Source organism: Taudactylus pleione, unplaced genomic scaffold (genome assembly GCF_031769625.1).
Source record: "Taudactylus pleione unplaced genomic scaffold, aTauple2 ptg000352l, whole genome shotgun sequence".
In the NCBI taxonomy this organism is placed as follows: Eukaryota; Metazoa; Chordata; class Amphibia; order Anura; family Myobatrachidae; genus Taudactylus; species Taudactylus pleione.
In genome coordinates this window covers 12,453,825-12,598,003 of record NW_028284753.1, presented here as the reverse complement: position 1 = coordinate 12,598,003, position 144,179 = coordinate 12,453,825, and the positions used below count along the sequence as shown (strand labels likewise).

At 44.0% G+C, this 144,179-nt stretch overlaps 2 protein-coding genes across 4 annotated transcripts; both read right to left on the bottom strand.

Moving 5' to 3' along the window:
- Window positions 1-62,001: 62,001 nt before the first annotated feature.
- On the bottom strand, window positions 62,002-63,336 carry LOC148508668 (uncharacterized). The gene is given in 3 exon segments (XM_088444282.1): window positions 62,002-62,330; window positions 62,536-62,846; window positions 62,848-63,336. Coding segments are annotated over 3 exon segments (732 nt in total). The 5' UTR covers window positions 63,183-63,336; the 3' UTR covers window positions 62,002-62,244.
- A 5,369-nt stretch (window positions 63,337-68,705) lies between these two features.
- LOC148508667 (BTB/POZ domain-containing protein KCTD12-like) lies at window positions 68,706-133,788 on the bottom strand. Of its 3 annotated transcripts, none has more exons than XM_088444279.1 (2): window positions 133,750-133,788; window positions 68,706-70,092 (listed from the first exon to the last, which is right to left on the bottom strand). In XM_088444279.1, the coding sequence occupies exons 1-2, from the start codon at window positions 133,782-133,784 to the stop codon at window positions 69,213-69,215; spliced, it is 915 nt and encodes a 304-aa protein (XP_088300405.1). In that variant the 5' UTR covers window positions 133,785-133,788; the 3' UTR covers window positions 68,706-69,212. The 3 variants fall into 3 exon arrangements, with proteins under 3 accessions (XP_088300405.1, XP_088300406.1, XP_088300407.1); XM_088444280.1 differs by lacking the exon at window positions 133,750-133,788 and adding an exon at window positions 76,096-76,181; XM_088444281.1 differs by lacking the exon at window positions 133,750-133,788 and adding an exon at window positions 75,931-76,089.
- Window positions 133,789-144,179: the final 10,391 nt, after the last annotated feature.

The following is a 144,179-nucleotide window of genomic DNA, read 5'->3' as shown; positions in this document are numbered from 1 at the left end:
GCACCTTTGTGTGGCATAATGTGTGGGCACTACAGTAGCATAATGTGTGGGTACTGCAGTGATACAATGCATTGGCATTACAGGTGGTGTAATGTGTTGGCAGTACAGTATAGCCTAATGTGTGGGCACTACAGGTGGCATAATGTGTGGGCACTACAGTGTTGTATAATGTGTGGGTACTATAGTGTGTTATAATGTGGGGGGCACCACAGTGTGGACACTACAGGTGACATAATGTGTGGGCACTACCATTAGCATAATGTGGGCACTAAAGTGGTATTATAATATGTGAGTACTACAGTGTGGCATAATGTGTGGGCACTACAGTGTGGCACAATGTGTGGGCACTACAAGTAGCATAATGTGTGAATGCTACAGTGTGGCATGATGCGGGGGTCACTACAGTGTGGTATAATGTGGGGGGCACTATAATTTGGCATAATGTGTGGCATAATGTATGCACTACAGTGTGGCTTAATATGTGGGTACTATACTGTGACATAATGTGTGGACACTGCAGTGTGACATGTGTGGGCACTACAGTGTGGCATAATGTGGGGGGCTCTGTAGTGTGGCATGTTTGGGCACTACAGTGTGGCATAATGTGAGTGCACTACAGTGTGGCATAATGTAGGGGCACTGCAGTGTGGTATAATGTGTGGGCACTATAGTGTGGCATAAAGTGGGGGGCACTACAGTGTAGTATAATGTGGGATCACTGCAGTGTGGTATTATGTGTGGGGCACTATAGTGTGGCATAATGCACTACAGTGTGCCATAATGAGGGGGCACTACAGTATGGCATAATGTGGGTAGCACTACAGTGTGGTGTAATGTAGGTGCACTACACTGTGGCATAATATGGGGGGCACTACAGTGTGAATCAACAAATGAAAACAAACCTGCACAATCAAGACAATCCGTAAACAGAATGTGCAAATAAATGATACAAATTTAATAGCATGAAGTAAATTATTTAAAAAAATATATATTGCAATAAAATGACTGTAGAATCAAATAAATACTGATTCCTAAAAAATGTGCAGTGAAAAATTAAAAGTAAAACAAGGATATCCTTAAAAGGTCAAAAATAGTCCATAACCCATGTATTGGTATCTAAAGGTGCTTAGTGCTAGGTTCCCATCCAGAAATATAAATCCGTTGGTGATAATTGGTATAAGGGAAAGACAAACCTTCCGTTAAATGGATAAGGAGGAAACAACTGGTGCCTGTATAATATATGTTGTCCCAATAGTCCGACAGTGACAGCTAATAATAGAAGTACATAGCCTCATCTGTAAAGCCTAGATGGATGGGCTCAGTATATATGTTCTTTGTTGAACACTGGGTATGCCGGCAAGACGTGATGACCCACGGTAATTAGATCAAGTCCCGGAGTCCCGGTAATTTAATCCTGCCGTGCAGCAGTGTTCTGGCTGTCACTATTTGAATGGGTTTCCTTTGGGTACACTAGTTTTCTCCCACAGACTAAAAGCCTACTGGTAGATTATTTGGCTTCTGACAAAATGTACCCTAGTGTGTTTGTGTGGTGTAGAATTGACACTCTAAAGGGTAAATTTACTAAGATTCGAGTCTGATCGAGTTTGTTTTTTTTTAAACCTGATTTGCTTCGCTGAAACAAGGGTGGTTTTCCTGTTTTTAAATTTGCAAATTTACTAAGAAGTGAGTTTAGCTGAAAGTGAGTTTCACTGCTGGTGAAGCAGATCGAGATTTCTCCCCCCTAGTAGCAAGTTTAGATGAGATTACTCACCCGAAATTGCATTGTTTTCTCTTTGCAAAACTCTCCTGTGCAAGCAGCCTGCACATATCAGTGAGATATGTGAAGGCTGCTTGTGTGATCTACCCATTAAAGAAGGGTTAAATCTTAAAAAAATTACATAGGGTCCCCCCACAAAAGCATAACCAGCCCTGGACTGGTTAGCCATTCCTGGTTCCTAAAATTACAGGGAACAATACGAGTAGGCTTCCACCGTAATTTTGGAACCAGCACCTGGTTGCAGGGCCAGTTCTAGTTTTTAAATATAGGGGGAAAAATTGCGTAGGGGTCCCCCTATATTTAAAACTAGCACTGGACCCAAACCGACCAGGGTGTAATGCCACAGCCAGGAGACCCTATTACCGGGCCTCCATGGCCAAACCATTCGCACTCCAAGCCAGTCGGCCCAAGCCGGGGTTCTCAGATAAGGTGGGGACCCCCACAATAAGGGGTCCCCCCTCTCCGAGAACCCCAGGTTTGGTCTGAAGCCCGGGGTTCTTCCCCGCACCCCTGGGCTGTGAGTACGGGGATAATAATGTGTTACTATTTTATTTTACAGTGGAACTACAGGTGCCAGCATGCCTGCCCTATTGCACTTGTGGAACTAGATGTGCCTGCAGGCGGCCAGCACCTGTACCTCCACTGTAAAATAGTTAAAAAAAGACAGTACACACACCGTCTAAAGTAAAACTTTGTTACACACCTACCTCACTCAAACATACTTACCTGTTGCCAGCTGGTCTGTCCCCTTGTCCCATGTAGAATCCATTTCGATGTACCTGGAATAAAGATCTGATACTCACTACCATCCTCACACTGCTCTCCGTAGCATCCAGGGATCTTGGTAACATAACAAACCGAAAAACCAAACCCATATGGACAAGTATTGGTATGTGTTGTCACACACACCAATACTTTGTGAATGACAGCTGATGGGCCTCCTCAGGAAATCCCACAGCCCGCCAGCTAATCAGAGGCCGCTTTACATATATCGGCCGCTACATGTAAAGCTGCCTCTGATTGGCTGGTGGCCCGTGGGTTTCCTGAGGGGACTGTCAGCTGTCATTTGAAAAGTATTGGTATGTGTGACAACACATACTAATACTTGTCCGTATGGGTTCGGTTTTTCGGTTTGTTATGTTACCAAGACCCCTGGATGCTATGGAGAGCAGCGCCTAAACTCACCCGAGATTGTCATCTCGACCAAACTCGAATCTTAGCAAATTTACCCCTAAGCTCCAGTGTTGTAGTGATTGAGTGATTAAGTGTTCTGGGGAAAGTGTTGCATAATATAATGGTGATAAATATATAGTTAGTATTTTACTACTTTTTTTGACACTGATAATGAGACTCTTGGGTGGCATTGTGACACGGGCTGGAGACATGGTGAATGTGAATGAATACTGTAGGCACATGCGGAAGTGGGTATAGTGTGTTACCAACCAGTAAGTTCCATTCCAATTTACATTTAAAATATTACATTACACTAGTAAAATAATTTATATTAATGTCAGTGGACAACTGAGACTAATAAAGGTGCATACACACACAACGATTGAGTTAATGAACGATTTTAGTAAACGATTTTCTACCTTGAAAAAATGAACTAAAATCGTTTACTAAAGTTGTTCATTTACTATGTTCATTTAAATGTAATGAACGATTTTTATGAACTACAAACGATTTTTGCATATTAACGTAATGAAAATCGTTGAGTTGACAAGTCTGACTGAACTACAACCTACAAACTACAAACGTGAACGCGCATGAACAATAATCGTTCATCGTTTCACTCAGAAAGTGAACGATTTTTTCAAACGATTATCGTTAAACGATATCATTTAACGATAATCGCTCAAAAAATTGTTGTGTGTGTATGCACCTTAAGTCATATAATAGTTTTATGAGCAATTCTAAAAAATTGTTTATATTTGAAACATTGACGACACAATGGATATTTTTGTCCTCTCAATCCAAAATTGATATATTAGTTAAAGTTAAATAAACTTATGGCAGAGTTGAGTGTAAGTCCATTTTGCAGATGAATCTTGGGATTTTTAGCGCTGTGCATGCTCTGTAGCTGCACCATCTACCAGTGATTCCAGTCATGCACAATATTTAAGGGGTGTAACTGGGTGGCAACAAGGTATTTGCATATAGGCTAAGTGTACTGAGGCATGTCAAGGGTGTGTAGATACATACTGTATAGTATGCGGGCAATGCAGAGTTGTGCATACACTGATATCCGTTTTCAGACAGATTTCTTGTACCAGATACATAACGTTGGTGGCTACTCCACCAGGCATGTGGGTAGGGCCAGGGCAGCAACATACAGTAGATGCATACAACTCTGCATTAGGTTTCTTGTACGCAATGCAAATGCAACTCTGCATCAGCCCCATTGATTGCTGTTGTGTCTTCTGTAGATAACTGATCCCCTTCTTTAATTTTTTGTTATTTAGCGCTCTTCATAATTAGTAACCCAAACTTATGTACAAGTTCTGCTGTATGCGCAAGACATTTGGATTTTTGGTAAGTTGAATATAAGGCACAATTTCACATTGTCACTTTTACTTATGTATCTCTGTGCATATATGTATGTTGTTCTTTTGTAGATTACTATCACTTTCTCTATGTAAACCTTTAGCTTGTTACCTAAAGTGCATCTACTGTACCTCCTGTTGCGTTGGGCTTTAGCACAGCAGAACATAGATAAATGCACTAAACTGTTGGTATGCGCTTCACTCATTCCCACCACACTAGAACCTGTTTATCACTGACAGAATTCAGGGCCTGATTCAGACGTGGACGCAGTCTGGGTCGGTCCTGCGTCTTTGGTCCCTGCAGGTTTTGTCTTCTGTAATGAGACACCCACTGCCAGCTTCTCAGATACGCTGCATGCGTCTGAAGACATATCATCGGATGAAAATTGCAAACATCACTTGAACCATCGTACATCTGAGCAACTCTATCTTTGCTCAGAAAGTCCGCCACAACTAAGCTGCTGAGGCCAGTTATACTGTAGTCTGCATCTGAAGATGCAGTTGCTGGCTTAGGCAAGCCCCCAAAATGCCAGTGACATGCCTGCGTTTTATACACATCTCCCCATCAACGCCCCCAAGCTTCAGAAGCCGCACCGCAATTGGTGTTGCAAGACCATCGCGACATATGCACAGTGCGGTTCAGGCACATGCACAGACCTCAAAGCATCGGCCAGTTGTGACCAAATCTAAATTGTGTCCACCTCTGAATCAGGCCCTTAGTTTCAGTAGTGTGCCCTGGAGCTGCTTCATTTCCTCATCACTTGAGACTTCCTCCACAAATGGGTGTCACAATCTAGATATAATTGGCAACACAGCAATTAGAGGTTACTTATAAGAAACTGGAATAGATAGCAGACACACAAACAATCGGGCGCTCCAAAAATAGAAAACTAGAAAATGCAAATTGAAATGCAGATCACCACTAAGGGTATAGGCAAGCCCCCCCAAAAACTAGGTGAAAGAGGAAAAAACACGAGTGTGGGAGCGCTAAATATTTGCTAATGGAACATGTATGAAAATGAATGTGGATAGAATGGAATTTAACTCACATTTATTGTCACAATTACCATGTATATATAATGATAAAAAACAGAATATGATCTGTTCAGAGACAGCAAATAACAAATGACATTAAGATGACATATAAAAGGGATATAATATATGACAATATACAGACAAAACAACAGAAATGCATGAAATGTCCTAATAAATAATGGTTATATAGTAACAATGGAGAATACCCCTGGTAAATCTGGGGTGTAGTTGCAAATGAGTTCTTGCACTTTATAAGTCAATAGGTCTGCAGACATATCTGTCCATCGGCTGTGCCGCTCAGCCAATGCAATATGTCTGTGAACAACAGGGCTCACAGATATATCATCTGTACACACTGGCTGACAGCCAGCAGATGTATTGGCCGATCAATTGATCGGCCAATATATTGACCAGTGTGTACCCAGCATAAGACGTAGTATATAACTAGTCTCCAGAACAATACAGTGGACAAGTTTCACTTAGTGTGGTCCTCCTGGTATTTTTCTCAACAGGTAACCCTCCCTGGCCTTAGGTGACATATGATATCTAATTGCATCTGTAGCCTCTTTTTACGAAACCTCTCCCGGCTTGCTCAGCTTCCCACCCCTTCTCACCCCTTCTCACCCCTTCTCACGCCTTTAATTTTTCTTTTTTTATTTCTCTTTTTACCTCCATATCTCCCTGTACCCCAATGTCCCCTCATATATCTCAGTACACTTACCCTTACCACCTATATTGCTCTTTAGAATATTGTCCACCCCACTCTCTTATTTGTACCCGAACCTTTTGCGAGTTGCATATTCTCTCTTACTCTGTTTTCCTTTATTGTACTATACTGTAATGTGCAACTATGTACTGATGTAACCATTTTATCTAATTTATATACTCTTGTTTATGTTATTCTTTACTCGCTATACAACTGTATACGCATAATAAACTATTTAAAAAAAAAAATTTAATAAATTAACAATACGTTATAAAATAACGATTCTAAAATAAAAAATTTAATTGTCAGTCGTCAACTCAACACCCAGCATCATAGGATTGTGTTAACTCCTTGGAGTAACTATGACACATTTTTTCATAATTTTCATGAACTCATACAAAAATTGCAAGTGTTGCAAGGTATGTATGTTGTCCGAAGCCACATAAAAGGAAGTAACCTACTTCCACAATGCCAAGACTATGGCATGAGGGCTTTGCGCACCAATACAGTCATAACATAGGACCTGATTCACCATGGATCGCAACTGCAACAGCATACGCAGATCAGTCGATGGTGCATGCGTGAGTTAGCATTGAGACAGCTCTGTGATCAGTCATGCAGAAAGAAAGCCATCGCAGAGTGAGTGACACGAGGTCATGTTTTGAGGTGGTGACGTGGGAATGGTCAGGGAAACGCAGACGTGCCTGTCCAATTGAACGCCGTTGCATGGTCATGCAAAAATTAGCCACTGCAATGACATATGCAGCTTGTGTACTCATTTCTGAGTAAGATCAGACCTGCTGTAATTCTGCGTGAGAGGCCGATGTTACTCGATGTTACCGATGTATACATGGCAGGACTGCAAGATGTTATGGATGTGAGATAGTGGCAATGGGCGTTAGTGGGCGGCTCTATGCTGGCTGTGCGACAGCATTACGATTGCATTCATTAGCATGTTTTTACAGCAGACCTCTGTGCGTAATCGCAGCTGCGATCGTATTAGTAATCTGTAGTGAATCAGGCCCATAGTTTGTTCAAAAAAAGCTTTGGTCCTGATTCATAGTTGTACGCTATTCACATCACTATTGCGTTTTTGTACGCAGCAGCAATGCAAAATTATGCTAATGCTGCAGGAAGTGTTTTGTGTAAATAGACGCCTCCTGCCAGCTTCTGCCATCCGGTTCTGTGTCTGAGGGTGCAGTATCGGATAAATTGCATGAACATCGGCCATCTGAGTAACCTGTGGGTTACTCAGGTTGGTTGTGTATTTCACGCTGCCGTGGCCAGTGAAGCTGCATTGGAAGACGCAGACACACTCAAAAATTAGGGGGACACCCTCCCTCTCATTTTCTGTGACGCTGGTCGTGCTGCCACTTCACCACCCCCAAACAGCAGCAACATGTCAATGATATGGTTTAGGGGGCATTGCAACCGTCATTTCAGACACCAATCGGCACATACCCAGTACAGATTCTGCGCCGGCGCTAATTGGCAACCATCAGTTTTATGCAAACCATGGGGTTTGTGTACAATTCTGAATCAGGCCTTTTGTCCAGTACTTGCTTAAGGTATTAGCCAATTACATTTTTGGGTCACAATACAAACCATTATATTTATGAAGTTATTCATAAATATGGGTTTTCTATGTGGGTTATGTGGTGATGATGATGATGATGACGACAGTAATAAAGGCAATTCCAATGTCCTCATGATCAATTTAATTCATAAGTGACACAAAACTGAAGTGTATTTTAGCCAAAAAAAATAAAATAAATGTATTATTTTGAAAGGTGGTTGGACTAGATGTGATGTTTACACTCCGTGCACTTTAATGTGAGCAATGGGCCTGATTCAGAGCCGCTCGTAAGCGGCCGCTCGTTCGTTCCGACCAATGTTCGCACAACTGCGCATGCGTACGGATTTTAATACGCATGCGCGAACCAATCAGTGCGGCCGAAAATCGTTTGTTCACTAAATAGCGAATGCCTGCTATTTTGAGTGACAGGAGGAGGCGTATGTGGGTGGTAACAGGGGAAGGTGCTTGAAAACTGGGAGTGGAAATCAGAACGCAGGCGTGCTTAAAGGTCAAAACGGGCGTTTTATGGGTGTGCATAATTAATACAGGAGCTTCATTAACCACGTCACTTGGTTGATTTATAGTCAGAACTGCTCGCAAGATTGTGGTAGGAAAAACCAACCACAAGAATAGCGAGCAGTTCATACGCTGTTCGATGTACTCGATTAATCTCTTAAATAGCGGACATGACGTATGGTGCGAGCGGCCAGGGGGCGTCTTTTTCAAAATTACGATCGCAAGTTTTGTTCGCTCGTTCAGACATAGAGGCGTGAACACACCGCAAAGTGCGAACGGTTCATTTGAATAGCCACCCCTTTTTAATGAACGAGCGAGCGCAAATAGCGTCCGGCTCTGAATCAGGCCCAATGTGCAAGAAAAGATGTTTTGTCATGTTAATTGGTGGTGCTTTGAAAATGATCAACCTACAGATGTGTTCTTGCTCATCTAGCCTCAGTAAACCAATCAGCGCAATATGCCTGGCGTGAATAAGCCGCCAAGTTCTGTCCAACTCTGTTAGCGTCTGGCATCTTATTTTGCCAAACGTGCGACTAGGACGCACCAAGAGATTGTGCTGATTAATTTGATACACTTGTATATTTGTGTGAGACTGAGACTGTAAACTTGGCTAGTCACAGCGCTTTGCAACTTAGACACATTATTGGCAAAAAAGACACCCGACACTAGCGGAGTCTTACGGGACCAGGGTCACCGATAGGGGCTGTTTGGCATGACTGCAGCAAAGACAAGTGAGGACACATCTTTATAGTGCAAATGCTCTTTTGTGACCTTCCAGCCTCCTTTTACATGTATTACAGGAAAGAGCATTAGCGTGACTACTTCATTTTATGACATGAGTCTATAGAAATGAGATAAGACTGAGAGAATGCATTTACAGATGTGTACACAAAGCCCCAATATGACATAAGGCAATTTTTTCTTTAAAATGTGCATCGTAGTCACAAATGCAGCAAAACACCTCAAAGTATACTAGAGACGCTGAGCTGCGCCTTTCACTGCACAGAAATTAGTTGAAAATCGTACAAATTCATGGATGAAGAACAACGGACCTTGGAATGAGAAAAAGCCGCGGCCTGTGCATCGTAGCTCTTCATACACAGATTCATATCAAATTAATCAGTGCAGTCTAGCAAAGCGTTTTGTTGAATTTATTTGTTTCATTTGTGCATATAAGACATACATTCGGGTGACAAAGACGATTAGCACAAGCCGAGTTATGCACCGAAAAGTGCTACTTGGCGCGACTGCGACAATAGTGTATAAGGACACATCTGTAGGTTTGAGGTCACTGCTTAGTGGACACCACCTCATACTCCCTGCAAATGGACTTGATTTTTGCTCCACATCTGAGGTGGTGAAGCTCTTAGGCCTAATTCAGAGGTGCACGCAGATGAGGCGACGGTTGTGTCTTTTTCTGCAACTGTCTTTATGCTAATGCTGCAACCGATTCTGAGCGTACTGAGATGCCCACTGACTGCGGCGCTATTTCATTGTGGCACATAGTAGAACACACCATCATTGTACCATCGGCCGCAATACTGGCAGGTGCAATTTTGCAGTCTGACCATCGGCCGCAATACTGTGTCAGTGCAACTGTGTCCTTTGTCGCAGTCACTATCAGCGACATTCTCACCTCTGGCTAGCCGCCCCCAGGTTACCTCCCAGGAATGCCTACTGAAATCTCCAGCTCCTGCGTCTAAAATGGTACTGCGCAGGCTGAAAACATTGGCGGTTTGCGTCCAACACCGTCACTGCATGCACTTCTGAGTTAGGCCCCTTGTCTCCTATACATTTTCAAGGCATTTTGGCCTTTGCAGTTGCACTTTTGTGAAACAAAGTAATTCAGGATACACCAATGTAATAAAATCATTCATACACACAAAGGACACATTATACATTTTTAAATATTAAATATTTTCTATTTTTATTTAAATTATTTCTTGCATAGGTAGCCTATTAGTGTTTATATTAATTAGCGTCAACACCATGTGTATATATAATTCTGTTGGTACTGTGGTTTGGGCACTGATCACCTCATGTGAATAGCTGCTTCAGTTATAATTTTTTTACTTTTATAATGTATGTTTTTCTATTATTGGTTATTGTTTTTAACTAGTGCTCATACTTTTCCTCCCCTTTTTTGTACACACATAATATATTTCTAATGTCCTCTCACCATTCTGGTTAATTTAAGACGTACAAGTCATATGAGACAGCTATTAAGAATATCATACAGTCAGGTCTAGAATGTACTGTATGTGTTAACATTGGCTTGGTGGGTTACAATGGCATGAGTGAATAGGAACATTCTCAAAGATGAGGCACTGTATTCAAGTAATAGGAAAGCCCAGGGTATAGACAGGAATTGAGTGCTTGAGAAGTAGTAGGGGAATAACAATCAGAGAGCTAGTTGTCCAAAGCCAGGGGTCAAGAGCCGGAGAGGTAGTGATCCAATGCCATTGGTCAAAGAGTGGAAATTGTCAGAGAATTAGCAGGAATGGAATGCTGGATTATGAAAGCTAGTTCTGTAACTAGTACAGGTTGAATCTCCCATATCCAAAACGCTTGGGACCAGGAGTATTTTGGCTATCAGAATATTCCATATTTTTGAATATTTGTATACCATAATGAAATATCTTGGGAATGGGACCCAAATGTGAACGCAGAATGCATTTATGTGTTATATACACCTTATACACACAGCCTGCAGGTAATTTTATACAATATTTTCAATAATTGTGTGGCTCAAACAAAGTTTCTGTACATATATGAAATTCATTTATGTTTCATATATACCTTATACACACAGCCTGAACGTAATTTTATACAATATTTGTAATAATTTTTTTGCCTTAAACAAAGTTTGTGTACATTGAACCACCAAAAAGCAAAGGTGTCACTATCTCAGTCATGCTAACAAAAATTCCGTATTTCGGTATATTTTGGAATATTTGGAAATGGGAGACTCAATCTGTATGCTGATGCTTATCCCACTTTTGTATAGGGGAAGTTGGTCACCAGGCAATGATCTTTGAGCACAGGAAAGATTTGTGTCTAAGACACAACAGTGCGAGAAATACGCAGATGAAGACTTTAATATATGCAGATAATACTGAAATCTATCTTTCCTCTGCTGATTTCTCACCATCTGTGTTGGCCCATATTACAGATTGTCTTTCTCTCAGGTCATCTGTGATGTCATATGTCAGGTCATCTGTGATGTCATCTTGCAGCTTCAAATTTAAGAGGAGATTTATCAAATCTTGGAGAAAGATAAAGTGGAGAGAAATAAAGTACTAACTAATCAGATTCTAGCTGTCATTTTACAGCATATGATAGAAAAATTACAGAAGCTGATTGGTTATGAGCAATTTCTCCACCTTATCTCTCCCAGACTTGATAGATAAATCTGTTCCTTAATCTTTCCAAAGTAGAATTAATAATATTTCTAGCAGCCAATATTAGATACTAGTTGTACCTGATATCTCTATCATTGTTGATAACACGACCTTACCACTGAAGCTCGCTGACTAGGGGCATGGCCGAATTAACAATGGCGAGGGTTGAACTGCCGCTCCAGGCCCTCCCATTAAAATAGGCCCACAACATCTGCTGTGCTGCTGTGTAGACCATGTGAGAGCTCCCCCCCACCGCAGGCGGCGGCTCCCCCTCATCCCACATGGATGATCGGCACCTGTCAGATTAGGAGGAAGTTAGGAGCGTGCAGATTTCCACTCAGGCCCCCTATCAGAAAATCTTCTTCCGCACTGCCCTGATCCCCTCTCTTGCTCCCATTGGCCCGGCATTGTGTGCATGCAGACACAGTCACTGCAAGGAACAACATAGTAAATGTGAGTGAGACAGAGCGCAGCCGTGCACACAGGTGCCCTGGCCCTTCTCTTCTATACAGTGTCCCACTGTCCTCCTTACTATTCCTGCCTCTGTCCCCTTTCCCATATCTGTGCCTCTGCCCCCTCCCTCTATATTGTTGTGCTCTTTACCATCTTTCCTCTCTCCTTTACCATATACTGTATGTGCCTCAGCCACCTCCCAATAGCTATGCCTCTACACCACTCACTCCTGTGGCTCGTGTTAGACCCAGGTATAGTGTGAGATGGTGACTGTAGCTAATCTGTTTTACCTGGTGAACTGGATTCTCATCCATATTCTTTCCACTTGTCAGAGAGGTAAGGAAGATCAGTCCAGGCAAAGGGTCATTCACACAGTCTGCTCTGCAGAGTCCGGATTTATTAGAGGTAACTGCAGTTTTGTGAATTTGAGAACTGGCTCCAAACACAAGCTGCTTACCAAATATTCCGTTACCAGTAATCACAACACTCAGCAATATAATATGCAAATACAGTAATACATTAGATTCCAATACGGTGGGGCAATTAACTTCAGATATGTATTCACTTTTCTGTCAATACTGTAAACATTCAATAATTTATTACTTTGCATACTCTATAGAAAACAGTTACGATCATGAACAATATACTTAGCACAGTGTCATATAAAATCAAGTGCAAAATAACATTTCCCTATAAACACTATGATCTCAAAAGATTGGCAATAAACTACCGTGTTTCTCGTTAGTGCGCCCAGGAATAGTGTCCTTAATCTTCACAGCACGTTGGAGCTCATTATAAGAATACCAGGGGATTACATTGTACTTGAAATGGTTACAGTCTTTGCAGAAAATCCACTTCCTATTAGATCAGTCCCTATACTTGTGCAGTCCTTCACCTGACATGTATTACAATGCAAAGCGGACCTGTCCAGATGCCAGCACCTGGCTATCAGCATGTAGCACGTGACCTGCACACACAGCCTCCTCTCTTTGGTGCTGTAGTAAGATCAGTAAAACTGAGCACTTTCAAGATCTCTTGTCTTGACATAGAAGGGAGTCTCCTTAGGGGCTGGCTGGCCCCAGTAGTGGTCTCCCCCTTGTAGTGCCCCCAGTAGTGGTCTCCCCCTTTTAGTGCCCCCAGTACTGCTCTCCTCCTTGTAGTTCCCCCAGTAGTGCTCTCCCTGTCACGGGGAGGCGTGGGGTTAGACCCTGAGTTTAGTAGGATGGAGCAGGAGGTGGTGTAGTCTGATACTGGAAGGCAGCTGGTCGTAGCGGGGTATGACTCATGAATAGGATGAGTGACAGGAAGCACGTAGGGCGAGATCTGGCCGAGGTAAGGCAGGAAACTCAGCGGACTGGGGTCGGCCAGGCGACCAGCAGGTGGCGGGTCTCTGGAGGCAAATGGATACTCGGGAGCAGACTGATACCGGTAATGCGAGGGGTGCACTGGAACACACTAGAGCTGCGGCTCAAGTAGCAAGGGAGCACAGGGAACTAGCTCACAGCATATGCTGTGATAGACATTGCACTGGCAACCAAAGGACTTCTGGACAGCCCTTTAGTACCTTCAGGTAGCGCAGGATAGGTTACTAGCTTTCCCTGAGCATGCTGCAAGCTGATTGGCCCAGGCAGACACCTGACCAAATCCAATATGGCCGCGCCCAGCAGTCTACAGTGCGGCAGCACTGTCAGTGTTACCCGCTCTCACCTGCCTCCAGCTGGAGGTTCCCAGCCTGCGCTGACTCGCCATGCCCAGCGCCGCTCTCCAAGACCCCACACCGCTGCTGGAGGTCCCGGGCCACACCGCCCGGAGGGGTGAGACCCGCGATCCAGGTAAGCTGTCAGCCCTGGACGTGACAGTACCCTCCCCCTTTAGGAGTGGCCTCTGGACACTTCTTGGGTTTACCAGGATTCTCTGAGTGAAACTTGAGTACCAAACGAGGAGCATGGACATCCTCTGCTTTTACCCAGTAATGCTCTTCCGGCCCATAACCTCTCCAATCCAACAAGTACTGAAGCTGACCGTAACTAAGACGAGAGTCCAGGATTTGTTTAACCTCAAACTCTACGCCCCTCTCAGTGAGAACTTTGGGAGAGCATGGCAGGACTTTGCGGAAGCAATTCAGGATGAGAGGTTTCAATAGAGAGATGTGAAAGGAGTTGGGTATTTTGAGATAGGGCGGAAGTTTCAATCTGTAGGCCACTGGATTAATTACTTGGATAATGGGAAAAGGACCGATGAACCTGGGGGCAAATTTTTTGGATGGAACTTCGAGGCGAAGGTTACGAGTTGACAGCCACACTAGATTGCCTTCCTTCAGAATGGGCACTGCTCTTCTCTTCTTATCAGCCCTGATTTTGTAATGGTCAGAGGCTTTCTGGAGGGCAGAATGAACTTGAGACCAGATTTGTGAAAATTTCTGTAGTGTAGCGGTTATAGCTGGTACATCGAAAACTGGTAATTCCTTGAACTCAGGTACTCTGGGATGCTGACTAAAAAAAGACTATGAAGAATGGGGTTTGACCTGTAGATGAATGGTAGGAGCTGTTATGAGCAAATTCCGCCCAGGGTAGAGTGTCTGCCCAGTTGTCTTGGGATGCGGACATATGGATCCGTAGAAAGGTTTCTAGGTCCTGATTGACCCTTTCTGTAGAACCATTGGATTGAGGGTGATAAGCCATTGAGAATTTTAGTTTAATTTGAAAAATGGAACAGAGGGCTCTCCAAAACTTTGCCACGAACTGTACCCCTCTATCAGAGACAATCTCGGTCGGAAGTCCGTGAAAGCGAAAGATGTTGATGACAAATAGTTGAGCCAACTCTGGGGCGGAGGGTAGTTTCTTGAGAGGGATGTAGTGTACCATCTTAGAGAACCGATCTACCACTACCCAGATGGTGGTGAAGCCATTGGAAGCTGGTAAATCAGTCACGAAATCCATGGATAGGTGTGACCAGGGACGGTCGGGCACCGACAGAGGAAGAAGGGTACCGGCTGTAGCTTGCCTGGATACTTTATGTTGTGCGTACTGTGGGCAGGAAGAGATACATTCGGCAATCTCAGTCCTCATGGCTGGCCACCAATATGAACGTTGTGGCTCTCACCACTGAAGTCAATGGTGGGAGCCATTCATTGGCTGAGAGAGGCGGAAGGATCAACTCTCTCACGCAATGAACACTCAGCCCTGGCATTTCTAAGAGAAATGCTGTGGCTGCCCTGTCAGCACACTTCTGAATGAATAGACCTGCTTCATGCTTTCGATTTTAGCATGAGCAGGTCAGAATGATACAGATGCATGCACAGATCAGTGGGATTTGTGCATGCATTTGTGTGTAAAATGCTTCAAAAGTGTTAAAATGTAAAAAAAATAATGATGTGGGGTCCCCCCTAAAAGCACAAACAGCCCCGGACATTTTACAGTCAGTCCTGGTTGTGAAAATACAAGGGACAAAAGATGTAGAGGTCCCCTGCATTTACCACAACCAGCACTGGGCTAAGTGAGCCAGTCCTGGTTTTGGAAATACAGGGGACAAAATGAGTAGAGGTCCTCCACCTCTCTCAGCCAATGAACGGTTCCCACCATTGACTTCAGTGGTGAGAACTTTAAGGTTACTAAAGGTTAGCTTGTGGCTCTCACCATTGAAGTCAATGGTGGGAGCCATTCATTGGCTGAGAGAGGTGGAGGCTCACCTTTCTTAGCCAACGAATGCTCAGCCCCAGAATTTCTAAAAGAAATGCCACAGCTGCCCTGAAGTACAGTACCAGTACAGTTCGTGGTTCCGGCTCCTCATTTTTTTGTTTTCAAAAGACTGTGGATGCCTACTTGGAGAAGAGGACCGGCCCAGTTATTGTAGGTGAGTGTGTATGTGTGTAATAAACTTATACTGTCATGGTCTGTGTGTCTTGCCTTTATTTTAACATTTCTTTACAGGTAAACTAGAGGTACCAGTGGGTAAAAGGAGAGATGTCATGACGTCTCTCTAATAGTGTGGAGCACGAGGGGCAGAGTGATGGTGGCGGGCGCAGAAGCAGGGCTTCAGGTAAGTACAGTGTTGCTTGTGTGCCATTTTGTGTAAGGGGCACTACTACTATGGGCACTACATAAGGGGCACTACTACTGTGGGCACTGCATAAGGGGCACTACTACTGTGGACATTGCATAAGGGTCACTACTACAGTGGGCAATGCATAAGGGTCACTACTACAGTGGGCACAGCATAAGGGGCACTACTATAGTGGGCATTGTATAAGGGGTACTACTACAGGGGGCATTGTGTAAAGGGCACTTCTAATGTGGGCATTATGTGTATAAGGGACACTACTACTGTGGGCACTGCATAAGATGCACTACTACTGTGGGCATTGCATAAGGGGAACTAGAGTGGGCATTGCATAAGGGGCACTACTACAGTGGGCATTGTGTAAGGGGCACTTCTACAATGGGCATTATGTGTATAAGGGAGACAAGAGACAAGAAGAAATAGTGGAGTGTATACCATGCGCTAAAGTAGTCAACAGATCAAATAACCTATGATGTTGTTCCCACAACCTCAGAATAAATACTATCTCTATGCAAATTAGATGACTGTTATCATGTCGGCGGTCTAATAATGAAGCAATAAAAAATGGAAAGTCAATTCCTATTGCACAATTTCTATATAATCAAATGTCTTATCCTCAGAAGATTGTGAGTCCTCTGTTCAGAGAAAGCTTGTTCAATCACTTCAAATCTTCTTAATCATGTCATCCGTGGACAAAGGTGTGGATGTGTCTCTCAAAAAAATGGAGAGAAAGCAATACATAGCATAATCTCCTTTTTAATAATGAGTAGACACATAAAACATGTAAACACACGTGACATATAAAATCCTTAATTAGAAGAAAAAAATACAATTACCATCAAGGCTTTCAGAACTATACAAAAGTTCTGGATAGTAATGTATAGCAGAAATCCTTAGATGTCCACAGATCTCAATCAGCAATAACCAGTCTCCTCCAATTGCCTTTAACCAAAATTAACCCTGCGAATCTTATAATATGAGAGACCGAACAATTATGTGCAAGTTTAAAATGTTGAGAAAGAGCATGACTCTCCAGACCTTTTTTAATATTACGTATATGTTCGCCTAATCGAATCTTTAAAGGTCTGGAGGTACGGCCTATGTAAACCAAATTACAAGAACATTCTATCATATATACCACATTTTTAGTGTTACAGGTAATAAAATCATCAATCGGTTTTTTTAAACCATTAATAGTCATTTCTTCCGTCTTGTTGCCCCCATAAGTATTGGGTATGGCTTTGCAGCCCATACAAGATCCACATCTAAAAAAACCTTTCGACTTAATATGAGTACTCTGACCACTGGAAGGAAACGCACTCCTGACAAGTTTATTCCCTAAATTGGGTGCTTTCTTGTAAATTAATTTCGGTTTGTCGGGTATCAAACCACCTAAGACTGGGTCCTTTTTTAAAATAGACCAATGTTTGTTCAAGATTTTTTCAATGGTTTTGTGTTGAGCACTGTAACCTGTAATGAACGCCCATTGGTAATCATTGTCTTGTTTCACCTTCTTTACATTCTTCTTAAGTAACTCCTGTCTCTCAACAGTTTCAATATTGGTTAAAGCTTTGTTTACTGTATCTTGGCCATACCCGCATGCTATAAAATTTTCCTTCATTTCCAAGGCCTGTTTTTTAAAAATCTCGTTATCAGTGCAGTTACGTTTAAGCCTTCTCAATTGTCCACCTGGAATTGACCGCAGCCAATTTTGGTGGTGACAACTATCTGCTCCAATATAGGTTCTTGAGTCGGTCAGTTTAAAGAAGGTTTTAGTCATAATCTCCTTTCTTACATGATAAATGGTGATATCCAAAAAATTAACCTCCACATCACTAATATTAAAAGTTAAATCAATATTTAAGAGGTTGTTATTTAAATACAAGCAAAAATCATTTAAGAGAGAACGATCTCCTCTCCAAATGAATAAAATATCATCGATAAAACGCCACCAGGACACCAGGTTCGAGCCAAATGGGTTATTAAGCCATACGGCATCGGTTTCCCATTGTCCCATAAAGATATTCGCATAACTTGGCGCGAACCTGGTGCCCATAGCGGTCCCAACCTTCTGATAGTTTCTTATCCAATGTGCTTGCTGAAATATATTTCTCTACAGCCTTAATTCCCGCTTGATGTTTGATGATAGTGTATAATGATTTTACATCTGCTGTTGCAAACCAGAAATTATCTTCCCATTCGATCTCAGTAAGTTTATTTAATACATCCATAATGTCTTTCAAATGTGATTTATTGGTACACACTAAAGGCTGTAAATGAAAATCTATATACTCCGAAAGGTTCGCAGTCACTGAATCCACACCTGAGACTATGGGTCTCCCCGGAGGGTGGAGTGGATCCTTGTGAACTTTCGGCAGTATATAGAATACTGGGATCATGGGATCTGGATTTATAAGGAATTTCTGTTCATTGGAATTGAGAACACCTAATTTACCAAAATTATCTATAGCACTGGCTAGTTTCTTAGAAATACTGTTAGTCGGATCCGATCTTAATTTATGGTATGTGGTTTTGTCCTCCAGTATTTTGATGACTTCAGACTCATACCACATCTTATCCATCACGACAATCCCGCCGTCTTTATCGGCGGATTTAATTATTAACTCAGGCTTAGATTGGAGTGTTTTCAAAGCTTTTCTTTCTTTAAAAGTCATATTAAATATGGTTTTCTCTTTATCCAGTTTTCTTATATCATCTTGAACCAGAGCAGAGAATGTATCTATAAAATTGCCCTTCATATAGGTCGGGTAGAAAACAGATTTCGGTCTAAATCTATATTCTGGGGTATGTTCAATTGAAGGGGACTCTTCAACATCCTCTTTACTTAGCAATTTTTTTTTTAAAGTAAGTTTTCTAACATATTTGTGTATATCCACAAAAGTAGAAAATTTATCAATGTTGTGGGTGGGAGCATACTTCAATCCTCTTTCTAAAACTGAAGTCTCCTCTTTCGTTAAGGTTTGAGAACTAATGTTGAAGATTTTAACCTTTTTCCTCATTAATGATTCCTCATTAATATTATCTCCACTATTAACCTTACTCTGAACCCTTCTCCTTTTCTTATTTCTTTTTCTTACTTTATGGATGCCACCTCTTTTGCCTCTATGGCTATAAAATCCTACCTTATAGTGTAGGGGCGGCCCCTTTTCTCTAAAAAAAGAGAAGAGGAGGGAGTCTTATCTTCCAAAGGGAGAAATCTATTGCTAGTAGATATATTGGTTCTATACCGTTCTGGACTCCTATTGACAGTAGAGTCCAACAACTCACCATTTCTCCAATCTAAATCTACTTGCTGTCTTCTCATCCTTCTTTTTTTAGGGGACTGTCTACGTTCCACTGAATACCACTCATCATGTCTATTCTCCTCGGCTATATTTAACCTATTTTGGGAAACATGTTCTAAATTTGGTGAAACATGGAGAGGCCTCCATCTACCAGGGGACTGAAGATCACTTCTTTGACCTCTAGAATTGGTCCTCTCTTTAAAATTTTCCCTTCTAAAGTTTTTTGGAGGACCCGTTGTCTTTCTAGACTGAACTGGTTCTCTCCAATGTTCACGTAGCTGAAAACGGTCTCTAACGGGACGTTTATCTCTATTTAACCCCATTTGATTCTGTTTCATTATATCTGAATTTAATTCAGATGCCATATCTAAAATTTCCTTCTTATCCCTATGGAACTTTTTTACCTTGCGATCAATAAGGATTTTTTCATTTTTCTTTATACTCAATCTAACCCTACTTTCCATATCCTTAAATCCAGATGAATCAGCAAAAGGAACAATAAGTTCTTTTAAGGAGGAAATTTCATCCTCCAATTTGCTTAGATCCTTCCTCCTCTCATTTATTATTAAATTCATCAATGAAAAGGAACAATCCTGTAAGATTTTTTTCCAGTCATTTTTGAATTCTTCTGTTGCTGTAGAGAAGGAAGCATTTTTCTGTATCTGTAAACCTTTTGGAATAATCTGGTGGGTAACATATTTATACATACCTGTCCCCTTCAATTGAACATACCCCAGAATATAGATTTAGACCGAAATCTGTTTTCTACCCGACCTATATGAAGGGCAATTTTATAGATACATTCTCTGCTCTGGTTCAAGATGATATAAGAAAACTGGATAAAGAGAAAACCATATTTAATATGACTTTTAAAGAAAGAAAAGCTTTGAAAACACTCCAATCTAAGCCTGAGTTAATAATTAAATCCGCCGATAAAGGCGGCGGGATTGTCGTGATGGATAAGATGTGGTATGAGTCTGAAGTCATCAAAATACTGGAGGACAAAACCACATACTATAAATTAAGATCGGATCCGACTAACAGTATTTCTAAGAAACTAGCCAGTGCTATAGATAATTTTGGTAAATTAGGTGTTCTCAATTCCAATGAACAGAAATTCCTTATAAATCCAGATCCCATGATCCCAGTATTCTATATACTGCCGAAAGTTCACAAGGATCCACTCCACCCTCCGGGGAGACCCATAGTCTCAGGTGTGGATTCAGTGACTGCGAACCTTTCGGAGTATATAGATTTTCATTTACAGTCTTTAGTGTGTACCAATAAATCACATTTGAAAGACACTATGGATGTATTAAATAAACTCACTGAGATTGAATGGAAAGATAATTTCTGGTTTGTAACAGCAGATGTTAAATCATTATACACTATCATCGAACATCAAGCGGGAATTAAGGCTGTAGAGAAATATATTTCAGCAAGCACATTGGATAAGAAACTACAAGAATTTTTAATATATGGGGTGGAGTTCATTTTAAATAATAATTACTTCAAGTTTAAAGATGATTTTTATCTTCAGAAGGTTGGGACCGCTATGGGCACCAGGTTCGTGCCAAGTTATGCGAATATCTTTATGGGACAATGGGAAACCGATGCCGTATGGCTTAATAACCCATTTGGCTCGAACCTGGTGTCCTGGTGGCATTTTATCAATGATATTTTATTCATTTGGAGAGGAGATCGTTCTCTCTTAAATGATTTTTGCTTGTATTTAAATAACAACCTCTTAAATATTGATTTAACTTTTAATATTAGTGATGTGGAGGTTAATTTTTTGGATATCACCATTTATCATGTAAGAAAGGAGATTATGACTAAAACCTTCTTTAAACCGACCGACTCAAGAACCTATATTGGAGATAGTTGTCACCACCAAAATTGGCTGCGGTCAATTCCAGGTGGACAATTGAGAAGGCTTAAACGCAACTGTACTGATAACGAGATTTTTAAAAAACAGGCCTTGGATATGAAGGAAAATTTTATAGCATGCGGGTATGGCCAAAATACAGTAAACAAAGCTTTAACCAATATTGAAACTGTTGAGAGACAGGAGTTACTTAAGAAGAATGTAAAGAAGGTGAAACAAGACAATGATTACCAATGGGCGTTCATTACAGGTTACAGTGCTCAACACAAAACCATTGAAAAAATCTTGAACAAACATTGGTCTATTTTAAAAAAGGACCCAGTCTTAGATGGTTTGATACCCGACAAACCGAAATTAATTTACAAGAAAGCACCCAATTTAGGGAATAAACTTGTCAGGAGTGCGTTTCCTTCCAGTGGTCAGAGTAGTCATATTAAGTCGAAAGGTTTTTTTAGGTGTGGATCTTGTATGGGCTGCAAAGCCATACCCAATACTTATGGGGGCAACAAGACGGAAGAAATGACTATTAATGGTTTAAAAAAAACGATTGATGATTTTATTACCTGTAACACTAAAAATGTGGTATATATGATAGAATGTTCTTATAATTTGGTTTACATAGGCCGTACCTCCAGACCTTTAAAGATTCGATTAGGCGAACATATACGTAATATTAAAAAAGGTCTGGAGAGTCATTCTCTTTCTCAACATTTTAAACTTGCACATAATTGTTCGGTCTCTCATATTATAAGATTCGCAGGGTTAATTTTGGTTAAAGGCAATTGGAGGAGAAGGGATCTAGCCCGACAACTTGCCAAAAAAGAGATGCAGTATATCTATGAATTTAATACCCTGCAACCAGGTGGACTTAATATTGATTTTGAGTTGAAATGGTTTTTATGATTTTAACCCACTATCACTGATAATTATGGTTTTATATAGTTTAACATGTTTAACATGATTGCTATTTTAATTATTATGGCCCTCATTCAGAGCCACTCGCAAACAGCAGTACGCTCGTTGCGTTCCGATGTTGACTAACCACGCATGCGTCGGTGTTACACTGCGCATGTGCGTACGGCAGTTTGCGAGCTTTTTATCTGTCGTTCCTAAAATAGCGTACAGGAAGTGACATGTCAAATGTGATTGACAGAACAGGGCGTTTTTGGGTGTTGACGGGGGTGGAGATGGAAAAACGCAGGCGTGGCGAGGCGTTTTTGGGGCGTACATACATTAGCAGATGCGAACGTCAAATGTGTTCGGACCGTCACATACGTCACTGGAACATCCTCTTTCCCTTCAAAATGCTCGCACAGTTTAGGGTCTGGATTACTCCACAACATTGGCGATGGCCTTCTCCTCCGTCCCGGGACTCCACGATGTTGCAGCGATTAATCGCGGGTGGTCACAAAAGCAATTAGTGTTGTATTGAAAACCGGCTTGGTATGTGTTTGGAAAGCAGTTTATTGGGATAGCACAAAACCGTACGCAGGTGGAAATCATACCTGCTAATGTCAGGATTACACAATCAATTGGCGTACATTTTTGGGGGGTTTTTTTGGTCTCAATTTGTTGTTTATGGCCTATTGTGACAATAATGTCATCATGTTTTAATTAGCTCCCCTTTTTTTTTTTAATGTGCAATTTGCATCGTTATGTGTTATTTTAAACGTTCCTTCAAGAGGCCTTTTTATTATACAAATGAAATGGTTTTTGGTGTCCTTTTTTGCCTTTAGGGCCAGGATTAAATGTAACCCATTTGTCCAATAATGTCACAATACAATGTCAGATTTTTAACATAAATTTATTGTTTAAACACAAACCAATTGGCATAATATTTTTTTTTTGTTTTTCTGCCAAAGATACTTTTTATCAAAAAAAAAAAAACAATAACTGATAACATAAACGTACAAAAATAACTTAAAAACATTTCACAAGAAAGGAGAGGGAAGTTTTGACCAGAAAGGAATATGAGCCAAGCACAGAAGGAGTGTGGGAAAAGTCACCATTGCTGTCACCGTTTTTTCGCCCGTTTGGATGGGAGAGGGTGGGCGCCAGACCGGGTCCGGGATGCCATCGGGCTGGCCTGTCCAGAGGCAGATGTTGTGGCCTCTGGACTAGGCACAGGGCTAGGCACATTTGGAGGATTGGCTGATGTTGTGCCAGAGGTGGAGGATCCAGATGTTCCGGCAGGAAGGGAGGTCGGCTCCACCATGTGCTGGCGAACGAGCTGATCCAGGGCATCGGCGATGCGGATGTTGGCCCTGGTATTTTCCGCCAGGGCCTGACCAATGGTCACGTTGGCCGCAGCATTTTGCTCCAGGGCCTCAGCCACCCGTAGCAGACTGGCGTCCATCCTCTGCAGAATCTCCGTATGGAAATCCGATTTGAAATTGAGTTCTGTGAGGAGGCCCACTGCCTGCGAGGGGGCACGCCCTGGACTGGCTTCTGCAGGGTCCTCAGCCGGATGTACTGGTTCCTCCCCTGCAGAGCCAGCAGAAATTCTGCGGCCAAGGCTTCCCTCTGGAGCAGACTCATCCGCCTGTGTCTCTGTTGGAAAAATGAGAAAAGACTCACATTAGAATCTACATATTGGCACAATAGCATTTCAGAGTTGGTGACATCACAATACTTACCTGGGCCAACATGAGGAGCCGCAAAGTCTGGCATGTCCGTATCCATGTTCGACACGCCAAACACCTCCACAGGCTGCACACACCCCTGTGCCAGCTCTTCTAAATCCGTCAACTCCAATGACACAGGGGTGGTACCCCCACCTGTCCCCCTTGCATGCCTAGCCCTGTCCGCGAGTTTTTGCTTTAGGCGATATTTGAAGTCGCCCCATCTGTGGGGAAAAATGGAAGCCATTATCCTTTGGTTTAAAATGGGGTTTGTTTTTAGGGGGGGCAAGGGTTTACTTACCGCCGTTTGACATCCCGGGCTAGACGGACATAATCACCCACCGTATTGACAGCAACGGCTACCTCTTCCCACATTCTCCACTTCTGGCTTAGACTCATATTCCTGTCTGCCTGTGGCAGGATGTCCACACACTTCTGGATCAAAACCTCCATCTCCTTTCTTGTGAAATGTGGCTGCCTTTTTTTTTTGGCCGCTTTGGCCGGAATACTGGGCCCAGCAGCCTCTTCCATGTCATCCTCCTCACCTATTTGTGTAAATTTACAGAATTCACAAAATCACAACTTGCCTCATCTTATGTTTCAAATTAATCGTTGATAGAAAATGCATGAAAGACTTACCGCCTGACTCTTGGGCATTTTTTCCCTGGTCTGTTGCCATGTCTGCGGTCCAAACAAGAAATACACCAGAATTTGAATGTGTTTTCGTGACGTATTTATACATGCGTCCTTATTTTGCGGCCGCATCATTGATTGTGCGGCCCTATGATCCCTCCTTAATTTGTGCGGGAAACGAAACACTATTTATGGCTTGGTGTGTCTCAAGTCGAGGTGGCGTTTTTGGATTGTTGGAGGTTATCTTGGCTGGAGTGTATTGATTGTATAGAAAGGAGTTGGAGGTTGGAGAATCGTTTGTTGGTTAGATTTGCGTTTTTTTTTCCGTTATCTTTGTTGGTTTATATTTTTGGGACCTCGTTTGTTGATTTGGTAAGTTTTGTGAAGTCTAACTTTTGTTCAATTGTTGTTTCATTGTGTTTCGTATATTTTGTAATTTTTGGATACCTAATTTATTCTATTTTAGATTTTGTTTATTTTCGACCCCAAAGACCTTTTGATTTTGCATCTTAGATATTTGCTCTTGGTAAGTCCATTTTTTATCTTGTATTAGCGAACTAATTAGCGCATTTTTAGTAGTTACTCTTGTGACTTGTATTAGCGAACTAATTAGCGCATTTTTAGTAGTTACTCTTGTGACTTGTATTAGCGAACTAATTAGCGCATTTTTAGTAGTTACTCTTGTGACTTGTATTAGCGAACTAATTAGCGCATTTTTAGTAGTTACTCTTGTGACTTGTATTAGCGAACTAATTAGCACATTTTTAGTAGTTACTCTTGTGACTTGTATTAGCGAACTAATTAGCGCATTTTTAGTAGTTACTCTTGTGACTTGTATTAGCGAACTAATTAGCGCATTTTAAACAGCTTAATAATCATTCTAACTTTTTGATGGTTTAGCTTTCGCTTTTTGAGCCAACATTTCGACCCGTTTTGATGTACTGTGTTAAATGTCGCTTTGCGGTTTTGCTAAATGGGTGTTTGGCATATTTGAACTTTGGTCTAGCACAAAATGTATCCACAAAAATGCACAGAGTGAAATGTGTCAAGTAATTTTGTTGTTTATTTTCAGTTTGGACGTATCATGACAATACCCCGGCATGTAAGCAGCAATGGATGGTATCATCAAGCTAAGTTGTTTTAATATAGTTTGGGGGTGGGTCAAAAGCCTTACTTTTAAATTTTGGAATTTCAGGTTGATCTGGGGAGGATTGTTCTGGCCATGCTCCCGGAAGCCGACCAACCTCAATCTCATCCCAGGCGTAGGCATCGTAGGCATGCAAGGCCCCAGATATTTCGAACACGTGTCACCCTTTTTGGAATGCCCGATGATGAGGTTTTAAGACGCTACCGTCTACCTCCCAAAATCATCATAGACACTCTCTCATTAATAGAAAGTGATCTTGAGCGGCAAATTGACAGTCCAACAGCAATACCACCACTGACGCAATTTATGGCGGTGTTACATTTCTGTGCCTCAGGATCGTTTCAAACAACGGTGGGAATAGTGGCGGGCATCTCCCAATCCTCCTTTTCCCGGATCCTGAGGGCAGTGATGGAGGCACTTTTCAAGCACCTCCATCATTTTATTCAAATGCCTTTGGATATGGGTGCCCTTAGTGTGGCCAAGGCCAATTTTTACCAAATAGCTGGCTTCCCACACATCATAGGGGTTGTGGATGGTACTCACATACCACTTCAGCCTCCAGCACGGCTGGAGGCAATATTTCGAAACAGGAAACACTATCACTCCCTGAATGTAATGGTGGTATGTGATGCCTCCCTCCAGATCCTGTCCCTGAATGCTAAGTTACCAGGAAGTGCACATGACTCCTTCGTCATCCGGCAATCAGGGATATGGCAGAAATTAACCAACCTACAAGCTGGTGATGCGTGGCTTCTGGGTAAGTGGAGACCTTTAGTACATAACAATGTTAAGCTTGATACACAGTGTTCCTGATGTTGTCTCTTATTTTTCACAGGAGACAGTGGATACCCTTGCATGTCCTGGCTGCTCACTCCTTATTTGGCTCCCACACCAGGCCCACAAAGTGAGTATAATTCCGCACTTACAGCCACCAGGCAAGTGGTGGAGCGCTGTATCGGCCTTTTAAAAGGCCGATTCAGATGCCTCCACCGCTCTGGTGGCGAGCTCATGTATTTGCCGGATATGGTGTCGAAAATTGTGGTCCTGTGTGGGATATTTCACAACATCGCCATAAGGAGTGGTGTCCCAATGCAGCCAGAGGATGCCTTACCTGAGGATGGCCCCCCCGAGGTTGGTCGGAGGTCAGTATGTGGGGGGGCAATACGCGATGATGTGGTGGCCAGATTTTTTAGGTAAGTTTGACCCAAACTACAGTGTTTATACCTAATGTGTTTGTGTTTGTTTGCGAACATCTAATTTTTTTTATTTTTTTTCACCATCTTCTGTTTGTTCACATAATCTTTGCCACTCCAACGCTCACTACTTCCTGCTACCCTTACCAAACCTGGATCTGGTGATTTTGTCCATATATTCTGGAACCCATATCGCAACGCCATGTTTGTGGAATCATGTTGGCATGGTCCTTCGTCAACCAGTTCTTGATTGTTTTTTTTAATTAAATATTTTATTTGTATGTGTTGTATTTGAGATTATCACTGTTTTTTTGTTTTGGGACTGACCACTTTGATTTCTCATTTATGTTGTGAATAAATGTTTGGAGAGTGAAATGGTGTTCCTTTTTTTGGACGTTAACAGCAAGTGGAACCAGGTTAACACACCTTACAATTGACTAAGGGGTAATCCAGTACTGACACCAGTTGATGTAAACTGAAATATGTTTGCAGGTTCCCAACCCACACCAAAAGGAAGCCTGTCCAAACCTTTGGATTTTGAAGATTGGCCTAAGCAGCTTGCACACCAACTAGGAACCTGTAAAATGGCAAAATATCTAATTGACACTACACCCAAAAAGGGAAATGACATTGTTACTGTTATGTGTTTCTTGTGGCTGTTTAACATACAAATACAAAATACAATCTAACTTTTAAAAAATGGAAATCCGTGCAGGAACAGTCTACTTATGTCAGGGAAAACTATTTGTGTTTTAGAAAAAAAGAATGAGCCAGAACGTATATTAGAACTACAAAATTTATTTACAAAACGAAAAAAAACAAAAAAAACTACTGGCGAAGGATGCCAGACAGCTGGTCAAGGGCCACAAGAAGGCCAATTACAAGTTGCCGCATCTGGCCAACACAATCCTCCACCTCTTGACGACACCTCTGTTCCTCTGTGGGTGAGAAAAGTGTGTGGATTAATAAAACAATAGGGAATCCACATTAAAAAAACAAAAACACAACGAAATCACTCCTAAACCGAAAAAAAACAAAACAAAACAAAAAGGGGGTGCTGGCAAAAATACAAGGCCTATGTACAAATTCACACAGGTGTGATATGTGTATGTTGAAATCAGCAGGAAGAGGTAAAGGCAAACTGCTAAATCACCAAAAGTAAACCAAACAAGCACGAATAAAGGCACGACACATGATTACATACAAACAGTTTGTGGTTAAAAAAAATGAGAAATAAAAACATACCGGGAGCCAAAACGGGAGCTCCGGAAGTCCCTCCATGTTCCTCCTCGGAGGAGCCTTCATTCCCCAAAGAACGGGGAGGGGTAATGATGGACTCCGGGGAGGGGGTAATTGGAAGAGGGGTGGGTGGAGGAGAGGGGGAAGTGGGACGGAGGGGAAGGAGGCCCGACAGTTCCGGGAGAGGGTCTGGGAAGGCTGGGGAGGAGTGGGGTATAGGGGAAATATTTGGGGTGGAGTGTTGGCTGGGGGTTGGGGATAGTGGCCGGGAACGCCGTCTGGCCGGACGGTGACGGCGTAGTCTTGGCTGTCCTCCTAAAATATGTCAAACAAATTGAGGTTAGTTTCTGGGCAAATCCGGGGCCCAAATTAAAAAAAAAAAACCAGCAACAAAAAACATGCAAAAAGGAGTAGAATGAAAAAAACAGAAATAGAGGGAAAACAAGCACACGCTGATATGAGGACAAATAATTAATAGGACAGACAGGAAAACATGCACACGCAGATATGAGGACAAATAATTAATAGGACTGACAGGAAAACATGCACACGCAGATATGAGGACAAATAATTAATAGGACTGACAGGAAAACATGCACACGCAGATATGAGGACAAATAATTAATAGGACAGACAGGAAAACATGCACACGCAGTTTGCCCCACAAACACAAACATGAAAACCACAATACATAACACTTACTTTCAACGATCTGCATGCGAAAGCATGCCAGCAAGCGGGGCGTTCGCCGTTGCAGGTCTGACCACCTGCGCTCAAGCTGCCCGATGTTGCGGCGTGAACCCATCGACCGCAGGCGGGACCGTGCCTCCGCATACGCGGAGCGCTTCTGCCGGTTGGTGATGGGTGGAGGCTGGCTGGTGATCCGCCTATCCATCACCTCCGTAAGCACCAGCAGCTCGCGCCTGGTGAATGCGGAGGCTCTCATGATGGCAATGGAGTTTTTCATACAAAACATTTTTGATAAAGTGTGGCCAAAATTTCTGATTGGCTAATGTATTTTGGAAATTAACAGGAGCAATTTTATTGGTTAGTGTATGAGTCATGTGTTCAACAGGGCCACAAATCTCTGGAGAGTTATGATAGGCTTGATGCAGTGACATGCGTTTGCAAATTTAAATAAAGAAATGAACCCCGGAAAATATGCGGGGATCCACAGCAATAGAACAATTGTTTAATTGTGGTTCACATGTTTTTTGAACAATAAAAGCGAATGTTCCATCCGTACGTATTCTGCGGGTAAACACAAACACGGACAAGAGTAAAGTTTCTTGCATTGTGTTGAAAAAAAAAAAACAATTAAGCTAATTGATACATTGATTGGCATGATACGATTGAGGGAGGTAGGCAGAATAAAGGAGCAGGTAATCGACATCTGACAAGGCCACTTCCGGTTTCACTTGTGCGTGCGTTCCCTTCAAGCCATTTCGGGGATGTACGCTCGTTATTTCGCACGCTCGTTAGTTAGAGGAGGGGTCGCCGGAGTTTAGGGAGGAATTTTAGATGCGAACGAAAATACGAGCGAGCCATTGAATTTAAATATTTTTGTACGTACGCCTAACGTACGTGCGCCCGCTTGCGAGTGGGTCTGAATGAGGGCCAATGTTTCATGTTCCTTTACTTACAATGTTGTTTTTATATATTTTTTATGAGGGCTTGTGCCAATATCGAACTCCAGCCTTGAAGGTTTTAATCATCCCTGTTCAATGTGCTTAAAGAATAGCGTTATATCAGCCTTATCCTGAACATGCTGCGGACTAAACCCAATGTAAACAAAGATTTTCTTGAACAAAGAGAACGCTGTGTTGATGCTGCAGGTCCCGTGATCGGGAAGTTCCCTTGACAACAGGGATGCTAAGATCGCTCTACCGGAAGTAACCATGACGGTCTCCCAGACTACGGGGATAATTTGGAACACATGACCTCCGCGCTGACGCCGCAGGTCACGTGATCGGGGAAGTTTCCCTGACAATATAGACGCTAAGGTGGCTATGCCGGATATAACCTGAAAAGTTGCCTAGACGATGTGGACGCCTCGGTGCGGGGGAGACTTCCGGGTTCAATGACGTGGGGGAACACGTGATCGGAGCCAAACACAAACCTATTGGCTTAAGTGACATTACTCGATCTCAAACACATGAATATTCATATGGAGGGAGGGATTAGCCTGATACACCTGTTTTGTATTGTATTTAGTTGTCTGCTGTTTTTTGATTGGTGAATGGCAGTATTTAAGAGAGTAAAATCTCTAGGACTGCATTCACTTACTCACTTTGCCTTGATAAAGACCCCAGGAAGGGGTGGAAACGCGTTGGCTTATTTTCCTGGATCCTGTCACAGTATTGGCCTGACTGGTTATTGCTGATTGAGATCTGTGGACATCTAAGGATTTCTGCTATACATACCTATCCTGAACTTTTGTATAGTTCTGAAAGCCTTGATGGTAATTGTATTATTTTCTTCTAATTAAGGATTTTATATGTCACGTGTGTTTACATGTTTTATGTGTCTACTCATTATTAAAAAGGAGATTATGCTATGTATTGCTTTCTCTCCATTTTTTTGAGAGACACATCCACACCTTTGTCCACGGATGACATGATTAAGAAGATTTGAAGTGATTAAACAAGCTTTCTCTGAACAGAGGACTCACAATCTTCTGAGGATAAGACGTTTGATTATATAGAAATTGTGCAATAGGAATTGACTTTCCATTTTTTATTGCTTCATTATTAGAGTGCCGACATGATAACAGTCATCTAATTTGCATAGAGAAGGGAGACTAGAAGTACCAGCTAGAGGTACCAGCAGGTGAAAGGAGAGATGTCATGATGTGTAGTGTAACAGCAGAATGATGGTGGTGGGCACAGGAGCAGGGCTTCAGGTAAGTACAGTGCTGTTTGTGTGTCATTTTGTGTAAGGGGCACTACTACTGTGGGCACTACTACTGTGGGCATTGCATAAGGGTCACTACTACAGTGGGCAATATATAAGGGGCACTACTACTGTGGGAACAGCATAAGGGGCACTACTATAGTGGGCATTGTATAAGGGGCACTACTACAGTGGGCATTGTGTAAAGGGCACTTCTAATGTGGGCATTGTGTGTATAAGGGGCACTACTACTGTGGGCACTGCATAAGGGGCACTACTACTGTGGGCATTGCATAAGGGGCACTAGAGTGGGCATTGTATAAGGGGCACTACTACAGTGGGAATTGTGTAAGGTGCACTTCTACGATGGGAATTATGTGTATATGGGGCACTATTACAGTGGGCATTGCATAAGGGGCACTAGAGTGGGCATTGTATAAGGGCCACTACTACAGTGGGAATTGTGTAAGGGGCACAATTACTGTGGGCACTGCATAAGGGGCACTACTACAATGGGTACTGCATAAGGGGCACTACTACAGTGGGCACTGCTTAAGCGGCACTACTACTACTGTGTGTATTGCAAAAGGAGTACTACTACAGTGGGCACTGCATAAGGGGCACTACCACTGTGGGCACTGCATAAGAGGCACTACTAATGTGGGCACTGACAGTTCTCACTGAACAGTCGGGAGACGGTTAGCGGTGTATGTGGTCAGACACATACACTGCTAATGGTAAGTATATGGATTGGGTACTTGGTTTGTTTTTTTGCAAAGACCCCCCTGGATGCTATGGAGACCAGCGCGAGGATGGAGGTGAGTATGGGATCTTTTTTGCAGGTCATTACTCATAGATTTCTTCATGGGAACATCTGGCAGCATGTAAGTATGTGTGAATGAGGTATGTGTGTATTAAACTTTTACTGTATACGGTGTATGTGTACTGTCTTTATTTAACTATTTATTTTACAGTAGAGGTACGGGTGACGGCCATCTGCTGGCACTTGTAGCTCCACAAGTGCAATAGGGCAGGCATGCTGGCACCTGTAGTTCCACTGTAAAATACAATAGTTTACTTTGATTTTCCACTTTATTACCCCCATACCCACAGCCCAGGGGTGCGGGGAAGAGCCCCGGTCTTCAGCCCAAACCTGGGATTTTGGGAGAGGGGGGACCCCTGAGATCCCCGGCTTGGCCTGAGCAACTTGTGGTGAGAATGCTTTGGCCCCGGAGATCAAATAATAGGGTCTCTGGGCTGTTGCATTACACCCCAGTCGTTTTGGGTCCGGTGCTGGTTTTAATTATAGGGGGAACCCTACGCATTTTTTCCCCCTATAATTAAAACCAGGACTGGCCCTGCAGCCTGGTTCTGGTACCTAAATTATAGTGGAACCCTACTCATTTTGTTCCCTGTAATTTTAGGAACCAGGACTGGCTGGCAAGTCCGGGGCTGGTTAGGCTTTTGTGGTGGGACCCTATCTATTTTTTTTTTATAATAAAAACACTTTATATTAGATATACAGGCATAAACATACACAAATCACACTGATCTGTGTAAGTTTCTGCAAAACTCGCAGCTCAGGAGGTGGGATTTTTGAAACTTAAATTTCACAGTGAGTTTGCTACAATTTCACACGAGATTGGAAACTCGATTCTTAGTAAATTTGCAAGCTGAATCTTTTTCATGAAAAGTACTTCCTACTGTAATTTGGCTGGTGGTGAGTTTTTTCAAGTTTGCAACCTCACATGAGTTTTAACAGTGAAAAGAGAAAACTCACTTCCAACCTCACTCGGGTTTGTCTTTAGTAAATTTGCATGATGAAAAACATGCCTTAACTCACATGAGATTGCAATCTCACCCAAATTCCATTCTTGGTAAATTTACCCCATGGACTTGAACTTAGCACCTTCATGCTTTGCAGTCAGTCAGCTTACCAATGTAGCCACCTGCTGCAACAGGGAATGAATTCTAACTATGGGCCTGATTCAGCAAGGAATGCAGTTGCTTATATGCATGCAATTGGTCGATTAATTTGCACTGCGCATGCTTATGCATTGTAGTGCGCGAGTCAGATGCTGCGATCGGGACTGCGATTTCAGAGGATAAGCAGACCCATGACAGAGTGATTGACAGTAAGTGCCTTTTGTGGGTGGTGATGGGGGATGGTCGGGCTAATGCAGGCGTGCCAGTGCGTTTCAACGCCATTGCATGGGCATGCATAAATTAACCACTGCGATACCAGACCCCACTGAGGTCTCATTGCATGCGCAGAAATAAGTAATTCCTGAGTAAGGTCTGGGTCTCATTAACTGTGCGTATAGGTCCGATTTTACTCGATGTTACTGATTGTTTTTCTATGTTGGCCAAGTATATGCATGTGAGTATAGGGAAGTGGGTGTCTTTATGTCAGACTGCGATCGCAATGCGAATGCAAACATTTAAATATTACTGCTAATATTAGCAACTGCATTGCGTGCCTATAAGCAGAATAGCGATCCATAATGAATCAGGCCCTATATCAAGCTACTTCACATTCTCCATAATCTAAAATACAGTCATACCTGGGTTTCAAACTGGAATGGAAAGGAATGTTCCCAGAGTGATGAGAAATGGTGGCGTGTCATGTTGACACACCCACATTTCCAGTGGCCATGCCCATTTTGTTGTGCACACTGTAGGGGGGGGGGACATTTTTCATCTTGCCCTGTCCCCCAAATACCCTAGTTACGCCACTGGATTCTGGGCTCTTTACCTTTTCTCCAGCTTTTTAGCCTTCTTGCTATTAAAAAGAAATAAGGAAAAACTGTCAGATCACCACTGTTTTGCAACGCGCTCTTCACAAGTGCAGGCCCATAGCAATTTCAAGAAGTAACAATAGTTTCACAATGCAAAACTATTGTAAAAAAAAACATCTGAAGTTGGAGCTATGTCACCTAGTACCTGAGAAAAGAAGGAAAAAGCCATTCTCTTCCTGTGATCTCTCAGGGTACATTGCACTCCCTTGCTCCCAGGGCTCCCAGCGCATGCGCAAAAGCCATGCAGTCCACTTTTGCAAAAAATGACTAAATACTGTATGTCAGTTTACTTCTCGGGTTGGTTACGATGTCCCAGTGGTCACAATACCAACAGCGGCATCCCGATGGTCAAAATCCCGACAGATTTTGTTACGTATTACACCAATCATAACCCTAACTCTAATCCATCCCTCCCACAGCCTAACCCTAAGCGTCCCCTCTTGCAGCCACACCCTAACCGTCCCCTACCACAGCCTACTCCTAACCATCCCCCTAAACCTATCCCTATGCTGGCCATACACCTGCACGACCAGCTGAAGATAAGATTCACATACGATTCCCCGGTGCTCCCTGGCAGTCCCGGCAGCACGATTTGTTGTTTTTCATTGCACACAATCTGTCGTACAATCGATCATGCACCTCGCGCGCTCATCAGGGAAAAGTAATTGAAATGACATGAATGGACGCACGATGCATCGCATGCACAAAATACACGGTACGATCTGCACACGATACGATGGATAATATGGGCTGCACATCTGATCATACGATCCATTTTAGGAGCTGCGGGAGTGCGCATCGGATCGTATCGTACTCCAAAAATACACGATTCATCATAAGACTCATCGAAAATCGGGCAATCGATCCTGACTACATCCCTTCTCTTCACAGGGGACATTCCTTTACTGCCAGGTCTGTCCTGTCACTACAAAAGATATAAGTACTGCGGTACGTAGGAAGTGAAAAGCGTACATTTTGTACAATATGTCTCTTTTCACTTATCTTTTTAAAAAGTGAACTCACTGCAACATCTGGTAGATAAAAGGCTTTCTTGCAGACTTACTACAACATCTGGTAGATAAAAGACTTTCTTGCAGACTTACTACAACATCTGGTAGATAAAAGGCTTTCTTGCAGACTTACTACAACATCTGGTAGATAAAAGACTTTCTTGCAGACTTACTACAACATCTGGTAGATAAAAGACTTTCTTGCAGACTTACTACAACATCTGGTAGATAAAAGACTTTCTTGCAGACTCACTACAACATCTGGTGGATAGAAGGCTTTCCTGCAGACTCACTACAACATCTGGTGGATAGAAGGCTTTCTTGCAGACTTACTACAACATCTGGTAGATAAAAGACTTTCTTGCAGACTCACTACAACATCTGGTGGTTAGAAGGCTTTCTTGCAGACACACTGCAACATCTGGTGGATAGAAGGCTTTCTTGCAGACTTACTACAACATCTGGTAGATAAAAGACTTTCTTGCAGACTCACTACAACATCTGGTGGATAGAAGGCTTTCTTGCAGACATACTGCAACATCTGGTGGATAGAAGGCTTTCTTGCAGACACACTGCAACATCTGGTGGACAAAAGGCTTTCTTGCAGACTCACTACAACATCTGGTGGGCAAAAGGCTTTCTTGCAGACTCACTGAAAAATTATCTTGTGGATAAAAGGCTTTCTTGAATTTTTCATTTAAGTGGAGTTATCCCTTTTAGACATTTTTCTTCTGTAGACCCCACAATTGATTTTGATCACTTAATTATGTACATAACTCATAAGGCTCATTGCAACCCAATCTAAATGTGTTTGGGCATGCTGTAATTTGATTTGGTTTCAAGGAGCCAACATCAGAAGATTCCAGGATATGTTTCCAGGCATTCTAGCAAGATACAAAGAGTTTGGACTTTCTTATAAAAAAATGGTATCTATTAGAGATGGGATTCCCATCTAAATTTCCAGTTACATAGAAAGTTTCTAATAAGGGCACTTTCTCAAATGGTCATTGGGTGCACTCTGCTAGCTTTACAGGTATCACTTTAAATTTTAGGTGGATCTATTGTGATCCATGGAAATATCATTTTTAGTTTTGCCTTGTTTACAGAATTGTCAAATGTTGGCTTGTTTCCATGCCGTATAGTTTCTTTTTCATTACAGATCGTATAATATTTGATGTTGTGTATTATAGGATTATCAATTGCAGCTATGAATAGCTGTAAACTTTCTATGATTTTAGGTCATAAGATAATGTAAAAAATAGTGGTCCCCTTAAAGCGCTGCATTTCTTGTTCAAAACACGTTATCCACCAATACAGTCCAACGCAATAAATCAATTTACAAGAAATATAAGTGTAATGGATATACAGTGCACGCTATTTTTGCCATACAAGAATGGAACATAAATATACTCCCTTTTCCTACATTATGTTGTACTCAGGGATATGTGAAGGAAAAAATAGATATCACAGAGTAATACTTTTTTATATATAATAAGCGAGAAAGTGTGTGTGTGTGTGTGTGTGTGTGTGTGTGTGTGTGTGTGTGTGTGTGTGTGTGTGTGTGTGTGTGTGTGTGTGTGTGTGTGTGTGTGTGTGTGTGTGTGTGTGTCTGTCTGTCTGTCTGTCTGTCTATTTGTCCTTTGTGCGCGGCCAGAGTTTTGGACCTAGCTCCACCAAATTTGGCAGGGAGGTGTAGTTTGACCAGGATTAGGTTTTTGCCTAGGTTTAAATTTTGTCAGGGCCACACACTGTCACACAATCACATATAACTGGGAAACTCTTAAATGACACAGATTCTGGTGCTGAGGGGCTGGCTTCATACACAAACTAATGCACAGAAAAGAATGAGAATTACAGGTACACTCCAGGAGTTATCACATTCCCTACTTTATTCACCACTTCTTATTTTAACATATTTTCACCAACAAGTTAAGAAGTTTGGAAGTGATATCCTTTTTTTAAATAAAATAATAAAGGTTATGTTTTAAGACATTTAACAATATTTAATAAATATTCACAGAGCATATTTGTGAAAATCTGTATTGCATCTATAATTCTCATTCTTTCTCTTTTCTGTGCATTGTGATGATTTAATGAGTTAGGCAGCGCCACATCCTGCTACAAATAATAGAGAATAATATATACAGTATGGCATAAGTAAATATTTAAGCCATTAATAGCAGCGTCTCAATACATTATTAATAGGGAACAGGAGATTCTGAATCAATAACGATTACTTTTCTGTGCAGGACATTTTTACTCATTTAAGTTCATACACACACTGTCACACTCTAATTTCAGCCTGGCAGGCTCGTGAGCAGCTCAGTACTTGATACATTCAGACTGAGGCAGGCAGAATAATCAATCCACAATCTTGGATCCTGGCAAAGCTTAGCATACAAAGATAACAAACAGCATGTGAGATTGATCGCAGCAACACAGTGCATCTGCGGTCGGACCCCCTTCTGTCTGGGAACAGTGGAGTAGCCAGGGCAAGTTGGATGGGGCTCATGCCCTGGGCGTAGGGCGCTGCCGCCCTTGGTCTAGGTCCATTAAAGTCAGTGTATTACGGACCTCAATGAGTTCGGTCAGCATTAAACAGTAACACATACCACAGCCGGCATTGGGTAGTACACTCATACTACCCGGCAGCTGTGTCATGACGTCTCTCCCACAGTATCGACAGAGGAGCAGACAGCAGCAGGTGCGGGGAATCGGGTAAGTGGTTTATGTGTGTATGTTTGTTGTGTTTTATATGTAAGGGGCACTACTGGCTGGGGGCACTGTATAGCAGAACTGTAGCACTACTGGGGGCAATGCATAGGGGGGACCTCTACTGGGGGCACTTTACAAGGGGCACTGCATAGAGGGGACCACTACTGGGGGCAATGTATAAGGGGCACTACTGGGGGTCTGCATAAGAGGGACCACTACTGGGGTCACTGCATAGGGGGGACCACTACTGGGGGCACTGTATAAGGGGCATTACTGGGGTCACTGTTTAAGGGGGACTGCATAGGGGAACCACTACTGGGGGCACTGTATAAGGGACACTGCATAGGAGGGAACACTGCTGGGGGCCTGCATAAGAGGGGCACTACTGGGGCACTGCATATGGGGGACTGTATAAGGGGCACTACTGAGGATACTGCATAGGCGGGCACTGTATAAGGGGCACTACTGGGGGCACTGAATAAGGGGCACCACTGGGGGCACTGCATAAGAGGGACCACTACTGGGGGCACTGTATAAGGGTGCATTACTGGGGGCACTGTATAAGGGGCACTACTGGGGCACAACTACATTAAACACTGGTGCTGGGGACATTGCATAAGGGGCATTAAGGTGCATATGGAATGGAAAAGAATGTTCCCAGAGTGACGATAAACAAGGGGGTGTCATGTTGACACGCCTCCATTTTTCAGTGACCACGCCCCTTGTGGCATGTGGCCACATCCACTTTTCGGCACACGCAGATAGGGTGGGGGAGCTCCATTTTCCATTCTGCCCTTGGCTCCAAATACCCTAGTTACACCACTGCCGGAGACTGGACTCCATGCCCGGCATCCCCTCTTTCCTGATGGCAACCCTGCTAGACAGGGGGTTAATCCTATTAAGTGAGAATTGCGAGGTTCGAGTTGCTATTTCCTCTTCGAATTCACTTTGCAATCCATTTAGCAAATCGCACTGAACCAGTGAGACTGAATTCACAAATTTTAATTTGCAACTCCATGTGGGTGAGAGGTAGTAAAGAAAAATCATTATTTTAAGGTTAAAATGTTGGGACTCTGTGCTGAACCCCTTGGACACCCACCCTAATGACTAATTAGATAATTGGAAGTTTCCAATTAGCTTAATTAGTCCAATAATTACATCTTAGGGGGGTTAAAAAAGTTTCCTCCAATTACCCCCAAATCAACTTTTTCGTTATTGTAGGCACCCCAAATTTAATTACAATATTTTTTACATTGAAAAATAATTGATTTTTATAACTTTTTTACAATTTTTCAAGGTGCCGTCAAAGTACCTCAAAATCAAAGTTTTTCCTACTTTTTTGTGCTTTTTTTCGTTTAATTTGTTTGAGATTAATTGAAAAAAGTTTGCTTTTTATAATTTTTTTGCATTTAAAAAGAAAACAACACAAATCAGTCATCTTATGTCCCTATTTGAAAAATGGGGGGGGGCAATGCTCTTTCTGGCACAGGGCACCAAAAAGTCTAGTTACGGTCTTGCCTGCGAGTACCGCAAATAGGCATTTTTAACTGGATTGGAGAGTTCTCGGGAGCGCGCATTAGTGCGAAGTCTGCGAGTTTCAAGAAACAAACTCCCAATTCGCACCTAATAGGATTGACCCCATGATCTTCAATGTTGGTCTGCAGAGTGATTTCAGGAGGTGATTCAGCTGCGGACGCAGTGACAGGCATCATGCAGATTCCCCATTATCGGGAATCTGTGCATGCGCCTGACCTGTACTGCACATGTGCAGTATGGGTCTGTGATCCCCCATGCAGTCCGGTAGCAACTGTCAGTGATTGAAAGTCTGTTGCCATTTCTGGGCGGGGAGGGGCGATGATGGCGGGGGAGTGGAGAGGCCAGGATCTCTGCAGCTGATCGAGATTTCCTGGCCTTTTTTACTTATCTGCGGCAGCCGGCTTGCGTGACCCCATGGCCACTCAGCTGGCCGATGGGATTGCAGATGATCCAATGCTGCATCCTTGGATGCAGCTCGGATCAGTAATGCATGCAGGTGCCGTGATGCCTCCAGCTGCGTTACCATATTACAGCTATCACAGCTGCTAACATGTTGTGTTTCACTCCAAAAGAGAACAAAGAAATGTGTAAAAAAGGTAAAAGGTACCAATAGTTTAGGAAATTGCACATCACAATAACAAAATGATAAATGCCACCACCTTGGAAAAAGATAGCAAGAAACACAGGGGAGTTTATGCATCCCCTTGATATTGCTCTTACGCTCAATTAGCTCCACATATGCCCGATTGTATTGGGGAAAAGAGAAAAAATGTATGTAGCATGATATCGCTTTGATAGTAAATGTATCTCAATTTATTAATAAAACTCACAACAACACAGTAAATAATAATTCATAAAAGGGGTTCTATAAAAACAATAGTACAAGGTCTCATACCAGACAGATACAGTAAGTCAAGTCTGCATATCGCAGTTCCAGATGGTATAGCTTCTACCTGGTCAGAGATCTCCGGCCTATGGACTTTTATAACCAACTCATTTCAACTATTTTATATTAGCCTATTGCAAGGTTCCTTGAAAAGGCTAATTTAAAATAGCCATATCGTGTTGGTTAAAATGGTCCATAGACTGGGTATTACTGACCACAGAGAAGCTATGCCATCTGTCCAGCATTCCAGGCCCCTTTACGGACATCCCGGGGCTCTGTTCCACTGTTCCAGAAGGAACTATGATATGAGCCTATATTAAAGCCAGGATGGGGAGATCTAGGCAGTAGCCCCCCACTCACCCCCCCCCCCCCCCCCCCCCACCACCACCACCACCACCTTCCTATCTCTGGGTTTCTTAACACTTTCTGTAATGTTATACTGTTACAGTTGTATATTTTTCACTGCAAAAATAATACTGCTCTTTTTTTTTTATACAGCAAAAGTACTAAGGTCAGTGATGATTATAAAGGATATCAGCTCAAAGCCCATTAATCCTACCAAATCCTTTAGAGTCAAATAGTATAATATGCTTCATATGAATTACAATGTTTAGTTTGTGTTAAAGTATTCTTAATCAAACAAATCATGTAGAGACTTGTATTCATCAAAGACAGTAAGATTCTGCATTTTCCAGTTATCATGCTGTAATTGCAGCAGATATATAGTTAGTGTGCTGAAAAAAGAAATGTTTAGTATGCTGGTAGGACAAACCAAAATCACTGGTGAGCAGAGCTTATTCTGATTACTGGAGTACAACACAAACTTATTCTGGTAAAATGGACTGATATTATATGATATCTAATGTGCAGAAAGGACATTGCAATTACAACGTAGTAACTATGTTACTTAAGTTGCAATAAAATATTTTGGGATCTATAGATTTTACAAGTGAATTGTTCAATCCATACTTACCCCTGAAGACTCCTGAATTTCGGGAAATCCTCTCACACTCCCAGAAGAGCCGGGTACCCTCCAGCATCCTGCCCACTACCCTGGTGAAATGAATAGGTTGGGGTGTGATGATGCAAAATGAAGCATGGCACAGCTGGGGGCAGACAACACCCACCAGAGGGGAGTTCAAAAAAGTAGGTTTAATCAGATCTGAGAGGAATTTAAGCTGTAAGTATAGTTAAAAAAAAAACATGGATACCAAATGGGAAATTTGAAAACATATTTTAAATAAATACTGTTTCAAGTACATATTGTGTGACATCAACATTTCTATGGTGAAGAAACGGAATCAGCAAAGGAAAAAGGAACAGCAAACATATCTTCAAATGTAATTGCACCTAAAACAAGCAGTGCAACCAATGTGGTTCCATATATAAAGTGTTAACATGCATTTAAATTGTTAATACTCGAAGAAAACGGAAAATGAATTATGGAAATACATAAATAATTTAAAAAGAAATTAGTTTAGCAAATACTGAAGCTGAAGCATAAATTGCTAAATATAGCAAGTCTAATCCCAGAATGCTTTTCTAGTACATAAAAGTTATAATATAGGGCCGCTACAAAATAAAACTAGAAAAAATCATTGTAGAAATCAAGACAAAGCTAAATATGTTATTTTTCATCTATATTCACAAACGAGATAAAAATTGCAGGAAATAGTTGTGTAGCAATAGCTTATGCATGCTATCAAATATTATGTGAGACACAGGGGAAGGCGCAGTTCTAAAAATGATAAAAGCAGTTGAAGCATCTAGCCCAGATGGCATTCACCTAAGGGTGCAATTTAATTAGCCTTTGAGGTTCCGTTATAGCTTTGCGCATTATATTTAAGCACATAAAGTGTGAGTTACGGTGATGAAAACAGCAGTCATTTCTGCTTTCACTAAAAATGATTTATGTAGGCCATTTACCAAAACATCATGTAGAAACTTAAACTGTAAAGCTGAGTACACACTAGACGACCTGTGTACCCAGCCGACGGCTGATGTGATGGATGACATATCGGACCGTACACACCACACGATTTGATGAATAACTGCACAATATGTCACTCCCCCGCCGCATCCAAACGCATGGGATTGCCAGTCACATCTTCAGATTGAGCAGCCTGTACGGCAGAACTAAAGATCTGTAGAACCGTTTTTAACAAAATGATCCCTCCTTAAAAACGTATACAGGGACAGTGCTTTCGATAACAAACTGGGCCTGATTCAGAGGTGGATGGTAATGCAGCAGCTACTGCGTACAGAGATACCCGCTGGCTGCAACTCATATCCACCTCTTTGCATAATAAGTTGCACCATTAGCACCATCGGATACACATCAGTCACCCATCAGACATTAGAGCAGCCCTATTGATGCTCAGTACTTCATCGGAAGATGGCCACCGGTGCCAGTACAACTGTGAAAAAAAACACAGTACCTGACCGTGACACACCTACAATATGCCCGCATGTTGTTAGCCTCCCCACTCTTACCACCCAGGAAGACCGACTAAAATTGCCTCTCTTTGCATCCAAATTTATTCTGCAACCCCTGGCGGTAACCATCGGGACACATGCGCAGTGCGACTTGGAAATAAGTGCAGACTGAAAACAACCACCAAAATCGACACTGCGTCCACCTCTGAATAAATAAGAACAAATTGCTACTTGTTTTTACATGTCTTTAACTTTATGTTAAAGTGTTAGTGCAAATGAATCTAGTATCTGCAAATACAATCGTAAATGTCCATTAACTTGTACATTGTACTAAGGTGGTCTAATGTAAATAAAGATCCAGGGTGGGATGCAGCAACCTGAAGAAATGCAGTCAAACCCCGAAAATGCGGGTTTGACCGCATTTCTCATATGTAACAAGCCTCGAAATGTGATGCACTCTGGGACTTGGATGCGGTGGGTAACGACAACTCCTGATGGCGTTACCCTATAGAACCCTATGGGCTTCTCTCCGCAGAGTGCTGTGAGAGGGATCCAATCGGATCCCTCCCAGCATCCCCTGCTTTCCTCCATGCATACTGGCGTAATCAATGACGGCATGCATGCGATGAGATGCGTTATACATCCCTCCCCTAGAGTGTTATCTTAATGCATTTTTGCATTAAAAATTGATAAACATAAACATGATGAAAACACTTGCAGGCCTATTTATCAATATTATTTTTACTAAAAACAATATGAAAAAGGGTGTTTCACATCCTTTTCACAGTATTTTAGTATCACATAAATTTATTAAAGGGCTTTTGGAGCAGTTTTCTTGAAAAATAACTGTAAGCCCTTCAATTCACTTATTTTTAGCAAGCAGATTGCATTTCCCATACTTGTAATGGAAAATGTGATCGGCTCAGATTTACTAAAATAAAAATAAAAATACTGGAGGAAGTCCTGTGATGATAACGCCATGTAGAGATGGTGTTATCCAGGCTTTTCCCCAGTTTTCCGACTACTGCTATGCTCTGGCAGGCAGAGAAGAGCCAGGAGCCGGCCCCTGTGATCAGTTTTGTGGTCTAAATAGTTCACAAGCTGTTCACTGTAAAAAAATATATAGTTAAACAACAACACTTACCTTATCCAGGGACCGGTGATCATTGCTTCGGCTCACCAACGACCCCCACGTGCTTAAACTTTCCTGCCAGGTGATTGGTATTCCAGTGAGGTCCTCACTCTCACTCACTTTTTTGCGAAAAATACAGTGAAAAGTGTGTGAAATGGATTGACAGAGACAGAGCTTTATCACAAGCTCTGTCTCTGCATGCGATTTTTGATACATCTCTGTGATGTATTCAAATATCACATTGCGATATTGGGTGAATTTATCACAGCCAACCCTCATCTAAGATGTGGATTATGATAAATATGCCCTATAGAGGTATTTCACTGATCTTTAGGTTAGTGAAATTTTCCAGTTAGCTGTCAAGATCACGAAAGCCAAAATAGTAATTATAGACACCAATATCGGTGGTGCTGCTCCTGAACTGTCATCAGGAAGGTAAACACTGTAGTTCACCTAAGTTCATCATACTGTTAAGGTGGACTTCACAGGATTAAGAAATGGCTTGGATAAATTATAAAAACTAGGTTTGGATAGTTTGGGAAAAAGTGCTTTATAGGTGACCTAATTCATTTATATACTGTAAGTATATCAAAGGTCAGTACCAAGATTGAAACCAGAAAAATACCACAAGCGCTAGTAATATGTAAGAAAAAATGTATATCATGAAAAATGTATATAATGAATACAATAAATATATATATGAATAAATTTGCAGCAGCAGAAAAGCACAGTGTGCTTGTGATAGCACACCCAACTAAGCACCTGTAAAACAGGTGCAACACAGACTTCCAATTTATTCTCTGCGCTAATTAAACTGAATGGAAAATATGGCTAGAAATAAAAATTATTTATAAAAAATTATTTAATATCAGACAGACATTAATACAATATATCAGTTTGACCGGTCAAAATAAAACAAAAAAACATATATACATTACAATGGAATAGTTTCAAAATAAAAAATAAATGAAATTAAATCACAGATAATAGCTTTAGTATATCTAAAGGAGATGGATCCTACAAAAGAACTGATATATACCAGTAATATATATGATGTCATATATATTATATATATATATATATATATATCACATATGATGTCACTTCTACAGTTCTACTAGAGATGTATCCACAGGTTAAACATCTTGTCCTCCCACATTTATAGCATCCCACACTTGGACTAGATAACCACACATGGATCTTACTGTTAATGGGGTCTGTTTTAACTATCCTCAACATACTAGGAGCTAATATATTTTTTAAGTTCTTGTTTTTCATAACGGTTACTTTTAATTGTGGTGCAAGAGTAGATTGTAAAATTGGATCATGTTGAAGAATCTTAAAGTTCTCCTTCAATATATTTTTAATAGTGATGGATTGACTATTACATTTTGAAATAAATTGCATTTGAGTAGATTCTAATTCTTTATAATTTTTATTACTTTCTGAGACTTTTGGTTTTATTTTGATCAATTCAGATCTATCGCTCTTCTCCACTCTATTGTAAGCTATTGGTTGGGGATAACCTCTTTGAGCAAAATCTTGAAACATAGTAGTTGCTTGCATCTTAAAATCTTCCAAAGAGGAGCAATTCCTGCATAACCTCCCAAATTAGCTGAAAGGGCCATTTTTTAGCCAGGGTCTATAGTGACTGCTTGTGTAGTGCAGAAAATTATTTGTGTCAACTGTTTTTTACAAAATTTTTGTAACAATATTTTGCCCTAAGTTGGAGATGGTCAAATCCATAAATCTATATTTGCCCAGTATATCTCTTACAAACTTTAATGGTTAACATTTAGACCAGGGGTGGGGAACCTCCGGCCCACGGGGCGTATACGACCCGCAAGGTGAAATCATCATGCCTGGCCGGCTGTCAGGGACAGCAGAAGAATCAGTGTAGTGTAGCGGCTGTCAGTGGCAGCAGGTAGCACAGCGGGGGGAGAGGGGATGTAAGGATTGTCATCGGCGGCTGGTAACCGATGACAGCCGTGACACACCCCTTCCCCCCCGCTGCGCTATTAGCGGCGGCAGGTAGCACAGCGGGGGGAGGGTGTGTGTCAGGGATGTCATTGACTATCAGGAGGTAGTGCAGCGGTGGGGGGTGTCAAGGCTGTCATCGGGTGGATTAGTGCAGGGGCTCTCTCCCTATCAGCGGCGGCAGGTAGCACAGGGGGGGATCAGGGTGTCAGGGCTGTCATTGAGTGCCATGCAGGGCTCTCTCCCCATCATCGGCGACAGGCAGGCAGCATACGGGGAGGGAGGGGGGAATCAGGGCTGTCATCTGGCAGCCATTGAGCTGGTTAGTGCAGGGACGTGCAGGGTCTCACCCTAACAGCACGGGCAGGCAGGCAGTGGTGGCACAGTAGGGGGTGTGTACAGTCAGTGCTGTCTACAGGTTGGTTAGGACTGAGAGGACCCCAGGGCTGCCTTATCAATCTGTCTGTCACATATCCATAGGGACTGCCCCTCCAGACTCTGCCTGTCACACATCCATAGGGACTGCCCCTCCAGACTCTGCCTGGCAAAATACCAAAGAGAAGCAGTTCCTGCCATCGCATTAAGGGTGAGTTAATAAAGTTTTTAACCAAATATAGGAGGCAAATTTTTAAGTTCATTATTTTGTATGGCCCCCGAATGATTTTCTAAAAATCCAAATGCCCCTCGGCAGAAAAAAGGTTCCCCACCCCTGATTTAGACAGAGATCTGGAGATCCCTTTATTTTGGGTTGTTTATAATTTTTTAGAGCATCGTATAGTCCTTGGGTGATTTTGATGGGATGCCACCTCCTAGGAATACTGGCACCTCTTAACTAACTTTTTTTCTGGCAAAACCATTCAGAATTGCCGTTCTGCACATGTGTAGAACAGATTTCCTCTTCATTAACACAGCGGGCAGTGCTTATCAGTTGAAGCAGGGGCGGAACTACTGGCGGTGCAGCCGCTGCACTGCACCAGGGCCCGTGCACACTGCCTGGCGCCATTTGTAAATGGCAGGCTCCAGTGCAGCTGCTTGCCAGGCAGTCATCAAGCTGTGACTGAGCCGACCAGCAGCTACACGCAGAGAGGACCAGGGCACAGTGCCGTCAAGCTCAGCACTACAGTGCACTACTGGGTAATAAACCCCAGTAGTCTCTGCAGTGGGGTCAGAGGAGCATGTGCTGAGCTCTGATTGGAGGAGCCCACCACATGCTTCTCTGACCCTGGAGATCAGCAGCAGCGCAGCCTCATGTGTGACTGCTGCTCTGCTGGCTGCCTGAGGATGCTGCTGGTGAGTACACTGTGTAGACACTACAGTGTAGCATAATGTGTGGGCACTACAGGTGGCATAATGTGTGGGCACTACAGGTGGCATAATGTGTGGGGTCTACAGTGTAGCATAATGTGTGGGCACTACAATTTGACATAAGGTGAGGGCACTACAGTGTATCATAATGTGAGGGCACTACATATGGCATAATGTGTAGACACTATAGTGTGGCATAATGTGTGGGGTACTACAGTGTGACATAATGTAGGGGGCACTACAGTGTGGTATAATGTCAGGCACCCACTGCATCTCCATGTCATCCACTGCCTGTCACCTCTTCCTATCACCCTCTCCCTGTCACTCACTGACTCTCCCCTCTCCCTGTCACCCACTGCCTGTCACCTCTCACTGTCACCCACTGCCCATCCCTTTCCCTGTCACCTCTCCCTCTCACCCGCTGCTTTTCCCTATCACTGCCTATCCCCTCTCCCTTTCACCCATTGCCTGTCACCTATACCTGTCACCCTCTCCCCCTCTCTGTCACCCACTGCTTCTCCCTGTCACCTCTCATCCTGTCACCCACTGCCTCTTCCCTCTCCCTGTCACGTCTTCCTGTCACCCACAAGCTTCTCCCTGTCACCTCTCCCTGTCACCCACTGCCTCTTCACTCCCCCTGTCACCCACTGCCTGTTATCTCTCCCTGTCACCCACTGCTTCTCCTTGTCACCTTCTTGCCCTCTTTGTCTACCTCTCCCTGTCATCCTCTACCTCTCCCTGTCACCCACTGCACTTTGAACTTGTGGTAGGGTGGAGCAGCAGGGCCCAAAATAAATTTTTGCACCTGTGCCCACCACTCACAAGTTCCGCCACTGAGTTGAAGCACAGTTGGCTGCATTCACATGCCATGTGACCACATCAGTTAACTGGTTAAATAGTCTCTCAGTTTTTTTGGACATGGCTTTATAAACCTTTCCACGCTGATCAATAACAAATGCTTCTCTGAGAACATTGCTGCTTTCTTATCCCTTTTGCATTCTGTTAATATAATCATAAATACTCCTAACTGAAATTTCTTCTTTTGTTTTATATAAAGGCTGTAGCATATCCTGATGATCAGATAATGATTAGCACCATTCAAATGACCTTTTACTGATGTGCACTTATACATCTTTGCTGCACTGACTAAGGTGGCAAATGATTGGATCACTTCTAAGTCTAAAGCATTACTCATTTTTAGTTCTCTCGGATCTCTCAGCTGCATTTGACACTGTTGTCAACTCTGTTCTCATGCAAATGGTACACTCACTAGGGGGTAAATTTACTAAAGTGAGAGTTTTTAGAAGTGAGTTTTAGAAGAGATGTTGCCCATAGCAATCAATCAGATTCTATTTAACTTTTAACTAGCACCTTCCAGAAGATAATAGCTAGAATCTGATTGGTTGCTATGGGCAACATCCCTTCTAAAACTCACTTCTAAAAACTATCACTTTAGTAAATTTACCCCTAGGTCTTCAAAACATTGGTTCTTATCCTACTCATCATAACACTCTTTTAGCATTCGCTTCTCTGGATGCACCACAAGGCTTAGCCCTACTGTAAGTCCTCTATTTTTTCCTATCTACAGTATGTTATGTCTCTTGCAAAGCTAATCAGTTCTTTTGAAATGAAGTATCATCTGTATGGGGATGATACCCAAATATCTATCCTCTCCAGATCTCCGAATTCCTGTGTTGGCACGCATTATTGAATATCATCTCACCACCTCAAATTCAATCTTTTAACCTAGGTACGAGTAACCTATTAGGAAAGACAGAAGTGATATGTACAGGTAATCCAGACCAACCAATGGTGTAAGTTCCACAGACAACCAATCAGCAACAAGCACCTGTCACGATCTGCCTACTTAAGGAGTCTCAGGACACACGCACCAGATCCTTGGAAAAGCCTAGCTGGAATGCATTGGAGATACCACATAGCACCATGCCACATAGGAGAAGATAGAGAGGTACACCTCAATACCTTCACCAACATCATAAAACCTCTCACATTACTGGGTGGTCATGGCTGGCACACCATCCATGACTTGAGCAGGGCTGAGACAGAAGGGACCTCAAGTACCTGAGGGCAAATGGAGGACCCGGAGATGTGACCTGACAGGCATCAGGGTCTGCAGCATACATACCAGATACTTGGTCCAGTGAGGTTGGACGGGAAGGACCACTCCCCCATCCTGCCATGCCAGCAGTATTGACTATTGACAGCAAGGCTGCCTCTAGCATTGGCACAGATGCACAGAATCAGCAGCTGGACCAGATAGGAAGGACTCGGGGGAAGACTTCACAAATGACCGCGACGAGAATGGGGTAAGGCAGACTGCAGCTTTATTATTCACAATCTAAAAGACTACATTCCCAACAGGGATTGATATAGGACTGGAAACAAAGGAGAAAAGACATTCACTTTATGCATATATACGGATACATATACATACTGTAGATACGGATAAGACTGTCATCCCACATGGACTATCTGCATATTGTATGGATCCTACCACTGGACGGTTTAGCCTCTTACCACCAAGTGCAACTTTACAACTGATATAATTTGTGGCTGCATTGTACCATGTAGTTAACTTTAATGCTTATTTAGTATTAATCCACCTTTTGTGGTCTATACAATCTGTTTTATTACATATGCATTCAAGGTCCGACATATAGTATGCTCTTTCTGCGCACACACAATCTGGAGGCAGAGCGCCCACTTACCCTATTGCACCTTATTTAATCATTTATTCCCATTAATGAGCCAGTAAGGATCACACTGCCTTTTCCTTTTGTATAGAATGGTCTGAGATTTAAAGTATAGAATTTTTTGTCGAAAACTACAGTATGTTGTGCATTATGTTTACAAAATAGCTCATGTAGGGGTATGTACAGTATGTTTTATTTGCGTACAATACACATTGCCAACTGTGCATATGCCATTGTATAGATTTTGTTGCATCCTATACTTGTGACTCCTTATGACTGGAGAGGTATAATGAGGCATTGATTGTAAGTTTGCAAGCAGGGCTCATATTACCCAGTCTCATCTTATTACTAATATGTTCCTAATTGTAAAGTGTAATGTAATTTTCTTGCACTATATATATATATATATACATATATATATATATATATATATATATATATATATATATGTTATAATAAACTAGCTGGGATACCCGGCATTGCCCGTGATGGGGACTGGATCCAGATGTACACCTGCAGCATTTTTTTGTTTACATTGTCCTTGCCTATAACCCCATTACATTGACCCTGAAATGGACCCTACTGTTTGCTAACATGTATACAAACAGGTGTAACTACCATGGGTGCAAGGTGTGCAGCTGCTATGGTGCCCAAGCTGCCCTTTTGGCCCGCAGTCCCCCCTGCACCCAGTCACGCACACAGGGTGATTACAGCTGGTGCACTGGCAGGCAGAAATGGAGAGACAGCGCTGCTGATCGCGAGGTAATCAGAGCAGTGACAGCTCTTATTGGCTCCTGGTCCACGAGCTGCAACTGGCTTGTGACCAGCACCAGATTCAAATTGCACCGACACTGTCTGTCCATGTCTGCCACTGCCTGCCTGTGCACCAGCTGTAATTAGCTGGCAGCCTGGCCCTAAATCCACCCCTGCTGGCTGCAGATTGCACACAGGGGAGATGAGAGGCTGCTGGCGGGAGATGGGGAGGTGAGTTGCTGGGGGGGCATAATGTGTAAGGGGCATTACTGTGTGGCATAGTGTTCTAAGGGGCATTACTGTGTAGTATAATGTGTAAGGGGCACTATTATTGTGTGGAATAATGTGTTATATAGGGCACTACTACTGTGTGGCATAATCTGTAAACGGCATTGCTGTGTGGTATAATGTGTAAGGGGCATTACTGTGTAGTGAAAGGGGCATTACTGTGTGGCATAATGTATAAGGGGCACTACTACTGCGTGGCATAATGAGTATAAGGGATACTACTGTGTGGCATAACCTAAGTGGGCTTTGTGTGGCATAACATGAATGGCCTCTGCGTGGGGGCAAATGTATTTGGGTTTTTTTACCTCTGGGGGGGGCTTTTAAGATCTTGCTATGTGGCCTCCAAAGTTCTCGCATGCAAACACAGAGGGCTGACAGATGGGTTCCGGACTATAGATAGACAGTAATTAGTCTAGACAGACACCAGAGTTAGGTGTGTCTGACTTTTGTCTGTGTCAAACTTTCCCTTGTCTAACTATTAACTGTCTAACATCTGGTGTCCATCTAGACATTGTCTAACTAATTACTGTCTATCTCTTATACCACACCCCTGACAAATTTCTTTGGTCACTTTAAAAAGGACTAACTCTGGATTTAATATGAACTTGCAGGAGTCATAAAGTTTGACACTTGCTCGGACTGTGAGGAAGGAATACTTTTGTAGCTTTCACACAGGTTTTTAGTAGGGGTGAGCGGGTTCGGATTTCTGAAATCCGAACCCCCCCGATCCGAGTCCGATCCGAGTCAGGCTCGACTTTTCCCGCCTGACTCGGATCTGAAATCGAGGCAAAACGTCATCATCCCGCCTTCCGAGTCTCGCGGGTTTTGGATCCTATATAAGGTACCCGCGTCGGCACCATTTTCTCACTCGGCTGTGGACAGTGAAGAGGGAGGGTGGGAGTTAGGGCTGTGTAGTGTAGTATAGTGTAGTGCTGCTGTTGTCCACTACTTCAAAGTCCATAGGGGCTGGCTGTGTTGTGCTGTGCTGCTGTTGTTAATAGGGGCTGTGTCCACTACTTCAAAGTCCATAGGGGCTGGCTGGACTGTGTTGTGCAGTCAGTTCTCCATAGGGGCTGTGTCCACTCCAAAGTCCTGTGCAGTGTCCCAGTCCTAAAGGGGTGCTGTAGTGTTGTCCAGGGGGTGCTCTGTCCATCAGGGGTGCTCCCCCCAAGTGCTAAAAAAATAATATATTTTCTGTGTTTGTGAATTGTGTGCGCAGTAGCCGCACGTGCATCAACAAAGTAGTGCCAAGCATGCGCCTGTGTCATAAGTAAAGGGCCGGCTGGCTTGACCGTTAAAGGGTGCTGTAACCCCCGAAAGTACACTCCAGTCCAAACCAAAAAAAAAATAATTTTCTGTGTTTGTGAATTGTGTGCGCAGTAGCCGCACGTGCATCAACAAAGTAGTGCCAAGCGTGCGCCTGTGTCATAAGTAAAGGGCCGGCTGGCTTGACCGTTAAAGGGTGCTGTAACCCCCGAAAGTACACTCCAGTCCAAACCAAAACAAAAATTATTTTCTGTGTTTGTGAATTGTGTGCGCAGTAGCCGCACGTGCATCAACAAAGTAGTGCCAAGCGTGCACCTGTGTCATAAGTAAAGGGCCGGCTGGCTTGACCGTTAAAGGGTGCTGTAACCCCCGAAAGTACACTCCAGTCCAAACCAAAAAAAAAATAATTTTCTGTGTTTGTGAATTGTGTGCGCAGTAGCCGGACGTGCATCAACAAAGTAGTGCCAAGCGTGCGCCTGTGTCATAAGTAAAGGGCCGGCTGGCTTGACCATTAAAGGGTGCTGTAACCCCCAAAGTACACTCCAGTCCAAACCAAAAAAAAAATTATTTTCTGTGTTTGTGAATTGTGTGCGCAGTAGCCGCACTTGCATCCTCAAAGCAGCAGCGACAAGCGTGCGTCTGTCTGTTAAAGGGTGGAGACACCCTCAAAGTGTGCTACACAAACAATAAAAATATTGTTCTTTTTTTTTCTGTCTTTGTGAATTGTGTGGGCTGTAGCCGCACTTGCATCCTCAAAGCAGCAGCGACAAGCGTGCGTCTGTCTGTTAAAGGGTGGTGTAACTCTCAAAGTGCTCCAAAAAATAAAAAACTATTTTTTTAATGTGTTTGTGACTTGTGTGCGATGTAGCTGCACTTGCATCCTCAAAGCAGCAGCGACAAGCGTGCGTCTGTCTGTTAAAGGGTGGTGACACCCTCAAAGTGTGCTACACAAACAATAAAAATATTCTTCTTCTTTTTTCTGTCTTTGTGAATTGTGTGGGCTGTAGACGCACCTGCATCCTTAAAGCAGCAGCGACAAGCGTGCGTCTGTCTGTTAAAGGGTGGTGACACCCTCAAAGTGTGCTACACAAACAATTAAAATATTGTTCTTTTTTTTTCGGTCTTTGTGAAATGTGTGGGCTGTAGCCGCACTTGCATCCTCAAAGCAGCAGCGACAAGCGTGCGTCTGTCTGTTAAAGGGTGGTGTAACCCTCAAAGTGCGCTCCACAAACAATAAAAATATTATTATTTTTTTTTCTGTCTTTGTGAATTGTGTGGGCTGTAGCCGCACTTGCATCCTCAAAGCAGCAGCGACAAGCGTTCGTCTGTCTGTTAAAGGATTACATCGGTGACAGCATCCAAGTAGGCATGTCAGACAGTCCGTACCTGTACTGGCAGGAAAAAGAAGCAATTTGGAGGTCCCTGTACAAACTGGCTCTATTTTACCTGAGTTGCCCCCCCTCCAGTGTGTACTCCGAAAGAGTGTTTAGTGCAGCCGGGAACCTTGTCAGCGAAAGGCGTAGGAGGTTGCTTCCACAAAATGTGGAGAAGATGATGTTCATAAAATGAATTATCAACTCTTCCAGGGAGACCAGCCTCCAGAACGTACAGAGGGACCTGTGGTTCCAGCGGGGACGAATTAATACTCTGTGAGGATGAGGATGTACACACTGAAGAGGGTGAGGAATCGGTGGATGAGGAGGATGAGGATGACATCTTGCCTCCGTAGAGCCAGTTTGTGCAGGGACAGATTAATTGCCAGTTTGTTTTGTGGGGGCCCAAACGAACCAATCATTTCAGCCACAGTTGTGTGGCAGACCCTGGCGCTGAAATGATTGGTTTGTTAAAGTGTGCATGTCCTGTTTATACAACATAAGGGTGGGTGGGAGGGCCCAAGGACAATTTCATCTTGCACCTCTTTTTTTTCTTTGCATTATGTACAGTTTGGGGCCTAGTTTTTCAAACTGCCATCCTGTCTGCCACTGCAGTTTCACGCCTAGATGGGTCACGTGTTTGTGCCGCCCACTCGTGTCGCTTAGCATAGTCATCCAGCTACCTCGGTGCAACCTTTTGGACATAAAAACACTATTGTGAGGTGTGAGGTGTTCAGAATAGACTGGAAATGAGTGGAAATTAAGGTTATTGAGGTTAATAATAGCATAGGAGCAGAAAAACCTACAAATTCTGTGATTTTAGCTGTTTTTATGCTTTTTTTCAAAAAAATACAGATCCAAAACACAAAACCCAGAACCCAAAACACGGAAGGGTGGTTTTGGCAAAACCAATCCAGATCCAAAACACGAAGAAAGATCCAGATCCAAAACCAAAACACAAAAAGTGGCCGGTGCACACCCCTAGTTTTTAGCAGACTGTCAATTTCCACTTGAGCCAGCCCAAGAACCTGTGTAGTTTAAGAGTTTCCTTTTTTAGGGATTGTGTGACGTTGAGTGGCCCTGACAGAGTTCAAACGTAGGCAAAAACCTAATCCTGGTCAAACTACACCGCCCTGCCAAATTTGGCAGAGCTAGGTCCAAAACTCTGGCCATGCATAAAGGACAAACAGACAGAGACACACTTTCTTGCTTTTTATATTAATAAATGAGGGAGAGAATGGAGCATAGTCCAAGGATATTATGGGCGTTATAACGTAATTACAACTGTAGACCTGGATGCAGGTGCACATAATACTCTCAGGAGTGATATCTCTTGTGGGTGTTGGATGGCTGATGTAACTAGATGCAATGATGACAGTGATTAGTGATGCTATACATCCCATTTTTTTTAGGATTGTTTCGGAATTGGGGTCTGTGGTCCAGCATCCGAAGACAATCTTTGGAATGCCCAAATGTCCTGGTTTGCTGGGGGAGGGTGGCTGTAGGGATGGCCATTGTCACTGGAGGTGCAGCCACTGTCAGTGGTGGAAGAGACCACGCAGAAGCATAAGATTTATAATTATTGAAGAATGCCACCACCTAAGAGAAAATGTCAGTTAACTAATAAGTTGTGTAATAACTTTCCTTTCATTAAGAAATTTAAAGAAAACAACAATGATGCTGTGTTATGCTCAATGTTCAGTGCTGTGTTTTCAATTGCCCATGGTGTGAGGTTTGACATTAGGGTCCATATTAAATAAAAAAAATACAAACTTACAGCTTAGGCTTCTTTAACTTCTGAGAAGATGACCAGCTTTTTTACACCTGTCAAAGCGGATACTGAGGGCAAATCAATTGTTTTCGCCGGCGTCGCCCAACTGAGCAATTTAATTGCTGCTCCACTATGACACGAACTACTGCCGGCACCAGCATTTATGCTCAACCCCTCCTGAGGAGGCGAGCAGAAATGTGCAATAAATTCTGGTTTTGGGAACCCAAACGGAAGTTTTGTAGAGTTGAATGTGTCATGGAGATCCAACCAGACAAGTGCACATTAATGTGTTTCTTTATGCATGTGTCTTTTTCTGCTAAAGCTTGGGGCATAAATGTGTTCAATGTTACATGAGCCCCAAAGTTTTATGTTAAGATATACTGTATGTGCTCTGTAGTATTTTTGTTTGCTTTGTCTTGTTTATACTTTATCGTCTGCATTATGCCTGGCATCGGGATTCTGGGGGCGGTATACCGACGTCCGGGATCCTGTCCTCCGGCATCTTAAACGTATCCCCGTTATTAAGTACTGCTGTTATTGAAGGTCTTGTGTGAGAATAGATAAACAATGAACAGAGAAAGCATTAGAATTAATTTAAATGCATATATTAGATATAACCAAATCAAAACATGTTCTCCTAATTCTGTCCTCATAAAGCCTGTATAAATTCTTGTTATGTAAGATACATTACCTGATCAACCTTTTTCTAATGCATTTTATGCTTTGTGTAGGATTGGCAGGTGTCTGGCATGTACCATAAATAGAAGGCAGGCAACTATATAAATAGAGACCTAGAATTATGTATAATTAAGGGTTTTGCTTCCTAACCTACTGTAGGTGCTATTTGATCACTATTTATTGTTGCTAATCCTGAACTTAGTGCCTGTTTTGACCTTGATTGTGGTTTGCTGATTTAGTACCCCATTGTCAGTTTTTAGTGTCAGACCTGTTATACGTAAAGCATTTTGCTGACGGCTGGTTCGCTATATTGCTAAATATGGAGCTATGTGTACAAGACATATGGACAACTGAGCTTTAATAAACACAAAATATTGTTCTGAAACAGGCAGACGATTATCCTGGCTATAGTGACTGACCTGCTGGTGTCACAGCTTATAAAAAAGGCACATTCATTCTGGTTATCTAATTCGCTCCTTATAAAGGCACAAATATAATAAGAATGATGAGGAATACTCACACAGAATAATTGATGCCAGAAGCTCCATCTTAACCAAAACGTAACACTTTCCATAGTTAGCTGCTCAGGGAATATCTGCCTACCAGAGCATCGCTCAATTCAGCCAAGTTTCCAGCACTTACCTTCAGAGCCCTGGAAGGATATACTGTACTTTGAACCTGTTGAACAGCAGCTCTTGCTTGGCATAGACTTTACACTACTTGGCACACATGCTCTAACAACTTTACATTTACTGTTCCTGTAATCATATATTTGGGCAAACAGCCCCACACATAACACATTTGTAGACCTCTCAATGTTAAGCTTTGCAGATCAGGGCTTTCACTATGACTCACCGCAGTCAGGGAAGTTATCCGTCTCCCTGCAATGCACATAGTAGGAAGGCGAGAGCTACAAAGCATTATACGGTAGCTAAGTATTTGATAGATATCCTTCTTTAAAGAGTATCTCTGCCAACTGGTTTTCTTAAGCCCAGTCTGTGTTCTCATATTAGTGATGTAAAAGGCAGATCATATTTCATGTTATGGAACGTGGCATAACATTAGTTGTTCATAGTTTATAGGGTTGGGGTCACAAACAAACAATTCATCAATAATGAAAACTCCATTACTATAAGTTTCTCCTGGGCAAGAATGCTGGTAAAACAGTGCTTGTTGTTGTCGCGGAATATAATAGCTAGATTGGTAATTATTAGATTTAATTTTACACAACAGTAAAACAGGCTTGCCTACCCTCCCGATTTGGCCGGGGCCTCCTGATTCTTGGGTGCCGGAAGGGCAGGTTAGCCTCCCAGAAGCCGGCATCCCTCCCTACCCCCCGCAGAGTTAATATCAAAACCCCCGCAGTGGGGGGCCCGGAGACGTGATTTGCGCTGAATCCCGTCATCGTAGCCCCGCCCCCTGCTTCACAATGCCAAAAATAACAACATTGTGAAGAGGGGGCGGGGCCACGATGACGCAATCACGTGGCTCCACGCCAAATGTGATGTCACGGCCGGGCAAACCCCCCCCGCTGTTAGGCGACAATCAGCTCCCTCCCAGAAGGAGGGAACTGATTGTCGGCAAGTATGCAGTAAAACATATTTAATACTTTTCCTTCAAATACTACATGTAAAATTGGAGAAGTGTTTGTACTTTTATGTCTATAATGCCCCCAAATGTTGATAAGAAACTGTTAAATAAAATAAATATGTATAAAAAGCTGTGTAGGTGCTGGAGGCAAAGACTAATTATTCTCTAGACAACTGTGAGCTTATAAAGCTTTACCTGTTAAGCAGGCTCCAGGGACATTTCTCCACCACCGCAGTAGTAGGAAAGACTTATAGCTGCACTATCACCTAGGTAGTAGTAGTGTGCTGTCTGTCTTCCCAGGTAACATCCCTTTCATTCACAGGCCCGGCTAAAAATGTGCTGCATCTTGTAAACAAAACGACTGCATGGTATAACCTCGGACTCCAGCTAGGGGGATGGGACTTGTACCCCTTTCACATCGCAAACTCGGCTCTGACCCGGGATTTTGAAGATGGGTCGGATTTGGCTGTGACCCAGGTCAGACCCCTTTCACACTGCACCTCCAACCTGGGTTATTGCCGGGTCGGCCCCGTTCACACTGAGCCCGGGTCAGCTCTGTAAAACCCTATGGATGTCATTAAAAACTGACTTTTTACAGGCTCACATAGATGAGGTCACAAATGGGAACAAAAGGGAGGGGTGGGGACTGCTCACAGCATTGCAGCAATCATGGCTGACAGACTACCTGTGTGTTTTCCAGAGCTCATGAGTGTTTGTGATTTCCTGCTGCTTCATTCAGCCAGTGAGAGAATGATGCAACTTCTGACAATGTGCAGCATACTGTACAGCTATTTCATGAGGAGGAGGAGGGCGCAGTTTGTGGCTGAAAAGGCTACCACTCGCCGACAATATCTGCGCAGGAGAAGAGGCTTCATATACTCTACCGTGACAACCATCCTGAAAATTAACATGTCAACAGACTGAAGATTGGGCGCTCAAGACCGCAAGCATGGAGAAGCTTTCATGTTGACTGTGGAAGCTTTCGAGGATGTGCAGTGGATGGCCCACTTTCGGATGTCGCGTGCGACATTCTATTACCTGCTGGACCTACTGACCTCAGCACTTTCAAGGCAGTCCACCAACTTTAGGAAACCCATATAGCCAAGCAGGAGACAAGTCATTGCATTGTGGTGGTATGCTACCCCAGGAAACCTTACACTCTCCTGTCTGTTTGCAGTTGGGATATCCACAGTCTGCAACATAGTGCACGAGGTGACGCGGGCATTGCTGGATACTCTCTACCAGCGGTTCATCAACCTGCTGCAAGGAGAGCATATAGAGGATACAATACAAGGTTTCCTGAGGCCTGGGTATCCACAGTGCACAGGTGCAATAGACGGTACACACATCCCCATCGTTTCTATACAAGTGACAGCAATCATAAATTACATCTCTGATCTCATCTCCCTTCACTCTCCTGTCCGCTCTCTTCGTATGCACGCCGCCTTTCATGCCAGCTGATTACTTCCTCCCACTCCCGCCTGTAAGATTTTACCCACACTGCTCCCCACCTCTGGAACTCTCTCCCACTCCCCATCAGACTCTCCACCTCTTTGCAATCCTTCAAACGGGCTCTCAAGACCCACTACTTCATCAAAGCCTTCCAGGTATCACTCTAACTCCCTGCTACATGCTCCTTCCTCCCCATCTACCCCATCTGTGTCACCCCTGTTTGTCTTCCCCTCGCTTTTAGAATGTAAGCTCTTACGAGCAGGGCCCTCTACCCTCTTGTGCTTCTCCCTACTTTAGTTTAATCTACTTCTTACTCACCACTAGGGCACCTCACACTTGGTTGCTTATGCTCTGTTGCTTATCTGGGTGTTATGGTCGCTAATGTAGCAATATATATTATCCATGTCCTGGTCCTGTATTGTATTGTTCTGTAAGTCGCTTGTCTACAATTTGTTTATGTACTTTGTAAGGCGCTGCTGAACACTTGTGGCGCCATATAAATAAATGATAATAATAATTGCTCCCCGTGACAACCCAGCAGACTATTATAATAGAAAAGGCTGGTATTCCATCGTATTAAAGGCTGTTGTGGACCACAAGTATTGGTAAGTTTTTATTTTTATCCAGTGAGTATTTTATAATTTGTAAATATGTACTAATGTGTGTACTTTTGAAAACTTATTATACATTATTATTATACATTATTTATAGCTTCACAGATGTCTTTATTGGATGGCCAAGATGAGCACATGACTCGAGAGTCCTCGCAAATTCCAATCTGTTCCGCCGAGCAGAGGACGACCGAGGCGGATGGCTTTTCCCAAGAGAGGTAAGAAAATAATATTCATTTTCAAATTGTGTCATATTCTACTCATCTGTCATAGCAGACATTCACAGTTATACTAATATATTATCTGTACTTGTTCGCTGTAGCAGCACGGTGTATGCGATGGTTAGCTTTACATCCACTGCCCAGCTGAAACTTATCAATTCTACATACTGTGATTTCTAATCCTAAATATTTTCGATTACAATTATCTCATGTGCTAGAAATACCCAGCATGTGTAGTTTGACAACCTAATAGGCACTACAAATATTATTGTATGCTGCCATAATGTATAATCCATTTTTAGTGGTACAAATACTGTTGGCTGTGCTACATGCTCCAGACTATGGGTCTGATTCAGCTAGTGCACTGCTGACCGCAGATTCCCAATGTTCTGCGCATGTGCAGAGCGGGTATGCGATCTCCCTTGCAGACTGGAAGCAGATTGTCAGTGATTGACAGTCTGCTGCCGTTTGTGGGATGGGTCAGCTATGGCCTCCGTTTCCTGAAACAGAAGCGTGTCGCTGCCATTGGAGTGGAAAGAAGAGGCCAGGATCTCTGTCGGCTGTCAATGATTTTCTGGCCTCTTCCTTTCAACTGCAGCGGCCGGCTGTGTGACCCCAAGGGTCACCATAGCCGGTTGATGTTACATAGATTATCCGATGCTGCGTTGGACAACGCAGCTTGGATAAGTAATGCACAGGAGGAGTGATGCCTCCTACTGCATTACCATATCTACAAGGATTGCAACAGCAAAGCTGCCTGCGTGCATACATCATATCTATAGCCTGCGTGCAGCTTTGCAATTGAGATCCTTGCAGAATCAGGCGCTGTGTATACTATTATACTCAAAGGACATAGGGGGTCATTCAGACCCGCTCGCGAGCAGCAGTACGCTCGCAAGCGGGTCGATGTTCCCCACTGCGCATGCGCACGACGGAGGGAGCTCCGTTGTGCGCATGTGCGAGACCCGGGGAGCGACAGGCTTTCCATCGCTCCGGGTCTCGCACCAAAGGGGGCGTGCTGTCGATGTTGATTGACAGCACGCCCCCTTTGGTGGGCGTGCCGGGGGCGTGCCTGCCAGACGGAGGCGTTCCCATGGGAATGCCTACCGTCTGAAGCCGGCCCCACTGACATCACTAGTGATGTCAGTGGGAGTGATTTTGGCTCTGATAGAGCCAAAATCACTCCAGGGCTTGTGGCAGGGAGACCCTACCGCAGGGTCTCCGTCGCCAGTCCGATGGTCGCGATGGTCAAGACCATCGTGACCATCTTTTTGGCTGCTCGCATATGCTGTGGGTGGTCATTTTCATGGAGGAGGGCCCTGATTCAGAGCGAGCGCTCTGGTCAGAGCGTCCGGCTCTGAATCAGGCCCATAGTTAGAATCTACAGGGCTGTACATGTAACTTTACAGGGTCCTCCATGTGATTATGCTTTTGGACCTTACCAATTTAATTTTTTTTCATTAGAAATCCAATACTGTTGATGGGGTCGAGATCCCGGTTTACATAATTGGGGATGCAGCCTACCCTTTACGGCGCTGGCTGACATGTACAGTTGGGCCCAGAACAAGTTGCATTTACCCACACCCTGAGTTCAGCAAGGATGACTGTTGAGAATGCATTTGGCCGCTTAAAAGGACGTTGGCGCTGTCTGATTAAGCGCTGTGATGTGGACCTCTTGGTTATGCCTGACGTTGTAGCTGTGTGTTGTTTTACAAATGTGAGCTTAGGAAGGAGCAATATCTGCCAGAATGGAGTGTGCAGGAGTCAGATTTTGATCTCCCTGACCGTGAATCTATGGCCTATGTTGGGGACCATAGCTGTAGTGCAGAACAGATCCAGGCAGCTCTAACAGCCGACCTTCCTTCACTAGTTAGCTAAAGAAAGGCAAATGCGTGGTATAAAAATGGTTTATTTTTCGCTTCAACCAGTGTACCTGTTTATAAATTTTAACTTTAACACACATTACAAATGTGTGTGGTATAAAGGGTTTTGAATATAAGTATTAAAACATATACGAAATGTAATGTAGCAAAACAGAACATTGAAAATAGCATTATTTTTTTAAAAGCATTGCCTACTTGATATGGACATATAATAACAACTGTAAAATCAAAATAAATATATGAAACATATAACATTTTAGCACCAGAAGGCATAGGATGTAGGCAAACTATTTTAAAACCAAATGCACAGTTATGATAAATTCCTGTAAACAGGATAACCTGGGTTTTCCTGGCTTTCAGGAGGATGATTACGGTCATAGTAATGGGCCTGATTGTACAGTGGATAAGGATGATTTGGGTAGTGTGGACCCTGCTGCCTACCCTCTAACATGACCCGTTCCATTAGGTACAAAATGCTCTGCTCCTGGACTTCCCTCCTAATGTGTGATTGCAGTCACCTGAGTTGAACTAGGTAATTGATGAGTCAGGTGTTTCAGCACAGGTGTCTGCAATCATAAAATAAGAGGGAAGTCCAGGAACAGAGCGTTTTGTACCTAATGGAATGGGTCATGTTGGAGGGCCTGCTGCTGTTGTGGTGGGATTGTGACCTGGGTTTGACTGCGACAAAACATTCGCTCTAGAAACTCCATCTGGAATTCCCTTTGGCGTTCATATGATTCCTTACTGTGACGATGCATCATGCCCATGAGCTGGGTACCAATTAATTTCGCATATCACGCTCTGCCTGCAGAAACCTGTCTAGATGAGCAACTACCTGTGCAGACATTACAGCGTCCATTTCATGTCATTTTTCAACCAGGACACTTGTCATAACTCGGGCTGCTTGTTCTGTTTTATTGGGTCTTTTTCTCTTTGGCGGAACCGTATATACTGCGGAAATAATAATAAAAACAAAAAATGAATCAGCAGTGAGCGTATATAAAATAGCAGTTGTATTAGCAAATGTGTTTGTGGCCTTCCTCCCACTCCACACAAGCTACACTCTGCAACATATATTATGCGCTTTTCATGTGTGTGTTATGTGTGTGTGTTTTTATGTGAGGTGTTATGTGTTGTATTTTTATTTAATACTTACTGTTTCTGCGCAAAGCTGGGGTTTGGCTATTTCTGGGCGTCCCACTGGCATCAGCCTGTGTCTCAACAACCGCCTGAATGCTTGGTGAAACGATGTCATCATGGGCCACAGATAATGGCGGATTGCTGTCGTCTGGGTCATCTGGTAGTAACAGTGGCGAGGATGGCCATGCTTGTGAGGCTGATGGGCCTGCTTGGGAGACTGGCACGCTGCTAGTGGTTTCCAAGGCACAGGGCAGGCTGCTTTCCCCTGCTGCTAAGCTGGATGACAGGCTAACAGGTGTACATAATGCTGTGTGTCTGAAAACACTGGCACATGTCATAGTATTGTCACTCTAAGTGTTTAGCTCCACTTCTATTCCTATTATGGTCATGCACTTTCATAAAAACAATGAGTGCATAAAGCCTATATACCACTTGCTGCTGAGTCCTACAGGAGCCACGGGATTCCAGGACCTTTGCTATATTTTTGTAGACAACAGCGTCTTTCACTGTGCCTTTTATATGTCTTCTTATTTCCTTCTCACCCCTTATGGTCAGCAACTCCCTCACCTCTTCATCACTCCACATGAGCATGGCTGTACTGCAAATTTTTGGAATAAAAGCCTTTGACTGCAGGAATGCTGCCTCTGTTGTTGTTGTTGTCATCTGCAGTGTGCTGCACGCGTGTCCAGGGCTCTGGCTGCTGACATCATCAAAGGAGACACAGGAACGGGATCGGTATGAAATCCGGCTGTTCAAATCCTGACGCCGGAAGACCCGCGGCAGTGAAGATCCCGACAGCTCCAAACCCTACTCCCCCCCCCAAACCTCCTTTAGGGGTCCTAACCTCCCTACCTAGTGCTTATCCCTAACCCCCCTCTAAGAGCCTAAACCTAACCCCCCTTCCCCGCAGCCGAAACCTGTCTCCTGGGGGGGTGCCTAACCCTAACCTCCCCCCGGGGGTGCCTAACCATAACCCCCCTTCCCCTAGCCTAAAACTAACCCTCTCGGGGAAGTGCCTAACCCTAAGGGGGTCATTCAGACCCGCTCGTGAGCGTCAGTATGCTCGCAAGCGGGTCGATGTTCCCCCACTGCGCATGCGCACGACGGAGGGAGCTCCGTCGTGCGCATGCGCGAGACCCTTTGGTGGGCGTGCCGAGGGCATACCTGCCAGATGGAGGCGTTCCCATGGGAACGCCTACCATCTCAAGCCGGCCCCACTGACATCATTAGTGATGTCAGTGGGAGTGATTTTGGCTCTGATAGAGCCAAAATCACTCCAGGGCTTGCGGCAGTGAGACCCTACCGCAGGGTCTCCGTCGCAAGCCCGATGGTCGTGACAGTCAAGACCATCGCGACCATCATCATGGTAACCCACAGCTATGCGAGCGTCCATGAGGACGCTCCAAAAAAAGGTAGGAGGGCCCTGATTCAGAGCGAGCGCTCTGGTCAGAGCGTTCAGCTCTGAATCAGGCCCTAAGTCCCCTCGGGAGCTCTAAAACCTAACCCTCTCCCCCCTCTCCTGTCCGCGTCCGGTGCCCGGCTTACCTTTGTTCGGTATGCCGGGCGTCGGACTCCTGGCGTAGGTCTAATGACAGGCATCGGGATTCCGACGCCTGTCATTAGTACCTTGCTGGGATTTCACAGTCGGGAAGCCGGTGGTTGGCATTTCAACCGTTGGCTTCCTGACTGCATCCCACAGGAACATCCAATCATCGCTGTTTGCTGAGTCCAGGGTTGGGCCCGTTCACACTGCATATCAACCCAGTTTGTTCCCGAGTTCAACTATGGTCGATTGCAGGGTTGAAATGCCGAGTCTACGGACCCGGCAATTTTTCTTTTGGCACGTTCACACTGCACCTCGACCCAGCAATATACTGGCTACTTTTGCGATGTGAAAGGGGTATTAGTAAAATATATTCCTTAGTGGTAGTGCAACTTTAAGAAGTAGAAACACAGGAGAAAGGGTTGTGCTACCTGTTATAAGCAATTCATACTGCAGAAAGTAACAAGTGCATGAACATGGCATATCTTTAATGGCTTTTGACCATCACTCTGAATGGAACTTCGTATCAGATGCTACACTTCAAAGTGACTATCAGAAAGGCAACACAGCACCACTGTGCCCTCCGTCCTCATTCCTTCATATTTCACTGTATAACTGCTGGTGTTCTGCTTTCCCTGACTCAACATAATAAGATGCTGCAGAAAATTAAGTCTTAAGGCCCCCATACACAGTGCGATATAGCAGCCGATCCGACGGATTGGTACGATTTTGCTGCTATATCGTACCGTATATGGCCATGATATCGGACAGGAAGCCTGAATCAGAGCTGCTCGCCAGAATGCATTTGCACGCAGCCTGCCGATGTTTGCAATCTGCGCATGCGTCTAAGAAGCAGTGCGTGTACGCGAACCAGTCACTTGTACACAGATGCTCTGCAAGCATGAGTGACAGGTCGTGCCGTTTGTGGGTGGTGGTAGGGGGAGGTCGATGATAAAGGGGGAGTGGTGGTGTGAACGCAGGTGTGTCTGTGCATCTGAATGCCGTTTCAGGGGTGTACATAATTAAGATCCAGCATCAGCATACACGCCACATGGCTGAAATACACACAGCAGCACTAGCAGTGCTTGCGGAAGGGTATGGTCAGCCACAAGTGCTGCGTATGGGTCCGATGTTACAGATTGTTTAATACACTTCCTGGAGATGACATGAAAGTGGGCATCTTGTGACAGGCTGGTGGGCATCTAAATACATACTGCGATCGCACGCCAAGACATAGTGGGCATGCTAATGTCTTGCTAGCGATCGCGGGATTTGCATACTCTGGCGAACGCATCTTAGTGAGCGGGGTCTGAATCAGGCCCAGAGCGCGCTCCCATGGGGTCATACATCGCACCTCCAGATCTTTCTCCAGGTTCATTTGACCTGGGGATGTGATGTACAAGCGCTATGCGGATGGGGGAGGTGGGTGCTGGGCTGGCATATCAGTGGTCCACCATCCGATCGTACAGTGTGTGGGAACTGCCCCGATTTGTCGTCCGTCGGATCCCCTGTCACGTCGCAAGGTGCATATCGCACTGTGTATGGGGGCCATTAGTGTAGGGGCAACATTTACTAAGAATCGTGTTTGACTTCTAAACCAAATTGCTGGACATCACCAGTAGTTTAGAAGGTCAAAACCACAAATTTACTAAGCAGCGCATTTGACTGTCTGTTTAGATCCGATGGTGATACTCGATTTGATGATGCAATTTCAATCAGAATGCCCCATTTACAATAGACTCTGCAGTCAAATAGAGTTATGAATCTGGGGTGGTTTTACATTATGGCAGGGGGAACCCACGCTGTATGTTTCCCTGCTATAGTGTAAGCCATCCGGCTGGTTCAGCCCGGTGCTGGTTACTAGAAAAACGAGGGGACCCCACACCAGTTTTCCTCTCAATTTTTCTGTACCATACTGGGCTCAGAGGTCCGGAGCTGGTTATGCTTTGTGGGGAGGGCCCAATCGGTGGACATCATAGAAATAGCCCAATCGACCAAAAACGTTTCTTAGTAAATGTTGCCCTAATACTCTAAGGGGTATATTTACTAAAGTGAGAGTTTTTAGAAATGGAATGTTGCCCATAGCAACCAATCAGATTCTACTTAACATTTAACTAGCACCTTCTAGAAGATAATAGCTTGAATTTAATTGGCTGCTATGGGCAACATCTCCACTTCCAAAAACTCTCACCTTAGTAAATATACCCCTAAGGGGCCTATGCATCATAACTTAATTAAGGATTTTTACAAAGATTTCCCTACATATTGCTAATTTTAAGTAAGGGTTAGGGAGCCATTCATTAAACTAGTAACGCAGGAGTTATCACTAATAACTCCCGGTTACAATTGTGCCACAACAGTTTCCAAAGTCCCCATACTTTAGTATAGAGATGTAGAAATGAAGTGATTCATGAAGTTCCAAAAATGCTTTTTTTTTTCAGAGCTTGACAGTGAAGTCCTGAGATGGAGTAAAGCCCCCGAATGTGTTTGCAAGCTGCTGTTTAGAAGGAACTTTTCAGTCTGCTGTGTACTCACTGAACCTGGATCTCCACTCCGCTTCTGGCTCCCGTCAGACCTCCCTGTGCGACGATGAGAGCTTCTGAGCCCCTGCGCTGGCCCCCAGTGCGGCCCCCTCCGAGCCCGGCATCCAGCGCCCCTTACTCCTAGCTCCCCATTATCCAGCTGGATTTTTGTAATTGCCAATGGATCTGTGGGAGGTGCCTGTGTAACTGACAGCTGAGCTAACTCTGCCCATGCAGCTGACCGCGAATGTGTGTGATGTTAATGGTTAATGGCTGCGAATAATATCAGAAGATCGGAGCAGCAGATAAAAAGTCCCAAACTTCTGAAAAGCTGACTCCGCTGAAAGAGAAACTTTTCGTAAGTGATATTTAAGGTAATGAGGCCTGATGAATGCCTCCAAAATCTTCAATGAACTTGCAGCAAGTTCAAAACATAATTATCCCTATTGATATTTTTTCATGATGAATAACTGTAATAGTACTGTTCATTTGACAATAAATAGAAAAATCAATAATAAAGACTGTTGCAACAAAATAAGAAAATATAATTAGATACATTATTTGGTGTATCCAAATTATAAAGACATTTATTAGCTTGCACTTGCTAGAGGAAACTAACCAACATTTTGCTTAGAATCTTTAGAAAGTTTTAAACATGTTGTGACCATACTGTCTCTATGCTGGAGCAGGCTCGGATCACTCTGGGATGAAAAAGAAAACAGAATAGAGTAGCCATAATCTCTATATGACTTAATAATAAGCTTGTGACAATATCATGTAGAAAGCAGTGGATGTTCTATAATGTGTTTTCTTGCATTGTAAAGACAGGGAATACTTCATGATGATTTACTTTTTAACAAAGCTACAGTGAAAAGTCGCAAACCTCCCAAATTAATATAAATTCCCATAGTTGCTGACTATCTGGAGTTGATGCAGAGTGATGGCAAAATAGGGGTATGTACATACTATAAAAAAAGCTGCTTAATTCCGCACATAGGGCCTTATTCAGAGATGTACGCAATGCCGATATTTTGCATATAATTCGAACTGCGAATGCGTCAAGTTACATTAGTGTAGTCGCTCACAGAATGATTGACAGTCATCGAGCATTTGTGGGAGGTATCAGGCAGTGGCTACAGGCACGGTACAATCGTTTTCGGGGCATGTCACAGCCTGCATCTGCGTATACAGTGAAAATGGCTCCAGCGTCTCGGTTCCCATGGCCATTCTGAATGACTGTAGGGTTATTCAGAACTGTGATAATGAAATGATCTGTGATTGTAGCAGCTGCATATTAGCGTACAACTCTGAATCAGGCCCATAGGCAGAGGCAATCACATCGCACGATGATTCCTTCTCCGCATGCACATGGTTTATGACAAATCATTGTCATCTGCGTGTCTTTGCACCTGCTCACCTGTTAGCCTCCTAACAGGTGTATATGTGTGTTTCTGCAGGTCTGGGTGGGACGCATTTGGGCTAACATGCCTTTATTGTACTCCCCTACAGTTCCCCATTCCGTGTCTCAAGGCACACGCAGCAATGAGAGCAGAATCATGCAAGGCTGCATAAGAGCATATGTGCACCCATTTTCTAGGCATGAGCAAAGAGGTGTCATAAGCATTAGGCCCTCTATGTTTGTAAAACAATCAGTTTTCTGCAAGGGAAGTCAAGTTATTTCTCATGTTGCACACTGTACCTCCGGAAAATGATCAATGTATTGCAAATCATGTTATTATCAATTAGATCAGACCTTCACAAACTTCGCCATTACAGGTCAGGTTTTAAGGATATCCACGCTTGAGTCCAGATGGTTAAATAAAATTGACTGAGGTGCTAATTAAGTCACCTGTGCTCAAGCATGGATATCCTTAATACCTGCACTGTAATGGCGGAGTTTGGAAACCTCTGAATTAGGTGGATACGGATTCAAAACAATAATGGAGATTTCTAAATTTTTCATGTCTGGTTATCTTAAATGTGCAAAACAAAATTAAACTATATGTAGTTGACATTGAAGTGGTAAGTATTGCTCTACAGTGTGTGTGTGCATATATATATATATATATATATATATACATATTTATATATATATATATATATATATATATATATAATTTTAAAAGCATCCACATATTTAAAAGATAAATCTTCAAAATTATTGAGTGATTGATAATGAATTTATAATGGGTATTTGAAACGGCATAAAGCACTTACTGCAGAGGACGTAGTGAGATGTTTTAGGTGAGTTGTTTGGAAGTATTTGATGTACTAAAAGCCTAATTGGCAAACCACAAGTTGCTTTCTTCACAAACAAACAGAATCCGATCAAATAAAAACTTTTAAATATACATGTAATGCTTACACTTAATCAATGTAGTAAAGGTAGGGGTAGTGAATAAAAGGATGAGGCTTGGCAAAATTCTTCCAGTCAAGGACAATATTCTTCTGGAGAAACAATCTAAATCTAAATGAAAGCACTGGGTGGAGAATGTGGACGGTAGCGATAGCAGGAGCTGGGAATCTATACAGGCTGGTATGAAGTCTATTTCTATTGGTGAATCAGCAGGAAACAGGAAAGGAAAAGGTGGGTAGGAGAATGGTCTATTTTTTTTCATTTGTATTGGGTCACTCACGGTAGAAAACGTATTCAGTGTAAGATGTCCAGATCTTGTCATCTGTTTGATCATGAGCAAAGGCGCATGTTCCTGTGGAGTTACAGGCCACCATATGAAATCCAGCATCAGCCAGCCTATCAAATGCTTGTTCCAGAAAGTTGAATTTTAGGTAGTACCTGGATGTATACCTTTCAGGGGGTCGATCTGGATCACGACTCTCATTTAATGTGTCACCAAAAACTTCTTTAGCTAGTGAGGTCTTGCCACAAACCATTATTCTTGCCACCCTTCTGAATTTGGCATCTGTTTGGCTGTCTCTACCCAATGTATATGAGCCACGGTAGCCAATAGTGATGAAACCAGACCGATAGAGGTCTGGAATGGTTGTCTGGTTTCCAGAAGCTGCTGCCAGTGCAGCACTGACAGATGCTAGGTTCCTGGCAATCTCAGTATTGGGTGACTGTTCCTCAGAGTCACTTTGGAATGCATCATCTACAACAGAGTTCTGCTTACTAACTCTAGGTGCCAGAATTTTGACTAATTCTGGGAGTTTGAAGTAGTCAGCCTCTCTCTGAAGTCGACTTCTTTCAGGAAAATGTTCAGGAAGCACTAGTTGTTGGTCCCTCATGTAGTCCAAGACATATCGAAAGAGAAATCCATCACGATCTAAAAAGTAGCGTCCTTTATTGTCCCTGGCCAAATGGCGAGCGTTCTTTTGTGAAAACATTTCCCACAGGAGAGACCCAGGCACACTGACCAAAGTGAGATGACGGGTTATGTAGACTTGTCCACCGACATTCAGTTCTATAATGTCTGGAAATGGGAAAATGTCATCTAGTTGTCTTATACAGCTCAAGTTGTCCGGAAGGGCCATCTTTATTTTATAGGATCTACAGTATTTTAAGAGAAAAAAAATTAGAAGTTTCAAAAACATAATTTGGTTTTCAAGAAATCTTTATTTTTTAACAAACTATGGGCTGAATTAAATTCAATGCGAAGATGAATAGCCGCGAGAGGGAGCTCCCACAGCTATTCAATACACAGCGCTGTGTGCCTTGTCGGGAATTGATTAAGTCAGATAATGCTGGTTCTCGCAAATTAACCTGGGTGTTTAGGGTGCAAGAACTGGCATTCTCTGACAAAAGTGCCGGGTGTGCGGCTGTTAGCGCCATGCTAAAGCCAGCAAACAGCTGCGCACCCAGCACATTTGTCTGATTTCTTTTCGCATCCCCAGGGAGGTGCGAGAAGAAATCCTTCAGCCTGCCCAAACAGCACGGTGTATTGAATAGCTGCGGGAGCTCCCTCCAGCAGCTATACATCTTTGCATTGAATTGAATTCGGCCCCAGCGGCGTCACTAGGGCGGTGCGTCCCCTTCAAGGGGGTGACACCAAGAAGAGCAGCACTCACACCCACGGGCCGGACCCCATCCTCGGACACGTCCACACACCCCCTTCCCCGGCACCACTGCCGACTCCATGAGCTGGAGTCTGTATAAACTGGCCTTGTCCTGCACGCCGCCGCCGGGGATCAGTTCATTCTCTTACTGCAGCCAGTTTCCAGAGCCAGACACAGGCACATAGAATCTCTGTGCCTGTGTGTGGCTCTGGACGCCGGCCACGGTGTCATAATCATACACGCGGCACGCCGGCTCCGCTTGTGGTTCTGATAGGAAGAAGAAGGAGGGACTGTGAGTGCTGCCAAGAGAGAGGACCATTTATTTAACAAGTGCACACCCCACCCAGACACCCCCAGTGCAGGACAGCATGAAGAGAGGTAAGTGCTACACAGGGAAGGGGGCACTGCATAAGGGGCATTACTGGGGCCACTGTATAAGGGGCGCTACTGGGGATACTGTATAAGGGGCACTACTGGGGGAACTGTATAAGGGGCACTACTGAGGGAATTGTATAAGGGGCACTACTGAGGGCACAGCATAAGGAGCACTACTAGGGGCATTACTGGGGGCACGGCATAAGGGGCACTACTGTGGGCACTGCATAAGAGGCACTACTGGGGGCACTGTATAAGGACACTACTGGGGCACTGTATAAGGGCACTACTGGGAGCACTGCATAAGAGGCGCTACTGGGGGTAGTATAAGAGGCACTACTGGGGGTACTGTATAAGGGGGACTACTGGGGGCACTGCATAAGGGCACTACTGGGGATACTGCATAAGAGTGCTACTGGAGGCACTATATAAGGGGCACTCCTGGGGGTACTGTATAAGTGGCACTGCTGGGGCACTTCATAAGGGCACTACTGGGACTACTGTGGACACTGCATAAAAGGCGCTACTGGGGGCACTGTATAAGGGGCACTACTGGGGGCACAGCATAAGGGGCTCTAATACAGGAGGCAATGCCTAATAGTCTCTAATACAGGTGGCATTGCATATTGGGCACAACTACAGGGGGCACTGCATAAAAGGGCACTACTACAGAGGGAACTGCATAATGGGCACAACTACAGAGGGCATTGCATAAGGGACACTACTACTGGGGGCATTGCATAAGGGGCGTTACTTCTGAGGGCATTGAATAAGGGACACTACTACAGTAGGCACTGCATAAGGGACACTACTACAGTGGTCATTGTATAAGGGGCACTACTGTGGGCATTGTGTATAAGGGGCACTACTGTGGGTCGTAACATGAATAAGGGACACTACTATGTGGTGTAATGTGAATAAGATTGTGCTGCTCCATGGAGTAATTGAATTGGGGATACTATGAGCCATATTCAATTAGAGGCGAAGTTTTCGCCTGTCCGACTGTTCGCTTCATTCGCCTGTTTCAGAGGCGAATTTATTCCGTGTGCGTCCCCGCTTTTCGCCTAATTCAATTGCAAAACAGGGGAAAACGGAAATAGGCGAATGCGGAACAGGCGAAAAGTACTGAAAGAATTGGGGAAATCAGTCTGTACCCCAGAAAAAGATACATTAACATAGGTAATCAATATAGATGTGTACTAATAGCCCTAATAAAACTATTTTGGGTACTTAAGTTGTGTAAATTGCTTGCTATTATCGTCTAGGTAAAAGTGGTGAAGAATGGCATAAAGCTGTATTTTTTGGTGAAAATAAGTAGTCCTGTCAAATTTGGGGTGCTTGAAAACGGGTGCTAGCATGTTTTTATGTCTCTAAAGTGAACTTTTAAAAAACGTGAAAAATCCACCTGCTGCATGCACCTGCAATCCCAAAAACACCTGACCCATCCTTGCGGACCCCCAAGAAGTCTATTTCGCTACTTTTATGTTTATCCCCCCACTTTTTAAATTTTCACCCCAAAAATGACATGTCTTTTTTGGGGTGTTCTTAGGATTTTGTTTCTGTTTTTTTTTGCAGATTTGTTCTTTGGGGGGCTGTTCCAAGGGGTCTGAGTTGTTTCCCCACATTTGCACCCCAAAATAAAGATTTTGCATTTCTTTTCGCCAGCTATTGATTGGAGAATCATTTTTGGAGAATTGTTTCCACTTAGGCGAAATTGTCCTGGAATTGAATTTGGCAAACTTTTTTTAGGCAAATTTTTCACAAAAAAACTGGCGAATATGGCTTTTCACCTCTAATTGAATTCCCCTCTATGTGTGATTTCGGCAGGACAGACCCCACGTCTGCGAGGTTGTGCCCCTTTTTTCGGGCTTGGTAGATCAAAAAATGTTTTTAGTTTTAAAAGTAGATAACTGAGTCCAAAAGTCTGGCCACCCCTGCCCTAAATGATGTTCCCAGCCCGACATTGCTGGCGATGGTGACCGTGCATCGGCAAGTACATACACACTAGCCGATGCAGCAAATAATGCTAGCATTAGTTGCTGGTTATCCTTGCATCAGGGCTGACCAGAAGACATCGCTGACGATGGCGGGTCACGCATATCGGGAATACACTCTGCTCGATATGCGCTGAGGTGAACGATATGTTGGTCCGATATGCTGGAATTATGATTTACAAGTGAAGCTAGTACACAACCATTATTAAGGATTCTGTGTGGTGTAATACAGGAGGAGGCCAATGAGGACAGCATGAGCTACTGTACCACATCGGGTGACACCAACCCTAGTGACGCCTCTGGTCGGCCCTACCATTATATATTTTAAACCTCTGACGTAACTTTGACATAAGTTTGACTATCCTAGAATTGTCTTACAATTATGTAAACTGGTAAAAGGAGATACAAACAAACCAGCGTTACAGAAGTTATAAAAATTAATGATACACCTATTGTGTCTGATTCTGAGTCGTATGCAGTGTCGATGACGCACACAGTTAGCCAATGTTTTAATTAAACTATTATTTTTCCTAATTAAAATGATTACGCTGTGTAGTGTAACTAGCTAGATAAACCCCTGATACTTGAGGAAATAGTTATGTGTGAAATCAATTGAAGTCTCAAAACACGCTGCTATTGCAATTTAAAAGAAATGTTGAGGGTAATATATCTACCTTAGGAATGGAAATTGCAAATTGCCACAATACTGTAGAAATTATATTATATGTGCAGGATGTGGAACTGGGTTTATTTTGCACTAGTGCAATGAATTTGGGCTTTTCCAGCCAGAGCCTTTAAATAGAGAAGGGGGCCCGCGTGCAGCCTACATGCGGGCTCTTCTACCCGGCAGCTCAGAAGACTCTGGCTTTGTGGCTGGTTCTACTGCGCAAGCTCGGGCACCATATTCCAGGAGACCTGCGCATGCGCAGTAGACTCTGCCACAAAGCCAGAGCTATGTTCCTGAAGACATCTCTAGTACACATGCACAAATCACCGGGAAATGCCCGTCACGCCATTTTCCCTGTGATATAGAGTTTTCAGAATCAGCCGATGAGGGATTCTGGATGAGGATGAGTCCCAATTTTCACCCGCTCAGAGGTGGTGTAGTATTCAAATCCTTTTGTGGAGTGGGAATTGCTATATGCCCATGCGCTAAGTAGGGAAACACGAAAATCTGCTTTTTCCACCAGTGCACCATATTCTTGCTTTGCACAGGAAGCTTTCATACCCCGCAACTCCTACTGTCCGTGCAAATGTCTGCTATGCAGCAATCGCTGCCATTTCTTTCTACAGAACATTGCACCTTGGCAGAAATCTACGTACAATAGCGCAAATCAATGACTAGAAGGGATTTCACTCCACATCTGCTTACTGTGAATGAGCTCTATTATGTGCTTTTGGTTTCAACAGTTATCTTTTAGGGCAGAGGTTCCCAAATGCGGTCCTCAAGGCTCCCCAACAGTTCAGGTTTTAGAGATATCCATAATTAAGTCACCCGTGGTCAACCATGGATAGCTCTAAAATCTTAACTGTTCGGGAGCCTTGAGGGCCGCATTTGGGAACCTCTGTTTTAGGGGTATTACCTTTTACATTAAAATAAGCAAATAAAAAAAACAATAAAACTACATCAATATAAAACGAAAAATGTGATCTATCTCACCACAGAAAATGGTATGACACCATAGGAAACTTACATTTCAAATATTTAAACTTTTTAAACATTTTCCTTCTAATATGACTTTACTCTTCAATCATTTGGTATAACCAGAAGTAAACCCTGTCTAATTTCCCTGCTTTGTGTTCAGCACCCTTCTCTGGTGATTTATCAGACTGATTAATTAGTGTATTCAATAACTGGAAGGCAGATTTATATCTATTTTACTTGAGATCATCCTACCTAGATGTGCCTACTGAATACAGCCTATTGTCTCTCAGCAGTATCAGTCACCAATGTGAAGCCTAATAAAATAATTTATTGACCTTAGCTGACATTCCACATTCTCTTATGCGATGCCTTGAGAACTGACGTTTGATTAAATAGATGTTTCTGACCTTCATTCAGAAAACATGCACTGCAAACATAGTATTATAATACATGGGAAATGTATTTTCTCCCATATTTGATACCCCTCAGAGAAAAACGATGAGGACAAATTACAGTAGTAGCTGTGGCTTAAACTGTTAGCCACAGAGATTAGCAGAATTGCTTTTCTTTTAATCCGCTTTGATAGCTCTAACAAGGACTATAAATAGTTAAACAGGCAGAAGAGGATCAGGAAGACAGTGGCGGTGTGAAAAGACAATACAACATAATGAAGTTACTGAAAATACAAGGAGCATTGGATGAGTTGGGACCTAACGGAGATATTATAGCTTGATATCAAACAGACAGGAACATTTTGTAGAAAATACAGCTGGTGTCATGATAAGTTATAGAGAAGGAGAACGTTGATTTGATGATATAGATTTATGGAAGTATATACAGTACTTCCCAAGGAGCCCATGAAAGCATCCTATGTACAAAATGACTACAGCTATTATTTAAATACTGTAGGTTAGTTGTTTGAATCAGTAGGAGTATTAAGCAGTCACATAGACTGGTATGATTATACCCATAACAATTATTATATGGAGAAAAGGCAGGTGCAGATTTACACATTTTTAGATATTTGAATAGAGTTTAGAAAGCAGACTCTGAAGGATAGGATATTGTGTTTTTATGGAAGATTATATATTTCATGTTTGTACTGGCAGATTCTTAGGAAGAAGCCTGACTTCATGCTTCATCTGCAGTAAAATATTTCAGCAATTCCTGTTATTTGTGGCCTCCTGAATATGTCATCTTTTATTATTTGCATCAAATTCTTTCTATAACCGTAACAAAATGCCTAAACTGAGACATCCACATTTACACCGTTATATGAGGTTTATGTAACCACTATCCTTATGCATAGCAATCTCACCTTCATATAGAAGAGTTAATCAAGCACCACACATCCATCTGAAGACACTGTCCATGGCATGCTATTGTTTTGTTGTCCTTAGCTCAAGAATAAATCCCCAAGAGGCATCACTTGTATATTAAATCCTTTGTAACATCTCACAAAATATCCTGTAAGCAGATCTACCTGTGTTTATCTTTGTTATGCAGCAGGAAATCCACAGGATTGTGTGCTTAGTATTTCAGCCTTCTCCCTCCTCCTGTCTCCTTCCTTCTCCTCTAGGAGCACTAATGGTGCTTTAATTTTGTAGAGCACAGTGCAGTGAGACACTCCCCCTTGTGTGAGTGTGTGTGAATGTCATTGTAAATGCCTGCCTGCTTTGTTAAAGAAATAATTAATTCTGCTGAAAGACTGGGGAATACGCCTATGTTACAGTCAGAGGAGGGACTGAATATTATCAGGAGCAGGCTCAGATATAGCAAGGCTATTAATGACAGAGGAACCACTGAGTTACAATTATGGACAATCTGTCTATATAATAATATAGGGTAACTAAAGAAAATATGACTTGTTTATTACTCACAAGATCAATGCATAGTATTGTAGTATTATAATTTTTGTACATTTGTATAACTTGTAAAATACTAGTGAACTCAAGCGTTTATTCGTTAAAGACTAGTGACGGTCCTATATTGAATTTGTAGTATAACAGTCTAGTTTTTTTGCTAGATTTGGTGTAGAGCTGACCACATTTTGCGTAAAAAATGCAAACATAAATTGTTTCCGAAAGAAAGATGCACCTGCTAAATCTGACACATCTCAAGATGCGTCTAGTTCTGCAGTGGTAAATGTGTTTGATTACAATTAGGGGTGTGCACCGGCCACTTTTCGTGTTTTGGTTTTGGATCTGGATCTTTCTTCGTGTTTTGGATCTGGATTGGTTTTGCCAAAACCACCCTTCCGTGTTTTGGGTTCTGGGTTTTGGATCTGTATTTTTTTTTAAAAAAGCATAAAAACAGCTAAAATCACAGAATTTGTGTGTTTTTCTGCTCCTATGCTATTATTAACCTCAATAACCTTAATTTCCACTCATTTCCAGTCTATTCTGAACACCTCACACCTCACAATAGTGTTTTTATATCCAAAAGGTTGCACCGAGGTAGCTGGATGACTATGCTAAGAGATACGAGTGGGCGGCACAAACACGTGACCCATCTAGGAGTGACACTGCAGTGGCAGACAGTATGGCAGTTTGAAAAACTAGGCCCCAAACAGTACATAATTCAAAGAAAAAAAAGAGGTGCAAGATGAAATTGTCCTTGGGCCCTCCCACCCACCCTTAATGTATAAACAGGACATGCACACTTTAACAAACCAAACATTTCAGCGCCAGGGTCTGCCACACGACTGTGGCTGAAATGATTGGTTCGTTTGGGCCCCCACAAAACAAGCTGGCAATTAATCTGTCCCTGCACAAACTGGCTCTACGGAGACAAGATGTCGTCCTCATCCTCCTCATCCACCGATTCCTCGCCCTCTTCAGTGTTGTGTACATCCTCATCCTCACAGAGTATTAATTCGTCCCCGCTGGAATCCACAACCACAGGTCCCTCTGTACGTTCAGGAGGTTGGTCTCCCTGGAAGAGTTGATAATTAATTTTATGAACATCATCTTCTCCACATTTTGTGGAAGCAACCTAATACACCTTTCGCTGACAAGGTTCCCGGCTGCACTAAACACTCTTTCGGAGTACTCACTGGAGGGGGGGCAACTCAGGTAAAATAGAGCCAGTTTATACAGGGACCTCCAAATTGCTTCTTTTTCCTGCCAGTACAGGTACGGACTGTCAGACATGCCTACTTGGATGCTGTCACCGATGTAATCCTTTAACAGACAGACGCACGCTTGTCGCTGCTGCTTTAAGGATGCAGGTGCGGCTACAGCCCACACATTTCACAAAGACAGAAAAGAAAAAAAAATGTTTTATTGTTTGTGGAGCGCACTTTGAGGGTTACACCACCCTTTAACAGACAGATGCACGCTTGTCGCTGCTGCTTTAAGGATGCAGGTGCGGCTACAGCCCACACATTTCACAAAGAGAAAAAAAAAGAATTTTTTTATTGTTTGTGGAGCGCACTTTGAGGGTTACACCACCCTTTAACAGACAGACGCACGCTTATCGCTGCTGCTTTGAGGATGCAGGTGGAATCTAGATGGGATTTGGAACCGGGGACACACTACCTCCATCAATTCTCTATATCCCACTGCACTAATGGCGGATACCGGACGCACGTCTAACACCAACATAGCAGTCAAGGCCTCAGTTATACGTTTTGCTTCAGGATGACTGCTGTCGTACTTCATCCTCATCGCTAGGGACTGTTGGAGGGTCAATTGTTTAGTAAAAGTAGTGGTGTTCCTACTTCCTCTCTGGATGATGAACAACTCCAAGCAGCAGCAACAGCACTAGGAGGAAGTGGTTCTTGATCTTTCCCTATTTTATTTTTATCAGAGAAAGTTTGGTCCTCCATTTATGTTATATTGATATATATGTGCGGCTAAGGTGCACACAAACACAGAAAATATTTTTTTATTTTTGCTGGAGAGTAGTGCACTTTGTGGGTTACACCACCCTTTAAGAAATGAGCCAGCCGGCTCTTTACTTATGGGACACAGGCGCACGCTTGGCGCTGCTCCTTTGTTGATGCACGTGCGGCCACTGCGCACACAATTCACAAACACAGAAAATATTTTTTTATTTGGTTTGGAGTGTACTTTGGGGGTTACAGCACCCTTTAACGGTCAAGCCAGCCGGCCCTTTACTTATGACACAGGCGCACGCTTGGCACTACTTTGTTGATGCACGTGCGGCTACTGCGCACACAATTCACAAACACAGAAAATATTTTTTTATTTGGTTTGGAGTGTACTTTGGGGGTTACAGCACCCTTTAACGGTCAAGCCAGCTGGCCCTTTACTTATGACACAGGCGCACGCTTGGCACTACTTTGTTGATGCACGTGCGGCTACTGCGCACACAATTCACAAACACAGAAAATATTTTTTTATTTGGTTTGGAGTGTACTTTGGGGGTTACAGCACCCTTTAATGGTCAAGCCAGCTGGCCCTTTACTTATGACACAGGCGCACGCTTGGCACTAATTTGTTGATGCACGTGCGGCTACTGCGCACACAATTCACAAACACAGAAAATATTTTTTTATTTGGTTTGGAGTGTACTTTGGGGGTTACAGCACCCTTTAACGGTCAAGCCAGCCGGCCTTTTACTTATGACACAGGCGCACACTTGGCACTACTGCGCACACAATTCACAAACACAGAAAAAATATATATTTTTTTAGCACTTGGGGGGAGCACCCCTAACAGACAGTGCACCCCCTGGACAACACTACAGCACCCCTTTAGGACTGGGACACTGCACAGGACTTTGGAGTGGACACAGCCCCTATGGACAACTGACTGCACAACACAGTCCAGCCAGCCCCTATGGACTTTGAAGTAGTGGACACAGCCCCTATGGACAACAGCAGCACAGCGCAGCACAGCACACCACAACACTACTCTGCACTACACTACACTACACAGCCCAGCCAGCCCTAACTCCCACCCTCCCTCTTCACTGTCCACAGCCGAGTGAGAAAATGGCGCCGACGCGGGTACCTTATATAGGATCCAAAACCCGCGAGACCCGGAAGGCGGGATGATGACGTTTTGCCTCGATTTCAGATCCGAGTCAGGCGGGAAAAGTCGAGCCTGACTCGGATCGGCCTCGGATCGGGGGGGCTCGGTGGGGTTCGGATTTAAGAAATCCGAACCCGCTCACCCCTAATTACAATATGTGTACTTAGCTCCACCTCTACCTTTGTGATGTAGCAGCGGGACGGGGGCAGAGGGACCGCAGCTACAGTATGAAGAGCTGGATGTTCCATAATGCTACCAATGGCGTAACAAGTGCCCTGTGTGCACTAGGGTGGAGGGGGCACCAGTTTAGAGGTGGGATCAGCCCACAAAATCCCTGGTCACATAGCCTCCTTACATGCTCCCTACTCCATAATGCACAGGGGCAGATGATCGAGAGGAGGGAGCCAATGCATAGTCACCAGTGCCAGACGGAACAGGGACACGGGGGAGAGCAGCAACAGAGGGAAACTACTGGATCATGGGTGCGTGCAGAACCAGAATGAGGAGGAGTAGCAGAACACAATAAGGAATATATTATAGTAATTACTGACTGGGGGAGGAGTGTGTGGGGCAAATTGTAGTAATTACTGATGGAGAGGAGTATGTTAGCGACATCATAGTAATTATAGTAACACTAGAGTGTGCCCGGAGTCTACTGCGCATGCGAAAAACACCGGAAAAATGGCCACGGCGGCCATTTTTCGGGCTTTTTGTACAGCGCTAACACCCGGCGTGGGACCTCGGAGAGGTAAGTTTTAAATAATATGAGTGCAGGGTGTATGGTGCGGGCCCCCCCTGGTGATATGTTACAGCAGGGTTGGGGAACCTCAGGCCCGGGGTCTGTATAAGGCCCCTGGAATCATTTGGTCTGGCCCTCAGAGCTTTTTTGTGCTAGCCCCTTTTGGCTTGCAGGGTGCCTACAATGGCACCCTGCAGCCAAGATCTATGCAGCAGGGCCGCCATGGAGCATCCATAGGACACTTCAGAAGGTCACACCGCTGCCCTTATAGCTCCCCAGAGCATCCTCAGGATGCTCTGGGCATTGCTGTAATCACCGGCGATTGTGACATCACACAGGGGGTGTGGCCTGCACCAGCCCCGTGAATAATGTTATATATATGTCAAAATGGCCCTCGGCAGAAAAAAGGTTCTACACCCCTGTGTTACAGTAACCTAAAAGTGGGCTTAACAAGCTGTTAACAAGCTTGGCTCTCTAAGGGGAGACAGCGAGTTTAGCAACATCTAACCCACAACAGCCATGTTACTGTACATGTATAATGTAAGGTTTTATCAATTTCAATTTGTTTGTTTTTGATAAAACTAAGGACTAACAGACAATAGACAGAAATTAACTAATTATTATTGGGCGTACTCTGGTGTGAGGGTCTCGTAGACACATAAATAGCATCCATTTTTTCATCTTCATCATCTTAAAAAGACTTGCAAACAGGAAATTTAAGGAAACAATTGAACTTATATTAAGGCTGAAAAAAAACAACAGAATTCTCCCATAGATCATTCCTGAGGGGGGACATAGTGTTTAAAGGGCTACTCCTCAAAATCTTTTGGACGTACCGGGTAGAACTGTTGCTCGGTGCTGCATGCCAAATGTCAGGGCAAAAAAATAAAAATTGAGGATTTGGAATTAATCTAAACTTCCAACTGTAAGTTTTTTTGGCCGCTTTCAATTACCAACCACTTTACTGCTGTAGTCTATGGGGGATTTTTGGGAAGGCATAACTCGCTGTAGGGAACGAATTAAGACTCGGGGTTTGTTTTATTAGGCAGCTCTTGTTCCAGGGTAGGGCCTTTTGGGGTTCAAGTAATTGAGAAAGTTACAGTTTTTAAACTATTAGCCCATAAATGCCCCATAAATGCTATGTTGCACCAATCAGTGCTTTGTACCCGGTTTGTAACTAATATGGGTTTAATATCTGGAAAGCCAACACCCCTATTAGGGTATATAAATCAAGAGCTAGACAAAGGCTCTTTGGCTCGTGTATGGACCTGAGACTGTAGTAGGGTGACTGCAATGTATATTGAACTACCTGGGCATTATTGAAATGAGGGCTCCCCAGATGAAGTTGAAGTACATCTTATGTTGAAGATGATGAACTAGTGGTGTCATCTGAATACCTAGACAAAAGTTGAGTATAATGTATACTTTGTATGTTAATTGTTTGTTTGTTGTTTGTTTGTTACTTATAAATAAAGTGTGTTCATTTGTACTCACTCAAATGGTCACATGTGTGTACTATTTCATTTCAATCAGAACAAAACCCACCATTATGCACTTGGTGTTGAGAAGTGGGATCGAAAGGGTTAAATAGTTTGTGAAAATTGACTGATTCTGTAAAAAGACAATATGACGTTTTGCATTTTCTCTTGCTGCCCTGTACACTGCATTGTGTATGTGTCCTCTGTCTCATTCCTATGAGAGAGGTATGTGATTTAGCTTGAATCACAGTGTATGTTGTTTTTGCCTTTTTCTTAAAAAAAAAAAAATTGAGAAAAAATGCTACGCAAATTGTTAAAACATGTGAAAATTGCAAAAGGTAGGTTATATAATAAATTGATGAAATTTCAGAAATGTGTTAAAAAATCTCAGTTTAATCCAACAAGTTTGGGGTCGCCCATACAATGTAGTGATTTGAGGTTTTTGAAAGCAAATGATTTTGAATCAGAAGATGAAATTTTGCCGTTATGTATTTCTGAAATAGTTGACAGTCTCCCTTTAAGAAATTCTGAAGGGAGGGGTACTGAGTCCTTACAAGTAAAAGTTGCAATGTCAGATGGTGATTTACACACAGCTAGTTCAGAAATTAGTGAGCTTGAGATACACAGAGAAGTGTGTGAGGTTACACAGCTAGAACTTCAGACAGAGATTAAGCAATGTATTCACACTACAGAAAATGTGTTTGATCAGAGAAGTGATTGTGTGATGAAAATGTCTGATGATTTGATAAAATGTTGACAAAATGTTGAAATCTATGAATTCAGGGAATATGTCCAGAAATTAGACTCAAAATTGAATGCAAATGAGGTTTCTGACAAAATGAAAATGGTTTGTGGCACTCCTGAAGTGAATGATGGCATGCCTGAATTATCAGTCACTGTCCTGGTTGCCATGCTTTGTGTAATGAATGAAAACCAGGAAGTGTCTGAGTACCCATTAAAAGGGGTGTTCTTAAGTGAAGGGGTGGTGATGATGCCTTTTGCCTTGCCCAATGAGACATGGGAGTTACCCAAAGCCAGGAGGTGGAATATAGGCAGGATTTCAGTAAAAGTCCAGGCCCCTGAGACTGAAGACTTCCCCTGTGACAACATTACTTTTATATGGCATGATCAGCGTGTCATTGTTGAGTTTAAAAATGCAAAAAGTTAACAAGATGTGTTTTCTGATGAAACATCCATTGCCAATGATGTTCATGGTTTACTTGCTAATTGTGAAGGAGAGGTTGGTGGGTACACACTGACTAACCACAAGGGACTTACATGCATTGCAGACACACTGACTGTGGGAATATTTTGTGACAAATGTGCAGATTTTGTGTTTGGTAATGAAATTCACATCCCAGTGTATTTTCTTACGAAGCCTTATCAGCCAAAGGTTTTGAAGCAGCAGAAAGACACACAGTTGCTGATGACAGTGGCAGAAACTCTGATGTTGATTGAGGAGATCAAAGCACTACTTGCTGGCCGTGTGAAATTTAAACCAATGTTTGAACTGTACATATTGGATTTCTTTATGATCACAGCTCCACAGTGGTGGGAAGATTTCCAAGATAGAGAGCATTATTGGTTCATGGACTATGGTGCTCCCTGCACCCATACAGGACATTAGTGGACCTTTGCTGGAGCAAAGCAGCTATCTTTACAAGCTGACAGCCAAAAGACAGAAGGGGCTAGCAAATTTGTTGAATCTATGACTGTTTTCCAAGTCACTGACAAGACTTCATACTGAGAAATGGACATTTGGCACAAAAGTCTATATGGATTGCTGTCCAAAGCTGGAAGAATGACGTGGGACATGCTGATACATACACCTATAGCTTCATTGGTGTGCGAACAACTGAACTGAGCACAGAACATGATGTGCAATTCACAGCAAAGACAGCACTGATGATGCTAAGAGAACTGATAAGCCATGATGGAGCTGACGCTGCATTTGAGCAAGGTCAAATTAAAGGGATTCCTTATCCAAACCATGGTCAGAGATTGCAAAAACCTGTTATGTTTGCCAACAGCTGGGAATGTGGCCTACCTTGCTTACTACTGATACAGGCCTCATATACTGTGAAATAACTGCACAAGTCTAGCAATTTGAATTCATCGTTGCCACAAAGAAGATGGAGGACGAGTGCTGTACTGAACAGCTCAGAACACCGTCATTCAGGAGTGAAGTTGTCTCAAGCAGAGTGATACAAGATAAGAGACTTTCCTGAACATGTGACACAGACTGACTTGTTGTTATTATGGGATGTCCGAGAGGATTCAAGCAGACAAAGACACCCATTTTACAGACACAACATGGAGTATATTGGGTTTTCTATGCTTCACACCATTCACAAAACTGACATCAGTATGATTGAATAAATGGATGTGTTGTTTAGGATACAGGAAAATTCATATATACTGTCTACAGTATATACATACAATATTGGGGTTTTTAGAGCGGGCTGTAAACAGTATATATATTTGGTTAACTGGAGTGTGGTAAAAGGTGGAACTTTTAAAGTACGATATCTGGTGCACAGACACAAACACTTATGATAAGGTTGTTGTGAAGAAATGTTTAGTAGGAAGAGGATAGAGACAAGTGTAAGAGCTATTTGCAGCATTATAATTAAATGCTTATTTTGTTTTGTTGTTATGGTTTATCTCACACTGTTTTTTTTGTTTTAACCAACAGGTTGATGGTTGGTACAGGAGGTGAGAGAACGTCACTGGAGGTGTGCCTGAGATGATGATGGCCAGAGAGTGATTTCTTATACAGGAGAGAGAGTCCAGGAGGACAACAGAGTTACAATATCTGACAGCACAACCATTACATACATCTATGTGTATTCTGCAAAACTGAATTTGAGCCTTATATTGGTTGGATCCACACTCACCAATATTCTCAAAACTTTTTCAAGATTTCATTGAACTGAACTGAACTTTAATTTACTGATAATAATTATCTTATAAGTAACTTATATATTTGATATAATCATATGTATTATTCACTGTTTTATTAGTGTATTCACATGATATAAAGGAATATAGGTGTCACATCTGAGACTGGAATATGAGACGTGGTGGGCCTAGGTTGTGGGAGGAAGCGGAGACGAGGGGCCTGGATATATGTTCTCCTCATCCACAGGTCTTGAGTGTTGGCGAGACCTGGGCAAAGGTGCGGAATCTAACCCAGAGGATGGTGTTCGCCAGTGGCCCCTCCAAGCGGGATTTGGGCATCGCTGCAACCCGTGAGCAGGTCATGGTCCTTTGACCAGGTACCCAAGCCCCAAGGGAATAGAGACACAACACCCATGGCCCAGAGAGGATATGCCTGGGTAGGCACAAAACAATATCCTAACAGTACAGTAACAACCCCTTGACATGTAGATCACTAGCAAGAAGATATTCAAGTGGAGAAGGACTTACGGTTACTCGAGAAATCATCAGAGACGGAAGGCACACAAGTAGAGATGGTATACACTGCTGCACGGATATTCACTAGAGACGGGAGGCACACAGGTAGAGATGGGATACACTGCTGCACGGATATTCACCAGAGATGGGAGGCACAAAGGTAGAGATGGTATACACTGCTACTGTAATGAAGGTTAGGAACCTTGCCCGGGAACTCAACTAAGGCACGCTAGGAGACAACCGTTGTTCAGGCAACTTCCTGTAACCTGTGGAACAGTTATATACCCAGGGGAACCCTTTGATAGATGCACAGCGTCAGTTGATCACTCACCTATCCTGGGAAGGAGATACTGTCACATGGACCGACTGTCATGGCGGCGCACATGTCCAGAATTGCAATGCCAGACACCAGCCCACCCGTAAGCTACTGCATGCGGGGAGAATGCTCAGCTTCTCCCCCGCCGCCGCGCCAGCTGCCCGACCACCCGGGAAGCCGGCGGAACGGTAAGCGAGAGCCGATCCCCGGCTGAGCCCTGACAATAGGTAGAGTTAGAAATTAAATAAGAGTTCAGTGATGATTATTGACAGATTCTGCAGTGCAGCCAGAGTGGTCAAGTCCTGAATGGAAATGTTGCTTTAGTACGATTTTATCTTATTTGTTATATGTAATTATAGTATTAACCTTGTTATATTATATGCTATTATACTAATTGTTAGGACAAGTAGTGAAATTACAATAGAGGTTTAGACTTTGCAATGGGGATCATGGGCCTGATTCAGAACCGGACGCAATCAGCCATTCGCTCGTACGCATTCGATTGTTTTAAACCACGCAATGCGTCCGGTTCTCATTGCGCATGTGCAGCCGGATCATTGCGGTCATTTTTCGTTCGCTCGTATACACAGCGAAGAGGAAGTGACCTATGTCATTTGATTGACAGAATGTTCTGTTTATGGGTGGTAACGGGGGTGGAGATGAGAAAACGCAGGCGTGGCAAGCCGTTTTTTGGGCGTACATGTATTATCTTGTGCGAACGTCCAATTTGGACGCTATTTTGGATACGTCACTGTGTGATCCAGTTTCCATTATGACTGCTCGTTCAGCTTGTGGTAGGGTATTGGATCTCGCAAAGACAATGGTCTCTTCGTAGCTCCCTTAGCGAATCGATGTTTTGCTATTCTCCTTTACAAGGCACAAGACCAATCACCTAATAATTGGATCACTTGCGAGAAGGTGATTTTCAATGGCCATGATTTATTAGCTAAATTTGGAATGCATGTTGTGTTCCTATTTGTTTGTGTTTTGTAATCACAGCAATCCCAAAATAAATGTTTAAATAAAGGTTAAAATGCTTGATTTTTTTGCTATATTCCGTACGCATGTTGTTGGCAGATTTATTTTGTTTTTAAAAAGCCCAACACATTTTTTTTTATGTATAATTTTTATTTACATTTTGGTTACAATACAGAAAGACAATCAGCTACTACTTGCTTTGCTTGTGTTATTGTTTACCTACCTGTTACCTTATGTTTTTTGGATTTAAACATTTTTTTAAGTATATGACCTTTGTTATGTATTTAAGTATGTTTGTTCCAGTCCCTTTTAGCCATTTGCTAATTAATTTGACACACATATTTTTTTTTAGGGATTTTTATTTTTCAAAAATTAAATGTTCACATTTTGTTAGAAATGTGGCTTTTTTTCAGCCAATTTTTTTTTATTTTTTACATCCCAAAAATAAAGTAATGTTAAAAAAAATCAATTCACAAGAAAGGAGAGGGAGGTTTGGTGTAGCAAAAATATGGGGCAAACACAGAGATGGAATTTGGGGAAATTAGCCAGTGCTGTCAACGCCTTCTCCCCCACTTGGCTTGATGTTGGAGGGAGCATGACTTTGTCTGTCTGGTTTACGGCGTGCCTGGGCAGAGGTAGCTGGTGTTTCCTCTGGGCTAGGCATAGGGCTAGGCACATTTGGAGGGATGGCCGATGTTGCGCCAGAGGTGGAGGGCCCTGATGTTCCAGCAGGAAGGGAGGCCGGCTCCAACATGCGCAGGCGGACGAGCTGCTCCAGGGCATTAGCTATTCTGACATTGGCCGCAACGTTTGCCTCCAGGGCGTCCGCCACCCCTAGCAGATTGGCGTCCATCCTCATCAGAATCTCTGTGTTTTTATCCGTTTTATCATTGAGATCTGTGAGAAGGGCCACTGCCTGCAAGGGGGACGGCCCTGGACTGTCCGCCACAGGGTCCCCAGCCGGAAATACTGCTTCCTCCCCTGCGGAGCCAGCAGATCTACTGCGGCCAAACCTCAGTTCTGGAGCAGACTCGTCCTCTTCTGTGCCTGTGTGAAAAAGAGAGATCATACAAAAATTAGTACATTTGTCTTTGCATTTAAACAAGTTTTTCAAACATTTATAACTAAATTACCTGCAGCAACATGTGGAGCCGCAAAGTCTGGCATGTCTATGTCCATGTTGGACACGCCAAACACCTCCTCTTCCTGCACACACCCCTGTGCCAGCTCCTCCAAATCTGTTAACTCCAATGACACAGGGGTTGGCCCACCACCTGTACCCCCTGCATGCCTAGCTCTATCAGCCATTTTTTGCTTTAGCCGATATTTGAAGTAGCTCCATCTGTTGTTTAAAAATGTATGGTTAGTTTTTTAACTAAGTTTTTTGAATTTTGGAAATAGGTTACAGCATTTACATACCGGCGTTTGACCTCTTTGGTTGAACGGACAAAATCACCAACCCCATTGACAGCACTGGCTATTTACTCCCATAGTTTCCATCTCTGGGTTGCACCCATATCTCGGGGTGCCTCTGCCAAGTTATCAACGCACTTTTGCACCAAAGCCTCCATCTCCTTTCTTGTGAATTGCGGCTGCCTTTTTCGTTTGGCCCTGGCCTGGGTACTAGGCCCCACAGCCTCCTCATTGTCAGTCTCAACACCTTTAAAAATATATAATAAATGTATTTATTTTTTTTATTTATTTGTGTGGTAACTTTAATTTTGGAGCTACTTACTGTGAGGTCCTGGATTTTGGCTTTGCTGCTGTTCAGTGGACATGATTAAACCCTTGAATTCAGCAGACCCATTGTGGCCTCTCGTGACGTTTTTATAGACGCGTGTGCATTATACGGGCGCATCTATTGTGCGTCATTGATTTGAGCGGGAAAGTTCGGTCTATTTAAGGCTTTTTTGTGGCCTTGTTTCAGGGTGAGTTGATTGAAGTGGTTGGAGGTTGTGATTAGTGCGGAGTAGTGGTTTGTTAAGTAGTTGGTTGGATTTGGTGCAAGTTGTCGATTTTTATTTATTTTTCTTTTGCATTTTTGTGTTATTTTACTAAGCCTTTTTTTTTGGTGTTGAGGTAAGTTTTGTGGGTCGCTTTTTGGGTCGATTTAAACTTGCATTTTTTTCACTTTTTTTTAATGTTAATACGTGTTTTTTTTTTTTTTTTCTCCTTTCGTGTTGTGGACTACATTTATTTTTTGGTGATCGTCTTTGTGCGGTAAGTGTTTCTTGACATACATTAGACCCTGTTTTTTTTTAATTTATCATGTTTTTTTAAGGGGTCACACTATGCAGATTTTTTATTTTTTTTTTGGCCATCAAAAATGCGAAATGTATTGCGTATATTTTGCACATCTCCTGTCTGTGGTGTTAGCGTACCATTTAGTGGTATTTTGTAACCTCTATTGCGTATATTTTGCACATCTCCTGTCTGTGGCATTAGCGTACCATTTAGCGGTATTTTGTAACCTCTATTGCGTATATATTTTGCACATCTCCTGTCTGTGGCATTAGCGTACCATTTAGCGGTATTTTGTAACCTCTATTGCGTATATTTTGCACATCTCCTGTCTGTGGCATTAGCGTACCATTTAGCGGTATTTTGTAACCTCTATTGCGTATATTTTGTCTGTGGCTTTAGCGTACATTTTAATTTTCGATGAAAATCCTAGAATAACAACATCATCTGTGTAGTGCATGCATTCTTTATATTTTTGCCTTAGCCTGTCTTTATTTTGTGTTAATTTTAACATTTTTTTTATGGTAAATCTAATTCGTAGGTTTACTTCAAGATGTCACTGCCTAACCCTGTAAGATTCTTCTTAATGTGTAAAAAAGATAAGTATATTTTCACATTTTTAAATGTTGTTTAAATAACTACATTGTCTAACATTTCAGATTGATGTTGGGCAAATTATAGTGGCGGTGGTCCACGACCCCGACCAACCTGAACATCCTCCTAGGTGTAGGCATCGTAGGCGTGCAAGGCCCCAGATATTTAGAACATGTGTCACCCTTTTTGGAATGCCTGATGATGTGGTTTTACGGCGTTAATGCCTACCACCCCAAATCATCCTAGACACTCTTTCGTTAATAGAGAGTGATCTGGAAAGGCAAATTAACAATCCAACAGCAATACCACCACTTGCGCAGTTAATGTCGGTGTTACATTTTTGCGCCTCAGGATCCTTCCAGACCACAGTTGGGATCGTTGCTGGCATTTCCCAATCCTCCTTTTCAAGGATCCTGAGGGCGGTAATGGATGCACTCTTTAAGCACCTCCATCATTTTATTAATATGCCATTGGATATGGGGTCTCTTAATGGGGTGAAGCAGAAATTGTTCGAAATTGCAGGCTTCCCACACATCATAGGGGTTGTGGACGGCACTCACATTCCACTTCAGCCTCCAGCACCGCTGGAGGCAATATTTAGGAACCGCAAACATTTCCATTCAATGAATGTAATGGTGGTGTGTGATGCCTCCCTCCAGATCCTGTCCCTGAATGCCAAATATCCAGGAAGTGCACATGATTCATTTGTCATCTGGCAATCAGGGCTTTGGCACAAATTAAAAAACCTACAAGCTGGTGATGCGTGGCTTCTGGGTAAGTGGTACCCCTAATTTTTTAAGCAAACACTGTTGACTTAGAAATGGTACTGAATGTTTTTTTATTTTCACAGGAGACAATGGTTACCCTTGCACGCCCTGGCTGCTCTCTCCTTATTTGGTTCCTACACCAGGGCCACAAAGTCAATATAATTCCACACTTACTGCCACCAGGCAGGTGGTGGAGCATTGTATTGGCCTTTTAAAAGGCCGATTTTGATGCCTCCACCGCTCTGGTGGCAACCTCATGTATTTGCCGACTATGGTTTCCAAAATTGTGGTCCTGTGTGGGATATTTAACAACATCGCCATAAGGAGTGGTGTCCCAATACAGCCAGAGGATGCCTTGCCTGAGGATGGCCCCCCCGAGGTTGGTCAGAGGAGAGTGTCAGGGCGGCCAAACGTGATGAGGTAGTTCAATGCTTTTTCAGGTATTTGAATTTCCTTTTTTTCACATTTGTTGACATTGTGAATAATGAAAATTATGTGTGTTTACTATCCTATATTTTGAATTTTAACCTTTTTTTTTGGCAAAATCCAAACAACAACCTTCCTGAAAATGATCGTCTGTGACATTAATGACTCACAAATGACCTTTACACCTGGACAAATGTGTTTCTTACCTGATTTGGGACAACATGTTGGCATGCACCATCTTCAACCAGTTCTTGATTTTTTTATTCAAATATTTGTGGGTATTTTTTTTGTATTGTGAGATAATGTGTAATAAACAAATGTTATATTTAATCGTTTTTTTACATGAAAAACCAGTACCTTTTTACTTAATTTCCAAGTGTTTTTTTTTTTTTTCATTTTTTAAACAAAATAACAATTAACAACATGTTTGCATAGTCTGCCCTACCTTTTTTCCTCTTTACTTTCCTATTTTTGGAGTTTCATGGATAATTTATAATAAATGAAATAATTACATAAGGGTATTTTAGCGAAACATTATGGAGTTAATGTCAATTGTCCTAATTAGTTGAATGACAATGATTTTTAATTTTTAAATTTTAAAGAATAATTACTCCAAAAATTTAGTCTGGCACATTGTTTGCATTTTCATATGCAAATTCCAAAAACCCAAATGTTTTAAAAAAAAATAAAAAAACATTGATTGACCTTGTGAGCTAATGTTTGAGTCAATAAATGAGATTTGTTTAAATAAACACCTTTTATTAACAAAATCAAATATTAAAAAAATGTAATTGTGCAAAAAAACAATTAAATGGTCCATTCAGACCAGCAGCTGGACCAAATGGCCCCTCATCGCCATTATATGGGCCAAAATCGCCTGATCCTGCCTCCTTGGGTCTGTTGAAAGACAAATATGTGTTTTAATTATATGTGAATTTTTTAAAGAAAACATAAAAGAAAAACAGTATGATTTACAAATCAAAAAGTTTACATACCATGCTAATTTTTGTGCTAAAATATAGTGGTAACATGAATTTGCCTAAATTACCAATTGGCACAAAAAACAACTTAACAAAACATTAACATGAGAATAGTGGTTTGAACAATCACTTTGGGATCTTAAATAATCCTTACACAATTTGTATATTGATTTTAGTCTAGAAATTTAAAAAAGCACAATGAAACTTGTATTTGGCTCCGGCATATGTGGTTATTGTAAAGTTTATTTTGTTATGAAACATGAATACATTTGGCCAAAATTTAGGTAAACAAACTCCAAAAATGTTAAAAAAAAAAACCTGAATAAAAAAAAAAATGTAAACATTACATTTGGGCCAAAATTTATCAAAAATTAGCAACCAAAAGAGAAAAAAAAAGATGCTTTAACCCAAAATAAAAAAAACAAAAACATTGGACTGCCCTTAGATTGTAAGCAGGGATACCACAGTGTATGCATATAGGGCACATTTTAACAAAATAATTGAAAACATGAAATACAAAATACCTTCAGGTTCAGGGCCAGGTTGGCCCAGATCCTCTTCCTCGGAAGAAGTGGGCCAGTGGATGGCCGAAGAAGATGGGGAAATGTCCGGTGGGCTTAAAGGGGAGGGAGTGGAATCAGGAGTGGGTGCATCAGGGAGGGTGTGGGAATGTCGATGGGTAGGACAGGGGAGGGAGGGGTTATTTGGATTAGGGGAGGAGAAGAGGGAGGGGAAGTAGGGATGTCCAGGTCAGGGGAGGGTGGAGAAATTTGGGAGGAGTGGGCAGGGGAGGAGATGGTGGGAGTTGGCGAGAGGGGTCGGGCAGGCCTCCGACTCCGTCTATGGATCTGCTCCTGACCTAAATGATGTATAGTTTGTAATATTAGCAAATATGTATACCAAAAAACATTTAAAATGTAAAACATTAACCCAAAAGAAAATAATAATTAAATATCAACATTAACAAGGTCTCATTTAGCCCCCAAAAAACGCATACTGCACACATATTAATGCAAATTTGCATTAGCAAAGACAAAAAGTAACAACAGATTGTCATAGATATATAAACATTCAAATATCCACTTACGCTGACGGATCCTCATCCAAAGATGCACAAGCAGGTGTGGGGACCGGCAGCATAAAGCCGACCACCAGCGCTCTAATTGGCCGATGGTCCTCCAAAATCCCAATGCCCACAGCCTGTGCCGCACCTCCGTGTACGCCCGTCACTTCCGTTGGTTGGTGACGGGGGGCGGCATGTCTGTTATTCGCCGATCCAGCACTTCAGTGTGCACCAGCAGCTCATGCCGTGTAAAAGCACTGGCTCTCATGATGGCAATGGTTTTTTTTTTTACACAAATCAGTTTTATTAGCAGCTCCATCACTTTGTGAGTGACAGCAATCTCACTCTGTGAGAGTGCTGAATCTGCAGTTAACCACAGGGTGTGATGACATACCATATCTGTATTGCGCAAGGAACACGTCCATTAAGGCGTCAGTCTTAATGATTGAAATTTCATTGCTTTTTTTGAATTGCAGAATCCAGTAAGTTTTGTGAAATTTCAGATCATGTCTAATGAAGCCTTAATGGGGCATGTGAAACTGTAAGGTTTTTGTGTCTATGGAATACATATATATATATATATATATACACCGTGTTTCCCCAAAAAATAAGACCTACCCCAAAAATAAGCCCTACCCTTACTTTTGAAAAACGGTCCAAAATAAGCCCTACCCCGAAAATAAGCCCTAACAAAATCCCCACTTTGTCCGGTCCCTGCGCTACACTAAAATGCCCCCAGCTCCGCCCCCCGCATGAAATGGATGCCGCTGTTAAAGATTTATCAGTGGCATCCAATCACAGCTGCAGTGTCTCACTCTCTCACAGTGAGCGTGTGGCAGCTGGCGTGCGTAGCAGCATCATTTACAGCAGCGCCGGAGAGGAGAGAAAAAGAGGAAAAAAATAAAGGTAAGTAACGAATTGTATTGAAATATTGAAATTGCTGTCAATGTTAATTAAAATAAGCCCTACTCCGAAAATAAGCCCTATGGAGTCTTTTTGACCCAAAAAAAAAATAAGACAGTGTCTTATTATCTGGGAAACACGATATATATATATATATATATATATATATGTGTGTGTATCAATAATATAAGTGGCGCACAAAAGCTCAATAGAACACAAAAATATACATATATAAAAATAGTGCAATGAAATGATGAAAATACAACAAAAGAAAAACACCCCCAAAAATTAAGGTGGCAGCTGATAACTTCCCTGATTAGATCAGTAAACCATCAAAATGTGACTGTGGGAAAGTTTGTGGAAGACAGGCGCCTTCGGTGTACCGGTCAGTTGGACAAAGTTCACAGAGGATTTTAAGATCACAGGATCCTTTGGGAAAATTCCTGAAGTGTCCTCACATAACGGCCTTCCTGATGTGTGACTCAAAAATAAACAGAAAAAAGAAGACAAAAAACATAGTGTAGCTGGTAATAAATAGGTGTATAGGGTGCTCATTCACACTGGGAATAGTGACAATGCATTCAGTGAAAAAGCACTTCAAACGTGCTCACAGCAAGCCAGTTTACCGCACCAATAATATCAGAAACTCGTACCGACTATCTGTCTTTGTACTTAGCATATATCAAATTCTTTAGTTAGCCTGGACTTCCTTCAATTCCATATATATAAAGCGCTATGCTGTGGTTTCTCACAATGTGGAACCTCTGCAGAAATGTATCCTCCCTGGGACGACAGCGTCTTCAGACAGTATTCACTATTCATGTACTGTAGGTCACATCGTCCGGAAGATGCCTTTTACTCTAATCTAGAATTGGACCTCAGTGTCTTTCACATTCTTATCTGCTGTAATTGGTTTATAGCAAAACAATGGGCACTGTATCAACTGCTCAAGCAACACTAGGCTGGTAGGATTTGAGTGCTGTATAAACTGGCTCCGGGGAAGGAAGTCCAGGCTAACTAAAGAATTATGTTGCTGAAATAACGTCCTTTTCTTTTGCTATTATGTATTGTTGCCAGAGCAACGAGTGTCTTGATTCTGTTAATTATGCTAGACACCTTAGTATTTTTTGTTAGTTTAGATTACGCGTGTCTGGTTGCCATGACTACGGGTGACTAGCTCTATTCCCAGAGCGTCACTTCCGTTACTGGCTCCCCGACCGGCGTTGTTTGTTGCCCTGGCAACCGATGACCAGTTCCGCTTTGGCGTCTCTCTGTGTATACTACACACGTGTAGTGCGTGGGACCGGAGCGCGTGTTGAGACTTCCGGTCTCGACGGCTCGGGGGATCCATGCCAGCGTTTGGTACAATTTCACAACACAGGTGTAAGCATTTGATTGCGATTATGCAGGTATTTATTGTGGGTTTTGGGATTCACTATTGCTGCTCATGATGAAGGTGTCATTCTAACACCGAAACAGCTGTCGGGCACTACATGCTTGGGGATGGACTTATGATGAGTATATCTATGCCATTCTACATAAACTTTATGACTTGTTTATTATGCCACTTTTTTTAATTTATCGCTGATCTCCCCGCATGCCCTGACCTTTAAATGGATATGCACTATACTGTTGGATGATGGTTTTTACTATTTATGTTGGATCAAATACTTTCTTTTTGCATTCTATAGCAGGATGTTGCCGGCTCTTATTTTTCTTTATATATATATTAGGGGTGTGCACCGGCCACTTTTCGTGTTTTGTGTTTTGGTTTTGGATCTGGATCTTTCTTCGTGTTTTGGATCTGGATTGGTTTTGCCAAAACCACCCTTCCGTGTTTTGGGTTCTGGGTTTTGTGTTTTGGATCTGTATTTTTTTTAAAAAAAGCATAAAAACAGCTAAAATCACAGAATTTGTAGGTTTTTCTGCTCCTATGCTATTATTAACCTCAATAACCTTAATTTCCACTCATTTCCAGTCTATTCTGAACACCTCACACCTCACAATAGTGTTTTTATGTCCAAAACGTTGCACCGAGGTAGCTGGATGACTATGCTAAGCGACACGAGTGGGCGGCACAAACACGTGACCCATCTAGGCGTGAAACTGCAGTGGCAGACAGGATGGCAGTTTGAAAAACTAGGCCCCAAACTGTACATAATGCAAAGAAAAAAAAGAGGTGCAAGATGGAATTGTCCTTGGGCCCTCCCACCCACCCTTATGTTGTATAAACAGGACATGCACACTTTAACAAACCAATCATTTCAGCGCCAGGGTCTGCCACACAACTGTGGCTGAAATGATTGGTTCGTTTGGGCCCCCACAAAACAAGCTGGCAATTAATGTGTCCCTGCACAAACTGGCTCTATGGAGGCAAGATGTCATCCTCATCCTCCTCATCCACCGATTCCTCACCCTCTTCAGTGTGTACATCCTCATCCTCACAAAGTATTAACTCGTCCCCACTTGAATCCACCACCACAGGTCCCTCTGTACCTTCTGGAGGCTGGTCTCCCTGGAAGAGCTGATAATTCATTTTGATGAACATCATCTTCTCCACATTCTGTGGAAGCAACCTCCTACGCCTTTCGCTGACAAGGTTCCCGGCTGCACTAAACACTCTTTCGGAGTACACACTGGAGGGGGGCAACTCAGGTAAAATAGAGCCAGTTTGTACAGGGGCCTCCAAATTGCCTCTTTTTCCTGCCAGTACAGGTATGGACTGTCTGCCATGCCTACTTGGATGCTGTCACCGATGTAATCCTCCACCATTCTGTCAATGGTGACAGTATCATATGCAGTGACAGTAGACATGTCAGAAATTGTTGCCAGGTCCTTCAGTCCGGACCAGATGTCCAAACTTGGTCCTGCCTGCCCTGCATCACCGCCAGCGGGTTGCTTAGGATACCTAAGTTTTTTCCTGGCAGCCCCAGTTGCAGGAGAAAATGAAGAAGGAGCCGTTGACGTGTCACGTTCCGCTTCAGCTGACAGTGTGTTCACCAGCAGGTCTTTGCACCTCTGCAGGCTTGTGTCGGCCGGAAAGAGAGACACCACATAGGCTTTAAACCTAGGATCGAGCACGGTGGCCAAAACGTAGTGGTCTGATTTCAACAGATTGACCACCCTGGAATCCTGGCAAAGCGAATGAAGGGCTTCATCCACAAGTCCCACATGCCGAGCGGAATCGCTCCGTCTTAGCTCCTCCTTCACTTTCTCCAGCTGCTTCTGCAAAAGCCTGATGAGGGGAATGACCTGACTCAAGCTGGCAGTGTCTGAACTGACTTCACGTGTGGCAAGTTCGAAGGGCTGGAGAACCTTGCACAACACGGAAATCATTCTCCACTGCGCTTGAGTCAGGTGCATACCCCCTCCTTTGCCTATGTCATAGGTGGATGTATAGGCTTGTATGGCCTTTTGCTGCTCCTCCATCCTCTGAAGCATATAGAGGGTTGAGTTCCACCGCGTCACAACCTCTTGCTTCAGGTGATGGCGGGGCAGGTTCAAGAGTGTTTGCTGGCGCTCCAGTCTTCGGCACGCAGTCGCTGAATGGCGAAAGTGGCCAGAAATTTTTCGGGCCACCCAAAGCGTCTCCTGCACGCCCCTGTCGCTTTTCAGAAAATTCTGCACCACCAAGTTTATTGTGTGAGCAAAACATGGGACATGCTGGAATTTGCCCAGATGTAATGCCCGCACAATATTGGTGGCGTTGTCAGATATCACAAATCCCCAGGAGAGTCTAAGTGGGGTAAGCCACTGGGCGATGATTTCCCTCAGTTTCTCTAAGAGGTTGTCGGCGGTGTGCCTCTTACTGAAACCGGTGATACACAGTGTAGCCTGCCTTGTAACGAGCTGGCATTTCTGAGATGCTGCTACTGGTGACGCTGCTGCTGTTGCTGCGTAAGGTGATACATCTACCCAGTGGGCTGTCACAGTCATATAGTCCTTAGTCTGCCCTGTTCCACTTGTCCACATGTCCGTGGTTAAGTGGACATTGTGTACAACGGCATTTTTCAGGACACTGAGGACACTTTTTCTGACGTTTCTGTACAGTCTCGGTATCGCCTGCCTAGTGAAGTGGAATCTAGACGGGATTTGGAACCGGGGACACACTACCTCCATCAATTGTCTAAATCCCACTGCACTAATGGCGGATACCGGACGCACGTCTAACACCAACATAGCAGTCAAGGCCTCAGTTATACGTTTTGCTTCAGGATGACTGCTGTCGTACTTCATCCTCCTCGCTAAGGACTGTTGGAGGGTCAATTGTTTAGTAAAAGTAGTGGTGTTCCTACTTCCTCTCTGGGATGATGAACGACTCCCAGCAGCAGCAACAGCAGCAGCGGCAGCAGTAGGCGTAGCAATGCAGGATCCTCCGGAGGAATCCCGGATAGGAGAGTCAGTCATGCCAGTGACATGGACTGCAGGACTACTTCCGATCCTAACTAAGGAGGAAATTGACGAGGAGGGAGTTGACGGTGTGGTTTGCAGGCGCTTGGATACAACAGGACAACGGGATTTAGGTGTCCCTGGACTGCTTACGGTCTTAGCCAAAGTTTCTGAACTTGACAGTAACTTTTTATGAACGCGCTGCAGGTGCCGTATAAGGGAGGATGTTCCTAGGTGGTTGACGTCCCTACCCCTACTTATTTCACCTTTACATATGGTACATATTGCAAGACAGTTGTTGTCCGGATTTGGATAGAAATATTGCCAGACCAAAGAGGTGGAATGTTTGGTCTTCTGCCCAGGCATGACCGTGATGGGCTTTTTCATCCCACGGACAACAACTGTCTCCCCCGGAGCCTGATTTAAACAAACCACATCACCATCAGAATCCTCCTCGCCAACTTCCTCCTCAGCGCCAGCTACACCAGTATCCTCATCCTGTTGTACTTCAACAGTGACATCTTCAATTTGCATATCAGCAAGTGGACTGTGGGTGCTCCTTTCAGCACTTGCAGGGGGCGTGCAAAAGGTGGAAAGAGCCACCTCTTCCCGTCCAGTGCTGGGAAGGTCAGGCATCGCAACCACCACCACACTTGGACTCTCCTTGGGGATTTGTGATATCTTCTTAGAAAGCACAGTTCTTCGCTGTGCTTTTGCCAGCTTAACTCTTTTGATTTTTTTAGTGGGAGGAGGGCTTCCATCGTCATGTGAAGCTGAACCACTAGTCATGAACATACTAGGGATCGACCTTAGCCGTTCCTTGCCACTCCGTGTCGTAAATGGCATATTGGCAAGTTTACGTTTCTCTTCAGCTGATTTAAATGTCTTTTTCAAGGTCATTTTCCTGAACTTTGCCATTTGGGATTGTATGTGCCCTCTACTATGACATTGGGCATCGGCCTTGGCAGACGACGTTGATGGCATGTTATCGTCTATGTCATGACTAGTGGCAGCAGCTTCAGCACTAGGAGGAAGTGGTTCTTGATCTTTCTCTATTTTATTTTTATCGGAGAAAGTTTGGTCCTCCATTTATGTTATATCGATTTGATATATACGTGCGGCTAAACACAGAAAATAATTTTTTTTTGGGTTTGGACTGGAGTGTACTTTGTGGGTTACAGCACCCTTTAACGGTCAAGCCAGCCGGCCCTTTACTTATGACACAGGCGCACGCTTGGCACTACTTTGTTGATGCACGTGCGGCTACTGCGCACACAATTCACAAACACAGAAAATAATTTTTTTTTGGTTTGGACTGGAGTGTACTTTCGGGGGTTACAGCACCCTTTAACGGTCAAGCCAGCCGGCCCTTTACTTATGACACAGGCGCACGCTTGGCACTACTTTGTTGATGCACGTGCGGCTACTGCGCACACAATTCACAAACACAGAAAATAATATTTTTTTGGGTTTGGACTGGAGTGTACTTTCGGGGGTTACAGCACCCTTAACGGTCAAGCCAGCCGGCCCTTTACTTATGACACAGGCGCACGCTTGGCACTACTTTGTTGATGCACGTGCGGCTACTGCGCACACAATTCACAAACACAGAAAATAATTTTTTTTTGGTTTGGACTGGAGTGTACTTTCGGGGGTTACAGCACCCTTTAACGGTCAAGCCAGCCGGCCCTTTACTTATGACACAGGCGCACGCTTGGCACTACTTTGTTGATGCACGTGCGGCTACTGCGCACACAATTCACAAACACAGAAAATAATTTTTTTTTTGGTTTGGACTGGAGTGTACTTTGGGGGTTACAGCACCCTTTAACGGTCAAGCCAGCCGGCCCTTTACTTATGACACAGGCGCACGCTTGGCACTACTTTGTTGATGCACGTGCGGCTACTGCGCACACAATTCACAAACACAGAAAATAATTTTTTTTTTGGTTTGGACTGGAGTGTACTTTCGGGGGTTACAGCACCCTTAACGGTCAAGCCAGCCGGCCCTTTACTTATGACACAGGTGCACGCTTGGCACTACTTTGTTGATGCACGTGCGGCTACTGCGCACACAATTCACAAACACAGAAAATAATTTTTTTTTTGGTTTGGACTGGAGTGTACTTTCGGGGGTTACAGCACCCTTAACGGTCAAGCCAGCCGGCCCTTTACTTATGACACAGGCGCACGCTTGGCACTACTTTGTTGATGCACGTGCGGCTACTGCGCACACAATTCACAAACACAGAAAATAATTTTTTTTTGGTTTGGACTGGAGTGTACTTTCGGGGGTTACAGCACCCTTAACGGTCAAGCCAGCCGGCCCTTTACTTATGACACAGGCGCACGCTTGGCACTACTTTGTTGATGCACGTGCGGCTACTGCGCACACAATTCACAAACACAGAAAATATTTTTTTTTTTGGTTTGGACTGGAGTGTACTTTCGGGGGTTACAGCACCCTTAACGGTCAAGCCAGCCGGCCCTTTACTTATGACACAGGTGCACGCTTGGCACTACTTTGTTGATGCACGTGCGGCTACTGCGCACACAATTCACAAACACAGAAAATAATTTTTTTTTTGGTTTGGACTGGAGTGTACTTTCGGGGGTTACAGCACCCTTAACGGTCAAGCCAGTCGGCCCTTTACTTATGACACAGGCGCACGCTTGGCACTACTTTGTTGATGCACGTGCGGCTACTGCGCACACAATTCACAAACACAGAAAATAATTTTTTTTTTGGTTTGGACTGGAGTGTACTTTCGGGGGTTACAGCACCCTTAACGGTCAAGCCAGCCGGCCCTTTACTTATGACACAGGCGCACGCTTGGCACTACTTTGTTGATGCACGTGCGGCTACTGCGCACACAATTCACAAACACAGAAAATAATTTTTTTTTGGTTTGGACTGGAGTGTACTTTCGGGGGTTAAGGCACCCTTTAACGGTCAAGCCAGCCGGCCCTTTACTTATGACACAGGCGCACGCTTGGCACTACTTTGTTGATGCACGTGCGGCTACTGCGCACACAATTCACAAACACAGAAAATATATTATTTTTTTAGCACTTGGGGGGAGCACCCCTGATGGACAGAGCACCCCCTGGACAACACTACAGCACTCCTTTAGGACTGGGACACTGCACAGGACTTTGGAGTGGACACAGCCCCTATGGAGAACTGACTGCACAACACAGTCCAGCCAGCCCCTATGGACTTTGAAGTAGTGGACACAGCCCCTATTAACAACAGCAGCACAGCACAACACAGCCAGCCCCTATGGACTTTGAAGTAGTGGACAACAGCAGCACTACACTACACTACACTACACTACACTACACAGCCCTAAGTCCCACCCTCCCTCTTCACTGTCCACAGCCGAGTGAGAAAATGGCGCCGACGCGGGTACCTTATATAGGATCCAAAACCCGCGAGACTCGGAAGGCGGGATGATGACGTTTTGCCTCGATTTCAGATCCGAGTCAGGCGGGAAAAGTCGAGCCTGACTCGGATCGGACTCGGATCGGGGGGGCTCGGGGGGGTTCGGATTTCAGAAATCCGAACCCGCTCACCCCTAATATATATACACACACACGATATATATATATTTATATATATATATTAAATTCAAGAAGGAATTTTATGAATCTGTAATGTGGATATTTTTAATTTTTTATATTTGTAATCAATATAAATATGTGAAATATGTGATATATATTGTTCTCTTGTAATGGGTACTTATGAGTGTGGAAGTTGTGATATATTTGGCATAGAGGGCTTTTAGGATGCAGCATTTTCGTATGCATGCCTAATAGAGAACTATTTTACTGTTTTACATTTACTATTATACATTGCTATTTGTGAGTTATCCAATATGCTTAGCTTATCGTAGTGTTTGACCACTGATGCAATTTAAAGCCATTATTGATGTACTATATGGTAGTTACTGGGATGCTGTGTGTATTGTGTGGCGGTTACTGAGGTTCTCTGTGTAGATTGGCGACTACTGGGATGCTATATGTATTGAATGTCGGCCACCAGCTCAATGTACTGTTTGGCAGTCACTGGGATGCTTAACATATTTTAGTGTTGCTAGGGTAACTGTTTGCTAGTCCCACCAAAATTTGTGTCGGGAACTGTCTGCAGTTGATTTGGTATTACACACATGGGACCATTAAATTCCCAATCCACCCTTGGGTGGGGGATTATTTGGTCTCTAATCTGACAGGTTCTGTCTTGCTGCAGTCTATGTGCAGTGCTGCTTCTTGAGCTGTAAACTAAAATAAGACCCCAGTAAACAAAATACAGGAATGATTTACAACTACATTTTTTTAAAGACTATTCTTTTCTTCAAAGCAGGATATTAAACACCCACAGGCTTGGACTGGCCCACTGGGAAGCTGGTTAATTCCCTGGTGAGCCCCACTGCTCCTAGGCTCTGCCCCTTACTGCAAGGGGGCAGGGTTTAAGGGCAGCGATCGCGGGGGGAGGGGCACATACCATAGGGGAGCGCTGTGCTGATGACCCTATTCTGAGGGACTGCCACTGGTCACCTACCAGGACTGCCCACACATTCACTGATAACTGCCTGTGATACACCCTCCTCCAGAAGTGCTGCTGTGGATAGCAGGAACTTGTATTCCTCTACCCTGTACCCCTCATCATGGGGACATTTTAAGCAATTACATAGCAGAAGTCGTCTGTCCCCTGCCTGCCAGAGACTCCAGCCTAGAAAAGAGGAGTGACTGTGGTGTGACAGAGGAAGCAGGACCTGGAAAGGCTGCCCGGCAGTTGTGACTGCCGGCTATGTATGCGACTACCAGGTATGTATGTGTACTGTCAGCTATGTATGTGACTGACAGGTATGTATGTGTACTGTCAGGTATGTATGTCAGGTACAGTGGGCCTGATTCAGAGCCGCTTGTAAGCGGCCGCTCGTTCGCTCCGAGCGATGTTCGCACAACTGCGCATGCGTATGGGTTGTAATACGCATGCGCGAACCAGTCATTGCGGTCGGAAATTGTGTGCTCGCAAAATAGCGAATGCCTGCTAATTTTGGGTCGTTTGTGGGTGGTAACAGGGGAAGGTGCTTGAAAACGGGGAGTGGTGATCCGAACGCAGGCGTGCCAAAAGGTCAAAACGGGCGTTTTAAGGGTGTGCATAATTAACAAAGCAGCGTCATCGACCACGTCAATTGGTTGTTAATTAGCCTGAACTGTTCGCATGATTGTGGTAGGAAAATCCAACCACAAGCACTGCGAGCAGTTCAGACGCCTTTCGATGTACTCGATTAATCTAATAAATAGCGGAGATGACGTAGGATGCGAGTGGCCAGGGGGCGTCTTTACAAAATAGCGAGCGCATATTTCATTCGCTCGCTCAGACATAGAGGCGTCAACAGACCGCAAAGAGCGAGCGCTCAATTTAAATAGCCGGCCCCTTTATCTGAACGAGCAAGCGCAAATAGCGTCCGGCTCTGAATCAGGCCCACAGTGCGTTCTTCCCTGCATATGGCTCCTTATTCCACCCTTTGTTGCGAAAGCGAGATCCGGTTGCTATCGTGCGGCCTCACGGTAGCTTGGCCTGCTAACTATGAGCCCCCATCTATGAATACCTAATAATCTATACACCCTAAATGTCGCTATTTAGTGATACAAGTTGTAGAAGAAATAATTGCTTTCCAGACTTTGAGTGTGGTTCCAAAGCACAAAAAAGTTATTATTCACATTAAAAATAATTAGTTACATGCCTAGAAACATTATACATTCAAATGTACAGTCGATACATATGCAAGCGTTCTGGATCCAGATTTCCCGGCATCAAACGTGAAGCCTCCGTCAAAAGAAAGAATATGATGACTGACTACTGGACATAGAGTGCTTGAATATATACCCTACAGACAGCGAACAGTGCAATAGAAACGAGTTGGCATAATCCCATTGGTTCTTGCTCTTGGTTCTTCTGTTACGATACAGTTCATAGATCAGTTTGTACAGTGGTAGTTCAGCCCTCCAATGGCTCTTTGTGTGTGTTTTAACTAATCAATAGACACTACATACAAAGTACATTCTAACACTTAATTCTCTATAATCCATAACTTGCAGATGCATGTTGCGATCTCCTTTCCGATGGAACCAGAGATCTGCAAATAGACAGTGGTTTAGAATTGTACCAAACATGGTCTGCTTATCATGTACTAAACCTTAGATATCAAATACATACATTTTACATCATAATTAATAACTTTAATATAAACCTTAATGTGCAGGAACCTTTTATGTGTGAATATTTACAATTATATGTAAGTATGCGTTGTGTGTCTTCATGCAGCGTAAAAGGTGCGCTGTATGCAGGGGTTGTGTCCAGCGCAAAACATGCGGTGTGTGTGTTTTTATTTACAATAGCAACTGTGTATGTGTGCACGTATTGTGGATACACATGCGATCGTTTAAGTGTAAGTCCCTGGGGTACTGGGGCCTTCCCGTGTATATTTAACTTATGGATGGCACCCCGGCATTAAACACGATAATGCGAGTGCCCCTCTACATGCATCAATGTAATTTGGACTGATTTTTTCAGCCCTAAAGAGTGGAGGCACCGAAGCAATTTGTATTTTTCCCAGTGATACGTTGAAAATTCTGTTTGCACTGTTTACTTGCACTTTTTTGCACACAGCACTTGTAGACTTGCACAAACCAAATATTGCACAGGCACTTTAAAAGTAATCTACTGCTGATTTTTTGGAAGGATCTTTTTTTGCTTACAAGTGGAATATAGCTATAACTTACTTGTTGCACTTTTGCAGAAATATGGAAACAACTAACTTGGACTGTGACCCTCTATCTTTTGTTAATTTGGATCTACCTAAAGGGGAAACGCTCAGTTTTTCCGAAGCTGAAATCTCTGCAATACTTTTCCAAACAAATGATACCACTCTACAGGATGCTAATTTCGCTGAGGATATATACAATCATCTTATCAAATTAAAGAGGAAAGAAATAGACTATTTATTGCACGGCAGCACTTTATCTGATTATTTTAGAGCTAAACTAATACCTCGTGGCTTTAGGATAAAGAATTGTCAAACAATAGGACGGAATAATGCAGAATTTTGCCGGAGATGGGTAGCGATTTTAAATAAGTGTAGTTTGGACCTTATGATTTTAGTGATTGAGGAGTCTGGCAAGGAACTCAAAAATGTTAAAACAAAAATTGAAACTTATACAGCTGATAATAAAAAAATGTTGGATGACAATACATACCAACAACTTTGGAACAAATTGATGATTCAATGTGATCAATACAAAAAGGACCTATTAAAATACAAAAAAGGAAAATGGGCCACAGTGAGTTCAGATTATGAAGAAAAACGGGTTTACCGATGGCTCAGTGGCTTTGGACCGACTCCAACAGGCCCCTCAAGAGGACGCCCTAACTGGAGAAATAGGAAACAACGATTTAGAAAGGAAGCAATGTCCTCACAGAGCGACAGCGATTTCCAGGTGCAGGACTCAGATGAGCCTTCAACTCCGCGGTCTATCCCTTTAGGGGTAAGCACCAGGAAACAAGGAGAATTACCACCATTAAACCCACAAGACGTGGGGGCCAGACCAAAAGGTTCCGGAAAAGCAACCAGGAAGAAAACCTGATATTTAATCTTTCGTCCAGAACAATTACCGATATTGAAGCATTGAGTACTTAATAAAGGGTTGTCCTTTATTCCAACTAACAAACATAATGAGTTTAACTGGAAACTAGATAACTACAAATATGCACGTACATTAAGACGTAAGGAATATTTTCAACATCAAGTGAGTTCTAACTCAGAGGAAGCTTCTTCATCGTTTACATCCTTTTTAAAAAAGTACGCTTCTTCAAACTTTGATCCGGTGTCCAATAATCCTTCTATAAAAACGTTTTCTAGACTGATGGATGATTCAGTACACAGGTTTTTACAGGCACAACCTAAAATTTATCACAATTTATCCCCAGAGGAACAGAAAGCCCTGAAAACGCTATCAGAGGACTCCTCCATAATTATCCGCCCTGCGGACAAAGGGGGAGCCATAGTTATCCAGAATTTACAAGATTACCAGTCTGAGATAGATAGACAATTGTCTGATCACAATACATACAAAAAGCTCTGTGGTGATCCAACGGGAGTGTATAAAAGAGAATTGGATAACATCTTAACACAGGCCCAAGAGAATAAAATTCTGGAACCTAAGATCATTAAAGTATTAACACAAACACATCCTGTGGTGCCACTACTGTACACTGTGCCCAAGATCCACAAAGATCAGACTACACCACCGGCCAGGCCTATAATATCTGCCCGAGGATCTCTATACCAACCCATCTCTCAATTTTTGGATAACCTTATACAACCCTTTGTCATGGCACAAGAAACATTCCTTAAGGACACTACTTCCCTTCTACAGAAACTCTCCTCTTTTGGACATGTACCGGACAATACCTTAATGTGTACTCTCGATGTGAAGAGCCTGTATACGCCGATACCGCATAAGGAGGGCATTGACGCCACAAAATCATTTTTACACAAGGTGAACTTTGATATTGTGGATATTGATTTCTTTATATTCCTGTTGGAACTTACCTTGACTAGAAATAATTTTTTATTCAATGGCGGGTATTATTTACAACAAAGCGGATGTGCTATGGGCTCTAATGTGGCACCGGCCTTTGCCAACATATATGTGTTTGCCCAGGAAGAATACTTTTTCTTCACTGATCCAGCCATCGCAGCAAACATTAGTTTCTATGTGAGATACATAGACGACTTGTTCCTGCTCTGGAAAGGGGATGAATTATCCTTTAAAACTATGATATCTAGTGTCAATCGCCTGAACACTCCGATTAAATTTACATTTGAGTCTAGTACTTTGTCTATAAATTATTAAATTAAATTATTAAATAAATTAAATTATTATTACTATTAAGATAATCAACAATAAATTCGAGACATCACTGTATACTAAGGATACTGATCGCAACACGTTACTCATGTCAAGCAGTTGTCACCCTCCGGCATTGAAAAAGGGACTGGCTAGGTCCCAGATGATACGTGCAATTCGAATTACCAGCAAAAACAGTGATGTGGAAAAGGAACTTGATGAGATTGTCACTAAGTTTGAAAAAAGATGATATAATAGACAGACATTACTAAAACAAAAGAAAGAAGCACTTCAAATGTCAAGGTCTACTTTATTGAACAGTACGACTATACGTGACACTAGGGATAAGATCCCTCTGATTACAGAATACACGTTGGCTAGCTCGGTGATCCCTAGAGCATCAAAGGCACTCTGGCCAATTATCCGGAGTGATAAAGATTTACCCGGTCTATCCAATAAATATCCTCTGGTAAGTTACAGATGGGGCAGAAACCTTAAAGACATTTTGGTGAAGAGTGACATAACTCCCCTTAATCGGAAGAATGAACTCACCTTTACAAAACAACCTGGATGCTATAGGTGCATTTCAAGCACCACATGCAAATATTTGGAGATGGGTTCTACGTTTAAACACCCACATACGGGTAGAGTGTTTAACATCAAACATGTGGTCACTTGTTCAACCCGCTTTGTAGTATATATGATAACCTGCTCGTGCGGCCTGTGTTATATCGGACAAACCATCAGAATGTTCAAGGAGAGGATGGCCCTCCATCGGTCGGCTATCAAAGCGGCCATCGAGGGTAGAGCAAGTGAGCAACCAGTGGCCAGACACTTTAGTGAAGCAAAACATCAATTAAGGGATCTGAACTACAAAATCATCGATCACATACCCCCATTGAAGCGAGGAGGAGATAGAGCGAAATTGCTCTTAATCAGGGAAGCACGTTGGATCTTTTCCCTGAACACAGTATCCCCTGGTGGGCTTAGTGAAAAACTGCCTAGGAATTTATGTTTATAATTGACCTACTATTGTGGACCCTAATGCCGATTTATTTATGCCAGTATTGATTACTTTGAACATTTATTTATTTAACTCCTTGGCTTTATAGATATATATACCTTGTTCCGCTTGGCTGCGCTAGAATAATATGTGTTTACCTGTGCCGCGTTATATTTGGTAGCTTTGTTTTTATGTATGAGCACTTTTCAGCACTAATAATCTATGTGTTTGCCTTCCACAGTGGTTCGCTCAGTGAGTAGCAGAGGTCCGCGGCCCTGGACATCGCATACTCTGTTTCAGAGTTAATTTGTTTACCATTGCCTGGTTACTGTCTCCCAGACAACGCTGGGATTCCCTTGCTGGTCTAGACGCAATGTGATGAGGTCACGGACCCTGTGCTCCACGAGACGACGCTGGTCCCGGAAGGAAGCTGGTGATAGTTTTTTCCTTGACACACTTGGGTATATAGGTAAGCTTATTTTTACTTCATTCATGTAATGTATATCCTGATGAAAAGACCGCGTAGGTCTTGAAACGTCGATTTATGGATTAAAATCTATTTGCTTTCTTTGAAGTCCGCTGAGTGCCGCCTGGTCCCTGGGGTACTGGGGCCTTCCCGTATATATATATATATTAATTAGGGGTGTGCACCGGCCACTTTTCATGTTTTGTGTTTTGGTTTTGGATCTGGATCTTTCTTCGTGTTTTGGATCTGGATTGGTTTTGCCAAAACCACCCTTCCGTGTTTTGGGTTCTGGGTTTTGTGTTTTGGATCTGTATTTTTTTTAAAAAAAGCATAAAAACAGCTAAAATCACAGAATTTGTGTGTTTTTCTGCTCCTATGCTATTATTAACCTCAATAACCTTAATTTCCACTCATTTCCAGTCTATTCTGAACACCTCACAATAGTGTTTTTATATCCAAAAGGTTGCACCGAGGCAGCTGGATGACTATGCTAAGAGATACGAGTGGGCGGCACAAACACGTGGTCCATCTAGGAGTGAAACTACAGTGGCAGACAGGATGGCAGTTTGAAAAACTAGGCCCCAAACAGTACATAATTCAAAGAAAAAAAAGAGGTGCAAGATGGAATTGTCCTTGCCCTCCCACCTACCCTTATGTTGTATAACCAGGACATGCACACTTTAACAAACCAAACATTTCAGCGCCAGGGTCTGCCACACGACTGTGGCTGAAATTAGTGGTTTGTTTGGGCCCCCACAAAACAAGCTGGCAATTAATCTGTCCCTGCACAAACTGGCTCTACGGAGGCAAGATGTCGTCCTCATCCTCCTCATCCACCGATTCCTCACCCTCTTCAGTGTTGTGTACATCCTCATCCTCACAGAGTATTAATTCGTCCCCGCTGGAATCCACAACCACAGGTCCCTCTGTACGTTCTGGAGGCTGGTCTCCCTGGAAGAGTTGATAATTCATTTTATGAACATCATCTTCTCCACATTTTGAGGAAGCAACCTCCTACGCCTTTCCCTGACAAGGTTCCCGGCTGCACTAAACACTCTTTCGGAGTAAACACTGGAGGGGGGGCAACTCAGGTAAAATAGAGCCAGTTTGTACAGGGACCTCCAAATTGCTTCTTTTTCCTGCCAGTACAGGTACGGACTGTCTGACATGCCTACTTGGATGCTGTCACCGATGTAATCCTTTAACAGACAGACGCACGCTTGTCGCTGCTGCTGTAAGGATGCAGGTGCGGCTACAGCCCACACATTTCACAAACAGGGGGTGCTCTGTCCGTCAGGGGTGCTCCCCCCAAGTGCTAAAAAAAAATATATTTTTTCTGTGTTTGTGAATTGTGTGCGCAGTAGCCGCACGTGCATCAACAAAGTAGTGCCAAGCGTGCGCCTGTGTCATAAGTAAAGGGCCGGCTGGCTTGTCCGTTAAAGGGTGCTGTAACCCCCAAAGTACACTCCAAACAAAATAAAAAAAATATTTTCTGTGTTTGTGAATTGTGTGCGCAGTAGCTGCACGTGCATCAACAAAGTAGTGCCAAGCGTGCGCCTGTGTCATAAGTAAAGGGCCGGCTGGCTTGACCGTTAAAGGGTGCTGTAACCCCCAAAGTACACTCCAAACTAAATAAAAAAATATTTTCTGTGTTTGTGAATTGTGTGCGCAGTAGCCGCACGTGCATCAACAAAGTAGTGCCAAGCGTGAGCCTGTGTCATAAGTAAAGGGCCGGCTGGCTTGTCCGTTAAAGGGTGCTGTAACCCCCAAAGTGCACTCCAAACAAAATAAAAGACTATTTTCTGTGTTTGTGAATTGTGTGCGCAGTAGCCGCACGTGCATCAACAAAGTAGTGCCAAGCGTGCGCCTGTGTCCTATAAGTAAAAGGCTGGCTGGATTGACCGCTAAAGGGTGCTGTAACCCCCAAAGGGCACTCCAAACAAAATAAAAAAATATATTTTTCTGTGTTTGTGAATTGTGTGCACTGTGGCTGCACGTGCATCAACGAAGGAGCAGTGCCAAGCGTGCGCCTGTGTCCCATAAGTAAAAGGCCGGCTGGCTTGTCCGTTAAAAGGGTGCTGTAACCCCCAAAGGGCACTCCAAACAAAATAAAAAAATATATTTTTCTGTGTTTGTGAATTGTGTGCACTGTGGCTGCATGTGCATCAATGAAGGAGCAGCGCCAAGCTTGCGCCTGTGTCCCATAAGTAAAAGGCCGGCTGGCTTGTCCGTTAAAGGGTGCTGTAACCCCCAAAGGGCAGTCCAAACAAAATAAAAAAAAAATTTCTGTGTTTGTGAATTGTGTGCACTGTGGCTGCACGTGCATCAACAAAGGAGCAGCGCCAAGCATGCGCCTGTGTCCCATAATTAAAGGGCTGGCTGGCTCATTTCTTAAAGGGTGGTGTAACCCACAATGTGCACTAGTCTCCAACAAAAATAAAAAATTATTTTCTGTGTTTGTGTGCGCCTTAGCCGCATGTATATATCAATATAACATAAATGGAGGACCAAACTTTCTCCGATAAAAATAAAATAGGGAAAGATCAAGAACCACTTCCTCCTAGTGCTGAAGCTGCTGCCACTAGTCATGACATAGACGATAACATGCCATCAACGTCGTCTGCCAAGGCCGATGCCCAATGTCATAGTAGAGGGCACATACAATCCCAAATGACAAAGTTCAAGAAAATGACCTTGAAAAAAACATTTAAATCATCTGAAGAGAAACGTAAACTTGCCAATATGCCATTTACGACACGGAGTGGCAAGGAATGGCTAAGGTCTTTCCCTATGTTCATGACTAGTGGTTCAGCTTCACATGACGATGGAAGCCCTCCTCCCACTAAAAAAAATCAAACGAGTCAAGCTGGCAAAAGCACAGCGAAGAACTGTGCGTTCTAAGAAGATATCACAAATCCCCAAGAAGAGTCCAAGTGTGGTGGAGTCCAAGACAGTTGTTGTCCGTGGGATGAAAAAGCCCATCACGGTCATGCCTGGGCAGAAGACCAAACATTCCACCTCTTTGGTCTGGCAATATTTCTATCCAAATCTGGACAACAACTGTCTTGCCATATGTACCATATGTAAAGGTGGAATAAGTAGGGGTACGGCACTTGCAGCGCGTTCATAAAAAGTTACTGTCAAGTTCAGAAACTTTGGCTAACACCGTAAGCAGTCCAGGGACACCTAAATCCCGTTGTCCTGTTGTATCCAATCGCCTGCAAACCACACCGTCAACTCCCTCCTCGTCAACTTCCTCCTTAGTCAGGATCGGAAGTAGTCCTGCAGGCCATGTCACTGGCATGACTGACTCTCCTATCCGGGATTCCTCCGGAGGATCCTGCATTGCTACGCCTCCTGCTGCCGCTGCTGCTGTTGGGAGTCGTTCATCATCCTAGAGAGGAAGTAGGAACACCACTACTTTTACTAAACAATTGACCCTCCAACAGTCCTTAGCGAGGAGGATGAAGTACGACAGCAGTTATCCTGAAGCAAAACGTATAACTGGGGCCTTGACTGCTATGTTGGTGTTAGACGTGCGTCCGGTATCCGCCATTAGTGCAGTGGGATTTAGACAATTGATGGAGGTAGTGTGTCCCCGGTTCCAAATCCCGTCTAGATTCCACTTCACTAGGTAGGTGATACCGAGACTGTACAGAAACGTCAGAAAAAGTGTCCTCAGTGTCCTGAAAAATGCCATTGTACCCAATGTCCACTTAACCACGGACATGTGGACAAGTGTAACAGGGCAGACTAAGGACTATATGACTGTGACAGCCCACTGGGTAGATGTATCACCTTACGCAGCAACAGCAGCAGCGTCACCAGTAGCAGCATCTCAGAAACGCCAGCTCATTCCAAGGCAGGCTACGCTGTGTGTCACCGGTTTCAGTAAGAGGCACACCGCCGACAACCTCTTAGAGAAACTGAGGGAAATCATCGCCCAGTGGCTTACCCTACTTAGACTCTCCTGGGGATTTGTGATATCTGACAACGCCACCAATATTGTGCGGGCATTACATCTGGGCAAATTCCAGCACGTCCCATGTTTTGCTCACACAATAAACTTGGTGGTGCAGAATTTTCTGAAAAGCGACAGGGGCGTGCAGGAGACGCTTTGGGTGGCCCGAAAAATTTCTGCCCACTTTCGCCATTCAGCGACTGCGTGCCGAAGACTGGAACGCCAGCAAACACTTGAACCTGCCCCGCCATCACCTGAAGCAAGAGGTTGTGACGCGGTGGAACTCAACCCTCTATATGCTTCAGAGGATGGAGGAGCAGCAAAAGGCCATTCAAGCCTATACATCCACCTATGACATAGGCAAAGGAGGGGGTGTGCACCTGACTCAAGCGCAGTGGAGAATAATTTCCGTGTTGTGCAAGGTTCTCCAGCCCTTCGAACTTGCCACACGTGAAGTCAGTTCAGACACTGCCAGCTTGAGTCAGGTCATTCCCCTCATCAGGCTTTTGCAGAAGCAGCTGGAGAAAGTGAAGGAGGAGCTAAGATGGAGCGATTCTGCTCGGCATGTGGGACTTGTGGATGAAGCCCTTCATTCGCTTTGCCAGGATTCCAGGGTGGTCAATCTGTTGAAATCAGACCACTACATTTTGGCCACCATGCTCGATCCTAGGTTTAAAGCCTATGTGGTGTCTCTCTTTCCGGCCGACACAAGCCTGCAGAGGTGCAAAGACCTGCTGGTGAACACACTGTCAGCTGAAGCGGAACGTGACACGTCAACAGCTCCTTCTTCATTTTCTCCCGCAACTGGGGATGCCAGGAAAAAACTTAGGTATCCTAAGCAACCCGCTGGCAGTGATGCAGGGCAGGCAGGACCAAGTTTGGACATCTGGTCCTGACTGAAGGACCTGGCAACAATTTCTGACATGTCTACTGTCACTACATATGATACTGTCACCATTGACAGAATGGTGGAGGATTACATCGGTGACAGCATCCAAGTAGGCATGTCAGACAGTCCATACCTGTACTGGCAGGAAAAAGAGGCAATTTGGAGGCCCCTGTACAAACTGGCTCTATTTTACCTGAGTTGCCCCCTCTCCAGTGTGTACTCCGAAAGAGTGTTTAGTGCAGCCGGGAACCTTGTCAGCGAAAGGCGTAGGAGGTTGCTTCCACAAAATGTGGAGAAGATGATGTTCATAAAAATGAATTATCGACTCTTCCAGGGAGACCAGCCTCCAGAACGTACAGAGGGACCTGTGGTGGTGGATTCCAGTGGGGACGAGTTAATACTCTGTGAGGATGAGGATGTACACAACACAGAAGAGGGTGAGGAATCGGTGGATGAGGAGGACGACATCTTGCCTCCGTACAGCCAGTTTGTGCAGGGACAGATTAATTGCCAGCTTGTTTTGTGGGGGCCCAAACGAACCAATCATTTCAGCCACAGTTGTGTGGCAGACCCTGGCGCTGAAATAATTGCTTTGTTAAAGTGTGCATGTCCTGTTTATACAACATAAGGGTGGGTGGGAGGGCCCAAGGACAATTCCATCTTGCACCTCTTTTTTTTCTTTGCATTATGTACAGTTTGGGGCCTAGTTTTTCAAACTGCCATCCTGTCTGCCACTGCAGTATCACTACTAGATGGGTCACATGTTTGTGCCGCCCACTCGTGTCGCTTAGCATAGTCATCCAGCTACCTCGGTGCAACCTTTTGGACATAAAAACACTATTGTGAGGTGTGAGGTGTTCAGAATAGACTGGAAATTAGTGGAAATTAAGGTTATTGAGGTTAATAATAGCTTAGGAGCAGAAAAACCAACACATTCTGTGATTTTAGCTGTTTTTATGCTTTTTTAAAAAAAAATACAGATCCAAAACACAAAACCCAGAACCCAAAACACGGAAGGGTGGTTTTGGCAAAACCAATCTAGATCCAAAACACGAAGAAAGATCCAGATCCAAAACCAAAACACAAAACACGAAAAGTGGCCGGTGCACACCCCTAATATAAATACTAAGTGTGTTGGGGGCAGCCCTCCATACTCCCGAGGGCCCGGCAGCAATGACATCAGATCGGCTGCCTATCATTACAGTGCGCTGGCTGCGGGGAGCTCAGTCAGCTCTGCAGCACTTTGTATATCGGTGTGGTGAACAGTCTCTGGACCTTCCCTGCTAACCACACTACACTGAGCTCCGCACAGCCACCGCACTGTAATGACAGGCAGCCAATCTGATTCTCTTCTATGCTGCCTGTCACAGAACTCACTCAATGCTGCCGGGCCAGTGAGTATGGACAGCCGCCCGGTAGCCGTCGGGCACCACCCCCGCCCCTGGTAAAGATAAAGGCAGGCACCTCCAAACAATCTTGGTGGCCCTGGGTGAGGGTCCCGGAGGCTGCCATGCAGCGCGCACTATAGTATGTATATGCAGCCGCTCTGCCTTAACCCAGCCCGGAGCAACAGTCACAATTAAATTAATTTTTGGCCGTTTCCATGGGAACGCCTCCGTCTGGGCAGCAACGCCCCTGGCATGCCTACCAAAGGGGGAGTGCTGTCACTCACCATCGACAGCACGCCCCCTTTGGTGCGAGACCCATAGCAACAGCTTGGCTGTCGCTATGCGGGTCTCGTGCATGCGCACGACGGAGCTCCCTCCTTCGTGCGCATGCGCACTAGGGCACCATCGACCCGCTTGCGAGCGCTCAACCGGGTTTTAGCTCCAGTGTAAAAGGGGTATAAGTAAGAAGGGAGACAAGTGTGGAGAAATACTAGATAAAAAACAGCTGCAAAAGGGTTCAGTGTAATACCCCTTTTACACCGGAGCTAAAACCCAGGTTTTTGAAGGGTTAACCCGGGCAGCTCCCTGGTGTAAAAGGGGAGAGAGTTGGATCGCCGGGTCGAGTGACCCGGCAATCCAACCCAGGTAACTAGCAGGGTTTAACACAGGCGTAGCCCGTGAAACCCCGCTGTGAGAACAGCGCACTCCGGGTCACGATGACCTGGAGTGCGCTGCTAGCCGGCCGATTGGTCCGGCTTCAGTGGCGCTTGGAGATGACGTCATCTCCAAGCGTCCACTTTCACTCCGCAAAAGCCGGGTCTATGCAGACCCGACTGCGGTGTGAGCGGCGCTGACTCGGGAATATCCCGAGTCAGCGCCGGCAAAATTCCAGGTCTGATCCGGATAGGAACTTTGTTCCAACTCCGGGTCAGACCCGGAATTTAGGTGGAAAAACACTGAAGTACTTATCCAGACGATCACAAACTGGAAAGAGGAAGTTGACTCATCCTTCAGCCTTAGGGGTCTATTTACTAAGCAGTGTTAGGAGACAGTGAAAAGTGATAAGAAAGTGATAAGGTGCCAGCCAATCAGCTCCCAACTGTCATCTCACCTGCTGTGTTTGAAAAATGACAGTTGGGAGCTGATTGGCTGGCACCTTATCACTTTCTTACTACTTTTCACTCTGTCTCCTAACACTGCTTAGTAAATAGACCCCTTAATATTCTCTAAAGGAGCCCTTCTACATAGAGCCCTGAAAGGCTATCAAACTTGATTGAACCAATACAACAACCACATACAGCACTGCAACAAAAAAACAGTTCTAGCCAGAAATGCTACAATAAAAAACAGGGTGCATATATCCTCTCAAGCTTATGTTAGCTTTCACGTACTTAAAATCATTTATACGCAGTCACTTATACCGTTTTCAGACATACAGCAAAAACCCAGGTTTTTGGATGTGAACGTGCATCAACCTGGGTTTTTGCTATGTGTGAACAGAAACGACCCGGGTCAAAGTCCTGGGGTCATGACCCTACTCTGTACCAGAGTTTTTCTCTGGTGAAACACAGGTAGGCTCTAGTGTGAATGTATCCAACCCATATTTTTTGATCTTGGTTTTAAGAAAGCTTTCTCATTGGCTGTTCCGTGCACCTGCAGATGACATCAACTGCAGGCATCCGGACCACATGGATGGGGAGAAAATCAATTTAAGTGTGTATTATTTTATGTTTCATTTTTTTATGTGAAAATGTTGTCTTTGTATAGACCGCAACTTTATAAAGGCTTTATTCATACATTTCTTATATTATATGTAAAAATTTATTGGTTTTCAGTAAAAAAAAAAACATTGGAAACAAACAAACATTGTGGCCTTTACTCTAAAAATGCTAATTTTTATATTATGTCATTACTGTGAAAAAAAATAATAAGCCCCTTTAAATCCATAGGAAATTGCAGGGCAGACCTGGGTTCAGTGTGAACGTATCCGACCCTGGAATTTCCCAGGTTTTGGTGTAGTGCGAATGGGGGTCTCAGACTAAGACCTGGGAATTTCCAGGGTTGATACCCATGTATTTCCCAGATCTAATGTCTGAAAGGGGTATTAGTAACTTATAATTCAGTTGGTTAATAGGATCCTTTTCACAACTTGTTATATATATATTGTAACTTTGTAAAACTTAATTCAGTCTTTAATATACAACAATCTCTGACAGGCTCCTAGTAATAGCTGAACATAAACACAGCAAGCAAAGGTATATCCCTTTTCCACCAAAATTCCGGGTCTGACCCGGAGTTGGAACAGAGGGCCTGATTCAGAGCCGCTCGTAAGTGGCCCCTCGTTCGCTCCGAGCGATGTTCGCACAACTGCACATGCGTATGGGTCGTAATGCGCATGCGCCAACCAGTCATTGCGGTCGGAAATTGAGCGCTCGCAAAACAGCGAGTGCCTGCTAATTTGAGTGACAGAATGAGGCGTTTGTGGGTGGTAACAGGGGAAGGTGCTTGAAAACAGGGAGTGGTGATCCGAACGCAGGCGCGCCAAACGGTCAAAACGGGCGTTTTAAGGGTGTGCATAATTAACAAAGCAGCGTCGTCGACCACGTCACTTGGTTGTCTTTTAGCCTGAACTGTTCGCATGATTGCGGTAGGAAAATCCAACCACAAGCACTGCGAGCAGTTCAGATGCCTTTCGATGTACTCGATTAATCTAATACCCCTTTTCCACCTAAATTCCGGGTCTGACCTGGAGTTGGAACAAAGTTCCTATCTGGATCAGACCCAGAATTTTGCCGGCGCTGACTCGGGATATTCCCGAGTCAGCGCCGCTCACACCGCAGTCGGGTCTGCATAGACCCGGCTTTTGCGGAGTGAAAGTGGACGCTTGGAGATGACGTCATCTCCAAGCGCCACTGAAGCCGGACCAATCGGCCGGCTAGCAGCGCACTCCAGGTCTTCGTGACCCGGAGTGCGCTGTTCCCATAGCAGGGTTTCACGGGCTACGCCCGTGTTAAACCCTGCTAGTTACCTGGGTTGGATTGCCGGGTCACTCGACCCGGCGATCCAACACTCTGCCCTTTTACACCAGGGAGCTGCCCGGGTTAACCCTTCAAAAACCCGGGTTTTAGCTCCGGTGTAAAAGGGGTATAATAAATAGCGGAGATGACGTATGATGCGAGCGGCCAAGGGGCGTCTTTACAAAATAGCAAGCGCATGTTTCATTCGCTCGCTCAGACATAAGAGGCGTCAACAGACCGCAAACAGCGAGCGCTCAATTTAAATAGCCGGCCCCTTTTTCTGAACGAGCGAGCGCAAATAGCGTCCGGCTCTGAATCAGGCCCAGAGTTCCTATCCGGATCAGACCCGGAATTTAGCCGGCGCTGACTCGGGATATTCCCGAGTCGGCGCCGCTCACACCGGAGTCAGGTCTGCATAGACCCGGCTTTCCCAGCGTGAAAGTGGACGCTTGGAGATGACGTCATCTCCAAGCGCCACTGAAGCCGGAAAAATCGGCCATCTAGCAGCGCACTCCAGGTCATCGTGACCCGGGGTGGCTGTTCTCACAGCAGGGTTTCACAGGCTACGTCCGTGTTAAACCCTGCTAGTTTCATGGGTTGGATTCCCGGGTCACTCATAAAAGGAGTATTAGTCACTTTTATCACCTGCTGCTGGTGTTTACCAATCATGCAGCCAGGTCTAAAGAGATACTTTATTTAAAAAGTAGATACTTATCAATTGGGTCTGTTCTCCTGTTATCAGTCTAAGCATCCAGCCTCCTCAGAGGGATAGGGGTAGTGTATAATGCATTTCTCCACCTATAAACAGCGTCAGCAGCTTCCTCAGATACATCCTCCATCCCCTTGGCTCCGGTATTTATAGCGGAGATCTACCCGCCGTCATTCACTGGACGCGCATGCGCCATCCTCGAAATGCGCTACAGGTTTACTATGATTTACTCCATGTATAGACTCCGGCGGTGATCTTTTAATGCCTGCCAAGCCTTGTTTTCAAGTTGTGGTGGACAAAGATGTCCACCGACAATACTGATTATGGCTGCAGCACTTAGCTCCCGACAAAGTGAGGGAGTCGGCACTGCACACTGCACATTAACACATGCATACACACTAACACATACACAAAATACACACACTAACACATACTGTATATACAATAACACATACACATATGTACACACACTAACACATACAGTACTGTATACACATAAACACATACATATACACATAAACACATACATATACACATAGTACACTTACATTCTATGCAGCTGCTGCTCACTTCATTAGGCCCCCTCCCCTTGTGCTGTGCTGCCACGATTCGTGTGTCATATGGGGGTGGGGCTTGTCATTTTGGCTCTGCCCCCATTTCGGCAAAGGTAGAAGGGGGAATTGGTCATCGGGGGGGGGGTTCTAAGTACTCAGTAACCCCCCTAACCCCCCTGCGTGCCCTAGTGGTGGGGGCCCATCTGTGTGTGGGGACCCCGGGACTACTGCCCCTTTATCTGGCCCTGACTCTCCGGTCAGTCCTGCAGTAGCAGCAGGGTGTGGGGAGCTGGCTGTGCTCTCTCCCTCAGCATGACACTGACTGACACCCCAGATCATGCACTGCAGAGTATTATTCTCCCTCCTGTGCCTGCTGTATTAATTAGACATATAGGTAACTAGTTTTTCTTCACAGAATCCTTATGCTATTGTTTCTAATGCCTTATGATATGTAATAGTTAATTTGTTATAAGGATTCTCTCCAGCCTATTGACCAAAGTGAAGACTTGATTTTTTTCTAGCCCTTGATGTTTGGTATGTGTTGCTTGTTTAGTTAAGCCATTTGTATTGCTAGCTTTCTTTTGGCTGGCCAATGGGGGGGGGGGGGGGTGTTAATTAATTAGTGTCCACACTTTCCTGCATCTCTGTATAAGTGTCAGTAACTAGCTGGATAGCTTGCTGGATGGGGTGGAGGTTTTCAATGTGCAGGCTTTTTTAAGTGCAAAAACTGTAGCGTTACACCTGCGTTAAACCGATCTTAAACAGAAGGAGGAAACGCTAATTGTGCATACACACGGTCAGATTTTTCTTCAGATCTGAATGTTAACAATTTAAAAAATCGTTCAATCGTTCTAATTTTTGGTAAAATCGTTCAAATCATTCAATCGTTCAACTGACAAATCTGACCGTTTGTATGCTCCACTCGATCCAACAAACATCAAACCTCAATGATCTAAAGATTCAGGACAGTTACAACTGGATTCCCTGCACAATCAAGGCAAGAACACAACACTTCGATTACTGTGAATAATGCTGGCCTTCTGATTCTCACATGCATCTCAATGCTTAACATACTTGTCCCCATATCAGTTTACATCTTTCCTCTTTGAAACACTGGGCCTGATTCAGACCCGCTCGTAAAAACACTCGCTCCTGTGCTCGCATCCAAAAGGGGCGGCTGTCGATGTTGATCGACAGCTTGCCCCGTTTGGAAGGCGGGGCGGGGGGGTGGCTGGGCAAACGGAGGTGTTCCTGCAGGAATGCCTGCCATTTGTGGGCTGCCCTACTGACATCACTCGTGATGTCAGTAGGTGGACTTCCTGCTCTATTAGAGCATGAAGTCCACTGGGGCTTGCGGCAACGAGACCCTACCACAAGGGTTTCATCGCAAGCCCGATGGTCATGATGGTCTTGACCATCGCAACCATCCCATGGCCACTCGCATAAGTTATGCGAGTGGCCAAGAGGCCGCAACTAAAAAACAAAGCGCACGCACTGATTCAGAGCGAGCGCTCGCTTTTTGCGAGCGCCTCTGAATCAGGGCCACTGTCCTTTATCTTAGCTCTCTTGCCTAGCCTCACATCCTCTATCTGCTTACGATCTGCATTATTATTCAAATTCTGCACACATTAGATCCCCACTTTTAATCCTCTCAATAACAAACTTGTTAATCTGCATACATATTTACCATCACTGTTCTTTCACTTGCACTTCTACAAATCTCTTGCACTCATATTTCAATTACATTTCCAAATTTCATTCCTCTTATTTACTTATAAACAAAATGACAAGGTTTTCTTCAACTCCCTCCTTCACTCAGTCTCTACCAAATCCTCTGTTCTGCCCCCTGCTTCCATCTTTATCCTTTCACCCTTATCTCTTCCACCTCCTCCTCCCCTTCTCCCCCTCCTCTGTCTGCCTACTCTTCCCTCCTCTCCCATTACTCCACTTTCTTCCTCTTCTACCCTCCTCTGTCCTACTACCCCACCACCAAACCCTACTATACACTCCTCTCCCTGTCACTTCACCCCACTGCCATCCACATCTCCCTCCCTGTCCACCTCCTTTTCTAGCTCAGGTGCCCGCACCATCACTAAACTCTATTCATATCAGTCCCCTAAATGTATCTTACCTCCACGCTACAGCAACCCAGATAATCTTATTCACATCTCCCCCACAAATGCTATCTCTCTATACTGTGCCCTCTGGAATGCCAGGTCAGTCTGTAATAAACTGGTCCTCACTCATGACCTTTTCATCTCCAACTCCCTGAATCTCCTAGCCATTACTGAAACCTGGATCTCACCCTCTGACACCACTTCTCCTGCTGCCCTTTCCTCTGGGGGCCTCACCTTCTCCCGCACCCCCCAGCCTGGGGGTCGCCATGATGGTGGTTTTGGGGTCCTTCTATCCACCAGTTATTCCTACCAGCTAATACCCTCTGAACCATCCCTTACATTCCCCACATTTGAGGTTCATGCCATATGCCTCTTCCAACCAGTAAACATCAGAGTAGCTGTCATTTACCGTCCCCCTGGCTTGCCCTACAAATTCCTTGACAACTTCGCTTCCTGGCTACCTCACTTTTTCTCCTCAGATCTTCCTTCCATTATACTAGGTGATTTTAATATTCCTATTGACATTCCCATAGAATCCTCTGCAGCTAAACTCCTTACCCTCACCTCTTCATTTGGTCTCACCCAATTGACCTTATCACCCTCCCATGTGAGTGGGTACTCACTTGACCTTGTTTTTTCACTACCGTTGTGATATTTCTGATTACTCCAATTCCCCATTCCCCCTCTCTGACCATAACCTTCTCTCTTTTAACCTATCCCTGTCTCCTTCCCCTCCATTACCTACTAAGGCTACCATTACTAAGCGTAACATTGAGGCTATTGACACTGTTGCTTTTTCCTCCCTGATGGACTCTCTTCTCTCCCCTATCCTTTCTCTCTCCTGTCCTGAAAAAGGTACTTCCCTGTACAATTCCTTCTTTACTACTGCTATTGACTCTGTTGCGCCGGCAATAACTACTCACCCTCGCAGAACCACACCACAACCCTGGCATTCCAAATGCACCAGGTACCTGCAAAAGTGTTCAAGAATTGCCGAGCGTCAGTGGAGAAAATCACGCCTCCATTTCAAATTTATTCTCTCATCCTACAGTGCTGCCCTGTCCCTCTCCAAACAAACATATTTCAAGAACCTCATCTCCTCCCAGTCCTCAAACCCCTAGCATCTCTTTGCCACTTTCAACTACCTCCTCTGCCCTTCCCCTCCTCGCTCTCTGCCCTTGACTTTGCCACTTACTTTACATCTAAAATTGACTCCATACATGAGGACATAATATCCCATCAGACCCTCAGCACTCCTCCCCCTCCTTTCCCTGTCCACCCCTCCCCTACTGCCTCACCAACTCTGACATCCTTCTCCCCTGTATCTGGAGAGGAAGTCATGGCCCTCATCCGGTCCTCCCCTCCTTCCACCTCCCCTCTTGACCCTAACCCTTCCTGTCTCTGTTATCTGTCTCCTTCTGCCTGTTCCCATCTTGCTCACCTCCTTAATCTCTCCCTATCATCTGCCACTGTCCCTTCTGCATTCAAGCATGCCCTTGTCTCCCCCATTCTTAAGAAAACTACCCTTGATCCTAACATACTTTCCAATTACTGACTCATATCTCTTCTCCCTTTTCCTTCCAAACTCCTTGAGCGTATTGTTTACAACCACCTTACCACCTTTCTTTCCTCCCACTCCCTCCTTGATTCATTTCAATCTGGCATCCGTTCTCTCCACTCCACTGAAACTGCCCTCACAAAAGTCAGCAATGACCTCCTTGCTGCCAAATCCAAGGGCCACTACTCTCTGCTCATTCTCCTTGACCTCTCTGCTTCATTTGACACTGTAGACCACCCTCTCCTCCTGCAAATCCTTCACTCTCTTGGTTTACATAGCACTGCCCTCTCCTGGCTTTCCTCCTACCTCTCTGATCGTTCCTTCTTTGTGTCTTCTCGTGACTCCTCTCCCCCCCCACTTCCACTAACAGTAGGCGTTCCCCAAGGTTCTGTTCTTGGACCCCTCCTTTTCTCCCTATATACAGCCTCTTTAGGTGAACTCATAAACTCCTTTGACCTCCAATATCATCTCTATGCTGATGATACTCTAATTTACCTTTCCACCCCTGAGCTCTCCCCCTCGCTCCTTACCCGTATCTCCAACTGTCTCTCTGCTGTCTCTTCATGGATGTCCCAGCGCTTTCTTAAATTTAACATGTCTAAGACTGAGCTGATCATCTTTCCACCCTCTTCCACTACCTCACTTCCCACAATTTCATTATATATTGATGGCACAACTATCGCCTCTGGCCCCAAAGTGCGCTGTCTTGGAGTTATCCTAGACTCTTCCCTCTCATTTAAACTACACATTCAGCACCTCTCGCAGTCCTGCCGTTTCCACCTAAAAAATATCTCCAGAATTAGACCCTTCCTCACCCAGAATGCCACTAAAACCCTCATCCACTCACTGGTCATCTCCAGATTGGACTACTGTAACCTTCTCCTAGCTGGCCTCCCAGTCTCTCACCTCTCTCCACTACAATCAGTTCTCAATGCTGCTGCTCGGCTCATCTTCCTCTCCAGGAGTTCAAGCCCTACACTGGCTCCCCTTCCCCTTTAGATGCCAATTCAAGGTTCTTACACTCGCATACAAAGCCCTCACCAAATCCTCTCCCACATACATTTCTGACCTTCTCTCCCTTCACACTCCCACCCGTCCACTTCGCTCAACAAATGCATGCCCCCTCTCTTGCCAACTGATTACTTCCACCCACTCCCACATCCAAGATTTTGCCCGTGCTGCTCCCTACCTTTGGAATGCTCTCCCTCCCCCTGTCAAACTCTCCACCTCTCTTCAAATATTCAAACGGGCTCTCAAGACCCACTACTTCATCAAGGCCTTTCAGCTCTCATGCTAACCCATTTCATGCTCTTTCCTCCCTATCTTCCCCTTCTGCGTCACGCCTGTCTGTCTGCCCCTCCCCTTTAGAATGTAAGCTCTCACAAGCAGGGACCTCTTCCCTCATGTGCTTTTCTTTAAATTTTCTTTGACTCTTTACTCCCCTACCACGTGATTGACAACTCCCGGCTGCTTATTGTGAGTGCTTTAATCGCTATGGCAGCAATGTATATAAATTGTGTCCTTGTCCTGCACTGTAATGTACTGTAAGTTACTTGTTTTTTGTTCACCTATTAGTTCTAAGTACTATGTAAGGCACTGCAGAACACTTGTGGTGCCATATAAATAAAGGATAATAATAATAATAGTAATGCACTGAACTGAGCAGGCTGTGTTCAGCCTATGCTGTGATCAGAGCCTGTGTAATGCACTGCCCGTGCATTACACAAGCTCCAATCAAAGCACAGGCTGAACACAAACACAGCCTGCTCAGCTCAGTGCATGGTCCGGACTGTGCTAGGGGGGGACGATCGCTCCAATCGCCCCGCCTGGATCTTCCACTGCCTACTGATACTAATGTTTGTAAGATGAGATGCAAGCTGAATAAGCATAAGGCTATATGAGTCATTAGTTTTTTGTAATTGGCTAGAATTTTGGTCAACTGTTGCTCGGTAGAGTAGTTTGGGGGTTTGTTTGGTTGGTTGGTTTCTGACCATGTGTGATATATTGGGAGTGGCTATATGTGGGATTTATAAGGCTGGTGTATGCCCAGCAACTTCCTTTCTGGATGGTGTTTCTCCCTTGGTGCACCTCTGGACAGTAACTTGTGACATTTAATTTCCTTTCACCTTGTGTATGTGTTTCCTGTCAATTTTCTTTTTAACTTTTGCCTCCTTGTGTTTTTTTTCCTTTTATACTCTCCTCCTCTAATTGTTTATTGTGTTATCCCTCTATCTTTCTTCACTCTTCGCCCTCTTTTTACTAGACCTCGCCCTAAGCTCTCCCCCCTCCCCCCTTCTGCTCTCCGATTCATGTATCACCCATGTTCCCTCCTCTTGCCTGGCACCGCCTCAGCCCCCAGCGCTGCCTCTTCAGCCTGTCTCCCCCTGTCCTTGAGCTCAGCCTTGCCCCCCGCTGCGTATGTTTCCAGGCCTGTGCCGAGTCCTCTTTCCCCTGGGCGAGCGGTGCCCATGTCCCCCGGAGCCACCACTTACCTAGGTCCCCTACCTGCTGCCCTTTTGCTGCTGGCAGCCGCGGGTGCCTCCCGCGGAGCTCCACCGGCAGCACCCAGGCCAGGATGCGGCCCTCCTGCATATCCCTCACCAGGATCCCCCCTCGCAGTGCTGTATAAGCTGTGGGGTCCCCCCTTTCCCTGCTCTGGGGGCTACTTTTGCTGTTTTTTTCCTTTTTCCAACACCCCCTTTTCCCATGGGGGTGGTTTGGTTACTGCCCCACTTCCCATGCCATTCCCTTGCCTGCCAGCCCCTTTTCCTTTTTCTCCCCTTCTCCACCTTTCATTTCACCCCCCTCCTTTCCCTCCCCTGTGCTCTCCACCTACCCCCTAAGGAATCTATATTTGAACCTCTATACACTCCTTCCTATACCTTCTAATATCCTGCCTATACCCTCTAATGATGGTGCTAATTTGCTTACGCAGTCATACAGTAAATAAAGACTTCAGACCTGGAATCTGTGGTTCCAAAGCACAAGTATTATTCAAGTAAAAGTACAGTCAGTTACTCGCTATTGATCCAGACACAATTCGGCGCAAAGGAATTATACAGACCCAAGTACAGTTATACATACGCAGCGCTTCCGGACCAGATGTTAGGCATCAGCAAGAAACCCCTTCATCAATCAGCATTTAGCAAGAAGACTAAGACCCAGTGTTGGAGCACACATATTTATACCACCCAGAAATAGACCACACAATAGCTTGTTGCTGATGCCTTTAGTTCCCAAGGGGGACGCATCTGTTACAGAGCATTTAACAGGTTGATTCAAATGGACACAGAACAGCCTCTAACTGCTTGTGCTCTGGACCAGATCCCGGCATCAGCAAGATAACCTCCGTCAATCAGCAATCAGCAAGAAGACAAGCAACCCAGGGTCAGAGCACACATATTTATACCCCCCCAGAAATAGACAACACAATAGAGGAGTTTGTTGCTGATCCCATTGGTTCCCAGTGTGGGTGCATTTGTTACAGGGTATTTAACAGGTTGGTTCAAATAAACACAGAACAGCCTCTAACAGCTTGTTGCCTCCTCTATTTCCCCTGCATGCACAAAAATACATTTTGGTTCTTTATGTCTTTACGGTCCATAAGTTGCGAACGCATGTTCCGATCTTCACACCATTGATACCGGGAAGCTGTGGATAAAGGCCCTCATTCAGAGCCGTTCGCTATTTGCGTTCGTTCAAAAACAAGGGGTGGCTATTCAAATGATCCGTTCGCACATTGCAGTCTGTTCACACCTCTAAGTCTGAACGAGCGATCAAAACATACGCTCTTTTATTTCTTAAAAACGCCCCCCTGGCCGCTCGCACCATACGTCATGTCCGCTATTTATTAGATTAATCGAGTACATCGAACAGGATATGAACTGCTCGCTATTCTTGTGGTTGGTTTTTTCAACCGCTATTTTGCGAGCAGTTCTGAGTTAAAAAAAACCAAATGACGTGGTCATTGACGCTGCTATATTAATTATGCACACCCATAAAACGCCCGTTTTGACCTTTAAGCACGCCTGCGTTCGGATCTCCACTCCCCGTTTTCAAGCACCTTCCCCTGTTACCACCCACATACGCCTCATTCTGTCACTCAAAATAGCAGGCACTCGCTATATTGCGTACAAACGATTTTCGGCCGCACTGACTGGTTCGCGCATGCGTACTAAAAACCGTACGCATGCGCAGATGTGCGAACATCGCTCGGAACGAGCGTACTGCCGCTAGCGAGTGGCTCTGAATGAGGGCCAAAGTGCGGATCAGTATAATATCAAAAACGGCTTACTTATCATGTATTATTCCTTAGATACCAAAATAGTCTTTATTTCACAGCATTTGTAATAAATGAATAAAACTTGAATCTTTTACTTTATAGCTATGGAACCTTTTGTGTAAGTGTGCATTATGTAAGTATTAGGGATATGGGAAAAGACGCTAGTTAGGTTTATCAGATTTGGGGCAGATGTGCACGCATGCAGCTAATAAACAGCATTCACATGCAGGATATTGTGCATTCGCTACTGAGCATCATGTTAGCAGCTCAACTGTGCGTAATGTGCAATGTTCATGCATGAGATTCCATACACATATATATATGTGCACACATACATATATACATATATATACATATATATATATATATACACACACACACACACACATATCTCATTCCTTATTTACAGTTTCAAACTGTAATGCAAATGTGTTACTCCCAGCTGTGAAGCTGGGGCCATTCTGTCTGGGTGTGGGACTAAAACCTATTTAGGATTCAGACAAACTCAATTGTGTAGATCAATGCAAGGGTTATATTATAATTGCCACAACTATACTTGTCTACATACAGGGATTCCCAATTTGTATGTAAAACACTCACAGTATTCAGGTGCATTGTCTATTCTATTTACTTTTTCTCAGGGGCTGTTCTTCCAGTTGCTCTTGGTAGATTATCAAAAACATTGCCATCTGTACTTAGCTCATGAGTTGCAACTTAAAAATGGCGCTGGTCGCAAAATGGCGTCTTGCAGATTCTTGTTTCTAAAATGGAGTCTAGCTGTCATTCGCAAGATGGCGTCGCGCACGCTAATTTCTACGCTGATTCCGTCTCAGCCACTAATCCAGCTTCGACACCCCCTCCCCCTTTTTTACACCTGGTTCCTTCCTAGTATCCCCCCTGTTTCCTACATTACCCTGGCCTATGTCCCCCTTCACCATTATTCCCCAGCTGGGGCTCATCTCCCTTATTGGCAACCCCCCCTCCATTCTCTCCCTTATCCTTTTTCCCATTATCCTGCTCTGATCCATTTGTTTTTCTTGCCCTGGCCGCTGCATTTTGCTATACAACAGGTTGCAGCCCCTCTCCCACCTTTACGTCACCTACAAAAATGTAGCTTGCACCGCCCCCCCACCCTTAGCTTTATCTGCACTTCTCCTGGCTCCTGTTTCAGGTACACTTGCTGTGGTGTACCAGTGTTGTAACATTGTCTGTGTCTCGCTGTAGTGTTTCGCTTAGTGTTCTCACGATGAATCCTGGTGATGATGGAGATCTCGAGTGGATGCACAGTGATGGATCTTGCCATGTGTGAAGTGCTCATTGCCACTGATGTTGCGCTGCCCATCAGCTGGTGGTGAGTCTGCTGTCCCTCCTTTGCTGTTTATATCGATACTTCAGTGTCTAGCAATAGTAGCTCTTTGTCAGGGTCGCCGGCATGCACGCGTAAGTTGTTGAACATGGTTGCGCGGCATTTAGTTACGAAGGCAGCTAAGCGTCAGTCAGCCCCCGTTGCTATGCTGGCACCGGTTCAGGATTGTGGTGCACTGTGCTAATACGGCATTTGACAGGGGTTTGCGTAAGCGAGTTAGGGAAAAGATTCGTAAGGGTAGTTTGTGGATGTTTTTCCCCTTATGGATGACATGTGGATAGTCTTAGAAAAGGCCAAGAAATCTGGGGGGCGGGTGAGGATTCTTGCCGCAGTTATCACCATTGGCTTAATGGTGTCCTAGTTTTTCGGCCTGCTACCTCAAAACTCGCCCTATGGAGCACAGTAATGTTATTAAATATATTTGGTGCATTGTGTGTTCATGAGATCCAGGGGCTTTGTTTTAAGTGATTACGACAAACAGTTTTGTTGGTAGCGGGATGTTCGGCTGGTTATGCCACTGGGCCGTAGAGCTGTTGAGGTAGGTTAGCAGTTACCCAATAGGCTAAGGCGATTGCAGAGCATTTCCAAGGGCACAGTTGACACATGAGGTTTATCCTCCCTGTGGTATTAGATGAGTGGTTGGACTGGCATCCTTTGTGGGAAGATCACCAAGTTTGCTGGAGGGTTTTTAGTGCGGGTTTATGGTTGCCTGTAGCTAGCGCATTGCATGTGGTCACCCCTCCCCTGGAATTTGTGTTCGGCCAGAGAGCTTCAACATGTGGCATGACAAAAAGTGTATGATGAAGTGGCTTTGGGCAGTATGCCGGCTTTTTAACGTTCATCCATTTGCAAAAGCAGTGAATTTCCCCTCTCGGTGTCATGCATTTGTCGTGTCCTCATGGGGGCTCTGAGAACGAGGCAATCCCTCACTTGCTTTGCTAGGTTCACTACCAGTTATTCTATGTGGTGCTCATATTGATATAGGGCACAAGTTCTCTGGCTTGACCCTCAGGATCCCGGGCAGTGCATGTTTTTCCAGGCCTCCTCACAGAATTGCAATGGTAATAATTAGCTCCACCTGTGGAAATTTTTAAAACTTGTCAGTGAGTGATGTGTACACCTGTGTACCTTCGTGATGACCTGGGGGGCGTGACCTGTGTGGGGTCCTGGGGGCTGAGTTTGAGAGCCACTGATATAGGGTTTTGGTCATGGGGTTTTGATGGCAAAATGGGATGCTGAATCCGTTTCTTGCCTGCTGCCGTTGCACCCTCAGTCCCTATGTTTTATGGGTTTTGAATTGGACAGTCCATTTTTGTTGTCAGGTGCCTTCCAATGGGCTGCACTATCTCGTGTGCACATATTTAAAAAGTTTAGTACTGGCCATGCAGGAATGGCGCATTATTTGGACGATTTTTGTTCCCCGGCCATCAGATAGCACAGTTTGTGGAAAGGTTTTGTTTTCTGTGAAGGCCCCTTTTATCGGGTGCTTGGCATTGCAGTTGCCTTGGACTAGGTGGAAGGCCAGATTTCCTGCTTGTCTTACCTTGAAATTGGAGTGGATACATTTGCTGGGTGCTACCGCTTTCCAGCCAATAAGGTGCAGAGGTTGCTAGTGCAGATTGTGTTGTTTGACTCCTCGTCGGGTTGAATTGTGTCAGGTGCAGTCGGTCCTCAGTTAATTTAGTTTTGCTTGCCAGATTATACCGATGGGGTGGGTGTTTGCAGTAGGCTAGAGTGTGCTATTGCAGGGGTCTCTTGCCCGCAATTCTGTGTCCGCCTTTGCAGGGAAATCCTGAGTGACCTCAGGGTATGGGCTTCGGTTTGGGGATTTCAATTTTGGAGTAGATTTCGCCCTTGCAGTCAGTTGACAATGCTGAGTTACAGTTGTTCACGGAGGCTGCTGGGTCAACTGACTTCGGAGCGTTCTTACAAGGGGACTAGGACGTGGTTTCAGTCCAATCTGCTGTTATTGGAATTTTTCCAGTTATAGTGGCTGTGGATTTGTGGGATGATAAATTGTCTTGCACGCTATTAATATTCATCGTTCTTCTCCTATGGCGCTGCGTCTGTTGAGGTCCTTGGTTTTTAAGTGTTTGTAATCAATTATTGTTTTAGGGCGCCACACATGCCTGTCATTGAGAATGGGATAGGAATTTCCTGACCCATTTTCACTTTGATTGGTTTTGGATGTTGGCCCCTGTGGCTAATCCGATTGGGAAGACTTATCCGTCTTCTGCCTGGCTAATTGTCTGGGTTAGTCGGCCGGGCTCGGAGGTCCCTGGCTCCGTCTACTTTGCGTGGCAGCATGGCATGACTGGGATACTTATCAGGTAGGTATCCTTCTGCTGGTAAATCTTTAGGTCAGCACTTGGTTGGGTTTGTGTGGGGTCATTATTAGAGGGGCCGAACTGAGACGGCCATGGCTTCCACCCTAGTGGGTATTGTTTTTTCTATTGCTTTCATGGCGGTCACAACCCCACAGTTGTTGTGCTGTCTAAGGACCTGATTCAGAGACGTCGCTCTGACAGAGCGCTCGCTCTGAATCAGGGCGTCTTTTTTTTAATGGAGCGGCCTCCTGGCCGCTTGCATAGCTGTGGGTTGCCACCCACAGCTATTGCGAGCGGCCAGGATGATGGTCGCGATGGTCGCGACGAGACTTGCGACGAGACCCTTGTAGTAGGGTCTCGTTCATCGCAAGCCCCAGAGAGCTTTTGGTTCTAACAGAGCCGGAAGTTCTCCACTGACATCACTCGTGATGTCAGTGGGGCCACCCCCAAACGGCAAGCGTTCCCTCGGGAATGCCTCCGTTTGGGCAGCCACCCCCCCGGCCCGCCCACCAATGGGGGTGAGCTGTCACTCAACATCGACAGCTCACCCCCTTTGGTGCGAGACCCGGAGCGACAGATTGCCTGTCCTTAGCCGGGTCTCGCGCATGCGCACGATGGAGCTGGCTCCATCGTGCGCATGCGCTGTGGGCCACCATCGACCCAGTTGCGAGCGCTCAGCGCTTGCGACCGGTTCTGAATCAGGCCCTAAGTACCTTAAGGGTTGGGCTAATGGAAAGCCCCATGGTGGGTGATTCTTGCCGCCCAATTGATGCGGAACTGCTGCAGCGTCTGGTTGGGGTGATTTCGTTGATTACTTTTTCTGACTTTGAATCTGTTTTGTTTCAATTAGCATTTGTGCTTGTATACTTTGGCGCATTGCGGATTAGTGAGCTTTTTGCATCTAGTAAGTCGTTTGCTGATTCTGGGCTATTGTTAAAGCATGTTCAGATCAGGGCTGTCCTGTGGAAAATCCCCCGGTCTGAAACTGATCAGTTGGGGCACGGGCGTTGGGTTACCATCAGGCCTCATCCTATTACTAAGATTTGCGCTTGGCTGGTTTATATGCGGGTCTGCGCCCGTCAGCCGGCTCGCAATGGTTATTGCATGCTGACTCCTTCCCTTTGATTAAGTTCTAGTTTGCTGCTGTGTGTAAGCGTTGTTTGGGACAGTTGGGTGTAAATGTTGCACAATGTGGTACTTTTTCCGAATTGGTGCAGCTTCTTGCGCAGCGGCCAGCGGGTTGCCTCGATCTGCCATTCAAAATATTGGTAGCTGAAGGTCAACCACCTTTAAGTCATATGTTAGATGTGACAAGCTTTAACTTGTGTTTTTCCTACCCAGAAACGTTGTTTTTGAATGTCTAGCATTCAAAAATTGAGGGTGTGAAGGGATTTTTTAATTTTCCCTCCAAAAGGGCCGCAATTCAATTGGCTTATTATGCACAGCTCATGGGAGGCTTTTTAGATTTTCTCCTTCGCTTGGGTATTGCTACTAACATTCTCCTTCTATATTACCACTCTATCATTTTTCTTATATACTGTATGTTCTATTACTGCAGCGTTTTAGTTGTTTGTTCTTTTACAGCATTACCCCTTTTTTCTGAGCAAGTGTGGCTTGTGGCCCATTCATTTATTTATTGGGCTGAGGAGCATGGGATGGCAAGAAGGGTGGCCCTGTCAGGTGGCCGTCAGGTTCAGTGGTCTTGGGGTCCGACTTCTGCATTGGTCGACTCTTTTGTACCTTCTGTTTTATCATGGAAAAGCTTTGGGCGCCCATCATAGTTAATGATTCACCATGGAGGCAATGTTATTGGACAGTCGGAGTTGAACTTGTGGATGAAGGCTGACTTGGCCACCCTACGGTCATGGTGGCCTGAGTTGTGCTTGGTGTGGATGGATATTGTCCCTCACCATGTATGAACGGTTTCTAGAGAACTTTAGGCCTTGGATATGGCTCGCTGGTAAGATTAATAGGACTGTTTCTCGTTTTGCCTCCAGGTCTGCTAGTTTGTTGGTGTGGCACCCAAGTTTGCAAATGGAACAGGCTCAAGTTTTCCGCTCTGATGGGGTGCATTGTCAGAGTTATGGTAGATGTGTTTTTTTGGGTGCTGTTTTTTCTTTTTGGATGCAGGCTAGTGTTTTCGTTTGGGTGGCAGGCTGCGGTTCTTTGAACCTGGCATTGGCGGGAAGGTACTACAAACCAGTGGCCACGTAAGGTGTAAGAAAATGCTGTGGAGCACATTTCCTTTGAAGGGTCATAGTATGGCCTACCTCTGCGGTCAGGACTTTGGGCGGCCGTCTCTGCGGACATGCTCATACTACGCAGTATTATAGGGGTTGTGAGTCTTCACAGCTCAGCTTACAATGACCACAGGGGGGGCGTTTCAGTCGCTCCCTAATATTGGTTAAGTAACATATGGCTGGAGCTGAGTGATTGTAGCATCCTTCTTTGCCTCCCAAAAATAAATTAAAAGCTCAGGGTCATACCTTCAATAAAAGTAAGTTATGACCATTTAACCAAAGCAGTCTGTGTCCCTGTCTCTATTTTAGTATAAATTAGCTGTAAGTTGTTATATTGCTTTTAATTGCAATAAAGTTATGGACGCCTTATCTAAATATCCAGTATGCCTCCCTTTTGCACAATCTGGTACTGTATATCAGTGTCCCCCACTAAGGGTATTTTTTACTTGTTCTATTGCTTTGATATTAATTGTCTTAATACCTCCCTGAGAACATTCTGTAATGTGTTTATATAGTGTATTGTTTCTTCATTTCTTTAAAATATGCCGTTGGTGTTCCATGTTCCTAATATGTAAAGTTCTTTTGGTTCGACCTACATATTGCACGTCTCAGCCACAAGTTAATACATATATTAGAAATGTGAACCTACAGTTCATAAAGGTTTTTATTTGAAAATTCTCTAAAGATACATGGGATTTAAAGTCAGTTATTTTTGTCTTTGTATGTTTACAAGTATCACAATTGTCTTTCCCTCACTTATGGAAACCCTTTGGTTTTTGGGGTATTAAGATGCCTTTTTGTTACAATTGGGTTCTATTTATCAACATTATTTTTACTAAAATAATGTGAAAAAGGGTGTTTTCACACCCTTTTCACATTATTTTAGTATCACATGAATGTACTAAAGGGCAATTGGAGTAGAATTCTCAAAATTCTACTCCAATTCCTAAGTATCACATTTTTTTAGTGAGCAGATCGCATTTCCCACAATTGTAATGGGAAATGTGATCAGCTCACATTTACTAAGCTGCAATTGTAAAAAAATATCACCTGGAGGCTGTGTGATAATAACGCCAGGTCCACATGGCGTAATGCAGTCTCCCTCTATCTGCAGATGCGATGTGTCTGTGCTCAGCCTCAGTAGCTCCCTCCCCCTCTCCTCCTCTCCCCCTGCTTCCTTCCCCAGGGCCGTGTGTACACAGCAGCAAGCAGAAGACTCCTCTTCCGGTGACTGTTCTCCTGCATAACTATCTGGTTATAGATATCATTTACACATTGCTGTTTAGTTTGTCTGAGGAAATAGGAGGCATTCCTTTGTCTGTTACTTCTAATATCTAGGTTTTGTCTAGTGACATCTGTATATTATGCTATATGAATTAAATGTCTGCCTGTGCCATATGCATATTATTTTATATGTATGTGTATATAATTAACAGCATGTAGCCAATATTATTTTAATATTTTTCTTTCATATAAATATATTTTTATTGAGGGTTGCTGACATGCTATGATATATCTATATATATATATATATATATATATATCTATATATATATATATATTTTTTTTTTTTTAATATATATATGTGTGTAATTGCTAGCATGCAGCTATTATTTGTATATCTGTTTGCTCACATCCATGTATGTATGTCATGTCAGTATGTTATTTCATAGCTTTCATTATTAGCTTTTTGTATATTATTACACTGCAGACGTTATTTTATCTAAGCAACTTTTTTGTTTGTTTATACTGTAAATGGTCATGTATGTTTATACTGTAAATGGTCATGTATGTTTACACTGTAAATGGTCATGTATGTTTATAATGATAGTTCTAAAATAAATACACTGGAACTTTTATTTTTGGTATTGTATTGATCATGTTATCTCTCTGTCACATTTGCAATACGATCTGGGCACGATCATAGCGCCAATGGTCACATTGCACTATGTGATCATACCACCTGGATCTATGATATGGCACCTGCAGGGATGTGGGTTTCCGAAAGGAGCCCGTCCCTGTGTAGTGCCAGTAGTGAGGTGACCACGTCAGCAGTCTTTTCACTCCTGTGCCAGGACTCCAGCGCATGCGCGGTCTACAGACTACGCATGCCCAGGGGCCATTGCTGGGTGACCGGTATTTTTCATGACGTGTAGTCCAGCAGCTAATGCCACCCTCAGATGGCGTTAGCTGCGGGGACCAATTTGGTCAATCTGGCAGCAACACCTTCCCCATAGAAACCTATGAGGGTTGTACTGCTGATGGAATTGGAGGAATCGCAGCAAATACCGGGGATATCTGCTGCACTCCTTCCATAATATCAGGTCTATTCATAAAGAACATGAAGTGGCTCACGATAAATATCACTATATATTGCATCACATCGATGCGATATATAGTAATGTTTAATAGCTATTCATGTACACTTACCTATCCGGCGTCTTCGGCACTGTCCAGCCTATCCGCGATCCCTGGGTGCAGCAACAATACAGACATATCTGGAGCCCGATATGTCTGTATTCTCACTGCGCATGTGCCGGGATCTGAGAGCAGCAGGTCAGATCAGACCAGCTACAATAGGCGCTGAGAAAAGGGGATGGTGACAGCGCCGGGTGCCTGGCAGACAGCAGGGAAGTATGCAGCTTCCCTGCTCTGTTCGACTTGCAGTACAGATTACGCCACCCTCATACGGCAAATCTATACCGCAGGACAGGAAGAGAAAGCAAATTCATACACGAAGCAGGGGTGCCGCTGGAGAAGGAATACCCTTCTCCATGGTAACCCCCTCTATGAATCGCCAAAAGCAGTGAAAAGTCCTGTTTTTAAGCTAAATAGGACTTTTCATTGCTTTATGAATAGACCCCTATATATGGGAGAACGGGGTATCTATGTTTTAGAGGAATATTTTGGAAATAATCTATGATCAATGGGCCCCTATATCTTTATAATATTGGATATTGGTATTCTCTGCAAAGAAATTTTATTTTATTATGAGGCCTATTTATGCATTCCTATTTGAGTGTTATCCCCACCAAACAACATCTGTAATGTATATCGTTGGGAAAAGCACAGATATTGGAAAAGAAAATAAATAATTTTGAAGATTGATCCATTTAGACATTTTTAGACCTCTCCGTCCCTTTACCTGCTCTGTGTGTTCTGATTCAGAGATGGACGCAGTTAGCATAGCCGCTGCGTCTTTGAATGCAGCAGCGATGTTAAAATATTTGAATACAGCAGGAGCCATGTATAGTAAATATATGCCTTCTTCTTACATCAAAGATCCCAGTGCTGCGATCATGGATGCAGTCTGGGATCACCATCACGAACATCGGTCGCAATGTTTTCAGCATTGGTTATCTGAGCAAGCTCAAGCGTTACCAATGGCAAGATTTTTATTTTTCTTATGCAGACCCTGGCCTCGCCACTGCCATAAAATGTAGCTGAAATGCCATCTTTGCCATGAAAGTAGTCTGACCCCGCAATCAGGCAGTGGCTCAGGGGGCACTGCCTACAGTCACTCAGTACCCGTTCTGCTAAGTCCGCCAGCCATCGGAGTAGAACGTAAACAATTGGGTTTGTGTACTTCTCTAATAAATCATTCCCTGTATTAATTTTTTGGCATATTTGAAGGGTAGACCCAAATGATTTTATTTAATATTATAGTCGCTAATATCACAAATATGTACTCGTAGGGTTCTAATCATGATGTTACTTATTGTGGTCCGTTCGCACTCCAAACTATTAACAATCTAACTTGCCGCGGAATCCAGAGCAATTCAGCATTGCTCCAGTGCGGTGACAGCTGATCTCAAAATACGCTGTCGCCGCAAGCAGCTTCACTGCTCCAGTCCAAAAGGAGCAGTGACTCTAGTGCGCATGCGTGACCTACAGGTGACACATGCACACAGAAGCCCCAACGTCCAGCAGACGGAGCCAGACAGGGACGTAGGGATATGAAAGGATCCCTCTTCGCAACCCGGGACTCCTTCCAATAGAGAAGAAGCGGGTTGCAAGCACGGAGCGGCAGCACTCGCCATCGGAGCTTGATGAATTCTGTCCCCATACTAGTGTATGGGGACAGCGGGCCATTCCGCCATATGAAGGTAAGCCAGGCTTGCCTACCCTCCCGATTTGGCCGGGAGCCTCTCGATTTTTGGGTGCCGCTCACAGCCCCCCGGAAAGGTAGGCAAGCCCCGTCCCCTGCTTCACAATGGCGAGAATAACGGCATTGTGAAGAGGGCGTTCAGCTCCACCCCCAATGTGACATCACTGGCCGCCTCCAATGTTAGCCGACAATCAGCTCCCTCCCGGAAGGCTGGAGCTGATTGTCGGCAAGTATGAGGTAAGCAGGAGATATCTGTGATACTAGTGTATGGGGACAGCGGGCCATTCCGGGAGAGGAAGGTAAGTAGGAGATATCTGTGATACAGTGTATGGGGACAGTGGGCCATTCCAGGAGAGAAAGGTAAGCAGGAGATATCTGTGATACTAGTGTATGGGGACAGCGGGCCATTCCGGGAGAGGAAGGTAAGCAGGAGATATCTGTGATACTAGTGTATGAGGACAGCGGCCATTCCGGGAGAGGAAGGTAAGTAGGAGATATCTGTGATACTAGTGTATGGGGACAGTGGGCCATTCCAGGAGAGAAAGGTAAGCAGGAGATATCTGTGATACTAGTGTATGGGGACAGTGGGCCATTCCAGGAGAGAAAGGTAAGCAGGAGATATCTGTGATACTAGTGTATGGGGACAGCGGGCCATTCCGGGAAAGGAAGGTAAGCAGGAGATATCTGTGATACTAGTGTATGAGGACAGCGGCCATTCCGGGAGAGGAAGGTAAGAAGGAGATATCTGTGATACTAGTGTATGGGGACAGTGGGCCATTCCAGGAGAGAAAGGTAAGCAGGAGATATCTGTGATACTAGTGTATGGGGACAGTGGGCCATTCCAGGAGAGAAAGGTAAGCAGGAGATATCTGTGATACTAGTGTATGGGGACAGCGGGCCATTCCGGGAAAGGAAGGTAAGCAGGAGATATCTGTGATACTAGTGTATGAGGACAGCGGCCATTCCGGGAGAGGAAGGTAAGTAGGAGATATCTGTGATACTAGTGTATGGGGACAGTGTGCCATTCCAGGAGAGAAAGGTAAGCAGGAGATATCTGTGATACTAGTGTATGGGGACAGCGGGCCATTCCGGGAGAGGAAGGTAAGTAGGAGATATCTGTGATACTGTGTATGGGGACAGTGGGCCATTCCAGGAGAGAAAGGTAAGCAGGAGATATCTGTGATACTAGTGTATGGGGACAGCGGGCCATTCCGGGAAAGGAAGGTAAGCAGGAGATATCTGTGATACTAGTGTATGAGGACAGCGGCCATTACGGGAGAGGAAGGTAAGTAGGAGATATCTGTGATACTAGTGTATGGGGACAGTGGGCCATTCCAGGAGAGAAAGGTAAGCAGGAGATATCTGTGATACTAGTGTATGGGGAAAGTGGGCCATTCCAGGAGAGAAAGGTAAGCAGGAGATATCTGTGATACTAGTGTATGAGGAAAGCGGGCCATTCTGGGAGAGGAAGGTAAGCCATGCTTGCCGACTATCTGGCTGCCCCTTCCGGGAGGGAGCAGCCAGATCGGCTTGACTGGGGGGGCGTGGCCAACAAACGGGGGCGGGGACGGCCAGACTACAACAGTTTGCGGGTGGAGCGGGGGGCGGAGCCACTCGCTCGTGTCATTTTGGCCACGCCCCCGCTACACGCTGCCGATATTACAGACAGCGTGAAGCAGGGGGCGGGGCCAAAATGACGCGATTCGACGTGAATCGCGTCACAGGCCCCCCGCTGCCGGGGATTTTCCTGTCATTGCGGTGGGGGGCAGGAGGGGTCGGCAGCTGCCGGGAGACTTGCCTGCCTTCCCGGGAGGTCGGGAGCGGCACCCGATTTTCGGGAGGCTCCCGACCAAATCGGGAGGGTAGGCAAGTATGAGGTAAGCAGGAGATATCTGTGATACTAGTGTATGGGGACAGCGGGTCATTCCGGGAGAGGAAGGTAAGTAGGAGATATCGGTGATACTAGTGTATGGGGACAGCGGGCCATTCTGGGAGAGGAAGGTAAGTAGGAGATATCTGTGATATCGTCTGCTTTACCTTCTTGATGACTGGTACAAAAACTTAATTTTTACAATTGTAGGTGAAAATGTTACTTTTTACAAAAGCTGGTGAAAATTAACTGATGATGAATAGGCCCCTTGGACTGCTGTATGCATAAATTTGAAACCCTGAGACTAGCATTCTGATAGTACCCATCCTAGTGATCATGCATAAAGTGATAGCATCCGTGATAAACGTAATTTTACCTATAGACCATACTGCGGTTTCTTTTGAGGTTAGGATTTACTGCAATGAATTTGCAAGGCAACAATAGATCAAAATGAAATTGCGGCTTCCTGCAGGCCACTTTAATGGGATCAAACAATAGTCTCTTTCTGGCAACAACACTTGTAGGTAATGATAGAACGCCATATGATTATGGCGTTTGCATAGAAAAAAAATAAAATAAAGCTGCTCCTTGTGTGTCGTGTAAATAACCATTCATATCAGGGGTGACTCAAGGGGCCGCCAGGCAGGGCTAGTGGGCATGGCTCTGAGGCCTATGGGTGCAGCCGTAGTCAGTCACTAGGATGTAGTTGCTGTCCACGAAAATGGGTCCTCTAACACGTCTTCTACACATGCGATTCTCACCGATGCTTCTTCCCATCATGCTGGGCTGCTGAAGTAGAGGTGCAGGCAGTCCGATAAAGGAGGAGGCAAATTAAAGGGGCCGGTGAAGGGGGTTGATGAGACAGGAAGAAGGGTGCTGGAGTCACAGAAGGCTGCACCGACAGGAGTGTGTAGTTATGGGGCAGTAGAGTGATCTGAAGCTTCAGTGCCAGGAACAGGATGCTGGTGTGATGAGCAGGATGGACTAACAGGGAGCAGGGGGCTGCAGTGACGGGGCAGGAGGCTGCAGTGACGGGTGCAGGAGCATGGAGTGACAGGGCAGGAGTTTAGAGTGACTGGAGGCTGGATTGACAGGGTGTAGCAGACTGGAGAGACACAAAGGGCATAGGCATGTGCAGAAGCTGACACAGGGTTTCCCACTTTGGCACTTCCCCTTACACTGGCTCATAGAATCTCGCACACCCCTCTCTCTGGAACATACACTACTTCAACTTTTCTGACCACCCAGATGAGTAGTTTATGTCCCGGTGGGAGGGGGAGATGGGGTACTACATGCCCCAGTGGAGGATGAAGTGAATAAACACAAAGCCCTGTGCCAGTTTCTGTGCATACTTATGACAAGGTGAGGTAGGCTTGACACAAACACTGGGCAGGAATTGATAGAGGCGGCACGAGTGGGTTGTATAATCAGGAAATTGTTTGCTTTCCTTCACAAACCGGCATCTTCTGGACCATGTGATCTCCTACATCAATAGTGAGTACCAACTTTGGGCCTGATTCAGACCCACTCGCGAGCGGCTGTCCGCTCGCAAGTGGGTCGATGTTCTGCACTGAGCATGCGCACGACGGAGGGAGCTCCGTCGTGCGCATGCGCCAGACGCGACGAGCGAAGGACTTTCCTGCGCTCGTTGTGTCTGATCAAAGGGGGCGTGCTGTCGATGTCGATTGACAGCACGCCCCCTTTGGTGGGCGTGCCGCGGGCGTGCCTCCCTGACGAAGGCGTTCCAAAGGGAACGCCTACCGTCAGAAGCCGGCCCACTGACATCACTAGTGATGTCATTGGGAGTGATTTTGGCTCTGATAGAGCCAAAATCACTCCGGGCCTTGCGGTTGAAAACCTCAACCGCAGGCTCCGGCTCGCAGTTTCGATGGTCAAGACCATCGCGGCCATCAAACTGCACGCTCGTATAGGCTGTGGGTGGTGACCCACAGCTATACGAGCGTCCAGGAGGACGCTCCATAGTTATGGAGGACGGCCCTCATTCAGAGCGTGCGCTCTGCTCAGAGCGTACGGCTCTGAATGAGGGCCTTTGTTTCCCCACTTCAGAGAAACTGCTATCTAGGTTTTTTCTTTTATTTTGCACACACCAAGCTACAAAATGCTTAACATACATCTTAGATGTTCAGGGGTCTGCACATGCACAGAATCCGTCCCTCCAAGCCTCAGCATTAATTGACATGCTGCAGCGTTTGTGAGGTGGAGTGTGGACATTGATGGTCAATGTTCTCGGATACAGAGGCATATTTCCAAGAGGGACAAGACCAGGGTCTGCACTGGTGGACGCAGATTTTCTTTCCTCACAAGTGACTAGGACCCAGCTTGGCTGCGTTAAACTTCAGCCTCCACAGCCTGGCCAAAGGAGCAAACATTGCAACCTTTAGCCATGATGGCGACCTCAGTCCCAGCGCTGAATTGCAGATGCAGCAAGGTGGTGTCTGTTCCTTAGAGAGACACCTACTCCTGTATTTGCATTTTAGACGTAGTTACACATCTGTTTGTGTGCAGCTATGCAATTCCATCCATCTCTGAATCCAGGCAAAAGCCCTCATCAAATATGGAGCAACAAACCCCGCTTGTTTTGGCTTTGTCCTCAGTGAGGCCAGGCTATGTCTGAAAAAAGTGCTATGAGGTTATACCAATTTTGAAGAATAAACTATTAATTAAAGTCTCTTTATTAAAGTGCACTCTATTAATAGAGAGAGAGAGAGATGTTGAAAAAATATTTACCTAAACGATTTAATATACTGTCAATAATGCAGATTTCATCCCTCATATTATTTGACAAAACTGTATGCTATATGATACTGTAATTTCCAAAAAAGTATAAGCTACAATTACATTATAAATGTACTACAGGTCGAGTCTCCCATATCCAAAATGCTTGGAACCAGAGGTATTTAGGAAATTGGAACATTCCGTACTTCTGCGTGAAGATGTGATAAAATGATACAGATTACCAACAATTGCCATCAACTATTTATATCGACAAATCAGAAAGCAGATAGATCCACATAGCAGATCTAAGGCTATGTCAGAAATTACCAAATTATTTTGCCTAGGTTTGAACTTCGTCAGGGCCACACAGTGACTCAATAGGATGAGTTCACCGTAAAGAAAAGGGGGGTGTTTTTACTTTGGTCTGTCTTTTTCGGATTGGACACCTGTTGTGATATTTTGACAAAAGTCCCAGTGAGGACTGACACGGCACAGTGGGATGATGGCTTTATGAGAAAAAAAGTTTTACTGCTGTCAATACAAAGGGTGTTGAGGGCACCCTTCTTTGGATAGAGATAGATTTGTGTGTATATATATATATATATATATATATTTATATATACACACACATACATACATACACACAGTTATGTGAAAGTTTTAGGCAAGTGTGGGAAAAACTGCTGCAAGGTGAGAATACTTTTAAAAATAGAAGTGTTAGTTTATTTTTATCAATTAACAGAATGCAAAGTGTATGAAAGCAGAGAAATCTATATCAAGTCAATGTTTGGTGTAACCACCCTTTGCCTTTGAAACAGCATCAATTCTTCTAGGTACACTTGCACACAGTTTTTTAAGGAACTCGGCAGGGAGGTTGTTCCAAACATCTTGGAGAACTAAGCACAGATCTTCTGCGGATGTAGCTTGCTCAAATCCTTCTGTCTCTTCATTGCTTTAATTAGAAGACATATCCTAAAATAAAAAAAGAGAATATTTCTCTTAAATGGAAAATTTTGAGCAAAAAATTAAATAAAACCTTAAAATAACCTTGAACAATGTAATGATTGTATTCAATTACTTATTATTTTCCTTTTAACGAGAGTTAAGTAGGTCAATATGCAGATGTAGCCGGCTACATCGTTGCTGCAATGCGTGCGCATCGCACGATTACGAGCGGACAGCATTTGCCCATTGCAGTCAAGGGCGGTCACGTGCGTACGCATGCCATAGACGCAGGCACATTAGTGGGATAGCTGAGCGTGGCTACATCTGTACATAATATATGTATATTTTTTTATTAATGATGTACTCAAATATATCTCTTCAATAATATACTTGAGTAAAGTGTGATATATGTTAACAACAGGAGGAGAAGTTCTGAAGCTATTGGTGTAGTTTACAGCACGTAGACACAGTTTTATCCACCTTGTCAAATTATTTGATTGTTATTGAGGTGGTATTAAAAACCTGCACTATTCTTTCTCCAATACAAATTCTAATTGAAACATACTTGAACTGTCTGTTACTACAGATTTAACAGCTCGTAATTGCATTGCAATCACACTAATTCTTCCCCAGCTAGCTCAGTTGTGCTAGTCTGCTTTTGATGTCGGACATAGGCACATGCACAAATAGAAGCAACTGGTTTGGGGTGTGAACCACCTTTTATTTTTCCTGGTTTTCATTTTGGACAAGTAGTAAACTATGACCCTCAATAAAGGTATTTTTTTATGTAAAAATTTTAATATTTTCTAATACCTTTAAAAATTTTCAAACAATAAAATAAGTTGGATAAAGAGTAGTTTGAAATTAGAATTATATGAGATAGTTAGGAAGAGAGAGATTATTGTAGAGTGCAAGGTGCATGAAGTAATGTGGGTGAGGAGAGAGAGGAGGGTGTATAAGAACCAAGGAATAGAGGGAGACATGCGGATAGAGGGGATAAACAGGGCGGAATAAGAGACACATGTAGGAATGCAGATGAGGAGAGAGACAGTAGGAAGTTATAGAGTCAGTGAGCTGCGTGCAGTAGTGTGGTATAGAGTGAGTGAGATGTGTGCAGTAGTGTGGTATAGAGTCAGTGAGCTGCGTGCAGTAGTGTGGTATAGAGTGAGTGAGATGTGTGCAGTAGTGTGGTATAGAGTCAGTGAGCTGCGTGCAGTAGTGTGGTATAGAGTGAGTGAGATGCGTGCAGTAGTGTGGTATAGAGTCAGTGAGCTGCGTGCAGTAGTGTGGTATAGAGTCAGTGAGATGCGTGCTGTAGTGTGGTATAAAGTCAGTGAGCTGCGTGCAGTAGTGTGGTATAGAGTGAGTGAGATGCGTGCAGTAGTGTGGTATAGAGTGAGTGAGATGCGTGCAGTAGTGTGGTATAGAGTGAGTGAGATGCGTGCAGTAGTGTGGTATAGAGTGAGTGAGATGCGTGCAGTAGTGTGGTATAGAGTGAGTGAGATGCGTGCAGTAGTGTGGTATAGAGTCAGTGAGATGCGTGCAGTAGTGTGGTATAGAGTGAGTGAGATGCGTGCAGTAGTGTGGTATAGAGTCAGTGAGATGCGTGCAGTAGTGTGGTATAGAGTCAGTGAGCTGCGTGCAGTAGTGTGGTATAGAGTCAGTGAGCTGCGTGCAGTAGTGTGGTATAGAGTCAGTGAGATGCGTGCTGTAGTGTGGTATAGAGTCAGTGAGCTGCGTGCAGTAGTGTGGTATAGAGTCAGTGAGCTGCGTGCTGTAGTGTGGTATAAAGTCAGTGAGCTGCGTGCAGTAGTGTGGTAT

What these genes read in the sequence shown, in the direction of transcription:
- LOC148508667 (XM_088444279.1), bottom strand. Translation starts at nt 133,784, where the DNA reads ATGTGGACCTGGCGTTATTATCACACAGCCTCCAG. An exon ending in TATTATCACACAGCCTCCAG is followed by an intron (nt 70,093 to 133,749) that starts GTGATATTTTTT and finishes AAAATACTGTAG; the next exon opens with ATCCTATAAAATAAAGATGG.